Consider the following 140,702-nt stretch of genomic DNA (forward strand, 5'->3'; position numbering starts at 1 on the left):
GCACTATCCATAATGGATAGGGTCTATCTTGATGAGGTCTGCTCTTGACTCTATATTCATCTATCTACTGTCAAGCAGCATCCTACCTAAAATCTACCTAGTGAAGCTTGGGTAGCATTTTAGGAGGTTCGTATGGGGTTTCCACTGGAGTATGGGTGGTGTGTACTTGATGGCTTGAGATATACTGTGTCAGTTGATCAGGGATAGGAGGCTTGGCATCTAGTTTTTGGTTGTGAGATGAGGGGCCTGATTGTGAGATATATAGTCAGATTCCTCTTTTATTTGGATATCCTTTAGAGCACAATGTTGAGGATCAAATATCATCGATGGTCATCGAACATCGACATCCAAGTGAGTCGGAGTAGCTCCTTTATGTAGAGAGAGATTTGCATGTGTGGCCCTAATGCGATGGCTCAAATGAGATGACGTGGGGAGATGGGCAGACTACTCCTAAAGGATCCATGGCTTGCTAACCTCTCTTTGAGCCAGTGGCTGACCTTTGTTGGCATCGAGTCAGGACAATCCTGGAGAATTTGTGATATATTCCATTCTAATGATAGGGACTAGAACCCTTAGAGGTGCCCCTGTTCTTTAGTGAGTAGCTCGGAAGAGGGTATTATCCCTAACGGTTTCTATCCATAGTAGTCACGATGTGAGAGTGTAGTGATCATCCTGTAGTTTAAGGGCAATGACTGCTAACCTCTATGATATGTACCAGAGGAAGTCCACCAAACATATGAATACTGCATAGATTTGAAGGACTAAAATACAGCTGAAGGTGAGCTTATTTTTATGGAAGGCTGCCCAGGGTCACTTTCTCATTAGGTTCATACTGAGAGATAGAAGTATGGATCTCCCGCTCACCTATCCATGTTGCAAGCCAAGAAAAAAGATAATCGAGCATGTCCTATTCCTATGCCTAAGAATAGAGCAGATCTGATAGTTGGCCGGCCCCTTCCCAGCGATTACTTAGTCAAAGGCACTGATTCAATTCTTTCTAAAATTCTCCAGGTCGAGTGTTGGGTCTGAGGCTACCAGACTATTTCGAGTGACTTATATCATTTACCACATTTGGTTCACTATAAACAGCCGTGCGTTTGGGTCCAGGAGATGCCTGGCAAGGTTTGTCCTTGCCTAGATTAATTAGACATCACTTCTCGTTAAAGATGATTTTGAAGAACTCAAATACCTAGGAATCCTCTGTACATACAGCAACTCATTGGATTTTCATCACGTGGGAGCCCCCACCCTCAACTTACTTTAAAATCAACTTCGATGGCAGTGTGATTGGCAGCAAAAGAAGCATTAGATATATGATCTGTAGGCCAGATTCCAATTGATGGCCATAAGCGGAGTCATCTATTTGAGCCCACTATTTCGAGAGTGGAGTTACACTGCTTAGGTTGGGATCGCCTATGTGAGGTTAATGCTGGGAGCTGACCATCTCATCATTCAAAGAGACTCGTCTATGGTGGTAAGATAAATTCAAGGGCACGTGAGGGGAGACGCCACTCATTCCCTCCTATAGGATATATTGAGACTACTAACGAGGACTACTTCTCTTGATATCATATACGTCTTTTGGGAGGTGAACGACACCACTAATTGGATGGCATCTTTTGTCATGCAGCATTCACGCGACATATTGTGGATGGACTTACAGATGACTCATACATCATAGCTCTAACACATGGCAAGAAATGCACGACTTCTTCAAGATGTAATCGTCATTCAATTACCACGAAATCCCATCTTGTTTTGTTCCGGCATTATTTCTTTATATTCTACAATTGTCTGCCCGAACCTTGCCATTTTCTTCTATCAAAAAAAAAAAAAAAAACTTGCCATTTTCTATAAGACCATAGCTCCCGGCAATAATGCATGTTGCTACCAAAATTGGAGCTGATAGCAAGTAGTAAAGGCCGGACATGTTCTGAACTGAAGAGATAAACATATGAGAGAAGTTGATTATGATTTTGCTCAAATGAAGAAGTTGACCAGCTTTCTGGCCTGAAATCAAGAAAGAAAGTCCACGGTAAAAGATTGCTAGAGTTTGTCAAATGGAGGCGATGCCTCAAACAGATAGCGGAGATTTGAGAAAACGCAGGTAGCAGCATCATCCAATACGTGATGAAGGTCCTTAAGGTGTTGTTTTCACTTTAAACAAGGCAAGGGGTTGGTATCCGTTATCGAATAGAATGGGCATGCATCTCAACTGCTCGGCAACTGTTTGCACATTATGTACGTCACAGGATTTAACTACAAGCTATCGTGGGTTGAACTGTAATTGGGGAAGAGCAATGAAAATACGATTAATTACATTATATATACAGCTCATCTTCACCATCCTCTCTTTCTCATGAGACTAGTGAGGTGCAGTAGGCTGGGATTTTTTTTCCCTTTTGTTAGGGACGTAGGAGGTCCTCCACCAATGTTTGCGGCTGGCATCCACGTTAGTCCCCTCTCTGGAATCAAATGGGAAAAGTAAGTAGGTGATGACCACTGCTACCACGTTACATGCGCATGAACCTCTACATACCTCTGAAAAAATGGTTGAAAAACAAAAGAGGGCATGTTCTGTGAATTTTTTTTTTTTTTTTTAACTTTTCCTTCTTCAGTTTCATTAATTTATCATTTTTTAAAATTACTCTATCTTGTACAAAGCTTGGTTTGATGTAATTTGTTATGATAGCTTAAAGATGAAAATTGATATCCATGGTGTAAAAATTTATAGTATTTGTTGGGGGATACCGACCGACCGACTGGCCGACCGACCGACCGACTGGCCGACCGACCGATCGATCGACGGCCGGGGGCGCCCGACTGACGGACGCCACTACCGGCCCTTCAATGATCTATCGCCGACTGGGGATATGTCGGGCGTACCTTTCCCGACCGGCCGAACCCAGAGGTCTGACGGCCGACTCATATGAAACTCGCCGACCTAGGGTCGGCGGCCTCCTCCAACCGCCGTACAGCCGCCAGACCTTGTCAGCTCTGACAGCAACATGCGGCACGGCCATTTTGGGGCATTGTCCTGCCAGGGGCATTGTCAACCCTGATGATTTGACAGCCCCCACGGCGACATGACGTTTTCACGGCGACTCTGACAGTCCACAGTGAGTTGACAGTTCCTCACTTGTCCGCGCCATTAATGACGGCGCCATACCGTGCTCCACTATATAAACAGGAGAATGCAACAGTGCGAGGGATCGATCCGCCCGTCTCTCCCAAAAACACAGGCTCGCTCCTCTCTCTCTCTCTCTCTCTCTCTCAGAGCTCTCTGTCTACATTTCACTGTTGTCCAGTCACCTCTCTAACTTGACCGTCGGAGGGTCCCCGCCGGAGCCGCCTCCGGTCAGTGCGGACTTCCTTTTGCAGGTGCACGCTTCCCGGCGATCGGGCGACGAGGCGATTGGCTGCAACAGATTGGCGCGCCAGGTAGGGGGGACAGTAAGACAAAGACAAGAGCTCAACGATCGAGAGTCACTGGGTCGGCCAGGCGCTCTTCCCGTCGGGAAGAGGCCTCCCCGCCACCAGACGGCGGAGCCTAGCTCTCCGCGCCCTGCAGTGACCACGGAGGCCCAGATTGCGACCATCGTACGGCAGATGACCGTACTGACCGACGCAATCAAAAGCCTCCAGTAGCAACCAGCGACCCGACCTATGCCCTCCAGGAGCAGCCGCCGACGACCGCGCCGATCCCTGTCGCCTCCACGCGAGCGCTCCCAACAGCGCTCCCGCGGAGAGGAGGAGGGACGACCACGGCGCGACGACCGACGGTCCCAGCGGCCCTCTCCCTCCCCGTTGGAACGGGCGAGGAAGGAGAAGCGGCCGCGCACGCCGTCGGCCTCCCTCTCAGAATCCTCCGGAGACTCCACTCCTGGGGTCTCCCAGCATCGACGAGCGGACGACTACGAGCGGTGGTTCGAAGAAATCGACCGCCGACTCGCTCAACTGCAAACGGACGGCCAGAAGTCTTCGAACGACGTCGACTTCCAGACCGCCCAACCTCTCTCCCGATTGGTCCTCGATGAACCGATTTCCAGTCGGTTCAAGATGCCTCACGTGGAGCCATACGACGGCTCCACAGACCCAGTCGACCACCTCGAGAGCTATAAAGCTCTCATGACGATTCAAGGGACAACCGACGCTCTTTTCTGCATCGGCTTCCCCGCCACGCTCCGCAAGGCTGCCAGGGCTTGGTACTCCGATCTTCGATCGGGCAGTATCCATTCCTTCGGACAGCTCGAGCACTCGTTCGTGGCCCATTTCAGCACTAGCCGAAAGCCGTCGCGAACGTCGGACAGCCTTTTCTCCCTCAAGCAGGGGAAAAACGAGACGCTCCGACACTTCGTGGCGCGATTCAACGCAGCCACGCTCGAGGTCCGGGACCTCAACGAAGACATGGCTGTCTCAGCCATGAAGCGGGGCTTGAGGGCGTCCCGATTCACTTATTCTCTGGACAAGACCCTCCCCCGGACGTATGCCGAGCTACTGGAGCGCGCATACAAGTATATGCACGCGGATGAAGGAGCGTCCGACCGATGCTTGGCCGAGCCCAGAGGACCGAAGAAGCAGAGGAAAGGTCGGGAGCCCACCGAACCAAGCAGGCCCCCGACCGATAGTCGGCTCTCTCCACCCCGACAGATCCAAAAATCGCCCCGACGGCAGACTTCGAGGCCGGTGCGTCCCAGGTACGACTCCTACACTCCTCTCTCCGCTCCCCGTGCGCAGATCCTGATGGAGATCGAGGGAGAAGAATACCTGCGACGGCCTCCGCCTCTGAAGGCAAAAGGCCTCGACCGTCGGAAGTACTGCCGGTTCCACCAAAGCCACGGCCACGACACCGAGCGGTGCATCCAGTTGAAGGACGAGATTGAAAATCTCATCCGCCGGAGGTACCTCGGCAAATTTCGGAAGGGTCCGCCGACCCAACCGGTTGCCGATCGACGCCCCCAGCCGACTGAAGAGGCGGCGACCAACCGACCGACGGCAGGAGTCATCAACATGATCTCCAAGCGGCTGGGCCCGGGGACGTCTGCAGGAGGGGAGCCGACGAAAAGGCCACGCCCGGACGACGTAATCACCTTCACAGAAGACGACGTTCGGGGTATCGAAACCCCTCACGACGACGCTGTTGTTGTGTCGGCGACAATAGCCAATTATGATGTAAAACGAATTTTTGTTGATAATGAAAGTTCGACAAATGTTTTGTTTTACTCGACCTTCTCCCGAATGCGACTGTCAACTGACCGACTTAGGAGGGTCCCTGTGCCCCTGATCGGCTTTGCCGGAGACACCGTCACGACAGAAGGAGAAATCACCCTGCCCGTGACGGTCGGCACCGAACCACGGCAAAGCACGGTCTCTCTCACTTTCGCGGTCGTCCAAGTTCCTTCGGCCTACAACGCCATACTTGGACAACCCGGACTGAACGCCCTCAAGGCGATCGTCTCGACGTACCATCTCCTTGTTCGGTTTCCGACCAAAAACGGAGTCGGGGAGATGCGCGGAGATCAACAGCTCGCCCGGCGATGCTTCCAAATCTCCGCTCAAAGCGATGAGTCGAAGGATCCTCTGACAATCGACAAACTGGACCAAAGGGAGGAGGAAGAACGAGGTTCGCCGGCCGAGCAGCTCGAGGCGATCCCGATAGGAGAAAATCCCGACAGGAAAGTTTGGGTCGGGTCTCAATTGCCCGACACCGAACGACGCCGACTGACGGAGCTGCTGACGGCCAACGCCGACATATTTGCTTGGTTGGCAGCAGATATGTCGGGCATCCCTCCAGAAATAATAACTCACCGACTCAACATCGACCCGACGATGAAGCCGGTGAGGTAGAAGAAAAGGTCCCTCGCCCCAGAGAGGCAGAGGGCCATCGACGAAGAAGTAGACAAGCTACTCGAAGCAGGCTTCATTCGGGAATCCACGTATCCTAATTGGCTCGCCAATGTTGTCATGGTCAAGAAAGCCAACAGGAAGTGGAGGATCTGCATCGACTATACCGACCTAAACCGAGCCTGCCCGAAGGATAGCTTCCCACTTTCGAAGATCGACCAGCTGGTGGATGCGACGTTCGGATTTCGACTGCTCAGCTTCATGGACGCCTTCGCCGGGTACAACCAGATCCGGATGGCGCCTGAAGACGAGGAGCACACCGCGTTCGTGACTCCCAAGGGCCTCTACTGTTATCGGGTGATGCCCTTCGGATTGAAGAACGCCGGCGCCACCTACCAGCGACTCGTCAATAAGGTCTTCAGAGACCAGATCGGGCGCAACATGGAGGTGTACGTGGACGACATGCTGGTGAAAAGCACGCAGATCCCGGACCATGTTCAGGATCTCGAGGAGACCTTTCGCACCCTTCGACGACACCGAATGAAGCTCAACCCGACCAAGTGTGCTTTCGAGGTGACCTCAGGGAAGTTCCTCGGATTCCTCGTTTCTCAGAGAGGGATCGAGGCTAACCCTGAGAAAATAAAGGCAATCCTCGACATGCGTCATCCGAACACCAAGAAGGAGGTTCAGCAGCTGAACGGAAGAATCGTCGCTCTTAGCCGATTCATTTTTCGGTCAGCCGAAAGGTGCCTCCCGTTCTTCAAGATTCTGCGTCAAGCGAACGGTTTCTCTTGGTCGGATGAGTGCGAACAGGCCTTCGAAGACCTGAAAAAGTACTTGGCTTCCCTGCCGCTGCTCGTAAAGCCACAGGTCGGGGAGACCTTGTATCTCCACTTGGCCACATCTTCCGAGGCGATCAGTTCGGTGCTCGTTCGGAAAAATGAGTGCCGAACTCATCAGCCCATCTACTACACCAGCAAAGTGCTCCACGGCGCCGAAGCCAGGTATTCGGAGACGAAAAAGATGATTTTCGCCCTGATCGTCTCTGCGCAACGGTTTCGACCATACTTCTAGGCCCACGCCATCGTGGTACTCACCAACCAGCCCCTGAGGGCGATATTGCGCAGACCCGACACATCTGGACGACTCGCAAAGTGGGCGATGAAGCTTAGCGAGTTCGACATTCAGTACCGGTCAAGGCCTGCCCTGAAGGCCCAGGTCTTGGCCGACTTCATCGTCGAATGCCCGACGACCGACCAGGGGTCGGGAGCAGAAGACCCAGGATGAGATGCGGTCTCTGAGCCAGACCCGATCTCCACCTGGGTACTCCACATCGACGGAGCCTCAAACGCTCAGGGAAGCCGGGCCGGGCTCCTGCTCACGAATTCGGATGGGGTGGTCACCGAGTATGCCCTCCGGTTCGACTTCAAGGCTTCCAACAATCAAGCCGAATATGAGGCACTCCTCGCTGGCTTGAGGATGGCGAAGGAGTTGGGCATCGACAGCCTCCGGGCATTCTCCGACTCTCAGCTGATAGTGGGACAGGTCAAGGGTGACTTCGAGGCGCGAGATCCGACCATGATCAAGTACCTCCAGAAAGTGAAGGATCTCGTGGCGCGCCTCGAGCATTTCGAGATCTCCCACATCCCCAGGTCGGAGAACGCCCGTGCCGACGCACTCTCCAGATTGGCAACGTCAGCCTACGACTCTTTGGGTCGGACGTTCGTCGAAAACCTCCAGCAGCCGAGCATCGATCGGGTCGAAGAAGTGCAGCAGCTAACGTCCGAACCAAGTTGGATGGACCCGATCGTCCGGTATCTGACCGACGGGATCAGTCCCGAAGATCCCACGGAGGCCAAGCGACTCCGATAGTCAGCCTCGCAATACGTGATCATGGATGGCCGACTCTACAAAAGGTCATTTTCCCTCCCTTTGCTCAGGTGCTTGGGGCCGACCGACGCCGACTACGCTCTCCGAGAGGTTCACGAAAGAATTTGCGGAAACCACTTGGGGGGCAAGTCCCTAGCCTTCAAGGTCCTGCGACAAGGCTACTACTGGCCGACCATGAAGAAGGATGCGGCAGAGTTGGTCCGGAGGTGCGAGCCATGCCAAAAGTATGCCAATATTCAGCACCAACCAGCCAGCCAAATCGCTCCCATTGTCGCTCCGTGGCCCTTCGCCCAGTGGGGAGTCGACATTCTCGGTCCATTCCCACCAGCGTCGAGCCAGAGGAAGTTCATCGTTGTCGCCATCGACTACTTCACGAAGTGGGTCGAGGCCGAGCCCTTGGCGCAGATCACCGAGCGGAAGATGGAGGACTTCATCCAAAAGTCCATCATCTTCAGGTTCGGATTGCCGCACACCATCATCACCGACAACGGACGGCAATTCGACAACCAAGACTTCAGAGACTTCTGCGCCAGGTTCCACATCCGGCACCGACTGACTTCAGTCGGGCACCCACAGTCCAACGGTGAGGTTGAGGTGACCAACCGAACCTTGCTTCACGGACTCAAGACCCGACTGAATGAAGCCAAAGGTCTCTGGGTCGACGAGCTGGGCTCCGTTCTGTGGGCTTACCGAATGACCCCCCGCGTCCCGACCGGGGAGTCGCCGTTCAGCCTGGCCTACGGAACAGAGGCGATGATCCCGCTCGAGATTGGCCTACCATCTTCGAGGGTCGAGCGGTACCAAGAGCCGGACAACTCCGAGGGTCGGAGGGCCGACCTGGACCTCCTCCCCGAACTACGAGATGAGGCTCAAATCCGAATGGCTTCATACCGACAGAGGGTCGCCCGGTATTACAACGCCAAGGTCAGACCGAAGCTTTTCAGGCCTGACGACCTGGTCTTGAGGAAGGCAGAAGTGTCGAAGCCCTTGGACCAAGGGAAGCTGGCTCCCAACTGGGAAGGACCCTACAAGGTTGCAGACACCTTCGGGCCGAGAGCCTATCGGCTGGAGACCCTTGGGGGGAAGCCCATTCCTCGGACTTGGAGCGCCGACAACTTGAAGCTGTATTGCCAGTGAATTTTGTAATTCAATAGTCGGAATACAAGTTTAATTTGAAAGCTCGGAGTCTTAACTCTTCGACTAATGATCGGCGCTCAGCCCCAACGTATCAACGTGGACCTAGCATCCACCTAAAACCGACGACCTCATCATCGGTAACGCATCGGACCGATGCATCTACAATTACGGGAGTCAACACTCCTTCGACAGTCGGCGACACATCGGACCCTTACAAAGACCGATGCACCTACAATGACGGGAGTTGACACTCCTTCGACGATACGTCGGACCCTCGCAAGGGCCGACGGACTCTTATGAACGGGAGTTGCACTCCTTCGACTTTCGGCAACACATCCGCCCTTGACAAAGGCCGATGCACCTGTTGCAACGAAAGTTCATACTCCTTCTACGATCGAATTTTCGGGCCGAACCATCGGCCGACAGGCCGATTGGGCCCCGACCAAAGAGAGGCTAAAAGCACACGCGACTGTCGTCGCGACTTCCGACCAGGCTACGGCCGGTCGAGGGATATTTGGCTTACCACCGTCTATCGTACGACGCGACCTTAGTCGCATCCACGACTTGCCGACCGACCTACGGCCGGCTGAACGACATTCGGCTTGCTACCGTATGTCGGAAGACACAGAACCCGACGCAAGAGCATGGGGACCCGACTTACTATCGTTTCCCCGACACTGCGCCGGATGACATTCGACTAAACGCATCTATGGAAGCCCGACTACTGAGCCCTTACGAGGTTCGGTCGGCTCCCGACTCAACAGATGCACCCGACTGACGACTTCGACTATCGGAAGCCGACCTAAAGTCGGGACACACTCTGCTTTTGGGGCTGCACTAGTTGCTGAAGTCCTATCGACTTACGTGAGTTAGTGACTTGCATAAGTTAGCGACTCACGTTCGACATTGCAGACATACTCGACATTACAAACAAAGGGAGAAGGTAAAAGAAGATTTCATTCAAGACTTAAAGAAATTTTATCCATAGATAAAAGAAAGTCCACAAGAAAAAGGCCGAGGCCCGATTACAAGTCAAAGCAAAACATGAGACAAAACAAAATCGACTAATCGTCGGAATCCACGTCCTCCACCGGACGACGATGCGAGTTGGTCGGCGGATCTGCTCCGACTTCAGCCGTCGGGGCCGACTGATCTTCAGCAACCGGCTCTGCGACGTCTTCGGCTTCCGCCCTGGTGGAGAGACCTTCCGACGCTGGTCCGACCGTCTCCTCCGCAGCTGGGGCCTCCGACTCTGGCAGAACCACACTGCTGAGATCGAGTTCGGGGTACAAGCTCCGAACGGCTTCCCGAGCATCCTCGTACCCGACTTGGTACGAGAGGTAGCCGCTCTCCAGAAGCTCTTCGCGGTACTCCTCCGAGTCCCGGAAGACCTCAATCGCCCGACCCAAAGCCTCCTTTGCCGACTCTGCCTCGGCTTTGGCGACGTCTGCATCGGCCTGTGCGGCGGCACAGCCTTCTTCAGCCTTGGCGAGGTCCCCGAGACTTGCTCAGAGTTGCTCGCGCTCGGCCTCCAGCTCCTTGCCGACACTGTCTCGCTCGTGTCGGAGCCGACGGATGGTTCGGGACTTCTTTGCCGCGTCATCCTTGGCCGACTTAAGCTCCGACTCCAACGATGCCAAGATCTCCTTGAGTCCGGAGACCTCCTTCGAAAGTCGGGAGACCTCCCCCTCGAGTCGGTTCTCCCGATCGACCGACTGCTGAAATTGGTCGACAAGGATGGCCTTGTCGGCTTCGAGGCCCGCGACCTTATCTCTCCAGGCCGCGCGCATGTCCCCAAACTTCCGATATCCGGCCTCCAGCTCGGATATGTTGAAGACCAGCTGCACAAAATGGAACCGACCGTTAGTAAGCCAAACTTGCGAGGCTACGTTAAAAACAGAGGGAAGGAGAGTTTACCCAGATCATCATCGGATAGAAGGACGACAGCATGTCGGAGACACGCTGGTTCTTCATCGCTTCGATGTCGGCGGGGAGAAGGAGTGCTTGGCATAGTTTCCTGGCCAAGTCATGGTTGGCCAGGCCCGACGCACCCTCAGGAAGTGGAAAGTCGGCCGACCCGCCCGCCGACCGACCTTCGTCACCCGACGCCATTGGGGCCTTACCTCGGCTAGCCGTCCAGGCCCTGACGTCGGAGATCGACGGCAGGCTCGAACCCGACCGAGTCTCGACCGACGGTGCGGCGGTGGCGTGCGTCGGCCGCTCAGGTTCGCGGACCTCCTCCCGAACCTCCGGAGGCTGCTGGGCGGTCGGCGTGCCCCCTGCAGAATCAGCTGCTCGACGGTCGGGCGAAGCGACTCCCCCGACTGACGGTCCCTCGGACGGGACATCTACAAGCACTGTCGGCGCTGACAGTGCGATCACCGGCTCCGCCTCCGACCCGGCTGGTTCGCTCGGCGGAACCACGCGGGGCCTCTTGGGAGGCTGCGACGGCCCAGCACCTGCGGCCGGCCTTTTCCTCACGGCATGCTGACGGATGTCGGCTGCCGACAGTCGCATCCTCGGCGGCATATCTGAAAAAGACGACGAATGGTCAGAGTTAAAGAGAAAGGCAGAAAAGAAAATGGAGATGTCGGGAGAATGCAAACCGACCTAAACGGGGGACCGGGCTAAGGCCGGCGTCATACAAGGCCTGCTCGGTGACGAGCTCGCTCTGCTTCGGCACCGAGATATCCTTTAGCCGATGGAAGTCCTCTCGATCATCGGCCTCCACCCGACTGTTCTCATTTGGATCGGTTCGGGGATTCCCCCAACGGACGGGAAACCCCCAAGGAGCAGAGGACGACGCGAAGAAGAACTGGTTCTTCCATCCGTGAATGGACGTCGGAAGACCAGTAATGAAGGAGAGCCCTTTTCGAGGGATGAAGTACCACCACCCTCGGGCTTTAGGGTGGGGACGAAGAACAAAGAAAACTCGGAAAAGAGAGATCCGAGGTTCGGTCGGCAAAAGCCGACACAAGAGGGCAAAACTGACTATTAGCCGAACCGAGTTCGGCGCAAGTTGTGCCGGGCATAGCCCGTAATAGTCCAAAATGTTCCGGACGAACTCCGGAACCGAGAATCGAAGGCCGGCCCGGAGATCCTCCAGATAGAACGCCACCTGACCCTCGGGCGGGCTATTGACCCGACCATCGGCGCCAGGGGCGAACAGCCGAAACTGCTCCGGAATGCGGTACTGCTCCCGGAGCCGATCGACGTTCGGCCCCGAAAGTGAAGAAGCCTCCACCTCCGGGGACGACCGAGTGTCTTCGGTCGGTTCTCCCGACTGACTACCTCGTGGGGACATCCTAGCCATGAGTTCAGGAAAGTGGCAAGGAAGGAAGGAAAGAAGACAAAGGCTATTCAAGCCCTTGAAAGAAAGGAATCGCAAATGGAAAATGGAGCGGAGAAGTACCTGGAACGGAGACTCACGCGAGCAGAGTCTCGACTGTAAAAATGAGAAGGGTAAAAAACTTTTTGAGGGTAACTTTGTATATATAGTGCCCCCAACGGTCGAGATGAAGGCACGGCCAACGAAGGCTCCCCAGATTTCGCCGCGTGGCGTCATCAGGGCCGTCCGACGGTCCGACGGTTCGACGCACCCCCCTTCAGATTGCGCCACGTCACCTCCATCCGCTCCACCGAACGTGAACCAGTGGCCACACGCCACGTGGCGCGACGGGACACGACGTTTGGTGTTCCCGAAGGGACGGCGGGAGTGACGGTTCCCCTTCCCGATGGGACATGACACCTGGCGCCGGATTTATCGCTGACACCAGCGGGACATCCGACACGGCAGGGCGTCCGGCACCGACATGACACCTGACGCTGATGGGACGAGACGTCTGACGCCGACTAGACGACGGACGCCAGCAAGCCTCTCGACATTTATAAGGCGCCTGACACCGTATCAACCGGCGGTACGGTCGGATCTTCGCATACGACGAATCCACTCCTAGTCGCCAGCTCGCCGTGCGACTTAGGAGTGGAGGGGGGCAACTGTTGGGGGATACCGACCGACCGACCGACCGACTGACCGACCGACCGACCGACCGACCGACTGGCCGACCGACCGACCGACCGACTGGCCGACCGACCGAACGACCGACGGCCGGGGGCGCCCGACTGACGGACGCCACTACCGGCCCTTCAATGATCTATCGCCGACTGGGGATATGTCGGGCGTACCTTTCCCGACCGGCCGAACCCAGAGGTCTGACGGCCGACTCATATGAAACTCGCCGACCTAGGGTCGGCGGCCTCCTCCAACCGCCGTACAGCCGCCAGACCTTGTCAGCTCTGACAGCAACATGCGGCACGGCCATTTTGGGGCATTGTCCTGCCAGGGGCATTGTCAACCCTGATGATTTGACAGCCCCCACGGCGACATGACGTTTTCACGGCGACTCTGACAGTCCACAGTGAGTTGACAGTTCCTCACTTGTCCGTGCCATTAATGACGGCGCCATACCGTGCTCCACTATATAAACAGGGGAATGCAACAGTGCGAGGGATCAATCCGCCCGTCTCTCCCAAAAACACAGGCTCGCTCCTCTCTCTCTCTCTCTCTCTCTCAGAGCTCTCTGTCTACATTTCACTGTTGCCCAGTCACCTCTCTGACTTGACCGTCGGAGGGTCCCCGCCGGAGCCGCCTCCGGTCAGTGCGGACTTCCTTTTGCAGGTGCACGCTTCCCGGCGATCGGACGACGAGGCGATTGGCCGCAACAGTATTAGATAAATGCAAAATTCTTTGTACATCGCTTGTGATGTAGAAAATCCGATGTGGAGTGCACCGCCTTATCTGATTGAACTATGTAGTCACCACTTTTCTATGCGTATTTAATATTCATAGTTCTCTTTTTTCATTTAAAATTTTGAATGACAGAAATACCCCTTTCTTTCTAAAAAAACTATGACATTCTACATTGAAATTATGACTTCCTGCACAGATATCATAATTTTTTCAAAAAATATCATAAAAGAGGAAATAAAACTTTTATCATTAAAAAATTTCATATAAATTTTTCAATAACAAAAATATCTCTACCAAAATTATAACATCTTGTGAAAAACTATGACATCCTATGCAGGAAATTATAATTTCAACACAGAATGTCATAATATCTGCACATGATGTCAAAATTTTTTAAGAAGAAAAGAATATTTTCGTCATTCAAAATTTTAAACAAAAAAAATAGAATTATGGACATTAAATATGCGTTGAAAAACAGTGGCTATATAATCCAATCGAATGAAATGGTGCATTCAACGTCAATTTTTCTGCACCGCAAGCGGTGTACAAAGAATTTTGTTTAGATAAATAATTTTTCCTTCCCGATCAATATAGGAGGGGAACAAAGCATAGAGCTCTAAACTCAGGTTAGGCCTGTGGGTCCTAGCCCCTCTCCCGATTTGACTCCGCCAAAAATTTTGGGCTGGACCGGGTCCAAGTCGAATCCTCGTGCAATTTTGGCGGAAAACTGCTCCTACGCCCGACTGGGAAAAATTGGGCCTTCTTCATTTCAGCCCGAATAGTATTTGTGGGTTAAAACTAAATGGGACAAGTTTTGTGCAATGACCAGCTAGAGGTATCTCATGTCAGCTGGAATTTGTGCTAGAAGTAACCAATTCATCTCGGTCCCAAGCTATCCCATTTCAGACTTCCAATGTTCGAACTCACAGCTCCAAATACAAGAACAATGATACGGTGACCCAGACATTAATTTAGTAAAATACCATATGCCACGTTGATGGGTTGTAGACGAGCTGCTTTTGGATCACACATTTCTCACAATGTGACAGTTGTTATTGAAAAATATATACAATAATATTTTTAAAAAAAATTATATTGAACAGTAAACTCAAGAAAAAAAAAAAGATGTTATAGGTTCACGAAAAAAATTTAAATTTATAATTTAGATACCAATTAATATATATATATATAATGAAATATTTTTTTTCCTATGACGTGTGTGATATAATTGAATATGATGTGATAAAAATAAATAAATAAATAAATAGAATCTAGTCCGGAAGGTGGATAAATCACTGTCCTAAAAGAGATTTCAGCCCTTTCTCGAATGAAGATCTGAGCTGCACACCCTTCTCCAAGGTACAATCCGGAAGTCGAGCACTCCAACGTCCATCGGTGGCACGATCTCGAACGAATGCCAATCAACTTTGTCTTCAACCCAATCAATAGAATGAATGAAGGAAAAAAAAAAACATGAAGAGAGAGAAGGAAAGAGAGCACGAAGAGAGAAAATTTTAAGATGGGAGAAAATTTTGAAAATAAGAAGATAAGAAGATCCTCGGTATTTTTTCGTTCTTAAAATTGAGAAAGGGGCGCCTTTTATATGCGCAAATGATCGCGAAAGCTCTGTGTGCGAGAACGGCATGCAGAACTGCCACCCGCGCATGGGGAGTTCATGAAACGGCCGCATGGAATGTTACTGCACGCGTTTCTCTTGTGGAACGGCCAAACGACGCACACATATGGAAAGTATGCGAAAGTTTTGAAATTAAAAAAAAAATCAACAATCTCCCACAAATTTAAAAACTGATAAAATATTTAAATTTAGTAAATATTAAAAATTTATTACGCTTTTACTGTGCTTAGTACAAATACCTTCTAGGTTTGTATTTAGTATAAAATACACAATATGAAGATGAACTGATCAAATGCGGGATAGCGTTATTTCGGCCATGCACTTGCCTTGATTTTCATGAGAGTTACTAGAGATTCGTCCTAATCCCATAATCGCTGCCACACGACTACTCTCACTAAGGTAAATCCTCCAAGAGTACGTGTAATGGAATCGTACATTGCAGAACTTTCAGCCTTGGATCTATTGAGAGCTATGCTTAGTCTAACCGTTATATATAGAGCACTACACCATAAGGATGGGTTGGAGACAGACTCCAAAAAAAAATAGTGCTCCCAGACGTCACCTCAGAGGTCGTTTCCCTTTGAACCTTGACCCTGGAATCTCCAATCGCAAAGGTAGGGGTCTACTCTAGTGACTAATATATGGGCTTAAGCCCTATCCCCCTCGATGTCTCAAATACCAAAGTCTTTGAAAGATCTTTGGTTAAAAGATCAGATAGATTATATTTTGATCTTATAAATTGAAGTGATATCACATCTTTCATTTTATTTCTCATAGTTTTGTATCTGATTAGAATATGATTGTTCATCTTTTTATTTGATGTCTGCTGATTTAACAGATCTATTAGAGCTCTACAATCATAATTTATTTGTACTACAGATATTTTGAATGAAAGAATTTCAATATTATTAGTTAAATCTTTTAGCCACTGTGCTTCAGTGCAAGTGGTGTCAAGAGCAGTTAATTCAGATTCTAATATGCTTCTTGTTATTATTGTTTGTTTACATGAATCCTAAGATACTGTACCTCCTCCAAACATGAAAAGATAACCTGTGGTGGACTTAACATCTAAATTATCTGTCATCCAGTTTGCATCACTATATCCTTCTAGTACTTTTGGATAATCGGAGAACAAGAGAGAGTAATCTAAAGTTCCCTTCAGATATCTAAAGACTCTTTCTAGGGCTTTCCAATGTTCTTCACTAGGATTGCTAGTATACCGATTTAGCCTGCCTACTGCATAAGCTATATCAGGACGGGTTCTATTTGCTATATATAACAGTGATCCTATCCTCTGAAAATACTCTAATTGTCTTACAGGTTCTCCTAAATTCTTAGTTAAATGAGAACTATGATCATATGGGGTAGAGATAGGATTTAGATCAAAATACTCAAATTTTTTAAGCATTTTTTCTATTGAATATGTTAAGTTTATGGCTATTTCGTTATTTGTTATTTTAAGTTTTATTTCTAAGATTACATCAACTTCTCCTAAGTCTTTCATATCAAAATTATTTGACAAATAATCTTTAATTTCTTGTATTATTTGTAGTGATGTTCCAAATAATAAAATATCATCTACATACAGGCATAAAATGATAAAATCTGAGTTATTTCTTTTATAATACACACATTTATCATGTTCGTTAATCTTAAAGTTATTACCTAGGATAATTTCATCAAATTTAATATGTCATTGTGTAGGAGCTTGTTTTAATCCATAAAGTGATTTAATTAATTTACATACCTTATATTCTTGTCCTTTGACTACAAAATCTTAAGGTTGGTTTATATAGATTTATTCTTCTAATTCTCCATTTAAGAATGCAGTTTTTACATCCATTTGATGAATCATTAATTTATGAATTGATACTAATACTACTAAAGTTCTTAAGGTGGTTATCCTAGCTACAGAAGCATAGGTATCAAAATAATCTAAGTCTTTCTTTTAACTGTATCCTTTAGCTACTAATCTAACTTTATATCTTTCTACTATTCCATCTGGTCTTAATTTTCTTTTGAAAATCCATTTAGTTTCTATTGTTTTATTTCTAGAAGGTAAATATGATAAAATCCAAGTTTTATTCTCTAGGTTTGATTGAATTTCACTATTTATAGCTTCCTTCCAGTATGATGAATCTGATGACAACATAGCTTCATCATACATGCAAGAATCACCCTCTACAAGATATGTAAAGAATTTTTCTCCAAAATTCTTTTCAATTCTGATTCTTTTACTTCTTCTTAATTCGGTTTCAGCTTCAAGTTCTAGTTCCATAGATCTAGAAGAAGATTGTTCATATTCTAGGGATCTAGAAATTTTAGTCTTAAAAGGAAATATGTCTTCAAAGAAAGAAGCATCTCTAGCTTTTAAGATTGAATTATAACTTATATCACTAATATCTGATTTAATCACTAAGAATCTATAGGCATTACTATTTTGGGCATAGCCAATAAAAACAGCATCTACGGTTTTAGATCCTAACTTTCTCTTTTTGGGTTCAAGAATATTCACTTTAGCTAAACATCCCCACACTTTGAAAAAAATAAGTTAGGAGCTCTACCTTTCCAAAATTCATAAGGGATCTTACCATTATTTTTAATAGGGATTCTATTTAGGATGAAGCAAAAATACAGAAGAATTTCCTCCCATAAGTTTTCAGGTAGACCTGAGCTAATCAACATAGCCTTAACCATATCCAAGAGGGTATGATTTTTACACTCAACCATATCATTGGACTGTGGAGAGTAAAGAGCAATTACTTCATGAATTATTCCATGTTCTTGATAGAACAAGAAAAAGTCATTTGAAGTATACTCCTCTCCTCTATCGGTCCTAAGAATCTTAATTTTTTTTTTCTTGTTGATTTTCTACTTCACTCTTATAAATTTTAAGGGATCTTTAATTAATTTGTACAACACAAAACTATAGAAAAATAATGTTAGTTAATTAAAAATAATATATAAATATACAAGAAATATAAGTACAAATAATTATATTAAATATGCATGTACTACATAAGTCCTAAATATATACAAACAATTATATTAAATATGTATGCACTATCAAAATATTTTTTCAAAATCTCCTTTAGATTGTTATTGAAAAATATATGAAATAATATTTTAAAAAAATTATATTGAACAGTAAGCTTAAGAAAAAAATGATGAAATAGGTTCATAAAAAAAACATAAATTTATAATTTAGATACCAACCAATATATATATATATATATATATATATATATATATATAATAAAAAAAATTTTCCTATGATGTATGTGATATAATTGAATATGATGTGATAAAAATAAATAAATAAATAGAATCTAGTCCAGGAGGTGGATAAATTACTGTCCTAAAAGAGATTTCGATCTCTTCTCGTGCGAAGATCTGAGCCGCACATCCTCCTTCAAGGTACAATCTGAAAGTCAAGTACTCCAACATCCATCGATGGCACGATCTCGAACGAACGTCAATCAACTTCGTCTTCAGCCCAATCAATAGAGTGAATGAAAGAAAAAGAAACACGAAGAGAGAGAAGAAAAGAGAACACGAAAAGAGAAAATTTTAAGATGAGAGAAAAATTTGAAAATAAAAAAATAAAAAGATTTTTAATATTTTTTTATTTTTAAAATTGAAAAATAAAAATATTTTTTATAGATATAAATGATTGCAAAAATTTCGTATGCGAGAATGACATACGAAACTACTATGGAGAGATCACGGAACCATCGTAGAACGGCCACACAATGTTATCGTGCACGTTCCTCTCATGAAATGGTCAGACGGCGCGCACAGGGAGAGTACATGAAAGTTTTGAAATTCAAAAAAAAAAATCAACAATGTGCACTGAGGATAACTATCCAATTCCTGTTTACACCTGCAACCCCATCTCTCACTCATCCATCCAACTCCACCGACCTTGGTTAAAGATTATATATATGTGTTGAAAAGGACAAGGTCAGGAAGTGGTTGAGCCTTGGCTACGTCGCGTCCTTCCCGGTTCTTCCCACCTACTTCTTGTTTGGAAGTGGCCTTAAACAAGGCCGACTATCCCATTGTGGAAGGCGCAGCAATTCCTACTTTCCGGATAGTGACCATTGTGGGACACTGGGGGATGGCAATAGAAAGGAAAAGGAGAAAGCCAGCAGCCACAAGAGAGCATATTCTTAGTCCTCCCTCAATTTGAAACCTAAAAAGCAATCCATTGGGAAGGAGACTTGTTGGTTTGTAATTGGTGGAAGCACCAGTTTTATTATTATTATTATTACTATTTAACAAAAGGACAATTAATGTAACAATAGATAGGGAGAAGGAAAGAATTCCACCAATATTTTAAAGGCCTCCATGCTTCCATGTGGAATGTGGATCAAAAAATGGTTCTTGATCACCTTGGAGTGGTGATTGTCATGCCTATATCATGCTTTGTTTCAATCTCAAACAAGTCAGTGTCACATAAAAGCTACAAGATTATTTAATAAACTTTAATTTATCTTAAACCGACATCATGAAATAAATCTTTAGGGCATCATATCTTTCAGTGGGCATGAACACTAATGGTTTGCATCACCAAGTACTTTAGATTGACGTGGATGCAAATTAGATTTGTCCCTCTTAAGGTCAGATGCAAATTCTAATTTTATGGTGGTGGCATTGTGGAATGCATATGTGCAAGTACAGTCCTAATCCAGTTATGCACACTTGAACTAAAATGTTGAGCTCTGCAATGAATGACACAGATCATTTGAACCAATATGAGCATGCAACTAAAGCTTCTCTTTTGATGATAATGTAAATTTTTGATCTGTCTAGAGAGTGGTCTTTCAGCAAATCAGATGTTAAAAGAGTAAGTGCAAGCTTGGTATGGCTTGTCCTAATCAATTGGTCTCATTAGATTAGTTGGAAACTATGGTAACCTATTTTGCTAGTCACATGTGCAACTCCAAAATTTTTGATCTAGTTAATGTACTCTAACATAAATCTAGGCTCTGGAGTAATGAATGTATTGTTAGCTTCAATATTTATTCTACTTAAAACCCCAGTAGATTATAATTAAAATGAATTAAATACCTCCATTTTATTATATCCAAGTTACATCTTACCATGTTTTAAGCAGCACCTTAGCCAAAGTAACTGAAAGGAAGTTCCTTTGCTATGTTGGTCTAGGCAACTTCATAGCCAATAACCAAGCACATACAAGGTCTTCATATTGTTTCATTAGCATTTCAAAATTGCTTCAAATAACATGCATGACACTCCTAGCATGCATGTTGAGTTCCTCTTCTAAACCACTAACTAGACTAGAAACCTTTTTCACTATTAATTGGTGGGGCTAATCTACACCCAAACAAAAACAAAACCAGCACAATTAGTCATAGAAATCCTCTTGCTACAAAAGTCAAAGCACAACCAGCTAGACCACTGTTTTTTTTTTTTCCCAAGACCTAGAGTCACCTTGTCCAGATGCCATCACCAACACAAAACATAGCGATCTATCTCCCGAAATTATAAAAGAGCTGACTTCCAAGTAGCATGTTTTGAATGATGGAATAGCCGTAGGGAGCCTGCCATGCTAATATGAAATCTGGTAGGATTATAACAAATCCTTCCTATAACTATAATAGTTGTTTCAACCAAAGGTAATTAAATATGCTATATCTCTTAACACTGTCACCGCTTTTTTAAAAACACCGGGAACCAACGGTTTTGCTTTCAGAAACCCAAGCTTCTGGTTTCTGGAAGCATTCAATCCTGTCTGCTTTAAATTTGCGGTAGCTTCTAAAGCTTATCCTATAGTTCTAATTAAGGCTCCCGCCTACCGTATTTGACCGCAGCCTTTTATAGAATAACTTCTTTTATTTGAAACCAGTTATTTTCCAACCTTATACGATGCACCTCGCATCTATGTAACTGTTCAATTACCTTTCCTATTTTCTAGTGAAAAACTAACTTATAACCTCGAGGGGCACTATGGAACATCGATGCTCTTCCACAATATCTTCTACAATATCACTGGGTATCTTAAAAGAAAGAAAGAAAGGGAAAAAAAATCGGATTTCCTCAAATTAATTTTTAGAACTGCAGATCTTTTATTCCAGGATGTCAGATTAATTCTAACCCACCTTATCACCAAACAAAAAGGATATTCTCGTAAAGAGTTCAAATTAAGATAGCATCTTCGTCCGCTTGGAATGAAGAATATTCTCATGACATTTTTTTTTTTAAAAAATAGAATCCTCATATCACACGGCAAGAAGCGTCCCGAGGACGCTATGCCCGTGTGAACGCGGAGCTACCCGATCTAGATTCCCCTCCAATTGGCAAACCTCGTGTCCCTATTTTACCCCTTTGATGTTCCTAAATGCCTGCCAGATTCCACCCCCATTTCATAATCTAACAGACAGATGTTATGGCCGTGAACGTTGACTCATATCCAAGTAGATCCAACCGTAAAAAACCGTAGATCGTACGGTTATAATTTAACAGCGCATTGACTCCGGTGCGCTTCCCAAAAGATATGGTAGGGTATTTTAGTCATTTTAAAGTCCATCCGACATACCAAGTGTCCTTCTCTGCGCCACGAGAGAGGGGGCGTGTGCTACCACGCGAACCCCAGTACCCACACGTGGCAGTCATGGGAGGCATCCCACAGGTCGCTGCCGGTCACCCAAGGCCCCATATTAATTTCCCAGCCAAGAAAGCCTTCCACTTCACAAGAGATCTGAGCGAAGGAAAAGAAAGAACGCCACGAGCCCTTGGAAAAAACCTAATTTGTCTGCCCTTGTTCTTCGAATCGTATCGCGTCAAGGAGGGATTGTGAGGAGGTTTTGATCTCTTCGGTTTGTGAGAATTCGATTGGTGGCAGTTTGGAAGGGGGATTGAAGAAGAGATGGTGGCAGGAACGGAGGTTATTCATCAGAGCATCCCGGTGCTGGACGTGCAGTACGGGTGTATCACCAAGGGAATCGATGAGATAGTCGACATCTCTGCCGCGACGGCGGTGGCGTTGGCGGTGGTGTCGCCGTCCTCCTCGCCGGAGTGTTGCCAGGTGGCGGGGGGGCCAGATGCGGTGGCGGTGGATGTCGCAGCCTCCGAGCTGGTGAATTTCTTTCTTTTTTATTTTTTGGTAGTTTTCTGGTGAATTTTTGTTCTTTCTTCTTCTTCTTCTTCTTCTTCTTCTTTTTTATTGTTAGGCGGTGATTGAATCGCATGGTTGACCTGATCTAGCAAGGTTTGAATAAATATCGCCTGTGTAAATTTTCGCTGAATAAGCGTTTTTTTTTTTTTATTTAAATCCCCGCTTGGATCCAAATTCCGGAAATCCCTTTGAGGTGATGTAGAAATAATTTTGGGAAATTAATTATCGGATGCCTATTATCTCCTTAGCTCGGTTGGGTGATGTAGGAAGTCGATAGAACTGGAATTATAGAAATTATGGCCCTTAATGTGAAATTGTAGATGTTTTTTTTCGAGTATTATTGATCCTGAAAAGAAGAATATGTTGGATGAAATAATTACTTGGTTTAAACAGATTACCTTGAATTTTTCTATTCTTAATTTAGATATGAATTATACCCTTTCATGAAATAATTTGATGAATTTTTCTATTCTTCATTATGGACGAGGCCCTGATTCCTGCATCTCTTTGTGTGATGTTAACAGAGTTACAGGGCAACAAATATGCTGTTCAATCTCATTGTTGAAATTGCATAAGATTCTCTCTTTTAAAATACCAATTTTATGTTTATATAGGACTATTTATTTTGGTGATACCTTATTGCGTGTTAAGAGAAAATTGAATGAAATGATTGGTAGAATGATTTCTTGTTTTAAAATAATTGTTTTGATTTCTGTTTTTATTTTAGCTGTGAGATAGTTCAATTGATTTTTCAGGGCTCTTTTTGTCTTTGAAACGGAAAGGGAAAAAGTTTTAAAAGGTTTCATTGTTGTCCATCTGCATAGATTTGAACAGGATGAAAAGGGATTGTATTTAAGGTTTGTTTTTGTTTTATAAATTAGTGATTTAGTATCTCTCTGCATGCGATGTTAAAAGGTATAAAGTCTGTAAATCTCACTGCATGATTGAATAAGGGCATCATGATTTTTCCCAAGACTAATGGATGTATGTTCATATGCAACTCCCTTTTATGACAGCTTAAACATCAAAATTGCTGTAATTTCAGTATGACAGCTGCTTGGAGCTGCAGTTGTTTCCGACACTATTATTTCATTTGATTGGTTGCTCTCGTCATGAATTTTGTTGAATAGGCACCAGTCTTGCGGTCTATCCAATTGCATAGTTCTTACAGATATGAGTCTTATACATATATAATGATTCTATTTTCTGCTTGTTTATTCTCCAAATTCCTCAGTAGAAGTACTGAATTCTGCTGTACATATTCAATTTTCTGTTTTATTTAGGATTTGAGGACTTCAGATGCCATTCCAAATGTGTCTGTGGAACCTCTTCAGTTTGTCCCAAGTATTCGTTCTGGTAGCTTTGCCGACATTGGGCCTCGAAGGTACATGGAGGATGAGCACATCCGCATTGATGATCTTTCAGCACATCTGGGATCTTTGCTTAGGTGCCCTATACCTAGCGCCTTCTATGGGGTAACTAGTCAGTCTGTCATGTTATCTTCATACCTTTTCATGCTAACCAGTCGATCTGTTGTCATGTTATCTTCATACCTTTTCATGCTAACATATACCTTAATGAAATAATTAATGAACTTCCTTGTAAAGGTGTTTGATGGTCATGGAGGTCCGGATGCAGCAGCCTACATCAAAAGGCATGCAATTAGGTTCATGTTTGAAGATACTGAGTTCCCACAAGCATCAGAACCTGATAAGGTTTTCCTGGACTCGGTAGAGAATTCTATTCGAAAGGCATTCCTCCTTGCAGACCTTGCTTTGGCTGATGACTGCACCATCAGCAGTTCCTCTGGGACTACTGCACTGACAGCATTGGTGTTCGGAAGGTGCATTAACATTTAAATTTCTCTTCTCCCTTTTTCCTTCTGGTTGCTATTATCCTATTGTTGCTTTCAACACAGTGTTGCTACGTCATTCTGCAGTTAGTTGAATGCTTCAATGAATTTCTTAGTGTTCTGTATTATAGGTAAACTAGATCATTTTAGTAGTAGTTGTTTCTTCTCTCATCTTCTCATCTTCATGCTCTAATGTATGCAGGCTTCTCTTGGTTGCCAATGCTGGTGATTGCCGAGCTGTCCTATGTCGGAAGGGCAAAGCAGTGGAGATGTCTCAAGACCATAGACCACACTATGCTGCTGAGCGTCAAAGGGTTGAAGAATCTGGAGGCTTCATTGATGATGGATATCTCAATGGAGTCCTCTCAGTCACCAGAGCCTTGGGGGACTGGGACGTGAAGATGCCCCGAGGCTCTCCCTCACCCCTCATCTCGGAACCTGAGTTTACACAGGCTATGTTGACGGAGGATGATGAGTTTCTAATCATTGGCTGTGATGGAATATGGGATGTGATGTCAAACGAGCATGCAGTCGGCATCGTGCGCAGGGGCTTACGGCGGCATGATGATCCCGAGCGATGTGCAAGGGAGCTCGTCATGGAAGCCCTGAGGCTCAACACATTTGACAACCTCACAGTGATCGTTGTCTGCTTCTCTCCTGAGGACAGGAGCTCTCCACCATCACCTCGCTCTCAGGACCTACAGCAGCAGCCGCCGAGGTTGAGGTGCTGCAAGAGCCTGTCGGCAGAGGCCCTCTGTAATCTGAGAAGCTGGCTGGACAATGATGGAGGTGGCAACTGAGAGCAAAAGGAGGGGAGGGAGGTTTATGTATACAAGTAGAGATGATGATGATGAAAAATCATTAACTTAACTGTTTTTTTTTTTTTTTTTTTTTGCTTTGTGGCTGCTGCTTTAGGGGAGGTCACAGAGCGGCCAGCAGTTTTGTAGGGGTTTTTGTTATATTGTCCTTGGTGGGGATGGCTGTCGGCTATGTACATAATTTTAGGGTTGGATGAGTCGGAATTGGTGTATAATTACGATATCATTGTTTCGTGCTGATTTATTAGTTGCATATGACTAAAATGGCTATCACAAATCATGTCGTGCTAGGTTTTTCATGTTCTGATATTGTCTGGAGACATGAAATCGTTGACTTGGATTGGACGGAGATAGCAGTCTGCATTGAATCGGTGTTATGGACTCTTAGGATAATGTCAAACTCGGGCCACCATTCTAGAAGCTGGACGACCCGGCAAACTCTGGGCAGGTTTGACAATGAGAAGAGGAGGCTTTAGAACCTTCGTTGTTTTCTTTATTCCTTTATTGCGGGGATGGATTATAAAGATCCGGGCTTCATCACTTGGTTTCGGATTGTAATAGAGACTTGGGGATCAACACTAGCGTAAGTACATATCCTACTCTTATGGAGAAATCATATTTTACATGGCATGCACTATATAGTCAGGCATATCGACGATCACAACTGCTCGTTCCTATAATGGTGCATCAAGATAAGTGTTTGATGAATGAAGCTAGTTTGTGATTAGTGATGGTGTACGTGGTGTAAGATACAATTTCTTCTTATAAAACTTTTTTTTCGGGATTTAAAATAATGAAGACTGAACTGCATATCCAAATTCCCTAGCACAGCCAACGATTCTCATGTTCCATACAAAAATTGTTTATCAAGGTTGCAATTAGGTGAACATTGCAGCATTAGGTCCATTGAATATTGCGATGCAAAATCTGCAGCATCGATTAGAAAACAATCCTGCACAACAGCCGATGAAGCTGACAAGGCCCGAACCAAGCACGGTGCTTCCATCCACTACTCTGCATTGATAAATCAGGAAACTTACCCAATGGGATTATTAGGTCTCTCTTAAACTCATACTCCTCCCCACTAACCTGGGCGGCATGTAGCACCTCTATTTTCGAAAGCTTGTTATCGAAACACAAAACTAGTAGAAATTTCAATGAAGGTCCGATAAACAAACATGACCATCATTGAAAACTAAAGTGGAAGAGATCGGCAGGAAGCAAAATATTTGGCTATGACGATTCGACAAAGTGATTAACGATGCTTGAGACAGCTTGTAACACAAACTACTTGATGTCCTCATTCCTCTCCAACTTCAAAAGAAATGTGAGTAAGACTCCCAAGAGTTTCACTTCACAGGATTTAAACCAACCAAAAGCAACTTACCCACCGCAAATAAGGTAGTTAAATGCATGGTAAGTATCCCATCACATCAGAATATCATATTCCCCACAACTCAGCTTGCGCAAGTCAAAGCAGGTACCCTGCAACTTTTTTTTTTTTTTTTTGATAGAACATGGGAGGGTGATCCATCCGATTCATTAAAAAAAGATGTTATGTACGATGTTACAGTGTATGGGATTACAAAACACCTATTGAAGATGTTTGGGATCATGATGCAAATCCCATGCAAACATCTGAATAGGTGACATGGAGTAAGAGAAATAATAACGAACACTCAATATTACATTGTTTCCGATCGTCTCTTAACTTCTATGGTGACTGCTTACGTTTTTATTCAAATCCTGTTTGAGAGCTCTAAGAGCTTTGTCAATTTCCAATTTAGTTTGGCGATCACAACATGAGGTCTGTTCGGCAAGCATGATGAGCAGAAACGAGTATGTGGCATTGAAAAGGAAAGCTTCAAACGTGAATATTCTTCTGTTTCTCTCCTTCCATAGAATCCAACAAACAGATGCAACTATTGTGTCTCAGATTTGAGGGCTGATGCTGTTAAGTATTATTCATTTATGATCATCCCATAACTGAATAACGGAAGTGAAAGTTATCCGTACTCGAAATTAGTTTGCAATACGTTGCCACATTGCATTGGAGTAACTACGTAAAATCATTAGATGATCAATTAAATTCCTCATGATTTGCGCATAATAGACAACTCGAGGGAGCTTGCATGCAGTGTTTCCTCAGATTCTCCACAGTAAGTACTTTATCTTAAATGAGAAGCCAGTTAAAGACCTTAATTTGGTTGGGGAAGATATTGACCATAACTTTCTAGCACGTTGGAATAACACTCCTCCATAAGTTAAGTGAGTATAGAGATTTTTCACCGAGAACCTTTCGAATCCCATTTCCAAATTATTGAATCTTGTCTTTCTTTATGTGTGGCAGTTTAAAGAAGATTCTTAAGCTGCTTATATCTGAGTTGACCAAAGCCATTTAGAAGGGCTCTAAACATCGTTATCAAATCTTTTCTGTCAAAAAATTCTGCCACTAAGTTATCAGGTGATGTGGATAAGAGAAACAAGTCAGAAAATTCTTCTTTGAGGTTTGAATTACCAATCCAGTGATCCTTCCGAAAGGAAATTAAATTTCTTTTGCCCACTTGAAAGATACAACTCTGAAAGAATATATTTTGTACCTTGAGAATGCTTTTCCAAACTAGTGATGCATAGGCGATATTGCGTGGTTCCTTGATGTTTAGAGGGTTGTTTTGATAGTGCAACTTTAGCACAAGTTTGTTCCAGATTTTCGACTGGTCTTGGAGGAGGCACCACCATCTTTTGGTTAAAAGATATTAGTTACAAGTTCTCAAATCTATAACTCCCATCCCCCTAAGGAATTTTGATCGACATGCATTTTCCAATCTCACCAAACAATGACCCCTAAAGCAGGATTGCTCTCCCCTCCAGAGGAATTCTTGTCTTTTTCTATCTATTTTGTGGATCACATCATGAGGTAGTTGGAAAGAGGCCATCCAATAGGTTGGTATGGAACTCAGAACTGTATTTACAAGGGTTAGTCTGCCTCCAATGGAAAGTATTTTTCCTTTCCATGCATCCAGCTTCTTGTCAATTTTTTCTATGATGAACATCCAATTTGATCTCTTGGGTTTGGAGTAATGTAAAGGAAAATCCAGATATTTGGTAGGAAAAGAGGAAATAGAGCATCTTAGGATTCTGGCAAAAGCTTTTGTATTTTTTTTTGACAATCCAATGCCAATTAATGTACTCTTTTCCAAATTGATTTTCAGGCCTGTAAGTAAGAAGTTCGAAGTGAGTATAAAATAAATTTTATGTTGGAGATGTGCACCTTGGAGTCATTGCAGAAGATGATAGTGTCGTCTGCATATTGTATACAGTGGATATCTCTCGAGATGCTTGATGTGCCAATTCCAGTGATCAACCCATTTGCTCCTGCTAGTTTAAATATTCTGTCAAGAACATCTGAAACTAGAATGAATAAGAAAGCAGACAATGGGTCTCCTTGTTTAATCCTCGACTGGCTTTAATCCATTTTGTCGGTTCCCCAATCCCCATCGATAATGGGTGCCAATTTGTTGGTATGAAGGATGCTGTAAATCCAAGAACACCACTTCGTTCCAAATCCTTTTTGTTTCAGAAGAAGCATAAGAAATTCCTAGTTGATATTATCAAATGTTTTCTCAAAATTTTTCTTAAATATCAATCCTTTGGTCTTAGATTTCTTCCAGTAAGAGATCAGTTTCATCGCTAAAGTGTGACTATCCACAATTTGTCTACTGTGAATAAATGCTGATTGAGAATTAGAAATGAGGGCTCCCATGTGTTTGGATAATCATTTGGAAAGAGTCTTTGAGAAAATCTTCATTATCCCATTAATCAAACAGATCGGTCTATATTCTCGAACATTTCTGCATTCTTGTTTTTTCGGTATCAATGCAATGAATGAGTAATTTAGCCTTTGTAAATCTGTTGAATCAGAATGAATCGCATTGAAGTGTTTGCATAGATCTTCTTTAATCAAGAACCAGAATTCTTGAAAGAAGGTTGATGGGAAACCATCCTGTTGGGGAATACCCACCGACCGACCGACCGACTGCCGGCCCGACCGACCGACTGGCGGCCCGACCGGCTCCGACGGACGACTCCGACTGGCCGATAGACCGAGCGATCGTCGGTCGGGGCGACCGGCCGACGGATGCCATCAGCGGCTAACTACCGGCCATTCAACGGTCCATTGCCGACCGGAGGTATGTCGGGCGTATCCATCCCGACCGACTGAACCCAGAGGTCTAATAGCCGACTCACATGAAGCTCGCCGACCGACGGAGGAACCCGACGCCACTCTGATGGCCGCCGACCAAGGGTCGGCCGACTCCTCCGATCGCCGTACAGCCGCCAAACCTTGTCAGCTCTGACACGGACATGCGGCGCGGTTACCTAGGGGCATTGTCCCGCCAAGAGCGTGGTCAACCCTGGTGATTAGACGGCCACACGGCGACATAACGTTTTCACGGCGTCTCCGATAGTCTACAGTGAGTTGACAGTTCCTCACTTGTCCGCGCCATTAATGACGGCGCCATACCGTGCTCCACTATATAAATCGGGGAAGGCAACAGTGCAAGGGATCCGCTCCGTCTCTCCCACAAACGCAGGCTCGCTCCTCCCTCCCTCTCTCTCTCTCTCAGAGCTCTCTGTCTACATTTCACTGTTGCCCAGTCACCTCTCTGACTTGACCGTCGGAGGGTCCCCGCCGGAGCCGCCTCCGGTCAGTGCGGACTTTCTTTTGCAGGTGCACGCTTCCCGACGATCGGCCGACGAGGCGATTGGCCGCAACAGATTGGCGCGCCAGGAAGGGGACAGCATGACAAAGACAAGAGCTCAACGATCGAGAGTCACTGGGTCGGCCAGGCGCCCTTCCCGCCGGGAAGAGGCCTCCCCGCCCCACCGGCGGCGGAGCCTAGCTCTCCGCGCCCCGCGGTGACCACGGAGGCCCAGATTGCGGCCATCGTACGGCAGATGACCGTACTGACCGACGCAGTCAAAAGCCTCCAGCAGCAACCGGCGGCCCGACCTATGCCCTCCAGGAGCAGCCGCCGACGACCGCGCCGATCCCTGTCGCCTCCATGCGAGCGCTCCCAACAGCGCTCCCATGGAGAGGAGGATGGACGGCCGCGGCGCGGCGACCGACGGTCCCAGCGGCCCTCTCCCTCCCCGTTGGAACGGGCAAGGAAGGAGAAGCGGCCGCGCACACCGTCGGCCTCCCTCTCTGAATCCTCCGGAGACTCCACTCCTGGGGTCTCCCAGCATCGACGAGCGGACGACTACGAGTGACGGTTCGAGGAAATCGACCGCCGACTCGTCCAACTGCAGACGGACGGCCAGAAGTCTTCCAACGACGTCGACTTCCAAACCGCCCAACCTCTCTCCCGACTGGTCCTCGACGAGCCGATTCCCAGTCGGTTCAAGATGCCGCACGTGGAGCCATACGACGGCTCCACCGACCCAGTCGACCACCTCGAGAGCTATAAAGCTCTCATGACGATTCAAGGGGCAACCGACGCTCTTTTTTGCATCGGCTTCCCCGCCACACTCCGCAAGGCTGCCAGGACTTGGTACTCCGGTCTCCGATCGGGAAGTATCCATTCTTTCGGACAGCTCGAGCACTCGTTCGTGGCCCATTTCAGCACTAGCCGAAAGCCGCCGCGAACGTCGGACAGCCTTTTCTCCCTCAAGCAGGGGGAAAACGAGACGCTCCGACACTTCGTGACGCGATTCAACGCGGCCACGCTCGAGGTCCGGGACCTCAACGAAGACATGGCTGTCTCAGCCATGAAGCGGGGCTTGAGGGCGTCCTGATTCACTTATTCTCTGGACAAGACCCTCCCCCGGACTTACGCCGAGCTATTGGAGCGCGCATACAAGTATATGCGTGCGGACGAAGGAGCGTCCGACCGACGCTTGGCCGAGCCCAGAGGCCCGAAGGAGAAGCGGAGGAAAGGTCGGGAGCCCGCCGAATCAAGCAGGCCCCCGACCGATAGTCGGCTCTCTCCACCCGACAGATCCAAAAGCCACCTCGGCGGCAGACTCCGAGGCCGGTACGCCCCAGGTACGACTCCTACACTCCTCTCTCCGCTCCCCGTGCACAGATTTTGATGGAGATCGAGGGAGAGGAATACCTGCGACGGCCTCTGCCTCTGAAGGCAAAAGGCCTCGACCGTCGGAAGTACTGCCGGTTCCATCGAAGCCACGGCCACGACACCGAGCGGTGCATCCAGTTGAAGGATGAGATTGAAAATCTCATCCGTCGGGGGTACCTCGACAAATTTCGGAAGGGTGCGCCGACCCAACCAGTTGCCGATCGACGCCCCCAGCTGACTGAAGAAGCGGCGACCAACCAGCCGATGGCCGGAGTCATCAACATGATCTCCAAGCGGCTGGGCCCGGGGACGTCTGCAGGAGGGGAGCCGACGAAAAGGCAACACCCGGACGACGTAATCACCTTCACGGAAGACGACGTTCGGGGCATCCAAACTCTCCACGACGATGCTGTTGTTGTGTCGGCGACAATAGCCAATTATGATGTAAAACGAATTTTTGTTGATAATGGTAGTTCGACAAATGTTTTGTTTTACTCGACCTTCTCCCGAATGCGACTGTCAACTGACCGACTTAGGAGGGTCCCTGTGCCTCTGATCGGCTTTGTCGGAGACACCGTCACGATCGAGGGAGAAATCACCCTGCCCGTGACGGTCGGCACCGAACCACGGCAAAGAACGGTCTCCCTCACTTTCGCGGTCGTCCGAGTTCCTTCGGCCTACAACGCCATACTTGGACGACCCGGACTGAACGCCCTCAAGGCGATCGTCTCGACGTACCATCTCCTTGTTCGATTCCCGATCAAAAATGGAGTCGGAGAGATGCGCGGAGACCAACAGCTCGCCCGACGATGCTTCCAAATCTCCGCTCAAAGCGACGAGACGGAGGGTTCTCTGACGATCGACAAGCTGGACCAACGGGAGGAGGAAGAACGGGGTTCGCCGGCCGAGCAGCTCGAGGCGATCCCGATAGGGGAAAATCCCGATAGAAAAGTTTGGGTCGGGTCTCAATTGCCCGACACCGAACGACGCCGACTGGCGGAGCTGCTGACGGCCAACACCGACATATTCGCTTGGTCGGCAGCAGATATGTCGGGCATCCCTCCAGAAACAATAACTCACCGACTCAACATCGACCCGACGATAAAGTCGGTGAGACAGAAGAAAAGGTCCTTCGCCCCAGAGAGGCAGAGGGCCATCGACGAAGAAGTGGACAAGCTACTCGAAGCAGGCTTCATTCGGGAATTCGCGTATCCCGATTGGCTCGCCAACGTTGTCATGGTTAAGAAAGCCAACGGGAAATGGAGGATCTGCATCGACTATACCGACCTCAACAGAGCCTGCCCAAAAGATAGCTTCCCACTTCCGAAGATCGACCAGCTGGTGGATGCGACGTCTGGATTTTGACTGCTCAGCTTCATGGACGCCTTTGCCAGGTACAACCAGATCCGGATGGTGCCTGAAGACGAGGAGCACACCGCGTTCGTGACTCCCAAGGGCCTCTACTGTTATCGGGTGATGCCCTTCGGATTGAAGAACGCCGGCGCCACCTACCAGCGACTCGTCAATAAGGTCTTCAAAGACCAGATCGGGCGTAACATGAAGGTGTACGTGGACGACATGCTGGTGAAAAGCACGCAGATCCCGGATCATGTTCAGGATCTCGAGGAGACCTTTCGCACCCTTCGACGACACCGAATGAAGCTCAACCCGACCAAGTGTGCTTTCGGGGTGACCTCAGGGAAGTTCCTCGGATTCCTCGTTTCTCAGAGAGGGATCGAGGCCAACCCTGAGAAGATAAAGGCAATCCTCGACATGCGTCATCCGAACACCAAGAAGGAGGTCCAACAGCTGAACGGAAGAATCGTCTCTCTTAGCCGATTCATTTTCCGGTCGGCTGAAAGGTGCCTCCCGTTCTTCAAGATTCTGCGTCAAGCGAATGGTTTCTCTTGGTCGGATGAGTGTGAACAGGCCTTCGAAGATCTGAAAAGGTACTTGGCTTCCCCGCCGCTGCTCGTAAAGCCGCAGGTCGGGGAGACCTTGTATCTCTACTTGGCCACATCTTCCGAGGCGATCAGTTCGGTGCTCGTTCGAAAAAATGAGTGCCGAACTTATCAGCCCATCTACTACACCAGCAAAGTGCTCCACGGCGCCGAAGCCAGATATTCGGAGACGGAAAAGATGATTTTCGCCCTGACCGTCTCCGCGCAGCGGCTTCGACCATACTTCCAGGCCCACGCCATAGTGGTGCTCACCAACCAGCCCCTGAGGGCGATACTGCGCCGACCCGACACATCTGGACGACTCGCAAAGTGGGCGATGAAGCTTAGCGAGTTCGACATTCAGTACCGACCAAGGCCTGCCCTGAAGGCCCAGGTCTTGGCCGACTTCATCGCCGAATGCCCGACGACCGACCGAGGGTTAGGAGCAGAAGACCCGGGACGAGATGTGGTCTCTGAGCCAGACCCGATCTCCACCTGGGTACTCCACATCGACGGAGCCTCGAACGCTCAGGGAAGCGGGGCCGGGCTCCTGCTCACGAATTCGGATGGGGTGGTCACCGAGTACGCCCTCCGGTTCGACTTTAAGGCCTCCAACAATCAAGCCGAATACGAGGCACTCCTCGCTGGCTTGAGGATGGCGAAGGAGCTGGGCATCGACAGCCTCCGGGCATTCTCCGACTCTCAGCTGATCGTGGGGCAGGTCAAGGAAGAATTCGAGGTGCGAGATCCGACCATGATCAAGTACCTTCAGAAAGTGAAGGACCTCATGGCACGCCTCGAGTATTTCGAGATCTCCCACATCCCCAGGATGGAGAACGCCCGTGCCGATGCTCTCTCCAGATTGGCAACGTCGGCCTACGACTCTTTGGGTCGGACGTTCGTCGAAAACCTCCAGCAGCCGAGCATCGATCGGGTCGAAGAAGTGCAGCAACTAACGATCGAGCCAAGTTGGATGGACCCGATCGTCCGGTACCTGACCGACGGGATCAGTCCTGAAGATCCCGCGGAGGCCAAGCGACTCCGATGGTCGGCGTCGCAATATGTGATCATGGACGGCCGACTCTACAAAAGGTCGTTTTCCCTCCCTTTGCTCAGATGCTTGGGGCCGACCGACGCCGACTACGCTCTCCGAGAGGTTCACGAAGGAATTTGCGAAAATCACTTGGGAGGCAAGTCCCTAGCCTTCAAGGTCTTGCGACAAGGCTATTACTGGCCAACCATGAAGAAGGATGCGGCAGAGTTGGTCCGGAGGTGCGAGCCATGCCAGAAGTATGCCAATATTCAGCACCAACCGGCCAGCCAAATCGCTCCCATTGTCGCTCCGTGGCCCTTCGCTCAGTGGGGAGTCGACATTCTCGGTCCATTCCCCCCAGCGTCGGGCCAGAGGAAGTTCATCGTTGTCGCCATCGACTACTTCACGAAGTGGGTCGAGGCCGAGCCCTTGGCGCAGATCACTGAGCGGAAGATGGAGGACTTTATCCAAAAGTCCATCATCTTCAGGTTCGGATTGCCGCACACCATCATCACCGACAACGGACGACAATTCGACAACCAAGACTTCAAAGACTTCTGCGCCAGGTTCCACATTCGCCACCGACTGACTTCCGTCGGGCACCCACAGTCCAACGGTGAGGTTGAGGTGACCAACCGAACCTTGCTTCACGGACTCAAGACCCAACTGAATGAAGCCAAAGGTCTCTGGGTCGACGAGCTGGGCTCCGTTCTGTGGGCTTACCGAACGACCCCCCACGTCCCGACCGGGGAGTCGCCGTTCAGCTTGGCCTACGGGACAGAGGCGATGATCCCGCTCGAGATTGGCCTACCATCTTCAAGGGTCGAGCAGTACCAAGAGCCAAACAACTCCGAGAGTCTGAGGGCCGACCTAGACCTCCTCCCCGAGCTGTGAGATGAGGCTCAAATTCGAATGGCTTCATACCGACAGAGGGTCGCCCGGTACTACAACGCCAAGGTCAAACCAAAGCTCTTCAGGCCTGGCGACCTGGTCTTGAGGAAGACAGAAGTGTCGAAGCCCTTGGACCAAGGGAAGCTGGCTCCAAACTGGGAAGGACCCTACAAGGTTGCAGACACCTTTGGGCCGAGAGCCTATCGGCTGGAGACCCTTGAGGGGAAGCCCATTCCCCGGACTTGGAACGCCGACAACTTGAAGCTGTATTACCAGTGAATTTTGTAATTCAAAAGTCGGAATACAAGTTCAGTTTGAAAGTTCGGAGTTTTAACTCTTCAACTAATGATCGGTGCTCAGCCCCTACATATCAACGTGGGCCTAGCATCCACCTAAAACCGACGACCTCATCGTCGGTAACGCATCGGACTCTCGCGAGCACCGACGCATCTACAATGATGGGAGTTAACACTCCTTCGACGACGCATCGGACCCTCACAAGGGCCGACGGACTCTTATAAACGGGAGTTACACTCCTTCGACTTTCGGCAACACATCCGCCCCTGACAAAGGCCGATGCATCTGTTGCGACGGGAGTTCATACTCCTTCTACGGTTGAATTTTCGGGCAGATCCACCGGCCGACAGGCCGATCGGGCCCCGACCAAAGAAAGGCTAAAAGCCCACGCGACTATTGTCGCGACTTCCGACCAGGCTAAGGCCGGTCGAGGGATATTCAGTTTACCACCGTCTATCACACGATGCGACCTTAGTCGCATCCACGACTTGCCGACCGACCTACGGCCGGCTGAACGACATTCGGCTTGCTACCGTCTGTCGGAAGACACGGAACCCGATGCAGGAGCATGAGGACCCGACTTACTATCGTTCCTCCGACACTGCGCCGCACGACGACCGACTAAACGCATCTGTGGAAGTCCGACTACCGGACCTTTACCAGGTTCGGTCGGCTCCCGACTCAACAGATGCACCCGACTGACGACTTCGACTATCGGAAGCCGACCTAAAGTCGGGACACATTCTACTTTCGGGGCTGCGCAAGTTGTCGAAGTCCTACCGACTTACGTGAGTTAGCGACTTGCTTAAGTTAGCGACTAAAGTTCGACATCGCAGCAATAATCGGCATTACAAACAAGAAGAAAAAGAAGAAAGTTCCATTCATTGATGAAAAGAAATTATAAAGTCGGGTTGAAGCCCGATTACATGTATTTTCAGAAAACAAAAAATGAAGATAGTCGGCAGGGCCGATCATCCATCCTAGTCGATCTCTTCGACCGACGGAGGATCGGGGATGATCGGCGTCTCGGCCATGAGCGGCGCTGGGTCGGCGGCCGAAGGATGGGCTTCAGTCGGCAAAGGAACTTCGGTCGGCACCTGCTCCGGGACGGCTTCCTCCGCCATGATGACGCCTCCCGATGGCTGGTCGGCCATCTCCTCGGTTCCTTCTCCTTCGGCTCCTTCCTCCTCGGCTAGCGGCGGGACGACGCAGCTGACGTCTAGCTCCGGGTACAAGGCTTGGACGGCATCCCGACCGTCCTCGAACCCGACCCGGTATGAGGCGAAGCCCGATTCGAGCATCTCCTCTCGGTATTGGTCGGAGGACCGGAAGTCCTCCACCGCCCGATCGGCCGACTCCCTCGCCGACCTTGCCTCGTCCTCAGCACGGGCGAGCTCCTGCCTCGCCGACTCCGCCTCGACCTTAGCCATTTCGGCGTCGATCTGGGCGATGGACAGCTCCTCTTCGGCTTCGGCGAGCTTCTCCAGGCTGACCCGAAGTTGCTCGCGTTCCCCTTGGAGTTCGGCTGTGGCACCATCCCGTTCACGCCGAAGGCGACGCACGGCCCGACCTTTGTGCTTGGCCTCCTTCTTGGCCGATCGGAGTTCGGACCCAAGCCGGGAGACCTCGTCGACTAACTTGGCCTCCCGGTCGGCCGATTGCTGGAGTTGGTCGGCCAACATCGCCCTCTCAGCCTCGACCGCCGCCGACCTCTCCTTGAAGGCTGCCCGGACGTCGTCGAACCTTCGGTATCCGGCCTCCAGTTCGGACATTGTGAAGATCAGCTGCCGATGGAAAAAAGCTTCGTCAGAATCGTATGACAAACAAAAATTTCTAAGGAAAATTTTTAAGGAAAAGATGATGCGAAGCTTACCTCAACCATCGTCGGGTAGAACCGCGACAACATCTCGGTCACCTGCCGAGATCGCAGCGACTCTACGTCGGCTGGGAGGAGGATCCCTTGGCACAACCTCCTCGCAAGGTTATGGTCGGCCAACGCCGACGCACCCTCGGGGTAGTATGCGCTTGGAGGTATTGACCGGCTCCCCGACCTATCCTCCTCCGCGGGCTCCATCGGGGCTTTCCCCCGATCAGCTGCCCCGACCGACGGGACTGGCAGCGACGGGACACTGGAGTTCGACCCGGCGCCCCCCGTTGCGCCAACGGACGCCGCCGGACGATGTTCGGTTTCCCGAACGTCATCCGGCTCCACCCGCACCGGCGAAGCCGCCGATATTCCTTCGGCCGCCTCCTCAGTCGGCCTCTCCTCAACGTGGACCGCCAGAGCCGCGAGAGCTATAACCGGCTCCGACTGGTCGGTTGCCGATGCCTCGACGGTCGGCGGAGCTGGGGCTGGTTTCTTTGCAGGGCGCGAAGGGCCGGCCCCCGACGCTGGCCTCTTCCTCGTGGCAAACTGCCGAATCTCGGCATCCGTCGGCCTCATCCTTGGTGGTGTCCCTGCAATACCGACAAGAGCGTTAAAGGCCGGACCAAAAGCTGACCAAAAGCCGAACAAAAAGAGAAGCCGGGGGATCGGGCGATACCTATTCGGGGGACCAGGCTCAAGCCGGCGTCATAGAGAGCTTGTTCGGTAACAAGCTCTCTCTGCTTCGGTACCGACATATCCTTCAGTCGGTGGAAGTCCTCCCGGTCGTCCGCCTCCACCCGACTGTTGTCGTTGGCTTCAGTTCGGGGCGCACCCCAGCGGGTAGGAAAGCCCCAAGGAGAAGAGGAGGAAACAAAGAAAAACTGGTTCTTCCATCCATGAATGGACGATGGGAGACCAGTTATGAAGGCAAGACCCTTCCGGAGGTTGAAGAGCCACCACCCTCGGGCTTTAGGGTGGGGTCGGAGCACAAAGAAGGCCCGGAAGAGTGAAACGCGGGGGTTGGTCGGCAAGAGCTGACACAACAGCACGAAGAAAATGATTAAACGAACAGAGTTCGGCGCCAGTTGCGCCGGACAGAGTCCGTAGTAATCAAGTAGATTCCGGACGAACTCCGGAATCGAAAGTCGAAGACCCGCGTGAAGGTCTTCAACGTACAGCGCCAGATCGCCAGGCGGAGGGTTGTTGACCCGACCGCCGGCTCCTGGAGCGGAGAGCCGAAACTGCTCCGGGATGCGATAGTGCTCCCGAAGCCGATCGACGTTCGGCCCCGAAAGCGAGGAGGCCTCATCTTCCGGAGCCGATCGGGAGTCATCGGTCGGGTTCCCCGACCGAGCTCCCTGGGTCGATTTCCTGGTCATTATGCAGAAACTGAAAGGGAAGAAAGAAAAGAAAGGGAAGAAGAAGGAGAAGAGGGGACCACGAACCAGATGGACCCTCCGGAAGCAAAGAAGAGCTCTGCCCGCGACGACTGAGAAATCGCCCGGGCAGAGTTTCCCCAGTAGAATGGCAAGTGTGGGTCAGGGGTCCGGGAGGTCCTATATATATAGGGCCGACCGACGGCCGAGATGCTTCCACGCCGACCGAAGACCTGCAGATGCGCGACGCGTGGCGCCCGCCGGTTGGCGGAGGATTCGGCGCGCCCCGTCCCGGGACGGCCGCACCGCCCACATTAAATGCCGGAGGGGACGCCGGCCAACCACCTTGACACGCGGCACGCGGGGCGCGGCTCCGCATTCGTGCGCCCACGCCGATTCACGTTCCCGATGGGACGCCTGGCAGCGGCCCACTCTCCCGCGATCGGCGCCGAATATCCGATCGTCTGACGCCGTATCGTCCAGCGCCCGATCTTCTGACACCTGACGCCGACGTGACTTCTGACATCGACTAGACGTCTGGATCGCTTGGCATTCATGAGGCGTCTGACATCGGATCATCCGGCGGTACGGTCGGATCTACACATGCGACAAATTCACTCCCAGTCGTCCGGGATTGCTGCCCGAATGAAAGCATCGGCCAGCTCACCACCCGACTTAGGAGTGGAGGGGGGCAACTGTTGGGGAATACCCACCGACCGACCGACCGACTGCCAGTCCGACCGACCGACTGGCGGCCCGACCGGCTCCGACGGACGACTCCGACTGGTCGATAGACCGAGCGATCGTCGGTCGGGGCGACCGGCCGACGGATGCCATCAGCGGCTAACTACCGGCCATTCAACGGTCCATTGCCGATCGGGGGTATGTCGGGCGTATCCATCCCGACCGACTGAACCCAGAGGTCTAATGGCCGACTCACATGAAGCTCGCCGACCGACGGAGGAACCCGACGCCACTTTGATGGCCGCCGACCAAGGGTCGGCCGACTCCTCCGATCGCCGTACAGCCGCCAGACCTTGTCAGCTCTGACACGGACATGCGGCGCGGTTACCTAGGGGCATTGTCCCGCCAAGAGCGTGGTCAACCCTGGTGATTAGACGGCCACACGGCGACATGACGTTTTCACGGCATCTCCGACAGTCTACAGTGAGTTGACAGTTCCTCACTTGTCCGCGCCATTAATGACGGCGCCATACCGTGCTCCACTATATAAACCGGGGAAGGCAACAGTGCAAGGGATCCGCTCCGTCTCTCCCACAAACGTAGGCTCGCTCCTCCCTCCCTCTCTCTCTCTCTCAGAGCTCTCTGTCTACATTTCACTGTTGCCCAGTCACCTCTCTGACTTGACCGTCGGAGGGTCCCTGCCGGAGCCGCCTCCGGTCAGTGCGGACTTCCTTTTGCAGGTGCACGCTTCCCGGCGATCGAGCGACGAGGCGATTGGCTGCAACAGAGCCCTGGAGATTTATTTTTTGGTATACTAAATATTGCTTCCTTAATTTCTTCCTCAGTGAAAGGTTTCTCAAGATCCGTTACATCAATATATTCTGGCTGGTATTACTTCTTCTAGTTTATTCGAAGGTTATGGTTATCAGCTGATCCGAGAAGGTTGGAGAAGTATGAGTAGAAAGCTTCTTTAATTTGTGGTGTATCAATGAGTGTTTGTCCTTCATGTTCCAGATATGATATAGTATTTTTTCGTTTTCTGAAACATGCCATTGTATAGAAGAATTTTATATTTCTATCACCATGCTTCAACCACACTATTTGTGATCTTTGCTTCTAGATGATTTCCTCTTGTAGCATAAGGTCATGAAATTGTATTTTGAGATTGTCTCTTTCCTCTCTTTCTTGAGTGTCTAAAGGGCCATCTTCTTCTTTTCTATCTAGTTTCTGAATTCTGTCTTTGATGGTATCTTTCTTCTTGATGACATTACCATTGTTGCTCTTATTCCATTATTTGAGTCTGTTCCCCAGGAATTTGATATTAAGTGACATATTTGCTACTGTATCTCTTGCTGATGGTGTCATCTTCCACCAGTCAGCTACCAGTTCTTTGAAGTTGTCTATCTGTAACCAAAAATTTTCAAACCGAAAAAATCTGTTATTTTTTCTCTGATTCTCAAACTGTAGGAGAATGGGGCAATGGTCTAATGTAATCTTGGCTGAAGGCCGCAGAAGATGAGATGGATAAGCTAATACCCATTCCAACGACACCAAGCAGCAGTCTAACTTCACAAGAGTGGGATTTTCTCTGTGGTTGGACCAAGTGTAAGATAAGTGATTGAGGATTATTTCCATCAAACAAAGTGTTGTAAGTAAAGTATTGAACTGCGTGGATGGCATGCGGTTTTCTGATGGCCTATTTCGGTTGAAGCAAAATCTTGTTAAGTTGAAATCTCCAATTATAATCCAAGGTCCCTGCCAAAGATGCTGGATGTGATAGAGTTCTTGAAGGAAGTTATCCCGCTGATTTGTACCGTTTGGTCCATATACATTTGTCAAAACCCATTCAATATTCTTCTAGTCATCATACAGTTTATGCTTGGTAGATATTGCGTAAGACCCCATGAAGCAAAGAGATCCAGTGACTGCACTTGAATTCCAAGGCCTCCTGAGGCGCCTATTGAAGGCTTGGCTTGCCAGCAGTCTAAACGATTTCCATTGAATTGTTGAATGATTTTACCATCCAAATCCTTTGCTTTGGTTTCCTGGAAACAGACTATTTCACATTTTGAAACTATTACAGTTTCTCGAACAAACCATCTTTTTTTCTTCTGTCCGAGGCCTCTGACATTCCATGAAAGAATTGAAATTAGAATTGAAGATGCAACATAAACTTCGGGATGCACGAGTTCTCTGGCCGTTGGCATATTGCGTAGAAAATGATCTCGGTATGGTGAACACGAGTTGGCTCCTAGACAATCCGTGTTTCTGAAGATCCCATGTAATATGATGTTATTTGAACTTGCAAACTTTTTATTTGATACAGAGGGTTCTATTGCTCTGATGGGAAAGGAGACCGAAAAACATGATTTTAAAAGGTTCAACGACAACGGTTTACAACAAAACAATCCTAGAACCTATTGAGGGTGAGGTCTCTTAAGAGATCACGGTGCTGGCATGCTTACCGCAACGCAGCATCTCCATATGCTTGAGTAAGTTCACTTCTTTGTCGCCAATATTTGGAAAAAGGATGCCACATTTACCACCAAGATCTATCATATCTTTGACTGCCAATGAGTTGAGGAAAAATATATCTTCAGTGCTGAGCTCTATGTCTTCCAATCCTAGTAATTTAGCCTTTTTGGCTCTGAATCTGGCGCTTCGCTTCATAAATTTTGGTGCCACTTTGTTCCGGTTTTGCGAAAGGCTCGGAAGAGGAGTCGATGCAGGCAGCTGAGAGGTTTGTGAGGGGTCTACATAGATAAGCAACTTATAGATAAGCAAAGCTGACACGAGTCAAGCCGATCTGGGAGCAATCCAATTGCCATTTTGCAATAGCTGACAGCAGTATTGCTCCACCATTATCATCAAATAGAAACTTCTGAAGGTAGCACCGCCTTCACACGGCGCAAAATTGTCATATTTTTTCGCTTTAGGTCCCAACAAATTCTCTTTGCATGCAATTGGAGATCTAGTACCCATATTTTGATTTTCCCATGCAAAGTGTTCGAGAAAAAAATCAGCAATCCTCAAAACACACAAATGCATCTACTGGTCAAATTATCTATAAGCAGTTTGAATTTTTTTTACCACTCGAAAACCATTGTCATAATACCATTATGAATTCTTATATTATAGAAAGACATTTAACTATCTCTAAGTTGAACTTTTCCCTGCAGTCTTTCCTTGCAATCTTTTCCTTACAGTTCTGATCATCAGTGTATAGCTTAATGTTGCCATATATATACAACATAACACAGTTCTGATCATCAGTGTATAGCTTAAAGTATGTTGCCATATATATACAACATAACTGTTTCTGACATTTCCCCAAGCATTTTGAATCCTAGCCATTTGGTGAAAATATCTCCTTCGCTGTGCTACAAGGTACACTACTTCTCTTTCCATAAGATCACGCATATTTTGTGAAAAAGTTTCTTATTTTCTCAAACCAAATTTCTGAAACATGTGAATCTTATCCATATCACCAACAAGTTCTTGTTTGGAATTGAGAGAAGTTATCGAATAAAAAATATAAATCAACTTAGGTTTTATAAATAATGCACATGATTTCTAACATATGGAAGTTGAGAAAAAACTTGGAAAATCATGACACGACAAGGAGCATATGATTCTTGGCGTCCTCTTTGTATCACATTGTAAACAGTTGAGCAGTAAGCACAATCCCTATGCAAAATCAGCCTATTAATGAAAATTTTCAGGTTTAAAAATAAAACTTCAACCATTCCTACAACAAAGATATTTGTTCAAAGTCATACCAAAAAAAAAAAAAACAACTTCATTTATATTTAGAACAGAATCATTACATAATATTAAGTACGACAAAATATAGAAGGCCACCTTAGAACTTCCATTTTCACACTTCTCTGGTACTGTTATGAATTATTGCAGAGATTAACCCGGTGCTGTTCTCTTATGAGATCAACAAGTTATAAAAGAAGGCTTTTAAATTAGATTGCATAAACGAGCAATTAAAATGAAGAATGGCAAAAAAAAAGAAACCAGCTAAAAAAAATTGTGTCCAAAAAAAAAAAAGAAAAACAGTTTGTTGAAAACATAACCAACTCAGAGCAAGATGGATGACAGGTTCTTTTGGATTAGTTGTTTAGTTGATGCAAGCAACGACCAAAGAAGAATTTGGTGTTGCTTAAAGAACGTGGTTTTATGACTATTAAAGCAAAAGAAGTACAAAATAGTTCCTGAAGAAAATAAATGGTTAGTAGCATTTTTTGAAAAGTGTTTATAAGAGAAGTGAACAAAAAACCTTTGAAAGACAGAAAGTTTTATAAATATAAATATAAATAACGCACATCATTCCTAACATATGGAAGTTGAGAAAAAATTGGAAAATCATGAGTCGGGAAGAAGCATAAAATTCTTGGCATCCTCTTTGCATCACATTCTAGCTTCTAAGCAGTTAAGCAGTAAGCAGAAATCATTGTGCAAAATCAGCCTCCAAATGAAATTTTTCAGGTCCAAAAATAAAATTTCAACATTCTTACCAAAAAGACATTTTTTTTCAAACTCATGCAAAAAAAAAAAAAATCATTTTCATTAATATTTAGAACAGAATCATTACATAATATGAAGTGAGATGGAATATAGAGGAAGGCCGCATTGGAACTTTCCGTTTCAGGCTTATCTTGAATGGTTATGAATTATTGCAGAGTTTTTTAAATTAGATTGCATAAATGAGCAATTAAAACGAAGAGTGACAAAGAAAAAACACCAGCCAAAAAAAATACCAAGAAAAACCAGTTTGTTGTCCTTTATCTTATACGGAGAAGAGGATGAAAACATAACCAACTTGGAGCAAAATGAATTACAGGTTCTTTTGGATTAGTTGATGCTAACCACAACAACTAAAGAATTGTTTGATATTGCTTAAAGAAAGTGGTTTTATGACTTTTAAAACAATAAAAGAAAAAAAAATGTTTGGTAACATTATTTGATAAGTGTTTATAAGAAAAATAAGAAAAATACTTTGAGAAAAACCATAGTAAAACTAGCTTCTAGCTTCTCCTTCTCTTTTTACAAAGCAGAAGAGTCCGATAACAGATAACCAAAGAAATGCATTGAAGACCTCATTTTGAAGAGGTAAAGTGTAAAAATTTAAAAGAAAAACAACCTTTGATTCAAAATAATCTCATAGATTTCCCTCAGTTTTCAATGAAGACCAAGATTACTCTGTTGTAAAAATGACAGAAGTATGATTAGATAGCTAAGTTATGTGAGGCAACAGGGAAGGTCAAAGCTAAAAAGATAGGTGAGGAGATTCAGATGTATATTAAAAATAAATATGATATTCGTATGTACATACCAACAATTGATCCATTTATAATAAGCTTTCATCCCTTCTGCAGACAGCGGGCAGGGAAAGAGTAAAGGAAAACAGAGCATATATAACACCGAAACAAGCTCACAGAAGAAAGTCCAACTACAAGCATGCATCCTAATGATCCATGGCTCCAGCATACATACCAACAGGAAGCAAAGGGACCAGGTCAATAAACTACATATCAGTACCACCCTTTACATACAACCAAACAGCATGAAACAAAAGCAAGTAGTCATCAAACCAAATTCATTGCAACCATGAAAATACACTTGAAATGTATCATTATCGACCAACATAAGAAAATATACTATTTATAACTAAAAAGCTACCGAAAATCTTGACTTCTGAGTTTAGAGTGAACATTTGATAAGCTATAAGGTTGAAATTGGACAAACATCAAAGGATAAGGTAAATCGGAACATAGATGAATGCATACAAAATTTGATATCTGAGTGTCCTAGAGAAAGCATAGATGGTTCATCTATAGTTCACTAGTGTTAAATAGGATGAGATGAAATTAAGTGCATACCAAACACCAAATGACTCCCCATCAGAAAACAAGAAGCAGGAATCTAAAGACTATGTTGAGACAAACTCTGGACAGACCAAAAAATGATGGAACATCTTATCTCATTTACAAGGTTTTAGAATGGACATTCAGAATTGATCAGCTTCCGACTAGACAGCCCACAGTAGTTCTCATATTGATCATATCTGCTGTATTACAAGATTCTACATCAAGGATGCTTCTTGTCATCAGTAACAAAACAAAGTCTAGAATAACTCAATATTCAATTGCATTATAAAATACATTAAATTAATATAACATAAACAAGATATCATCAAACATTCTCCGCAGAAAATAATTCCAAAAATTTAAAAGCAGGACATCTGACCATCAGATAAACCACAAGCATCCACAACAAAAAAGTAACCATCAATCAAGCATTTCTGGCAATAACAAAATTCCAGTTGCAAATGAACCATAATCCATCCATCTCATAGAAACATTTAAAAAAAAAAAATAGATCTCTAATATTTTTTTTCTCAGTCCTTCAAGACTTTAGACTTTAAAACGACCAACCATTTAAATAAACCCTAAGAAATAGATCTAGAATCGAAAACTTCTGCCTATCTATCGATCCAAAAACGGATCTCTTACTCATCTCCGGCCTTCTGGTAGACGTAGGTGAGGCCGCACTTGCCGCAGTAGTGGCGATCGAAGTGGTTGGCCATGAAAGTCCCGGCGCCACACTCGGCGTTGGGGCACTCCTTCCTGAGTCTGGTCACCTTGCCAGAGTCGTCCACCTTGTAGAATTGGAGCACGGCAAGCTTGACCTTCTTCTTCTTATGCTTGATCTTCTTCGGCTTGGTGTAGGTCTTCTTCTTCCGCTTCTTGGCGCCGCCGCGGAGGCGGAGGACGAGGTGGAGGGTGGACTCCTTCTGGATATTGTAGTCGGCGAGGGTGCGGCCATCCTCGAGCTGCTTTCCGGCGAAGATAAGGCGCTGCTGATCCGGTGGGATGCCCTCCTTGTCCTGGATCTTGGCCTTGACGTTGTCGATCGTGTCCGAGGACTCGACCTCCAGGGTGATGGTCTTGCCGGTGAGGGTCTTGACAAAGATCTGCATCTTGGCAGCGGCAACGGCGCTCCGGTGGTGGAAGATGACCGCCGCTAGGGTTACGGTCTGGGTCTCCGAGTTCCGGTGACGATTGGTCTCCCGAGAGTTAGGGTTTGGAGATGGGCAATCGCAAGAGGCTTTTATAGGCTTAACACTGAGGTGCGGATAATTGACCCTGGCCGTTCGATCTTCATCGCTAAGCATCACCGGGTCTACGAGATCTTGTTCCCGCGCCCTTCTCGTGCTGTCTATCTATTTGAGCAAATCTCAGCTTGAAACAAGCACGAACCAAGGTTCATGAGTGATCCAAGTTTGAACCCATTTGATGAGTTTAAAATTATTTTCAATTCATACTTGAATTAGCCCGATGAGACTTATAGCTCAATAAGGCTCGAAATTAATAACATATAGTAGAATGATATTGTAAGAATTAGCTCAATAAGACCAATAGTTTCTTTAGCATGTAACCCACAGTTGATCGCATGGAAGCTTGAATTACGATTGAAGTGAGTTTAAGTCAAATTTGACCTGAGCTTGATTGGAATTTGAATTGAGATTGAATAAGCTTAATATAATCTTGAATTAATTTCAACTTAACAAATGTTATCAAGCTTGTTAAAGCATATTATCATTGATTCCCAAATAAGCTCAAATCAGACTCGATCAAATTATAAATAAGCCAAATTTTATTTTGATTTTTAAGATCAAAACTAAGCTTGGCCCAATTATATCCTTCTCTTCCTCGTGAGCTTTTGTTTGAATGGTTGAAACTAAAATTTTATGAAATTCATAAATTAGATTAATATAATCATCAAAACTAGACCGAATTAGATTTATTTTTATAATTATTAAATCCTCCTTCACCGTTGCCTCCAATAAGCACTTTAGAACAGTCTCGTTTGTTAGTAAATTTTGATGGAGAATTTAATCTTTAAAATATAGAGATAGCAAAATCTTTTGAAAAATTGATTTGATGCCTCCTCTTTCAAGAGCCACGTGTTTCAAGATTTCTCGGATACTGCGAGATATCTTTTGAAAGATGACTTTTGATGCTCCGATTTTAGAGAGGTCTCCTTAATCAAATATGCACTATGAACTATTTCTCAGCATCAACTTAGACAGGAAATATTCATAGTCTAAGAATAAATCAAACAAGCAACTAAACATTGAAATTTTCACGATTATTTGAAAGAAACCCCTGCATCCTGTTGACTAATTTCTATATTTACTAGATCAGAAAAGTGACCAGAAACTATAGCTATAACTAAATAACAATTTTCTAATTTACAAAATTTTTGTCATTCAAGGCGTCTAAAGGAAACCAACATTTTGAATTAGCCTCAAAGACTGCAATCACCTGTGAGCAATTTACTGTTCATTTTATGTACAATGTAGACAAACAAATAATATCTTTATATATATATATAGAGGATAAATTAATAAAAATTTTTTGTTTGAGTTTAAACTTAAAATTAGCTTCTCAATTGAATTTCACTTAAAAGCAGCTCCCAATAAGCATAAATGATCAAATTGCTTCTACAATTATAAATCAATACTAAAACAATATTGTGATATTAGAAAATAATAATATCTTATTATAAAGTAATACTGTCTTATTGTAAAATAATACTGTCTTATTATGATGTAAGGGTATTACAAAACAGTACTTTCTTATTATAATACAGTACTACCTTATTATAAAACAGTACAGTCTTATTGTAATATAATACTATTATAAAATAATATTATTTTATTATAAAATAATACTACCGTATTACAAAACAACACTGCGATATTAGAAAACAGTACTGCCTTATTATAAATCAATACTGCGTTACGTATTATAAAACAATACTGCAATATTAAAATATAGTACTATCTTATTATAAATCAGTATTGCATTATTATAAAATAATACTGTCTTGTTGTATAATCGTACAAGGGTATAACAATCATTTTAGTTAGAAATGGAGAGTTGTTTTTAATTTATATTTGGAATGAAAAGTTATTTTAAATTTAAACTCAAACGATAAGTTATTTTTAATTTAAAATATAAAATAAAAATTTTTATTTAGTTTATTAATATATATATATATATAAAATAATACTGTCTTGTTGTATAACCGTACAAGGGTATAACAATCATTTTAGTTAGAAATGGAGAGTTGTTTTTAATTTATATTTGGAATGAAAAGTTATTTTTAATTTGATAAATTATTTTTAATTTAAAATATAAAATAAAAATTTTTGAATGGGCTTGGGTCTTTTAAATCGGGCTTGGGCTTGGGCTATAACATTCTTAAATATCAATCCTTTGGTCTTAGATTTCTTCCGGTAAGAGATCAGTTTCATCGCTAAAGTGTGACTATCCACAATTTGTCTACTATGAATAAATGCTGATTGAGAATTAGAAATGAGGGCTCCCATGTGTTTGGATAATCATTTGGAAAGAGTCTTTGAGAAAATCTTCATTATCCCATTAATCAAACAGATCGGTCTATATTCTCGAACATTTCTGCATTCTTGTTTTTTCGGTATCAATGCAATGAATGAGTAATTTAGCCTTTGTAAATCTGTTGAATCAGAATGAATCGCATTGAAGTGTTTGCATAGATCTTCTTTAATCAAGAACCAGAATTCTTGAAAGAAGGTTGATGGGAAACCATCCAGCCCTGGAGATTTATTTTTTGGTATACTAAATATTGCTTCCTTAATTTCTTCCTCAGTGAAAGGTTTCTCAAGATCCGTAACATCAATATATTCTGGCTGGTATTACTTCTTCTAGTTTATTCGAAGGTTATGGTTATCAGCTGATCCGAGAAGGTTGGAGAAGTATGAGTAGAAAGCTTCTTTAATTTGTGGTGTATCAATGAGTGTTTGTCCTTCATGTTCCAGATATGATATAGTATTTTTTCGTTTTCTGAAACATGCCATTGTATAGAAGAATTTTATATTTCTATCACCATGCTTCAACCACACTATTTGTGATCTTTGCTTCCAGATGATTTCCTCTTGTAGCATAAGGTCATGAAATTGTATTTTGAGATTGTCTCTTTCCTCTCTTTCTTGAGTGTCTAAAGGGCCATCTTCTTCTTTTCTATCTAGTTTCTGAATTCTGTCTTTGATGGTATCTTTCTTCTTGATGACATTACCATTGTTGCTCTTATTCCATTATTTGAGTCTGTTCCCCAGGAATTTGATATTAAGTGACATATTTGCTACTGTATCTCTTGCTGATGGTGTCATCTTCCACCAGTCAGCTACCAGTCTTTGAAGTTGTCTATCTGTAACCAAAAATTTTCAAACCGAAAAAATCTGTTATTTTTTCTCTGATTCTCAAACTGCAGGAGAATGGGGCAATGGTCTAATGTAATCTTGGCTGAAGGCCGCAGAAGATGAGATGGATAAGCTATACCCATTCCAAAGACACCAAGCAGCAGTCTAACTTCACAAGAGTGGGATTTTCTCTGTGGGTTGGACCAAGTGTAAGATAAGTGATTGAGGTTTATTTCCATCAAACAAAGTGTTGTAATTAAAGTATTGAACTGCGTGGATGGCATGCGGTGTTCTGATGGCCTATTTCGGTTGAAGCAAAATCTTGTTAAGTTGAAATCTCCAATTATAATCCAAGGTCCCTGCCAAAGATGCTGGATGTGATAAGAGTTCTTGAAGGAAGTTATCCCGCTGATTTGTTCCGTTTGGTCCATACACATTTGTCAAAACCCATTCAATATTCTTCTAGTCATGATACAGTTTATGCTTGGTAGATATTGAGTAAGACCCCTGTTATAGCCCAAGCCCAACAAATCTCAGCCCACCAAAGCCCAAAACAAAAAAAAAAAAAAACAGAGGAAAAATCGGGAAGAATAGGAGTCTTCTTCTCCGACGAGACCGGACAAATCGGGAATCCTAAGACCTCTCGGAGTCCTAGGGTCCTCTATAAAAAGACCTTCCCTTTCCCTTGAAGCCGATCATCGGTCTTCTTTCCCTCTTTTCCTCTTCGATTTTTCCGAATTAGAGCCGCGGATCCTTGCTTCGTTCTCACCGTGATTGCTCGCCGGTAGGGTCACCGGAGGCCGAGGTGAGTTTTCCTTTTCTTCCTCTCTTCCTTCCCCTTCCTCCCGTGCCCTTGTGCGCGGCTGCCGGCGACGAGAGTTGCCAATTTTCGGTCGAAAAAGAGACCTCTGTTTCGATCTCTTTTCCCTTGGATTTTCCGGCGCCGGCAATCGCAATCGACCGCCGGCCATACTCCTCTGTAACCGGGGGAGTGGCCCCCCTCTGCCACCGGTCTCCGCCGTGGCGGCCGCGGCCTGAACGATCGGTCAAGGCCGGAGAACCACCGGTCCTCTGTTCGGCCTGGAAGGAGCCCGAGAGAAGAAGAAAAAGAAAAGAGAAAAAGAAGAAAAAAGAGAAGAGAAAAGAAAAGAAAAAGAAGGAAAAAAAAGAGAAAAAGAAAAGAAAAAAAAAGAAAAAGAAGAATATATATATATATATATATATTTTTTTTTATATATAAATAAATAAATAAATAAATAAATAAATAAATATATAATAAAAATAAAAAAAAATGATGAGAGAGAGAGTTTCTCTCTCTTCTCTCTCTTCTTTCAGTCTGAACCCTTACTTTCTCTCTCTGGAATTGAACTTTCTCTCTCTACTTTCTCTCTTTAGAATTTTCTCTCTCTAGATTATTTCTCTCTCTTGATGGATTTCTTTCTCTCTAAAGTTATTCCTCTAGGATTAGCGTAGTGGAAGGCTTCATTTGATGATTTTGATCGAGTTTAGGGAAGAGTCTGATTTTAAGTGAGGTTTTGATTTGGGATTTGCTTAGATTGAATTTTGAATTAAAATTAATATAAAAATATAATTTTGGATAATAGGCATTGAAGAATCTCCTAGAAGTTAGTCTATCCATTCATTCAATGCTCCGTGAAATATAAGTAATGAACCATCTTCTCGAGATATTTCATATTTATTCTGAAAATAAATAATTATTCTCTGAAATTATGCATGATTTATGAAATTATGTTTTGAAAGAAAAATACTTTTAAAATATTATGGTATGTCGATTATGCACACGTTCAGTGAAAAATTATGATATATTATGATACAAAGTGTTCTGATACAGATCGGATTTATGCTCTCAGCCTAACTATGTTTCAGTGGGCCCCGCCAATGGAGATTATACGTTGGTACTCAGTGGACTCTGCCAGTGGGGGTTGTGCGCTAGTGTTTGTGGACCCTGCCAGTGGAGGTTGTGCGCTGGTATTCTGTGGACCCCGTCAATGAGGGTTAAACGTTGGTCATAGTCAAGGCTGTTGAGTTACGAGTATTTTGAATCGAATCGGATTTATGATTATATTATATGTAAATATTTGAAAATATTTGATTTGTATTAAATCAGCATGAAATATACTCTTATGTTTATTTGCAATATTATTCTTAAAAATTATATAATATCTGAAATATCTAATTGAGATATTTGTTACTTACTGGGCTGTCTAGCTCATTATCTTTCTTTCTATTTTTCAGATTCAGATAATTAATTTCGAGCGTGAGAAGAAATATTAGAGCAGAGTTTTTAGAGGTAAGATTTAGCATTGTCAACTTCATTGAACTTAGATTTATTATTTTAGTAAAATTTTATTGGATGTAAGATATTTGATTTAATTACTTGAATTAAAGTTTAATTATAATTATTTAAATTTATTCCGCTGTGATGTATTGATATCGTGATGAGATACCTTGCATGCTTATGGAAAGAGTTCTTCATGAGTATGCGGCGGTTGCCGCGACCCTCGATTCACAATCTCGGGTCGGGGGTGTGACAATTAATATGGTATCAGAGCATAAATGGATAAATTATGACACATAGAATTTGACATAGTATGAGTGTAGGTGGGTAAACATTAGGAATATTGGGACGTTAAAGTATGAACATCATAATAAATCTATCCTAACAAATAGATAAATGAATCTAATAAGATTTTTGAATTTTGAAAGTACGAATAAGAAGAAATATTTTTGAATTTTGATTAATTGGGATGTCATCATATGATTCATAGAAGTATGTTTTTTCTATCTTATGATGGGTTGGAATTAAGAGTGGTTAATATTTTGAAATAAATAAAGAAATAAATGAATGATGATGAATGAAGTTCTTATGCAAGAATAGAGACATTGACCTTCTTCTATTCACAAGAGATAGATTTGACTTGAGTCATGAGATATTGAACATTATTTTACAGAAAATGAGATCATAATTTCAAAATTTTGAAATATTGAAAATCTTTAAGATGTTGATCTTGATAAATAAGAAAATGAATGGTTCCATTTCAGATCGAAATTAATGTATGGACTTTTTTCTTATGAAATGATTTAAGAATGAATTTATATCAAGAATTAGAATATTGAAATATTTGTGGATGAGATTCAAGTAAGAAACTATGAAGACTCAGGCAAGAAAAAATTTCGAGGACGAAATTTCGTTTTAGGGGTGAAGAATGTTATAGCCCAAGCCCAACAAATCTCAGCCCACCAAAGCCTAAAAAAAAACAGAGAAAAAATCAGGAAGAAGACTCCCGATAGGAGTCTTCTTCTCCGGTGAGACCGGGCAAATCGGGAATCCTAGGACCTCTCAGAGTCCTAGGGTCCTCTATAAAAAGACCTTTCCTTTCCTTTGAAACCGATCATCGGTCTTCTTTCCCTCTTTTTCTCTCCGATTTTCCCGAATTAGAGCCGCGGATCTTTGCTTCGTTCTCACCGTGATTGCTCGCCGGTAGGATCACCGGAGGCCGAGGTGAGTTTTCTTTTTCTTCCTCTCTTCCTTTCCCTTCCTCTCGTGCCCTTGTGTGCGGCTGCCGGCGACGAGAGTCGCCGATTTTCGGTCAGAAAAGAGACCTCTATTTCGGTCTCTTTTCCCTTGGATTTTTCGATGCCGGCGATCGCAATCGACCGCCGGCCATGCTTTTCTGTAATCGGAGGAGTGGCCCCCCTCTGCCGCCGGCCTCTGCCGTGGCGACCGTGGCCTGAACGGCCGGTCAAGGCCGGAGAACCACCGGTCCTCTGTTCGGCCTGGAAGGAGCCCGAGAGAAGAAGAAAAAGAAAAGAGAAAAAGAAGAAAAAGAAGAAAAAAGAGAAAAGAAAAGCAAAGAAAAGAAAAAAAAAGAAGAAAAAAAAGAAAAAGAAAAGAAAAGAAAAAAAAAGAAAAAGAAGGAAAAAATATATATATATATAATATATATAAATAAATAAATAAATAAATAAATAATAAAAATAAAAAAAATGATGAGAGAGAGAGTTTCTCTCTCTTCTCTCTCTTCTTTCAGTCTGAACCCTTACTTTCTCTCTCTGGAATTGAACTTTCTCTCTCTATTTTCTCTCTCTAGAATTTTCTCTCTCTAGATTGTTTCTCTCTCTTGATGGATTTCTCTCTCTCTAAAGTTATTCCTCTAGAATTAGCATAGTGGAAGGCTTCATTTGATGATTTTGATCGAGTTTAGGGAAGAGTCTGATTTTAAGTGAGATTTTGATTTGGGATTTGCTTAGATTGAATTTTGAATTAAAATTAATATAAAAATATAATTTTGGATAATAGACACTGAAGAATCTCCTAGAAGTTAGTCTATCCATTCATTCAGTGCTCCGTGAAATGTAAGTAATGAACCATCTTCTCGAGATATTTCATATTTATTCTGAAAATAAATAATTATTCTCTGAAATTATGCATGATTTATGAAATTATGTTTTGAAAGAAAAGTGCTTTTAAAATATTAAGGTATGTCGATTATGCACACGTTCAGTGAAAAATTATGATACATTATGATACAAAATGTTCTGATACAGATCGGATTTATGCTCTCAGCCTAACTATGTTTCAGTGGGCCCCGCTAATGGGGATTATACGTTGGTACTCAGTGGACCCTGCCAGTGGGGGTTATGCGCTGATGTTTGTGGACCCTGCTAGTGGGGGTTGTGCGCTGGTATTTGTGGACCCTGCCAGTGGGGGTTGTGCGCTGGTATTCTGTGGACCCCTCCAATGGGGGTTAAACGTTGGTCATAGTCAAGGCTGTTGAGTTACGAGTGTTTTGAATCGAATCGAATTTATGATTATATTATATGTGAATATTTGAAAATATTTGATTTGTATTAAATCAGCATGAAATATACTCTTATGTTTATTTGCAACATTATTCTTAAAAATTATATAATATCTGAAATATCTAGTTGAGATATTTGTTACTTACTGGGTTGTCTAGCTCATTACCTTTCTTTCTATTTTTCAGATTCAGATAATTAATTTCGAGTGTGAGAAGAAATATTGGGGCAGAGTTTTAGAGGCGAGATTTAGCATTGTCAACTTCATTGAACTTAGATTTATTGTTTTAGTAATATTTTATTGGATGTAAGATATTTGATTTAATTACTTGAATTAAAATTTAATAATAATTATTTGAATTTATTCCGCTGTGATGCATTGATATCGAGATGAGATGCCTTGCATGCTTATGAAGAGAGTTCTTCATGAGTATGCGGCGGTTGTCGCGACCTTCGATTCATAATTTTGGATCGGGACGCGACAAAAACCCCATGAAGCAAAGAGCTCCAATGACTGCACTTGAATTCCAAACGGTGAGAAGACCTCCCGAGGCGCCGATTGAAGGCTTGGCTTGCCAGCAGTCTAAACGATTTTCACTGAATTGTTGAATGATTTTACTATCTAAATCCTCTGCTTTGGTTTTCTGGAAACAGACCACATATTTTGAAGTTATTACAGTTTTTCGAACAAGCCACCTTGTTTTCTTCTGTCCGAGGCCTCTGACATTCCATGAAAGAATTGACATTAGAATTGAAGATGCAACATAAACTTCGGGATGCACGAGTTCTCTGGCCGTTGGCATATTGCGTAGAAACTGATCTCGGGATGGTGAACACAAGTTGGCTCCTAGACAATCCGTGTTTCTGAAGATCCCATGTAATATGATGTTATTTGAACTTGCAAACTTTTTATTCGATACAAAGGGTTCCAGGTCTAAATGGCTCTGATGGGAAAGGAGACTGAGAAACATGATTTTAAAAGGTTCAACGACAATGGTTTACAACAAAACAATCCTAGAACCTATTGAGGGTGAGGTCTCTTAAGAGATCACGGCACTAGAATGCTTGCCACAACGCAGCATTTCCATATGCTTGAGTAAGTTCACTTCTTTGTCGCCAATATTTGGGAAAAGAATGCCACATTTACTACCAAGATCTGTCATATCTTTGACTGTCAATGAGTGGAGGAAAAGTATACCTTCAGTGCTGGGCTCTCTGTCTTCCGACCCTGGTAATTTAGCTTTTTCGGCTCTTGAGTCTGACGCTTCGCTTCATAGATGTTGGTGCCACTTTGTTCCGGTTTTGCGAAAAGGCTCGGAAGAGGAGTCGATGCAGGCAGCTGAGAGGTTTGCGAGGGGTCCACAGAGAAAAGCAACTAATAGATAAGCAAAGCAGACACGAGTCAAGCCAATCTGGGAGCAACCCAATTGCCATTTTGCAATAGCTGACAGCACAATTGCTTCACCATTATCATCAAATAGAAACTTCCGAAGGTAGCACCGCCTTCACACAGCTTAAAATTGTCATATTTCTTCGCTTTAGGTCCCAACAAATTCTCTTTGCATGCAATTGGAAATCAAGTACCCATATTTTGATTTTCCCATGCAAAGTTTTCTAGAAACAAATCAGCAACCCTCAAAGCACACAAATGCATCTACTGGTCAAATTATCTATAAGCAGTTTGATTTTTTTTTTTTACCACTCGAAAACCATTGTCATAATACCATTATGAATTTTTATATTATAGAAAGACATTTAACTATCTCTAAGTGGAACTTTTCCCTGCAGTCTTTCCTTGCAATCTTTTCCTCACAGTTCTGATCATCAGCGTATAGCTTAAGTACGTTGCCATATATATACAACATAACTGTTCCTGACATTTCCCCAAGCATTTTGAATCCTAGCCATTCGGTGAATATCTCCTCCGCTGTGCTATAAGTTACACTACTTCTCTTTCCATAAGATCACGCATATTTTGTGAAGGAGTTTCTTATTTTCTCAAACCAAATTTATGAAACATGTGAATCTTATCCATATCATCAACAAGTTCTTGTTTGGAATTGAGAGAAGTTATCGAATAAAAAATATAAATCAACTTAGGTTTTTTAAATAATGCACATGATTTCTAACGTATGGAAGTTGAGAAAAAACTTGGAAAATCATGACACGACAAGGAGCATATGATTCTTGGCGTCCTCTTTGTATCACATTGTAAACAGTTGAGCAGTAAGCACAATCCTTATGCAAAATCATCCTATTAATGAAAATTTTCAGGTCTAAAAATAAAACTTCAGCCATTCCTACAACAAAGATATTTGTTCAAAGTCATACCAAAAAAAAAAAAAACACCTTCATTTATATTTAGAACAGAATCATTACATAATATTAAGTACGACAAAATATGGAAGGCCACCTTAGAACTTCCATTTTCAGGCTTCTCTGGTACTGTTATGAATTATTGCAGAGATTAACGGGGTGTTGTTATCTTATGAGATCAACAAGTTATAAAAGAAGGCTTTTAAATTAGATTGCATAAACGAGCAATTAAAATGAAGAATGGCAAAAAAAAAAGAAACCAGACAAAAAAAATTGTACCAAAAAAAAAAAAAAAACAGTTTGTTGAAAACATAACCAACTCAGAGCAAGATGGATGTTGGATTAGTTGTTTTGTTGATGCAAGCAACGACTAAAGAAGAATTTGGTATTGCTTAAAGAACGAGGTTTTATGACTTTTAAAGCAAAAGAAGTACAAAATAGTTCCTGAAGAAAATAAATGGTTAGTAGCATTATTTGAAAAGTGTTTATAAGAAAAGTGAACAAAAAACCTTTGAGAGACAGAAAGTTTTATACATATAAATATAAATAACGCACATAATTCCTAACATAAGTTGAGAAAAAATTGGAAAATCATGAGTCAGTAGGGATGGCAATGGGTAGGGTTTGGGCCGGGTAGTATACTACCCATCCCCAAACCCGAACTTAATACCCTATACCCAAACCCTACCCGATACCCAATCGGGTAAGAAAAGAGATACCCATCCCCATACCCAACAGGTTCGGGGATACCCGTGGGTAACCCATTTCCCAATACCCAATCCATACCCGCCCCATACCCATCCATTCTATACCAAAAAAAAAGTAAAATAATTTTATGCATATTATCAATCAAAAATAGAATTACCAATTATATATATATACATACATACATACGCACATACACACTTCTAACACACACACACATACATACATGCATACATATATGCATGCATACATATACATACATACATATATATAATTATATATATAGAGAGAGAGAGAGAGAGAAAGAGAGAGAGATCATATATATGTGTGTGTATATGTGTGTGTGTGTATATATGTGTGTGTGTGTGTATATATATATATATATATATATATATATATATATATATATATATATATATATATGTATATGTATATGTATATATATTCGGATATGTATATATGTATATGTATATGTATATATATATTCGGATATGTATATATGTATATGTATATGTATATATATATTCGGATATGTATATATGTATATGTATATGTATATATATATTCGGATATGTATATATGTATATGTATATGTATATATATATTCGGATATGTATATATGTATATGTATATGTATATATATATATATATATATATATATATATATTCGGATATGGGTTCGGATATTATCCATATCCATAGGTTCGGGTCGGGTTCGGGTAGAAAATAGCACTACCCATACCCTACCTATACCCGTACTATAGTTTTCGGGTTTTACCCAAACCCGAACCCAAACCCAGTCAAACCCTATTTTTCGGGTTTGACCGGGTTCGGGTAGGGTGTATACCCATCGGGTCGGATTAATTTTGCCATCCCTATGAGTCAGGAAGAAGCGTAAAATTCTTGGCGTCCTCTTTGCATCACATTCTAGCTTCTAAGCAGTTAGGCACTAAGCACAAATCATTGTGCATAATCAGCCTCCAAATGAAATTTTTCAGGTCCAAAAATAAAATTTCAACTATTCTTACCAAAAAGACGTTTTTTTTTCAAACTCATGCAAAAAAAAAAAAATCATTTTCATTAATATTTAGAACAGAATCATTACATAATATGAAGTGAGATAGAATATAGAGGAAGGCCACCTTGGAACTTTCAGTTTCAGGCTTATCTTGAATGGTTATGAATTATTGCAGAGTTTTTTAAATTAGATTGCATAAATGAGCAATTAAAACGAAAAGTAACAAATAAAAAACACCAGCCAAAAAAAATGCCAAGAAAAACCAGTTTGTTGTCCTTCATCTTATAGGGAGAAGCGGATGAAAACATTACCAACTTGGAGCAAAATGAATTACAGGTTCTTTTGGATTAGTTGATGCTACCCACAACAACTAAAGAATTGTTTGATATTGCTTAAAGAAAGTGGTTTTATGACTTTTAAAACAGTAAAAGAAAAAAATAAATAAATGTTTGGTAACATTATTTAATAAGTGTTTATAAGAAAAATAAGAAAAATACTTTGAGAAAAACCATAGAAAAACTAGCTTCTAGCTTCTCCTTCTCTTTTTACAAAGCAGAAGAGTCCGATAACAGATAACCAAAGAAATGCATTGAAGACCTCATTTTGAAGAGGTAAAGTGTAAAAATTTAAAAGAAAAACAACCTTTGATTCAAAATAATCTCATAGATTTCCCTCAGTTTTCAATGAAGACCAAGATTACTCTGTTGTAAAAATGACAGAAGTATGATTAGATAGCTAAGTTATGTGAGGCAACAGGGAAGGTCAAAGCTAAAAAGATAGGTGAGGAGATTCAGATGTATATTAAAAATAAATATGATTTAACATATGATTAGTACTTACATCCAGAGAATTAAATTGATATTCGTATGTACATACCAACAATTGATCCATTTATAATAAGCTTTCATCCCTTCTGCAGACAGCGGGCAGGGAAAGAGTAAAGGAAAACAGAGCATATATAACACCGAAACAAGCTCACAGAAGAAAGTCCAACTACAAGCATGCATCCTAATGATCCATGGCTCCAGCATATATACCAACAGGAAGCAAAGGTACCACCCTTTACATACAACCAAACAGCATGAAACAAAAGCAAGCAGTCATCAAACCAAATTCATTGCAACCATGAAAACACACTTGAAATGTATCATTATCGACCAACATAAGAAAAGATACTATTATAACTAAGAAGCTACCGAATATCTTGACTTCTGAGTTTAGAGTGAACATTTGATAAGCTATAAGGTTGAAATTGGACAAACATCAAAGGATAAGAATGTTAAGGTAAATCAGAACATAGATGAATGCATACAAAATTTGATATCTGAGTGTCCTAGAGAAAGCATAGATGGTTCATCTATAGTTGAATAGTGTTAAATAGGATGAGATGAAATTGAGTGCATACCAAACACCAAATGACTCCCCATCAGAAAACAAGAAGCAGGAATCTAAAGACTATGTTGAGACAAACTCTGGACAGACCAAAAAATGATGGAACATCTTATCTCATTTACAAGGTTTTAGAATGGACATTCAGAATTGATCAACTTCCGACTAGACAGCCCACAGTAGTTCTCATATTGATCATATGTGCTGTATTACAAGATTCTGCATCAAGGATGCTTCTTGTCATCAGTAACAAAAAAAAGTCTAGAATAACTCAATATTCAATTGCATTATAAAATACATTAAATTAATATAACATAAACAAGATATCATCAAACATTCTCCGCAGAAAATAATTCCAAAAATTTAAAAGCAGGACATCTGACCATCAGATAAACCACAAGCATCCACAACAAAAAAGTAACCATCAATCAAGCATTTCTGGCAATAACAAAATTCCAGTTGCAAATGAACCATAATCCATCCATCTCATAGAAACATTAAAAAAAATAGATCTCTAATATTTTTTTTCTCAGTCCTTCAAGACTTTAGACTTTAAAAAGACCAACCATTTAAATAAACCCTAAGAAATAGATCTAGAATCGAAAACTTCTGCCTATTTATCGATCCGAAAACGGATCTCTTACTCAGCTCCGGCCTTCTGGTAGACGTAGGTGAGGCCGCACTTGCCGCAGTAGTGGCGATCGAAGTGGTTGGCCATGAAAGTCCCGGCGCCACACTCGGCGTTGGGGCACTCCTTCCTGAGTCTGGTCACCTTGCCAGAGTCGTCCACCTTGTAGAACTGGAGCACGGCAAGCTTGACCTTCTTCTTCTTATGCTTGATCTTCTTCGGCTTGGTGTAGGTCTTCTTCTTCCGCTTCTTGGCGCCGCCGCGGAGGCGGAGGACGAGGTGGAGGGTGGACTCCTTCTGGATATTGTAGTCGGCGAGGGTGCGGCCATCCTCGAGCTGCTTGCCAGCGAAGATAAGGCGCTGCTGATCCGGTGGGATGCCCTCCTTGTCCTGGATCTTGGCCTTGACGTTGTCGATTGTGTCCGAGGACTCGACCTCGAGGGTGATGGTCTTGCCGGTGAGGGTCTTAACAAAGATCTGCATCTTGGCAGCGGCAACGGCGCTCCGGTGGTGGAGGATGGCCGCCGCTAGGGTTACGGTCTGGGTCTCCGAGTTCCGGGGACGATTGGGTCTCTGGAGAGTTGGGTTTGGAGACAGGCGATCGCAAGAGGCTTTTATAGGCTTAACACTGAGGTGCGGATAATTGACCCTGGCCGTTCGATCTTCATCGCTGATCGTCACCGGGTCTACGAGATCTTGTTCATGTGCCCTTCTCATGCTGTCTATTTATTTGAGCAAATCTCAGCTTGAAACAAACACGAACCAAGGTTCATAAGTGATCCAAGTTTGAACCCATTTGATAAGTTTAAAATTATTTTCCATTTATACTTGAATTAGCCCGATGAGACTTATAGCTCCATAAGGCTCAAAATTAATAATATAGTAGAATAATATTGTAAGAATTAACTCAATATGACCAATAGTTTCTTTAGCATGTAACCTACAATTGATCGCATGCAAGCTTGAATTACGATTGAAGGGAGTTTAAGTCAAATTTGATCTGAACTTGATTGGAGCTTGAATTGAGATTGAATAAACTTAATATAAACTTGAATTAATTTCAACTTAACGAATGTTATCAAGTTTGTTAAAGCATATTATCATTGATTCCCAAATAAGCTCAAATCAGACACGATCGAATAATAATTAAGTCAAGTTTGATTTTGATTTTTAAGATCAAAACTAAGCTTGGCCCAACTATATCCTTCTCTTCCTCGTGAGCTTTTGTTTGAATGGTTGAATCTAAAATTTTATGAAATTCATGAATTAGATTAATATAATCATCAAAACTAGATCGAATTAGATATATTTTTATAATTATTAAATCCTCCTTCACCGTTGCCTCCAATAAGCACTTTAGAACAGTCTCGTTTGTTAGTAAATTTTGATGGAGAATTTAATCTTTAAAATATAGAGATAGCAAACTCTTTTGAAAAGTTGATTTGATACCTCCTCTTTCAAGAGCCACGTGTTTCAAGATTTCTAGGATACTGCGAGATATCTTTTGAAAGATGACTTTTGATGCTCCGATTTTAGAGAGGTCTCCTTAATCAAATATGCACTATTAACTATTTCTCAGCATCAACTTAGACAGGAAATATTCATAGTCTAAGAATAAATCAAACAAGCAACTAAACATTGAAATTTTCACAATTATTTGAAAGAAACCCCTGCATCCTGTTGACTAATCTCTATATTTACTAGATCAGAAAAGTGACCGGAAACTATAGCTATAACTAAATAACAATTTTCTAATTTACAAAATTTTTGTCATTCAAGGTGTCTAAAGGAAACCAACATTTTGGATTAGCCTCAAAGACTGCAATCACCTGTGAGCAATTTACCGTTCATCTTATGTACAATGTAGACAAACAAATAATATCTTTATATATATATATATATATATATATATATATATAGAGGATAAATTAGTAAATTTTTTTTTTTGAGTTTAAACTTATAAGTAGCTTCCCAGTTGAATTTCACTTAAAAGCAGCTCCCAATAAATATAAATAATCAAATTGCTCCTACAATTATAAATCAATACTAAAATAATATTATGATATTAAAAAATAATATTACTTTATTATAAAGTAATACTGTCTTATTGTAAAATAATACTGCCTTATTATGATGTAAGGATATTACAAAACAGTACTTTCTTATTATAATACAGTACTACCTTGTTATAAAACAGTACAGTCTTATTGTAATATAATATTATTATAAAATAATATTATTTTATTATAAAATAGTACTACCGTATTACAAAATAAGACTGCGATATTAGAAAACAGTACTGCCTTATTATAAATCAATACTGCGTTACGTATTATAAAACAATACTGTAATATTAAAATATAGTACTACCTTATTATAAATTAGTATTGTATTATTATAAAATAATATTGTCTTGTTGTATAACCATACAAGAGTATAACAATCATTTTAGTTAGAAATGGAGAGTTGTTTTTAATTTATATTTGGAATGAAAAGCTATTTTTAATTTAAACTCAAATGATAAGCTGCTTTTAATTTAAAATATAAAATAAAATTTTTTATCTAGTTTACTAATATATATATATATATATATATATATATATATATATATATATATATATATATATATATATATAATAGTATGAATGCGGCAGTACTGAGAAGCTGAAATAAATCATCATTCCTCATCCAGTTACGCAACCGAGACCAAGCCCACCATCAGCTTTATCCAGGCTCATGTAATCTTGTGGAAATTAATGTTACATATTCTAGTCATGCGGCCCAAAACAAATTGCGACTTAAAGACATTTTCCCCACATATTTAATCTCTTACCATTCCTCCCTCGACCTTTCCTCCCTCTTTATATTGTACCAAATACACGCCTGCTCAACCCGACCCCCGACAAAAAGAAGAGGTCATCGGTTGAATGTGTCATGCATGCGAGCTCTTTTAATCGGTAAAATCAGCTCCATTTCAGCCATCTCCCCCACAAAATCTATAAAAACCGATTCATGAGCCCAGCTCTTCCCCACAAGCTCCTAGCTGGTTTCTCTTCACTTCTCCGTTAGCAAAACTCTCTCTCTCTCTCTCTAACTCCTTTCCTCGATCCTTTGATCAAGCATAAAATAAAATACAAAGGGAAGAATGGGTGTCAGAGCTCATGGTCCAACCTTCTCTTCTTGCATGGTCTTCTTCATGGCCATCTTAGCCATGGCCTCAGCGACATCTGCTTCCTTGGAGGTTGGCTTCTATAAAGAATCGTGTCCATCGGCAGAGGACATCGTCCGGAATACTGTAAGCCAAGCCGTCGCTCAGAATCCCGGTATTGCTGCTGGACTTATCAGGATGCATTTCCACGACTGCTTCGTTAGGGTATACTTCCCATCCACTACACACTTAAGCTAAAGCTCATCAATATATATTAATTCAATTGACGGTTTGACTTCGTCTCTACTATTCTTAAATTTATATTTATTGAAAGGTGGCTTAACGGATATAATTCTATGCCTTCCAGGGATGCGATGCTTCCGTGCTTCTTAACTCAACCCCTGGGAACACGGCGGAGAAAGACGCTCCGCCGAACAACCCAAGCTTGCGAGGTTTCCAAGTGATCGATGCGGCGAAAGCTGCGGTAGAAGCCTGCTGCCCTCGCAAGGTCTCGTGCGCCGACATCCTTGCCTTCGCCGCGCGCGACGGTGCCTACTTAACCGGCGGCATCGACTACCAAGTGCCGGCTGGGAGGCGCGACGGAAGAATCTCTCGAGAATCCGAGGCTCTCGCCAACATCCCATCGCCGAACTCGAATGCCGAACAACTCAAGGAGAACTTTACGAACAAGGGCTTGTCGCTCGACGAAATGGTTACGCTCTCCGGAGCCCACTCGATCGGCCGCTCCCACTGCTCGTCCTTCACCAACCGATTGTACGGGGTTCAAGATCCCTCCATGGATCCAGCCTTCGCAGCGCAATTGAAGGCCACGTGCCCGCCATCGACGGCCAGCCCCAGCGACCCGACGACGGTGGTCCTCGACGCCGTCACGCCGGATCGTCTTGACAACATGTACTACTGGAATTTGTTGAAGCACAGGGGAGTGCTGACTTCGGACCAGACACTGGAAGAAAGCTCGGAGACGGCGAAGCTGGTGTGGTACTATGCGGAGGACCAGTCGACTTGGGCTGCCAAGTTTGCAGCTGCCATGGTGAAGATGGGTTCTATCGAGGTGCTCACTGGAAGCCAGGGGGAGATCAGGGAGAAGTGTTGGGTTGTGAACGCGTAGGACCTTTGATGATGATATCTTTAACTACTGCGGGTATCTCAATTATTTTCTTAGTCTCTAATTATTTTCCCTTCTATTTTTTTGATTGAGTAATTTCCCTTCTATTTGAAGGAAACAAATTATCCATGTTTGTATTTTCTCCATGTTCCTGACTGAAATACGGACAGATAAGTTTCTATGCAAACCAACATCCTGATGCACCTTTAAGCATTTTTGTCCGGTCACTTTTAGAGGAACCCATCTCTCATTCCATTAAGAAGACGAAATGGGGGAATACAAAGACAAGAACCTGGCTCCGACTCTTAATTTAATAGGAAAAAAAAAAAGTTTATGAGATTTCCCGGGTAAGGGCGGTGATACCCCAGCACCACAAACTAATGCTTAAGAAACAATGAGAAGGTTGCAGTCCACGTCACTCTGGCCACTCCTTTGATAAACGACAATCCTATCTTCATGACCGGTGTCCAGTGCACTTGTTTTCCAACACGGACCTTAAAGTGCAGATGGCCGCGATTTACTGTCGCGTATAAATTGTATATACGTGCCCCTTCACGTTAATCCTTTTTTTTTTGCCTCACGAGCGGCCTGCTGTTCCCCGGTATACGAACCCGAGCTGCGGGAATCTTTGTAAATGTTCCTCCGCATAGAAATTTATGCATGCATCCCACGTAGAATACTAACAGGTTTCAAAGGAAGCTAAACATGCTTTCCCCCCTACTTTCCTCTCGCACATCATTCCCTGTAATGGAGTTTGGACTTCCACCATCTTCTGAACGAGTTTGCCCTGCATATAAGAAAAAAATATCACGGAGCATATCTTGGCATTATCACATCCGATATTCCAAAAACCATACCACCACACAACATCATCATAAGACCATTCTATGGATATAGTTGCAATACAGTCATATGAACTTACGACATTGAAATTTAAACAGTAGACAACATCCTGAAACGACAGTGCAGCAGAAAACAAATGTTCACAACATCTACATCAGAAATACATGGCACAGAACTCTAATAGAAACTGTTCTTCATAGGCATCAATCCAAGCGAGGACTCGGTTATGGCTCTGACATCTGAGTAGGTGCAGCAACGCTCTCAAATTGAGAAGGGTGGGTCAAAGTTGGGACACCACACTGCAGCCATATGATGGTGAGGATAATGATGAGATTTGCTGACATCGAATTGCGAATGCCAGCAAAACGAGCAATAGACTGAAGCCCAAGGCTCAGGGAATACATGGCAACAGTGATGACAGCGCCTGTGCTTGCCGGTTTAGATATCAACACCTCCAGTGCTGTCTGGTCCATACCAGAATGCTCTTGGTTCAGCCAGTAGATGAAACCACGTATGGGGATCTGGAAACATAAAACAAGCAGCAAAACAGAGGAAGTAGTGCCCACAACATAAGCCAGCAGAGGCATGCCAAGATGTGCCACAAAGAGAAACCATTCATAGGCTAACAGAAGGACAGGATATGATCCCAGAGCCAACAAAGAAAGCAAAGCTACAACACAAGGAACACGAGTAGAAGAGAGGCAGGGGAAGCTGACAAGAATTATGAGTGCAGATATTGAGAAAAGCAATGCAAGAACCTCTGCAAACATGTAGAAACCAAACATTCGTGGATGAGATTGGCGCAAGTCATCACTCATTCCATAAGGTAACAGGAGGGCAGAGGAGGAAAAAATGACAAAGTTGATACAGAATAACTGAGCATGAAGCATGTCCTGCCTAAATGTATTGGTCCACCAATTTCCCATAAGCTGAAAACATGGAAAGAAATGATATAAGTTATGCATTAAATATTCCTCCTAGTAGAGTATAGAACAGCATGATACATGTTGAGATGAAAAAGAAGAAGAGTACAGCAAATATCATGCATGTGTTTCAGGATAAATTGATCAATTCCAGTACTACGTCACTTGTCTATTTTCACTCGTCATGGGCATAAAATTCCTCAAATCCACGTCCAAATAAAAAGAAGAGAGGTTGAATTATATAGAACTCCCCATCTCATCATACATCCCATAAGCAATTAAATGCTCCAGAACACCTTGAATGCATGAGCATGCTGATCTTACATGTCCATCAAAACGAAGAATTGATGTATTCAATGACAATACTTACAAAGCTTAAAGTGGTAAGCAACTCTAGTTTTGCAGTCTTTGGGGTGCCTCAACTAGCTTATCAGTATTGATGAATGAAAATGGCATGCTTCTGTGGTTAAAAAACATATCTAGGACAGAGAGAATCGTCATTGATAACCAGTAATAGTTCAAATTCAACAATCTAATACCTATAAAAGAAATTTAAAGAAGAAGAAGATAGAAGCCAAAAGGATGATAGTGTAATATACTGGTGAGATTAAGTGACACTAATAAATGTAGGGAAGGCTCCCTTTTTTAAAAAAGAAAAAAATCTATTGAATTGTTATGATGACCATGAAGAGCTATTGTCTCGAAGAAGCTATTGACGCTATTAAAATGTAGCAGCTTTATGTCACCTTTCCCCATAACGTAAGGGCTTCAACAATAATATGCCCTTGCTCTTCATGTATAACAATCAACAGTGCAGATTAATTATAATTGGTGCCAACATTTTTGACCATACAAAAGAATAAATTACCCAAATCAAAATAAGGAAAACATAATTTTCTAAGATAAAGGAAGGGAGACCCACCCATACTATAATTTCCTATCTACAGATTTTTAGGGATGCACCATCCTAGAATAGCACCCACAACAATTCACTGCTAAACAGAGGACATAATATATTATTCTGTACTTGTGTCATACTGAGAAAAGAAACACTAACAGTCCACTAGCTAAACTTCATAATGATACACGTTGCCTCTACCATTTATCATTGATACATGCCAATAACCAAAGAAACAAATTTTATTGCTCAGATACCCAAAATGAACTTTAAAAACCGTTCATCAGATATGAAAGCTAGAAGAGGTTTAACAGTTAGAAATTCTGCTCGGCAACAAGAAGATTACATGATGTAGTCAACATCGAACCTAGTGTAGAAGTATGTGACACAAATTCCTAGAGATTCCAAATGATGGTGCAGGGAGGCAGATATCACTGCAACTTGAATAAATTATCAAAGAAGTCTAGCATAACATCATATCCGTTTGAGTTCAGATCCTTTCCCACTGATGGAGGATCTAGTTCAATTACCCACCATTTTTGTATCACAAAGTGGAAGGAAATTGAAGAGTGAAGTACATATACATCCTAGTCCTGTCCAATCACCTGATATGCAAATAGGGGGTGATGATGACTTGATGACACAGGACAGGAGGAGGGAGAGGAAGAGGAGTAAGGAAGAGAGAAGGAAGAGAAACAGGCAGAGGGAGGAGGCAAATCAATATTTTGTATTCTCAAACCTCAATAATGCAAACCATATTCTCAATTAACATGGTAATGAGTTTACATATATTTACATAGACAATCCAAAACCCTAATAAGAAAGAATCTGCATAAAAATAAAATACCAGTTTTCCCATAAAATACTAATTCTAGAGTCTACAAAATTCTAGTCCTAGAGGTCCCATAAAAATAAAATTCCCTAATTCCCAAATAAAATAAAATTTTCTAATTTCTACATTTGAGCCTAACAAAAATATGCCTAGATTTCTTATTGGACGATCCTCCATCACTTGAACTTGTCTGGTTCAAACACAAGCCGGAGACGATCTAAATTCTTTCCAATTTAAGTAGCCATAAACACAGATGTTGCATCAAACCGCAAAACCAAAGTTTTCTAGTTCAATTGAATCGTAAAAAAGGATAAAAAAATAGCCCAAACGAACAAATATCTGTTTCTTTGATTCAGAACAAGAAGGACCTGTTATGTTTGTAAAAATCAAATATTTTCTTTTTGAGCAAAAAATTTCATGATGCAAGTTAATTTATTTTAAGGAACCGATTTTGATCATGGTAGATTGCTTTCAATGCCGATGGGAGAGTGCACTTAAGGTCCAATTCACCCACATTCCATTCTAGAGAAATCAAATACAATTCTTGGGACCTATGCCATAGGGTTTGTTGAATCATGACAATCTCTCCCATCCACTATTAAAGCAACAAATTATGATTGTAATATGTTGAAATCTATAATATTTCCTTTGTAAGTTGGATGCATACATCCAAAAGTTAACTCCCATAGCTAATCAAAAATAGAAATTAAACATCAATGATTCATGTTTAGATTGCTATCCACTACCTTGGTAATCAAAAAATAACTTTCCCAAAATAAACAAATCTTGGACATCTATGAGTTCATTAAGGATCTGATTAAACTATTTCAAGCCCTACCAAATAAACAAAATTAACATTTTTATGAAGAAAGAATCCTAAAAGATTAGGGGTTTCAAGCTATCGCAAACTCCAGTAGAAATACCTTGAAGCCGAGGTGGGGGTGGAGAATAGGAATCAAGATTGGAGACAAGGAATGGAAACAAAAAGAAGAATTAGCCAGCTTACTCGATTGCCCAGAGTAGTCCGCAGACTGCCCATGCCGAGTGCTGAACGCCCCACTCGCTCCATCGAAACAAGATAGGATTAGGGTTTTGTCACTCGTTGCAAGGAGATCGCACAAGTGAAATATATCTATTGTTATAATGTTAATGCTCTGTGGTACAACTCCACCCCCGAATAGTGCCAACTTTTAATAGATACTTGAACCATCTAACCCTGTGGACCTCAGGCTTACGCAACTCCACCCTTTTTGCCTTTTCTGTTTTAACCTTATTCGATAATTTTGGCATTACGCATTACACGTGTAGAGCCTTAGTCTTTATTGTCATAATAGTTCCCAAAAAAGTATAAAAACTTTTATTATAAATGATAATTTCAAATAGGTCCTATGCAATCTGTGTGATTTTAGATAGAAACTCCATAGATTGTGGTCAAACCCATCTTACCATTTGTGAGCTTGATGGTGGCTCGACATAATGAAAGTTTTTGCTACTTCTTAATTTTATCCATATTTTTTCTTGGACTTCTATTTCATTTTTTGGTAACATTTTTGTTTTTAATCTTCAGGGTGACGATACCCCAAAGGAGTTGGACAGCTGCAAGCAACAATTGGATGCATGCCTAGAACACAATGCTAGACTAGCTAGGTAGACAGTCATTGCCCATTATCCAAATTTGCCATATGTTTTGAACTTTCATCATGCAGCATGCCATGCATCAAACTAATTTTAAGGTGACATAGCTTAACAAAATTCAACTTTCACAGGTGGAGCAGATATTAGCTAAAGCAGATTTCCAAGATGGGACTCCATCTCAAAATCACACTTACAAGTTTCCACATATAAGTGCAGCTGACGGAAAGGGGGACATACCTTGGCAGCTTTGGTGATGTTGAAAAGGAGTCGAGGATGCCAGACTCTTGATTAAAGCTATGAATCACAAGTTACATTGACTGCATACCTTGATAACCCCAAGCAAGAGAAGAACAGATACTTGGAACTCCTACAAAGGAATGTACATGATGGGAAAATCATGAATATGGTAGACCATCGTCAGAAGAGCATATCATTGCCAGAAAAGCTAGCCATGCAGATGATGTCCCCATACCAGTATATGGTGATTGGTAGTTAAATAACTTCAGGAGGCCAAAATCTTGAATAAGCAGCTCAAGGATGATCATACACCCAAACACGGCAACATGAGATGGAGCAGGATGAGGTGCAGGAGCAGGATAAGGTGGAGACAGCTAAAACAGCTCTTTACTTGCAAAAAGAGATGGCTACACTTCAGCAAGAAATGGCTTTGAGGAAGATGACTCGTCTTCAGCAAAGAACTCTGAGCTCTTGAGAACAAGTAATCAAAAAATTAATAACCAGGTGTGTTTTCTGATCAAAGAAAACTCGAAAGTCTCAAATCTTGTCACTGCAAGAGATGCAGAATCAGCGTCTCATCTGATTAGTGGGAGAAGGCAATTGTTGATTTGACCCATTTCCTTCAGGTTGGTTGCCAAACACTATAAGATGCATCTAAGTACATCACAATGTGGATTGATTTCTTCAAGGAAATGCATGAACACATGGAGAGGGTTATGAAGGTCATGATCGAAAAGCATTAATTGCTGACCTGCAGAAAGAGGCTAAAAGATGCACAACAAATAGAGGTGGAACTGAAGTCAAACTTGGACTCATTAAGCGCTTGCTATAACTGAAGTCCAGCAGCTTGAGAATGGTGAGAACTTGAAAAAATTATTCCATTTAAGAAAATTATTGGATGAACTAGTATTAAAAATAAAGGAATTAGAAAATGTTGGGAAATGCAAGGAAAATCATATTCTAGAAGCAAAAAAAATGCTGATGCTACATTTGTAAAATCAAAAAGCTGCATAGTATTCGTGGGAGTAATTAAGTCAACATTCAATGGACTTCTTGATCGATATTCTAAGGTGGAGAACAATAGCCAGGCCAAAGGCTCTGTTCCTGCCAAATATGAAATCTAAATTCTTTCCATGGATGACCAGAGGAACAATTTTAAACCAAAATCCCAAAGGAGAAATTATATCTTTCAGTTGAAAATGTTGGCACCCAAGCTTTTTTTTTTAAAAAAAAAAAAAAAAAGGCTAATGCTTAAGAAAATTCAAATACACTGCAAGAACTAAGGGTTCAAGTAGAGATGGCAGTCCCAAGGATTGTAGAGTCTAACAAAGTCCTACATACCTCATACACTGATAATGAAAAATATATAGCTGCCCTAATATCTGACATCAAAGTATTTATTTGGCAGTCAACATATTGTTTCATGAATCAATAAATGATGCTCATGAAATTGGTAAAATGATTAGGGAGTTGAAAGCATAAAGAATGATCATTCCTTCAATTATATCCACAATTTGGAGCACATATTGATATTCAGTCTACTGCAAGCTGTTATATTCAGTGTACTGCAATGCAGATTACAGTAGATGGCCTGGCCAAGACCAATGAAAGTTTGAGCAGCATAAAATCTGCCTTTAACTCACTATTCAGGTGTGTGCGTGGTGCTTCGGGGGGGGTTGGGGGTGGGGGGGCGCCGTGTGACATCATTCCATAGATGAACATGAAGAAATACTGACTCCTACTAATTTGCTGATACAAAGTCCTATCAAAGATGTCGCTATGAATGCCTTGGTTGAAATACACTTTCCATTGGGCACGTTTGTTCATCAAAAAGTTATTGCTACATGTTCTGCAAAAGGAAGCTGTTCAAATGAGCTACCACACATTGGGATAGACAATACAATTTTAGATGTTATTCACAAAATTTCATCGGATCGATTGTATATTAGAACCAGGCCACATGCTGCGAACTCTGGAGGAAATGATAGAGGAAGTTGGATAGGCTGTTGCCAAAACTAAAGAGGTACTATGTTTCCCTTTTGTATTATCTTTTTCAGTCTATATTGTTTTTCAACAATTGAACATCCATGCCTGGTTGCTTCCTCATTGATCCACATAAATTATCATTGATGCAAAGATTGTAGGCAGTGTTAATTTGTTGTATTATTGTTATTGTTTCTTTCAATATTATAGCATCAAGTATCATTAAGGCCTGTATACATTGTTGACCCCTTCCCAAGAGTTTAATCTTTTGGGGTCTAGTAGCAAGTTTACATGGTATGAAGGACATGAGTTCAAATCTCCATTCAAGCCAATTTTTCATTATATCACCCATTTGTTATTGAGTCCTTTCATCTCTTGACTCATTCCTAGTTGAGTCATTCTTCGTTCATTCATATCTTGAGTCATTCGTATCAGTTTATCCCTTCATATGCATGGTTCAGGATGCACATGAGGAGGCAGGATATGTATTATTCATCCCTTCCCTAATAGCTTGAGCTTTTGAGTTCTAGTGGTATGTTAACAATTATGATCACAATAGTTTCATATTAACTACAAATGAATCTGGCTATATATTTACAACATTTTAAAGCATGAAGCTAGCATCAAATTCTATAAGAGTTGTTTGGCAACAAAGACTTTGATAGACCTGAAATAGATTGAAGCTGTTAACTGAATGATGCCCTTAAGATTCTTTGACTATTTGGAGATGTAATACAGACGACTCAAATGTGTTATGAATTCCTTCAAGAACATGTAAACATGGGTCCAAAGATCGTTCATTATATGGAAGGTTGTTATCCTTGGTAGACAAAATGCAGTATGCACCCACAAGGTATTTATTGATGTGGACATAAAGCAAAAGTGCAATATGAACTTATATCCGGGAGAAACAAGATGTTGCATGAAACCCTGAGGAGCATGTATATGTGCCTCATCTCTGAATGTGGCGCAAACTACAAACTGAAGGTTAGACTTGTGAGAGCCTAGTTGTGATATGGATCCTGTGAAGAAACATGCCATTCAATGTTCAACCAAATTATGACACAGATTTGAGGTGGATGCTTTATATACAGCTATTGCACATATCCCTTAGGAAGCATTTATATGCCAATCAATTTAAGCTTGAATGTGGTACAAACTTCAAGGTTAGACACCTAGGAAACCCTAGTATTGCATGGAATCCTTAACTAGCAAGTAGCTTGAATATGTTATAGGCTTATCGTTGGATATCTGAATGACCTGGATGGATCATGTACCACTTGATGTTATATGTTATTGATGTTTTCATATCAGATCAGGGTTGTACTCATTGAAGTAGGTAACATCTTATTGAACAACATTTAATGCAATTTAATACATTCAGTAGTCTTTATACTTATCTAATGGTTATGATATATAATTGTTGTGGACAGAGTATATCTTGCAGCAGTTTAATTCTTTTTCAAAGATCATAAAATTTAATTTCTTCATTATACTTCTTAGTACATCGTGTATTATAGTCGAAGTATCATGGTTTCCACAGTATTCTGTCAATGGAAGATACTTTAATTTCATTCTACGGATTCATATTATCATATTATTTTTATGCATTACTACTTTTTTCCCCGGAGGATGATTGTTCAGTCTGAAGATCAAGATATGTTTTTGTAAGTGCTTATTAAGTTCTGTTATTAGGCATTATATGCATTTTTTTTTAAGAAAAGGATATGCTAAGTTAGTAAGGCATCATTATTCTGAAACTGAAATACCTAATGAATTATGAAAGGTGTGAAATTTGATGTTTAAAGTGATGATAAAGAGGAGAAATTTGAGGAGTGGTGGAAACATGGATCCCACAAGTCCGTCTTTCAGGATAGTAGAAATCACATGTCCAGTAGTTTTCACCATGCCTAGATACCAAGTATTAGGATAAAAGTGGACCTTCCACAATAGCTGCAACTCTTCCCTCCTTTTCCCACCATAAAGGGAAAAATCCAGCTAGTTTGCAGATATGCATATATGGCCTATCCAACCATCCAAACAGGCCCACAGTGGTACTCCTAGGTGCATCAAGGGGCCCTTCTGTCCATGGACCACTTGACCCCCTCACAACGTCTGTTATGAGATAAGCTGATATAGTTACATACCCCCCAATACAGGCATGTCCACAATGCACATACTTTTAAGGTGTAAGCAACCTTGCAGTATGGTGTATGTTTCACAGCGCATTATGATACCAACCAATGCTTAAATCTTTGGGGTATAAAGTGATGAGGTCAAAATTTGCAAACTAAAGCATGAGTGAGTGAGTGAGTGTGTGTGTGTGTGTGTGAGAGAGAGAGAGAGAGAGAGAACATTAAAAAATAATAATAATAAGAACATTGATATGGTTTACATCAGCATATGGTATAATGTTGCATTGCAACAAATACAAATGTTACTAAACTCAACAAAAACTTCTTGATGCATAATAGAACAATAAAAACATATCCACGTGCATGTATAAATAGTTGCATGTTTGTAGATATAGATACTTACCTTCACAACTCCTACAACTTGTAATATCTTAAGGAAAGATAATAAGTGACGGACACAATACATGTGAAACCATCTAACTATTGGTTTCCATATTGGAGCTGTTCTTATTATAGCTCCTAGGGATAAAAATTGCAAAATATAGGAACTGCTTCAACACCAGCAAGTGCAGAAATTCAAGTGATAACACATGACAAGAGTAACACAGAATTCTAACATATGGTTATAGATACTGAAATAAAACGTATAACATTTCTAGTGCTTTCGAGTTTCAGAAGATGCTAAGGCTTAAGACCAGTCATGCATGGCAAGATGCAGAGGAAAAAACAAAGCAGGCAACTAGTTTTCTGCTGAAATTTGAAAAAGCTCAAGAAACCATGGAAGAGGCTAAGCTCGTGCTACAGCCATTGCTGAAAGCAAATGAAGATAAAAAATTTGAAAGGCTTCATTGGAAACGGCCAAGCCAAGAGTTGCTGGTAGAGAGAACTACGCTGGTTGAAGAATTGCACTGACTTGAGGCCTCAAGTTATTCTTTAGATAATCAGAATCGAACACTACAAGAGCAGATTCACTCAAATAGAGTAGAAATATTAGGCATTACAACCTCCCTAGGAGAATCATTTCTGGAAATGCAGAGGATAACAATGAAGTGAACGTTATTTATTCTGATATGTTTTCCTTTGGGCAGGAGCTGCTAAGATGGATTGACACCTCAAGATCATGGCTTGAAGACAATAATCTCAGAGATACACGTCAAAGGTTTTGTATTCCTTGTTCTATATCAGTGTCAGAGAGGAGCCCTTTCTGAGAAAAACAAGCATTTAAGTGTAGATTCTTCTCTTCAACACAGACAAGTGGGGTTTTATTCAGTGCTTGGAAATAAATCTAAAGGTAATTTAACTACATAGCATCCCTCCAATAGCTTATACAACATGCTTATGTTTCCTACACCTTATGGAAATACTTTCATAATCTACATCCGGGTTCAAATTGTTAACTACATAAGTGATAATCATGGGCATCTAAAGGTATCTTATCAATATTCGGATTCCACTGACACAAGAAAGAAACTCTTTCGTAGACTTCCAAGCACAACTGTTTTTTCTCCCAATCCCTCGCAACAACATTTCACAAGCAAGAAATTTACCAATTTCTACACCTAATTCGCTTCCACATTTTAAGAATGTATGCCTTTCAACTAGGTCTCTCAGATAAATGCAAGAATGAAACAATTTCTTAGTGGCCCTACTAATTACTCCTCCCACCCTGATGTTCAAGAAAAATTTTCATCCCTCAAACTTTACATTATCCCACAAGACATCTATTAAGAAACTAACATGCCCAAGTATAGATCTACATTACTATTACAGTACATTGCTAAACACTGCTGGAGTCTTGTAGCTTGGGTTCGTCTAGTTTTATGATCCAACATTGCAGTATAGATCTGCATCACTCTTACAGTGCATATAAGACACAGAAAACATTCAAAAAATTGGAAAAAAAAAATTTGATAACTGAAAACTTGTACGTCATAGATTTAGCACTACAATGCTGAGGGGTGATCACAAAAAATGTTGATAGAAGAATGACTTACAAGGTCCTCGTTCATAATTGAATTGACTGAAACAATACATGCGACTGCAGCCATCTGTTTGGATAGATGAGCAAGGCTGAATAATAATACTAAAGCTCTTCTCTTCTGATTACATGATAACTATTTGTCATAGGTGATAGAGAATCCATAAATTTATGTCAGATGCCACAATCCCTAGCGAGAAGAACCGATCTCTGAGCAAGATTTTCGAATTGCCAATTCTCCTGTTTCTCCTCCTTCTAAAGCGCCATCCATTTGAATCTAAATAAACGTCTATATGACAAGTGATAAAAGGAAACTTCTCACCATCAATTGAGAAGATAACTGATTTTAGAGAAAAAGGGTCATAGCTTTTCGCTGCTCTCATCCTCAGACAGCTCAGCATTCCTCTTCGCCATCAACTCCAGGTCCTTCTGCATCGCCTCCCTCTTCGTCCTCAACCTCTCCATGTACTCATTGTACCCATCCTCCATCATCTCCGCAAACTTATCGCTTATCTCCAGCAAAGGGTCCCTGTCCACCAGCTCCCCTTGGTCATACGCCTCCCTCAGCATCGCCGTCTTGATCCCTCCCTTCAACGACACATAGAAGATCCCCGAGTGCCTCGTGAAGGTGTTAGCAAACGCATTCGAGAACCGATACTCCTCGTAGAACTTCCCCAGCACCGGCACCGCCACCCTCCTGAGCAGCGAGAGCGAGAGCACCTCATGGAGCACCCCGACCATCCTCTTCTCCATCTCCGGCGAGGCCGGGTGCAGCCCGGAGGCATCAGCATACGGCGATACGTAGGGAAGCTCCAACCAGTCCCTGACCCACTCCCTCATCTCCTTCTTGAGGTAGAACCCCGGCGGGAGCCGGACGGTGAAATTGGGCCGCATCCGGATGCCGGTGAGGCGGCCCTCCTCGTCGGCCCGCTGCTCGATGACGGACTTGGCATACTCCTCGTTCCAGGAGACCAACTCAAGAAATGATTTGCCCTCGCCGGGGCTGCCGACGAGGCGGAGGAGGTGGGGGTATTTGGGGACGAGGGAGGTGAGGAGGTCGTCGGGGAAGCCGAAGTCGCGCTTGACGTTGAGGAGCTTCTCGGCGGGGATGACCTTGTCCCTGGACATCATGAGGAGCTTGCAGAGCTTGGCGAGGACGAGGGGCTCGTGGCGGGCGCGGAGGGAGGCTTCGAGGGCGAGGAAGGAGTGGAGTCGCGGGGAGGGGCGGAGGAAGGGGACGGGCTCGGTCTTGGGCTTGACGCGGTCGGGGTAGAGGTCGAAGAGGTTGGGGTAGCGGCAGAGGAAGGTCTTCACTTTGACGGGGAGGCGGAGGCGTTCGCGGCGCTTCTCGAGGTAGCGGAGGGGGATGGCGTGGCCGGGCTCGTTGAGGACCTCGCGGACGACGCGGGCACAGAGGCGCCACCGCTTGTCGCGCTCGATGGCGGAGTCGAGGAGGCGGTCCTTGCGCCAGGCTACCTTGAGACTGGAGATGGAGGCGGCCTGGGTGAGGAGGGAGAAGGGCCATGGGGAACGGAGACGAGCATTTGGCTCCGTAGGGTTTAGGGTTTGCAGGGGGAGGGAAAAATGGAATCGGACGAACGAACGCATGGTGGGATGGACCACCGAGGTGGTGACACCACCCGACCCGCTCTATCTATCCACCCATTTACAGTTGTTGGCTCTGGCAAAGTATTTTGTCGGAGGAATACAAATAAGGATATTGATATTATTTAGATATAAAATTTTATATTTATAATTATTTTAAATAAATATAAATATAATTTAAACATTAAAAATATAATTATAATTATAAATATAAATTAAATAATTAAATTTTATAACTACATAACCGTATTACAAAATAGATCATATTACTAAATAAGTAATAAACCAAATTAATAATATATTTATATAATTATATATTTTTATAAAAATTAATAAATATTATATAAAATTATAGATAAATTCGAACACTAAAATATAATTACCTATTCATATTTATATCTATTTTTTTATATAAATATAAATATTAATTAAATTATTAAATTTTTATATATATTCAGATCAATTGAAATACGAAAACAAATCCGAACAAATATCATCCCTATTATTTTCATCCCTGTCACCAAAAGTTATGCCCAGCACCTTATAGCAGATTCATGTACCGACCGCTAGCCTATAACACTAAGAACTTGGCCCCATTGGTAAGACGATCCCACTGGGTCGCTACATTTCAGACCAATTAAAGCTGAAAGGCACGAACCAGCCAACCCACTCTAAACAGAGATCCATTCTCCACCAATATATATTTGGTACACTATGTGCAACATCTCATGTCGGATACATTGAGTCCAAGATAAAGGCTAGAATGCTGCACGCTCCATACCAGCACGTACTCGGATGACCAAAGCTGTTGCCGAGGCATGGGTCCAGAACCAACCTCGCCATGACTCCATTCAAAACTTGTGCTCTGAAACATTCGGGATTATGACTTCCACCTATGGCTGATGGTGAATAAACAAAAGCATTCCACAGCAACCTGCTGCCTTGGATAATTACACATACAAATCTAACTACAATTTTTTTGATGAATATAACTGGTTACATAATTTGTACAAAGAACCCCATTTAATAGTTGAGAAAAAAGATGCACTACACTTCCCTCACTTGACCCCGTGACGTGGGAATTGATTCATACAAACCAAACAAGCAGACAAAAGGAATTTACCCTGCAGCATTGCTTGTCGACAAAAACAAAGGAGCACGGATTGCAACGCTGTAAGCCACAAAATGCTACTTTCTGGCGTTGGAAAACGTTCTCCTTTTATGCATATGATGCTGTGCTTGCATGCGAGCACCGTTTTCAAATCTTGGTCACCAAACAATCCAACGCGCAGACCACCCATTCTATCATGCTTGCAATGCTGTTTACAGATAGAATGACAGGTGTGTCTATCATACATGTACAACATCCCCCCATTCCTATTTTACCCATTTTCATATTTGACAAGAAAGAAAAAGCCCTTATATCTTACACATTACATATCACAAATACTTACAGAAACCACATGGACTGTTCGAGACTCTAAAAGACCGAAAAAGCATCAAGAATTCAGACTACAATTGTTAATGTTTAGTGTATCATTGTTGCACGAAGATCCTCCCCTATTTTCTTTTCCTCTCCTGAATTGTGAACTTGAGCAGAGGGGTTTTCTTCATCTCCCAACTGTAAAATAAAATTTTCATTTGGTAAAAATAGAGTAAATCATTCAGTTCAGAGAAAATAAGAACTAAGGAAAAAAAAAATGCTGACAGAAGGCTGGTACTGATGAATTTTGATCTCTCCCTCTCCATGACAAGAAATTAAGAAAGTTTAATAGCGCCAACCATTTGCACAAAATAACACAAAACATGATGCATACCTTTAAGAGTACCATGAAATTACATTAGGCGGTCCAAACAAAAAATTTTGATTGGTTGCATAGATATTATAATTGCCTGATTAGGACAAGAATAACTTGTATGGCTGTTACATTCAACTATCCGCAAATTACAACTAGGCATTCATCAGGTGAGATAATAGTCAGACTTGTATGCCTTGAGCATGGAAGCATCTAACACGAGGTCAAAGATGGCAATAGAAGTGAACCAGTTTCCTACATATTCAACCTTTATTGGTAGCTAAATTTGAATTTTTTTTTAAATCAAAGAAAAAATAAAAATATTAATTGAAGAGGAATGAAACTTATTGCAGGCAGACAAAGAAACTCGTCATAATAAAAGATAGATAATTCATGAAGTAGGTTACGATAATTTTAACTTGCATCTGATCAATGTGGTTGACAATTTAACTTTCAACAGCAAATTCTGTGACAAGAAATATCTTAGCTCATAAATGTTAGGTTTGTTGCAAGGAAAATAGAGGTGATCTCAATCTGACACAGATCATGCTAAAAGAATGTTAGTATTGTTTGGTTATAGTGAAAATAACATAGGAATATGTGTAATCTAGGATTCATGGATGTTCAAATTGCATGCCATGAGCATACAAGATGCACAGCTCATGAACATTCATTAGGCAGGTTATACTTGTACGTTTGTTTTTAAATATCATACTCTTAAAATTAAAAATAGTCACCCCCTATTTAGATAAATTTGAGGATGATGGTGAAGGTTACCCCCCACCATCCCTTTTTCTGATGAATATTGATCCTTTGATGATAGGCGTGATAGTTAGGTAACTTCAAAATTTGTGACGTTGATGATATTAGAAGGAGCAAAGACCATGATCTACAGATATGAATGATGGCTAGATGATGAAATCTGTGGATGCTCATGTAATTGTATGGAGCAGGGCCCATCAGTAAATGATATCTATCATACGTATACTCATAACATACAGACATGTTCTTTTTTTTTTTTTTTTTTTTTTTGGCATGGGGGGAGGGGGCTGGATTTCAATGCAAATGTATTTGTAAAGATTGTAATGAGTACAAGAAAAATATGATCTGAGAAAAATAAGACAAAAAATACAAACTCAAAATGGTGTATATCTTTAGCTCCTTCAGATGGTAAGATGAGTGCTGCTGAAATTTAGTAGCATAAGCAGGCAGGTGAAACAGAATCTTAGGAATGCATCTCAATTTCTAAGACTGAATGTAAGTGCAGAATCACCTTGGATTTACGGGAGCATGCGACTAATCTCATGTACTGATCACGGGCTTCTGGGTTACGAGCCATGGACCGGACTCTTGCCAATGCTTTCTCTACACCTGCCGCCTTCTGTCTCCGCCCAAGTCGAAGAAAATCATACTCATCAGTCTTCCCAGCCCCATGCTCAACATCACCACTTGCACTCTCAGCTCGAAAGCCTCGTAATCCAGCTCCTTTGCGCCTCCAGCGCAATATGGCCTTCTCAACAATACTAACAGACCAAACGACCTTTTTATAGTGCTTACGAACCTGATGTCCCCTTACATGTGCCTGAAACAACAGCAATCAACCAACTGTACTCGGCAAATCAATCTATCAATAACAATGGAAAGACATGGTACTGAAAGATGAAACAAGTATAACAGAATATAGAATTACATATAATGCACCTGCAAAGCCAGGTTCCAGGTGCTATGCTATCTGGCTTATCTGCTTTCACTCGAGTCGAATCAATAAACAAATAAGAAATACTGGAAATATACAGTGAGAAGGCCTCAGAGGTCCAGCCTAATGCGCTGGAATTCAATGTTTTCATATTATATATACAGGAATGCATCAGGTGCTATGCACGAGCATTGATAAAGCAAGAGAGAGAGTTTGGGATCATACATTTTCTTTTTCTTTCTTAAATTACTGGCCAAGTGACTGCCGCAAAAAGAAGTCATGATCCCTCAAGAAGAAGGTCATGGAATCCTACATGCACATGCTGGACTCCAGGGCTTTCCCATTATATGTAAAAGACCAGCATCAGGAATATGCAATGCACATAGGAGGGATAAAAAACCGATGTGATTTTCCTTATCTATCAAGGACTTTGATTAGCTGCTTCAGTTCCTAGAATCCTTGTTTTCATTGGATTCCTGAGAGCAAAACACCCCTGGAAACATCAAAAAGGGCAAAAAAGGAGGGAGGGTGGGGGGTGTTGGAGAAAAATGTCTGCTCTGCCACACATGCAGCTACTTTCGTTTCTTCTTCCTCTTTTTTTTTTTTGTGTGCACTGCGATTCCTAAACCCATAAAAAACATTATTTGAAAGAAAATTAATTTTTTTTTTAAAAAAAAAGCAAATACTTAAGGTCCAGCCATGCATGGACTCTAAGCCATCCATGTTCTAACATGGCAGATGTTTGGCGTTAACACCAAAATGACCACCATAAGCAAATTCTGGTTGTTGCTACTTGGTGGAAGGAATCACCCTTGACAATTTTAAATAAAGATAAAAGAAACTACAAACAACATAAGCCATGACATGAAAGTAAATATGATAACTTCACAATATCCAATTAGTTTACCAATGGGCAGGTTGTCGATTTTTTTTTGGTGGGAGCAGGGGAGGGCGACTTATGAGCATAGATGAACTAAATCTAAGCAACATAAATGTTATGGCCCAAATATTGAATGTTGCTCCAGTTGGTTCTTGCTACCATTCCTGCCCCATGCTTGTAGATAGATCCAGGAATGACAATATTATACAAGAGAAGCCTGCAAGAAGGCACTTCTACTGACTAAACAGTAGGAAAGCAGGGAACATTATGTCCACGTATATGGCACAGGACTCAGAGAAAAACAGCATAGTTACCAACTAATGAGCTAATGCAGAACCATTATGTAATGACTTAATGGTGCTATATTAATTGAATATAGTAGATGAGATATGTTTAAGGAAGATTTGCAGGATGGCTCAAAAAAAGGTTTTAAATTCTGTGTGGCTGCAGGGTGTCCCACCGTCCCAAGTGTCAAGATGGAGAACTAACCCAAGCGTTGGAACAGGACAACTCGGGAAAAGAACCAGGACAAGATAAGACATGCATCCATGAGAAAACCAGGACAGCCCCGGCCCACGGTTCAAAAGATGTAAAACATATACAACCAAAATAGCACAAAAAATAGCAACGTTTGCTTTATAAAACTGAAAAAGCCACAGCTACAGCAATGCTACAGATGCAAAATTGATAGTGATGTCAAAGTCGGCTTCCCAGGTGGTCAGCCAAGGCACTTCAGTAGGTCTGACCAACAAGGCCAAGACTGTCTCGTCACAGAAGTGTAATATTATATGCTAATATTGTAGAGTTCAAATTCAACTCTCTCCCTTCATCTCTAATATATTCACTACAAGGAGAATTTCCAAAGAAAAGGTATGGTAGTATCCACTTAACCTTAAGATTTTCCAAAACCTCACACTTCAGTCTATTAAACCTAAATGATAATTTGACCATGTAGCTCTTACAACTACATGGCTAAAATGAGATTCATCAAGACACTGCTACTTGAAGATGTCTGCAAAATGCATAATCGGAAATGGGGGCATGGTAAACTAAGGAATAGTTCCTAATTTCCCATAAACTTTTCGAAGGCTTTGTAACTAAAACAGTAAACAAGATATGAAATATAACAATAAAAGCCATCAATCTATGGCCACTCAAAGATGCCTGGAAAATGCATTATGGGAGATGAAGACGCTACAAAGTAGGTAATAATTCTTAACCTCCAGCTGATTGCATGGCAGACCTAATGACCCAATAGATGAAAAAAGGTGATGAACAACTTCATGAATTTTTTGGATTTCACAACTCAGATGATGCACTTTACACTCAAGTGAATCGATCAATATCATTTTCAGTTTGCTCTTTGTTATCGAGCTATAATTTAAAGGCTCAAGCAAAATTAGTGTGTCGTAGTACACTTCTGTTATAAGACTCCCTCCCACTAACCGAACAGGTGAGTTGGATCAAGGTAAGAAATGTAAGACAAGAATAGCAATGATGTGAGATTACACTTTCAACTTACAGAGTATGTTCAGCTTGTTCTATTAAGTTAATCTAATCTGTTACTTCACACACTATGAGAAAATATTGCCAAAGTACAACAAAAGCACTTATTATTTCAAATGTGTGAAGATGTTAAAATATGGTCAGAAGGAAACCTTGCATTATATTCCCCATTGGAAAAAGAAACTGGAATGTGCATGCAACTACCGAACAATTGGAAACTTAAAGAATGGTAATGAAACTGATGGCTCATTCAACCATCAATGACTTGCAAAAACCTAGATCATTTTCCATTTCTTATAGGTTTCACAAAATTCTTTTATATCTTAAACCTTACAGTCTACAACAAAATAGTTTATAGCTCGATTTCATTCTAGCACTGTAAATATTGAGTATTTCTTTAATTCAAATTGAATGCAGATACATTATTCAAATATTGACAAGTGCAAGTTCATAGATCACAACACTGTGCTTGCATTTTCACGTACAATGACTATGCTCATGTTTCTAGTTTCTAGGGTAAAGTCATCCTTAACTATGTTTCCAGATGAATATAATAGGGCTAGAGAATCAGGTTAATCGTTTCAGCTGTGCAACTTATGCAATAAAGACAGAACAAATATTAGCAAGAAACTTCATCAAGAAATAGCTTATGGAAAACACAATATAATATGGTTTGAACTTAACATGTACCTGGATTTTCACAATCCGGTCACGGATCTTTAAAAATTCTTTACGCCCCTTCCATCCACGGTATTTCTGTTGAATTTTAACAGCAGCGGTATGCAAAGCTTCATTGAAGTGACTTATCCTATGGAACTTATTGTTCAAAGAGGATAGCACCATAATGTCATCCAAGCTCTCAGCCTCTTCATCCTTGCTCTCTCTTAATTGTCTTTGGCGGAATGAGTGAAGTCTGAAGGCAGCCTGAATACGTGCAGCAGCTTGAGCTGAATTCATCACAGCTGCAAGAGATCCTCTTAGTGATAGTTGCTCTCCCTCATTACCATCCAAAGAATCTACATTATGATCCTGTATTGTTTCAATGGTCTTTTGTGCAGCAAGAGTTGCCGAAACACTATCTGTAACACTTCCTTCTAGTGATAATGAAGAAAGATGACTGGTCAAATCTGCTTCAGCCACGTATCCAGCAATTCCTTTATGCCCTCTACTTGATGCTAAATCAGCAGCAGTTTGTCCATGGGGGAACTTTGATGTTGGGTCCTCAACTGCACCAGGAGCAGCTCCCAGCCTAATTAGTGTCACAACTGTCTCCTCTCTGTCCAGTCCACATTTGAGTCATAGTTAAAGGGGGGAAGACTATAGGCATAAAATTAATGTGTATCTTGTAATAGAAAGTATGTAAGTGGTGAATTCATAGCCAAATACCTAACAACTAGAGGCCGAGGAAATTTTAATCAAACCTGCCATAATATGCAGCCCAATGGAGCCCCGTCCTGCCACGTGCATCTCGAAAACTTGGACTGACACCAGCAGTAACTATAGGAGCCATTGCCCAATCATAGCCAAGAGCACCTGCCAAGTGGATAGCTCCTTGGCCTTCCTCATCCAAAATATTAGGGCCTCTGCCTTCCTCATGAGCTTTGCAAACCAGCCACTCATATAGCTTACCTTTCAATAACTTCTGGATCAATGCATCTCTAGGATTTTTATCGAATCCCTGAAAGACCTTTGAATCCTTCTCAATTTTTTTCCACCCATTTTCTTCTTCATTCAGCATCAAAAACAACTTTTGCTTTAGGCTGCACTTAGAACAATTTTCAACCGAGCAGAACAACTTGCTCCTATCTACTCCTAGTGATAACAGCTTTGCAAAACGTACTTGAAGATAAATTTCATCTTCTGGTTCACTTTTTGACACTAAAGAAACACCAGATAGGTTTTCACGATATTCAAATTCTCGAATTTCACTACAGGCTAACCTATCACTGCGAGTTATATAGAAGGGTACCCGTCCAGGTGCATGTGTGGGAGCTCGACAGTGAAGGACATTTGTCGTCAAAACTTCAGCAGGAACCTCAAGTTCACCAAACATACAACACCACTTGATGCTTGTGGGCTCTACACTGCCTATAAAGGTACCTGCGATAAGAACCTGAAATAAACAGTGGTTAACACTGCATAGACATCTTGGGGTTTGAAACTGAGTTTTCTCGCTTACATGTATATGCATCATAAGAACACAAAAACCAGACAAAAGATACCTTTGTTTCAACACCAGAATAAGCCCAATCGGGTGAGAAGTCAACAATACTGAATAGCTGTTCTTGTGAAAGAGAAGGACCCAGTGAATCAATATCCAACTGCATATGACGAGGCAGGCTTGAGACCTCCTTGCCATCATTCTGAGTACCAAGTGCATTCCAGTAATTGCCAGAATCTGAAGCCATCAACGAGTCATTGCAGTCTTTACCTATCTCTTTGTTCATCCATCTCCCAAAGCTGTCTAGTTTTTTCAAATCCCCATGCTCATCATTATCTGCATCACTTTTCAAAGGCTCATTGGAAGTATTGGAAACTTCGGTTTCATATTCCAGAGGCTGGTCAGGAACAGAGATGTTCCATCGAGAGCCACTGTTACTCTTAAATTCTACTGCTACATGTGAAAGGTCATCATGAGGCATTTGATACATATGAGTTGATTCCTTTACCAAGTCCTCATCATCAAAGCTGTTCACGTTTTCAGTATTCTCCTCTTTCACCTGCATGATAGGAGGCAGATTCTCAAAGCCAACTGACAGAATGGCCCAAAGAAGGCATAAAACATGTAATAAGCAACAAAAATCAGTCTATAAACTTGCACAGCATCTAAATACATGCACATATGCAACCATACAGGAACCACCATTCTATGACAATACAAGTGTACATATATCCAAGAGTTAGGGTTACTGCATAACGTCTTATGACTTTAAACTGGAAGTAGCATATATACTGCAAAAATAAAAAAGTGCATGCACTGAGATGGCAGATCTGATGAGGAAATGATGAAAAGAAAAACAGAAATAAGAACACTATATACTGCCCAAAATTGTAACCAAAGTTTGGAAAATCGTCAAGGGAAAAAGGGGGGGCAACTACCTTTAATAAACAACAAGAGATCTCACCAAGTCAGCATAACAAACAGGACTCTAGACATGTCCATATAAATTTGCTCAGACATATCAGAAAAATTGCTTAGCATCTATAGAGATATAATTTTGCATCTATCCGGCTGATTAAACGTCTCATTGTTCCATAATTCCATTTACCAAAATGGAGAAGAAGCTGAAGTCATCATCTAACATAGAGTAGCAAACTGAACTGATGCAGACATCTGCAGGGAAAGGACTTTCAGCTACCTCTAACCTTGGAATGGTCATAATGATAATTTGCTTCCAATAAAGTTACAGCAAAAGAAACCAAGCAATATAAACCAGACATGCTGAAGGGAGTAAATTTTATGTAAGAGTCTAGGATTGGCATTTCCATTCCCTCAAGAGAATAGTACAGAGCTCTTGCCCCTTAATTTACAGTTTAAAGGCCCCATTGAGCAGCCCTGGGTACATATTAAAGAGGTTTGCAAGGAGAGACATAGTGGTCAGCAATGATCCATAAACAAATTTCCATCTTTTAGCCTATGAAGGATAAAAGCATTTCTATATCATGCCCATGTTGGCCAGAGGTCAACATGGTGTGCATACTGTACTGTACCTGCGTCTGATATATTTCAAGTAGTTCGTTGTAAAAGCTAACATTGCACGACTATCTTCAAAACAAGATCAAACCACAAGATAAAACCATAAGGTGGCATGCAACCATTCACAAAATAGTAACACAGTCTGTATCATGGAAGCTTGTACACAGTGAGCTGCCTCTTATTTTAACCCTTGATCTGATGTAGTAAGATAATTTTACATTAATATCATGTGCTGTCCATGGATTGGGCTTTCAGATCTTGACAAAAGAAACTAATAATCATTAAAAGGAACACTTGATTATGACTCCAAGTCATATGGAAGCAGGGTATATGAATGTCAGGTAACATTTATGATAGGAAAGTGGGTAGCGGCCTACGCCACTGTATGGTGCTTTGTGCTGGTGTGTATAGATTTGACATGCATTTATGCAACTAGCATCAAAACAAAGTGGCATGGACGGGCTGGATATATGCACCCATACACCATGCTGCCAACATGATGACTCACGCAGATAATAAATATGATGCAAAATAGATTGCACTATTCTCAATTCGACAGGACAAGCTTGTCCAAGGTATGACACAAAGTTTGACCGTGAACAGGATCTAGGCAGTTGGGAAATGGTGACTTAGGAAATAATAGTCAGGCTACAGGAGGGTTGACAATTTGTACTAGCTTAAATGGTGGTTTGATTGGATTCTTGATATTCATATTTCAATAAATCACAGGTAAAAAAGGTGACCAAAAATTTTTTAAGTTAAAATCTATATATGATCTCATGATAGCTCAGTTATTAGTAATGTACTTTCAGAAATTAAGAAAAGATTAAAAATAAGCATAAGAATAGTTCTTCAGCATGGTGTAATGCCCAATATATGGGATTCTAGAACTACGTCTTACATCTACATTTATGGTACAAATTCATTGTGTTCATACATAAAGATATTTTGAAATGTGACCACAAATTGCAAGAGGCATGCATCATTTAATGGCATTAAAACTAAAATACATATATTGGCTGATCCCCCAAGGATGCTGTATGATTCAATAACAGGAAATGTTCTGACATTTCAGATTCATGTATACCAAATGACAATAAACCACCAATGGTAGAAAAAAAAAATGTAGAAACAGATAAAGAAGCAACAGACTTTCAAGCCAGCAAGCAAGTACAGAGGCAGCTTAATAATAAGCCATAAGCCCTTATAAGTCATAACATTTACAAAAGCCAGAGTATCATCACCACTCTCAGGGATACCAATTTAATATAAGGACAAACTAACATGAACAGCTTGCTAGACAAGATCAATGGAATACCTTTTATAAGAAGAAAAAGATAGTTGTATTACCAGGATGATTACTAGACAACAACAAAATGCAGAGCCCCTCTACAAGCCATCCTAAAGCCCATGGCTAACAATTATTCTAAAAAAATGCATGATAGTTGATCAACCATTTTATCCTTTCAAAATAGCCTCTGATGCACTTATCTAACAGATTTAATTATCTCTCCCTCCATTTCCATAAATGTTATCCGAAGAAAACTTGCTCACTCTCTCATCCCACCTCCTCCAATGAAGTATTTGTAGCCCTGTCCATATAGGGAAAGAACTATTTCCCCATATGCATTCTCAAACTCAAGGGGTCGATGGCACAGAAATTTGAAGATGAGGTATATTTCCTACCAACTAATCACCAAACATGTAATCCATCCATCCTCTATCCCCACTTAAGAAATTATGTCAAAAGGTTAGATTTTTTATGCTTCTATAAATGTCACTATGATTCCACAATACTGTAAACAAAGACATGAGTGATGAGATTATTTATAATGATAATCATCATATTCTTTTTGTTTATTACAAATAGTTCTCTATTAGCATAGTTGATAATGACATCACTAAATGCAAGATACAAAACCTACACACAACTTCTCTCTGAAGCCACCAATACATTCAAAAGCTATATTTTAATTACACAATAGTAGTTCTGAATATTACCTATAAATTTCAAATCATGATAGCAGCTCAAACCCTTTAAATATAGTTGTGACAAGGCTAGTGATCTAATCAAGCATGGGGCAAATATTACAAGGATTCTTTATGCATTTTGACAGGATAAATTACCTGATCATTTCTCTTGCCAACTTCAGTAAAAAATTGTGTAAGTGCATTGCCTATGACATTACATCCACCATCTGTGACATAGGTAGCTATCCTGTTGTCATTCGATTCAGAATCAACCATTCCTTTTTGCATGTTGTCAGGGCAATTTGGATGTCCAAAAGAAATATTCTGCTCCTGCATGTTGCCATTTCTTCCCCTAATACTAAGAACATCGGGCCATCCAGCAAAACTACTGGGATCGTTAAACCGAACTCCACCAAATGAACCTGCAAAGAATGTTTCTAAGAAACTGAGCACATAGAAAAGTTCAAGGTAATAGCATAAAATTGAATAGGGTTTAAATTTCCTAGTAGTTTAGAAATGTATGCGTCCTTCAATACCATAGTAATTGATAAAATATGTTTTTGCCTTCTGTTATTAACAACATTGAAAAATGATGACAATGGTAAAACAGTGGCCTACGCATGTTGCTATGAAGCCTACCAGCTCCTTGTGAGGCTCCATGAATTTTTTGCTGGTCTTCACTTAATAAAAAGTTTTGCAGAGGCACTTGATTCACAAACGAAGGATCAATACTTGAGCCTGCAGTATTTACAAAGCCTCTTGCATAGAGTTGTGAGGAACCACTGCACCCTACAGTGTTCTCCTCTGCCAAATCATTTCCAGCCAATGAAGCAATCTGGAATCCCGACCAAGATACAGAATCAGTAAGTGAACCTATACCAAATTCCCCCCCAGAATCTGCATCCTCAAATTCAGAAGATGGAGCCTGTCCATTCCAGTCAGCAGCACTAGAGCTTGAATCATAAGATGCTTGAGTTGTCGAAGTAGATGAATTCAAGTGTGAAGAATAAAGAGCTGAATTTGCCTGCGTTCCTTGTGTACCGTGCACTCTGCCTGAATCTATACTTGGCAAATGGGGAATGGTAGACCTGCTTCCCTGGACAAAAGTAAGTTAATATTATAGTAGACAATAGAGGGTCTGAGGCCCTTTCTCACCCACCAACTCCCACAATATACAGTAGAACAAAAAAAAAAAAAAAAGGTGCACACAATCAAAGTTTGCATGACTTGGTAAGATCACAGATTCAACGGTTGCAAACCATTTCACTAAATATGCATGTGAACCGAAGAGAGTGGCTTTTGACCCTCTACAAAGACATCTGCTGACAATATCAAAGAAAATGACAGAAATATTTATATTCATATAAGGTACAAGAAAAGCACAAAAATGTTAGCAAAACCAGATCATTAAGGCTAACGACAAGAACAGTTCTTTGAAATTTTATACAGATTACGTTCTTATTCAAATGTTTATTTAACTTAATGCACCATCATCCACTTCAATTGGTAGTAATTCCAGATATTTGCAGCGCATTTGGATGCTAATGAATGGGAAAATTTCATCGCTGCAAACACAAAGAATACACTTTCACTTTACAGGAATGTAATGGTGTTGCTGCAATGCAAGATTTAAAATAGATTACAGGGAACCAAGGTAGTCCTACATCATAGCTCAAAGTTCGCTAGGCAACTGGTGTACACATTTCAAAGATTATAATGAGAAACAGTCCAGTTTCTTGATGGATCAGAAGTTAATACACTCGGGACAAAGACACCTCTTGGCACCTCAAATTATCTAGTCAGCATGCCATTGCCATTAGATGCCCACTTTTGACAGTTGTACAAAAAGTTGTCAAAGCAAACATTTAGCAAAGGTCATATCAATTTTACGAATTTTGAATCAAATTGGTCTACAAAATTATCCATAACATGCAGACATCTATACGTATCTCACACAGGTACAAGATACAGATGTCATCAAATTGAATTCTTAAACATTCACATGTCGGATTTCTTGGGTCACTTGGACATTGACATACATCTGACATTCTAACACTGTTAAGATAAACACATCCAAAGATGTAAATTGCAGTTGGTTAATATTAGATTCTCAGGTAGCTCATACAAGAACTCTATGAAGGTTCAAGAATAATTCATTATAAGCGAAGGGCTAAAGCATCACCTCATTCACATCTCGATAGTGCACAAGAACAATGTGCTCCAACTGCCTGGAAGAACACCAATATAACAATATGAGAATTTAATTTTGAACCTAAAATTTACAATAAACAGATCTGGGCTTGAGAATCTAATAATACTAGTATTTTTTCTTGTGCAAATGCACATGGAGGAATAAAAAACAATAACAAAACAATACAGACGGTTATTATTCCAATACAACTAAGCATCTGGCTTAATATAGTTCACATGTCTACAAAACTTTAATGCTTGCACGATAACTTGGCAGGTCACCAAAGAAAAAGCTCCTCTACACATCTTGCAAAGAGGAAAATAAGGACATAATATCACAAGTAGAAGGGGTTACCAGGCTTAAAAGCGTATCTTGTTTGGCTTTAGACAGAATGAATGAGCAAGTAAATAAATACTGGACAAATCCTAGAATCATTTGGGAAGGTTTTATCCTAGAGTGAACATATATCCAGGACTAGAATTTCTGCATTGGATGCAGGCTCATGCAAGTCACCTATAGAATGAATAATCCCACATGACATTATTATTATCACCTCCATCCAGAACAATATAATTCACATCTCAGCAATAGACTGCATCATCTTGGCCATTTGACCATTTGATGATGGCAAGTCTTTCTTGACATTGTATCACTCCCACAGCCACTATGTATTACATGCACAAAGTTCCTTGCTGAACCAACATTAGAGAACATCTCACCAGAGACTTTGCAAACTTTGCACAGCCGTAAGTAGCAACCTAGTATGGTCAATATCATATCAGACAGATTTGTAAAGAGACTGCCAAGTAGGTAAATGGTGTTGGAACTAGAGATAGGTGAATAACTGCCAAGTAAATGGCGTTGGAACAAGAGATAGGTGAATAACTATTCATTGAACCACTCCTAAATTTACTAGCATCAAGATTCCTTTTTCCATTGTGGTTTTTTTTTTCTTTTTCCCTTTGGAGGGTGGGGGAGTAAGAATTCAGGAGCTACGAAATCAAAAGGATGGCCAAAAAGAAAGTTGCCGTCATAATTAAGTTTTTATTGATCAGAAACAAAAGGTAATTATAAACAAAAGGTAATCCTGGGAGAGCATCATAAACACATTAAGTTTTGAATTATAATGAGGCACTGCAAGAATGTTACCATGAGGTCAATCAAAAAATAAAGGAGCACTTCAGCAAGGAATGTTTGTTATAGGGTTAGAAGAGCATTGCATGCAAGTATAAAAGCTTTCACTGCCAGTGTAAATCCCATGCACTGCTTACCGGACACTGTCATATAAAAAGATTGACACATTTACTGGATGAGGGTTACATTAATTGTAGGAGACTATGAGTGTTTAATATTTTTTGTGGAACAAATGAAAAGTGATACTAATTAGAAGATGAAACTCCAAAACAGAAAGAACTTCCAAAGAGGGTACTCATATTTCATTCTATTGAATAATGATATGACAATAACAGCATCATTAGTCTTTCAAATTGGTGGTTATTTTCCTGTGAGGACCATGCAATTCATTCCAAATGAGGATTTTAGTGGAGGCAATTTTAGTCACCATAAGTTTGATGTATTCCAAATTGTAAGTTCTGCAGCAAACAATCAACAATGTATATTGAATGACATGCAACCATAAAAAAGCTGCTACCGCAAATGGATATGACAGCCCACATGTGACCTAGTGCTCCTATTGCCTGAATGTCCAATAGGTGTGAAAGATGGCAGGCTGGCTCCAAGTGAAAATCAAGCAAAGAATAAATGCTTCAGACCTACATTTGACTCAAATAGTTGGGGATTTTGGGCCAGGTTCAAGTTCTAATGCTTAGAATAAGTGGTGGTGGGAGCATGGCGCCGAGCGTATGAGCAGCATGGAGAGTTGCTAAATAGCAGATGAAATTAGCAACATAGGACAAACTTGGATCTGTCAGGGTCGGGGCAACAGGCAGTATAACAAAAGTCGAGACGCTGATCAGGGCAGAAGAGGGAGGTAAAGAAAGCTAAGTGGTAGGAGTAGAATGTGAGCTATATGAAGGAAGGAGTCAGGTAAAATCGCAGGGGGCAAAGTGGATAGAGGGTGAGGACAGGGATCATAAGCAGTCATAAGGTTACATACAAGTAGGCTGATCAAAACTCAGCAAAAGGGGGGCAGAGCAAAAGGGGAGGAAACCAGTAAGAAGGGCCGAGCCTCGAAGAATTGGGAGGCAGTGAGCCCATGGGAGAGGGAACGGCGGAGGTTTAAGGTTTCCACTTTCTCAATATAAAAGCTAGGCACGAATTTTTATACAAGTTACTAGTGGTTGTTATCGGACTTTGTACATGCAAATAATCAAATTCTCTCTTTTACTTGCTCCTTATTGTCCAATCCCGTCGACTTGGGTTATTACATCATCAAACTTGCTTGCAACACTTAATGCAGAATTTCCAATGAATCTCCAGATGAGATCATCATCTTAAATAGCAGTACAAAGCATTATAACAATTTTAGAAGCTCTCATAATGTTTTATGGCCCTCCTTCAAGAAGACATTATCATCATATAGACTTGCATAAAGGTAACAACCTTTACTTGATAGTATTGATATTTGAGAACTTCAATTTTAGACTCTTACATCAATTATTTTATACAAGGGTTGCTGTACTGGTATAGAAGAGGTATCAGTACCTCACCAATATGGTACAATAGCATACTAGCATATGGTTCATCTCTTGGAACTGGAACAAATTATTTTGTGTCAGTGCGGCATGGTGCCAGAGGGCATAGTGGCATCAATATTTTAGGGTATGGAAATTCTATGGCCGATATGGACCAATACACAATACTTAAATAGTTGATTTCAACATGTGAAATAGTGATAAAATTTTTAAAGTAAAATATATATTTTGATACCAAATATTGATTTTTACATCTGAATATTGCTCTTATAATTATTAGTTGTTTTAATGGCTAATAACAATTACTATAACAAAGCAATACCTACTTAAATATAAATGTTTTCAATTTGATATGATTCAATTTGTATGACAATAAATTTTAAAGAAGGGAAGGCAATACGTCTGAATTGAAATATGCTGAATTCCTAGCTTACTTTCTAGAGACCTATGCACGCAATCAGCAGAAAAGATTGAGTGCCAGAGTTCTCAAGGGCCCCTGCCTCTTACATTGATTAGCATCCTAAAAATGGAATAAATTGGATTTGCTCAAACATAGACCTAAAAAGTTGTCTTTTGTTTCTTTCTAGATCACTTGAGCTTTTCTTTCAGAGTACTCACAATACTCCCCCAGCTTGTGATGACTCTCTTATTAAAAAAAGCAGGAGCTAGCATAAACCTCTATCCACAACACAGTGCGTTTGGTAAATAAAAGTCTCAGTGAAAAGGTTTCTACAATGAATAACTAAAAATCAGACCGGATTCAGCAAGGGATGTCGCTGCTTTTACAGAATGGGCCTATGCCTCTCCTAGCTAATAAGTGGATAACTAACACAATCTGATCCCAAACTGAATTTTGTATCAATTAATTCAGATATCCATGATCCAAACTGACTTTGTTCAGGGTAATAGGACAGTGTAAATGTGGATCAGATTTTGTAAATCAAAAATCCTATGCAGTTCACATCGGGGGAAAAAAACAATTCAGCAAATTAAATGGTCAAAAATTATTGCTTTTTGAGGGAAAATTGGCAAAATATAGACATGTCCAACACCTCCAGCAAGGACCACAACACCGGTACTTAGGACCAATACTTTTCTCTCCCAGTTCCCAACCACAGTACGAGATGGTTCTGCTCAATTTGGACCGGTATGGACCAGCTTAACTTATATACTGAACTGAACCTTAGTACCATACCAATACCTTACCGGTACGGTAGTGACCATTATAGGGCGTTATGGATTGATATGGCAGACCTTGACCACCAAATTATTTGGGAAAGGGAAAAACTTTTTGCATATGAAAGTAGCACACTTAAATGAAGATCACCATTTCAGAGCAAATACAAATAGCCTACAAAGTTCAAATTAAAAAAAATAATAATAATAATACTCACCCATCAAGCATCCAGTAACTTCGTCTCTGGAAGTTCTCGTTGTCCTCACCATGGGCATAGTAGCAATGAAGAACATCTACACTTCCAGACTAGAAGATAAAGGCAAAAACTCCATTAAATGGAAAAGAAATGAATATTGCAAACATAAATAAAATGTAAGCAAACAATACAACAGGATCATAATGCTTAACACCTAAAAATCTCAATGAACATGAAATACATACAAAGACATATATCACCAACACCTTATCAAGCATCAAAACAGTAAGATCGACTCTGAATAGCTAATATTAGATTTTTGATAGTTTTACTTGTATTTAGTGCATCAATCATTCCATAGAGATCTAACCAAATAATGCAGAAAAAGCAACTCCCTTGAAACTCAAGCCAGTGAGTTGATCAAGTTATTGTTGATGAAACCAACAGATTGCTATCTTCACCGTCATATAAGGAAAACATATCAAGGCAATTAATAAACTCTACAAACAGTTAACTGATATGATCCTCAAGGAGAGATAACTGAAATGACTGTATCATTACATGTTTTTTTCTCAAGTGTCATGAATAAAAAGTTAAGGGGAAAATTTAATAGGTAAAGTTAAAAACTAGCTCACCATCAATTAACTGACTTTTGAAGGTATATTTAGAAATTGTTATTTTATAAGAAAGGCACTGCATGAACAATAGGGCACTAATGAATTATAACATCTTCTTTTTTTCACTTAAATTGGAAGACACTACCTAAGATTTTTAGGTACTCTATGAATTACCATTGAAATGAACAGAATGAAAGACTGCATAAGCACTGCATGACCACATTTTCATTTTTAAGTTTAATTCTTGTCATTGCAAAATCATAACCAGATATCCTCATTTCGCCCCATAATTTTAATGAACGAGAATAATACAAACTGAAAGCACAGACCTAAGAAACGTAAATAAGGTATCCAACATTTTGGACAAACCATAGAGGAAGGAATATCATACCTTCAGTTTTTCATGAGCTTCCCGAACTGTTTTTCCATCTCTCTTCTTTCTCCAATTATGGCCATCCTTACGGAAGTACCTAAGCGCCTTTCGATCAAATAAGAATAAAGAGCCACCTATATATTAACGACATTGAACTTGTCAGCTATATTTTATGATAACATCAAACTGTGCATATATTGATAAAAGCAGCATGTGAATGAGTACTACAAAACAGTGGAACTGATATAGTGTTGCATAAGAGTCTTTACAACAGACCACACAATAACTGAATGATATGGGTGAGGTGGAAGACCAAAGAAAAATATAAAGGAGATGAAATAGAAAACCTCTATACACAGCATTTAATAAATGTCTGCAAAGTAAGCTCCAAATGACCCTTTATAACTTAATGCAAGGTCTAGTGAGTCCTTCACATGCTCCGCATGTTTGTCTGCTGATTCAAATTCTAGTAAATCTTTCACATTCCAGATGACCCCTTTATAACTTATGGCTACATTCATCCCAAGTCATAGACCAAAGGACAAATGTTGTTATGATGGAATAGAACTAATATCCACTCCATACTGAAATGCAAGGTCAAAATTCATCATCCTCAACCCAAACCAAGTAAGCAATCAGGTGGCTTCCATGTCTAAAATTACCATAAATCAGGGGATTGATTTCATGCCACTCACAACTAGAACCTAACCAGGATCACTTGCAAACCTATCACACCATCCAGTATGCAAATCAAGGCATCAAAGCATTACACTTGGGACTGTAACTTAGATAAAGAATGATGCATATCAACTTGAGGCTGCAAGATAACTCAGCCCCACCAAAAAAAGTACTGGATTGTGATAGCAAGTTGAACCTTTACCATTGACATATGTAAGGGTTAGATCGTAATACAAATTTTTAAAGCACTCAATAGAAAACTTGCCTTAATTTTCTCATTTTTTGTTTCTCGATGTTAAAATACATAAAGTTCAATACTTATTTCTCTTTTCTACACTATTGCTTTCACAAATTCCTTATGTTTCAGGGAGAACGCCAAAATGAAAATAAATGACAAAGTATTCATCCTAAGCCTGGGCCAATAGGTACTTTGAAAGAAAATCTGCACATGCCAAAAACTTTAAATTGTAAAGTTTGGGTCAGATCAAGTGGTTCTAGGTTCAATATTTTGACTCGAAGGCAAAGCCACCATATCATTGTCCAAGTCCAAGTGTAATCCATCACAGTTTTTGTTCTTTTTAGTCTCCTTATTCATTAGTTCATAGGTCATGTAGTATTAAGTCATGTAAATTATATTTTGATTATAACAGTAAATACAAGGCTGCCACAGAAAGTGCACTGTCTCTCATTTCTTCTAGAAGGCAACAGTTTCTGTCATTTAAATCATTAAATGCAAAAGCATGATCATCTTTTAACTTATCTTCATCATTTAATAGTGGTTTATATAAAGATAATGTCTATCTAGATAAATAACTATCATTTTTATAAATCAAGGATGAAGACAGGTTAGATGCTCATCAACCTCTCAGATCAATGACCAAGATAAGATTGCATATCAGCAGATATAACTCATATTTTGGAACTCCACTATAAACCACTTACACCATACTTTATCAGACATTAACAATGATTATAAATTAGAAGTATATCTTTAAATGAAGAAAATATGTCGAATCAAGCAACCAAGAGAATCACACAATCAAAGTTGTACTCAGAGTTATACGCTCAATAGGAAAACTTCAGAATTTGAAGGGAAAAAAAAAAAACACGCCAATGAGTGGCTTCATTATTTAAGGTAGGAATATTCAGTATCTTCATAATTTGAAATTACAAGTTATTTATAATCTAATGATGGTATAGGTGATCCAAGGATCCAGAACATAAGTCATGACAGGGGAATTGAGAAAGCCCCAACTGGCAGAACACGTGTCCCGAAAAGAAAAGCAAGGCTTGTTGGTTATGGTTACAATGCATGCCTAAAATTTTTAATCGTAAAAAAGACAACAAAAACACATGCAGCAGATCACAAGACAAAAAACATAAAGAAAATAATGTTATGATGCCTATTATGCATGGATTATATTGATGTAATGAAGAAACAATATATCAACAATCAGATACATGCATACCAGCAGGCCTATAAGGTGGATCAGGAGTCAAATTAAACCTCCGGTAGTTGCGAAGAATCTCACAAATTTCACTTGGACGAAGCCAGCGAGTTTGTGCCTCTTGCAGAATCTGTGTAATATCTGATCAATGTACATATATACTCAAAGAGTTAGAATCTTGACGTATTCACATGGTTACCTATAATTTGTCGTTACAATGTTTATCAATGACATCACAGATAAGAAAGCAACTAAAAGACATCTTAGCTGTACTCAATTTAAAATAGAACATCTAATCTTGACCTGGAATTTATTTTCAGATTCTTATCCAAAGCATGTCAAGAAAGCATGTGGTAACTGTTGGGTAATGCCCATAATAAGCATTGCATTGGTGTTGGAGAACAGGAGCAAGTAAATGTAGCTAAAGCATTATTGATTTACATACCTGTTACAACTAACAACTCGATGAACATATTCATGAAAACATTTTAAATAAGAAACATGATAGCAGAAACTGAAGGGAGGATAAACCAGATACTAATTTTGGTTTGCATGCAGGGTACAAGTCAAAATTCAAAGAAAATAACAGAAATAATGGATTCTTTATATGGTTTTTAACATTATCCTACTACAGAGGTTAAGAAAACATTAGACCTACATGTCAGATCTTTGACAGAGAAAAAGATAAATCATATCATTCAACCATCATGAATAAACATGCAAATAAACATAAATATGAACATATGAACAAATATGGTGGTGTATAAAAGGGTGACTTACGCAATAATTTGGAAGATGTAAGTCGGTACCATGTTCATCAATTATGGTACTAAAAGTTTGTAATTTGATCAATAATGAGTTAACACAGTTATAACTGGGCCTTTTATATGTCAATTCTATAACTATAATGTTGGAAGTGTTTTTTGGCTCTCAGGCAATTAATTTGAACAGCATATTGCAAACTTCTGTGGCATTCAACAAGTTTCTACTGGAAAGAAGTAGAGGCAGGAATATTAAGTCAATTAGGTGGAACATGAAAATGCCTCACTCCATTAAAGGCGTAAACAATGAGATTGTTGGGTTAAAGAAAATGCACCAAACTGAAGAGTACCTAGGTAGATTTGTTGTTCAAATGTATAGATGAACTATGGTGTATAAGAAGATTAGAAATGAGATAAAAATATTTTTTGAGCGAACAAAGAATAAAAGCAAGCAAATCAAGCAGACCAAAGTGCCAAACAACAATTTGGAGGTGGGCATCGAAATCCATCTATTTGTGCAAATGATCATGGCAAGGGTCCTTGAGACTTGTAGGTCTTATGTCAGGCTTGCCATGCAATTGTTTGGGCAGTCGTTAGATGCTTGAGCAGAGCGTACCACTAGTCAATGATCACTTTATCGCTGGGAAGGTGAAGAAACGATTTGGAAATTTAGAGAGGCAAATAAGTAACACGCACATCACCAACTATCAATCAAATCCAATTCAGACGCATCAAAAGGTACAAGGAAAGAAACATTAAAGGATAATCAAATTAATATCTTAAACCGCCAGACTCAAGCAGCTTCTCACTACGAAGTCAGTGCTGGCATGAATTTAACATATGAAAGTACTAAATTTTTACATGTTGGGATCGTATTAAGGCTCATTCTTTGGACGGCCAAACCATCTCCAGACAACACGAACAATAAATTCAACTTCATGTAGGTAACGGTCACCGACACATAACCAAACAATATCCACGATCAAGATTTCCATCAGAATACTCATTCAAAAACATCCTTCTTCAATAAACACCAACATATCCAACAAAAAGCTGCATTCTTGTTTCTCTCATTAACGAACTAGGTCCAAACGACTAAAAAATAAATCTTTCAGCATTATCTCGGCAAAAAAAAAAAAACAACTGTACACGACCAAAACCTAATAACATGAATACCAGTGCAACACCTCACCGAAGGAACCGCAAAAAGATTCAATTTTCAGCCAAGAAAAGGTAAATTTGATGGTCAAATAACGACATGGAAGGGAGGACGGGGAGGAGAGAGGAGAAAGACTCGCCTAGTTGGGGATTGAGAGCATATCGCCTACCGTCGGCCATCCGCCAGAGAGAATCCCGCGGGAGAACCTCACATCAGCTGACACCCGGCAATCGATTGGCTCGATTGTGTTCGAATGGGGACCGAGAGAGGGAGACGAGCGAAGGGAACGAGAGGGACGACCGCGGATTCTACAAACCCTAACAATATCTACGCTTCCACCTCTTGGGAATTGGTAAATTGTCCCCAGAAAACGAAACGAGATGGCGAAAAAAAGGAAAGAAGAGAGAGAGAGAGAGCGAGCGAGCGAGGAGAGGAAGAGAAAAAAGCGAGGCCTTTTTAACGCAGAGTAGAGGCCACTCGAAAGCGAACAAAGGAAGTCAAGAGCCCTTTCACACCGACTCGGGTTGCATCTTTCACCCGAAAGAATGATTCACCTTCTTTCGCGACACCATCCGTCGGATCTTGCTCCGCGCACCTCTCAAAGCACCACGATGGTTCTATTCATTCATCTGCACAGCTCTTGAAGCAATTATTTTCCGATCCAACGGTGGATTCGCTCGAAGGAAGGCGGATCATTCTTTCGCGTGAAAGATACGACCCAGTCCCTTTTCACGCAATAACCTGTGAAGCCCATTAAATGTTGCAGATAAGCCCCCCGCATATTCCCGTCTCCCGGAAAACTTTATCCTTTCACATACTGCTATTGGTCTCGTAGGCACATGACCAATTAAATATGGTACTTGTTAAACGGCAAATAACAGCTCATTTCCAAATCAGCACGGATGAATTAATTAACTTAGAGCCTGTTTGGGATTTTGTTTTTTTTGTTTTCTGCAAATAAGTGGAATACCATAAGTTTGATCTTGGAAGTTGATCAAACTTATATGGTTCCTCGCTTTTGTTTTCATTGTTTTTGAAGGTAATAAAACTTTGTTGACAGAAGTTTTAAAAACTTTACTAATGATTTGAGAAATAAAAGAATTATATAGATTTATTCGATCTATTTTTATTTTTTTTTTAGATTTTTGAAGATAGAAACAAAGATCATAGACAATATGAGGCATGATCTGGGCAACATTATCAATAAATACTTGTTGGATTGTCTTGTAGCAACGTGATAGTTTTATATTATATATGTAAATTTTTTTGTGATATTTTTAGATATGCAGAACTACTTTGTATTCATTGTTCATGACGTTGTTTCCAAAAAAAAAAAAATACTGTAACTAGAACAGAGCGTATTCTTGATTTTAAGAAAATAATAAATAGAGCATATTTGCATAGGAATTTATTAGTACGCAATAAAGATAGAGATGGGTTAACATTAAAATTTTCAGCTACTTATTAACATGGTATAATGCAAAAACCCAAGATCCTCTTGAGCAATTTGTAACATAAAAAATAATACAACCTTAAATAGTTATCATATCATCCAATCACGAAAACAAATAACTCGCAAATAAGGCATATGTATGGCATGTGTAACTACTTTGGTTACGACACTCGTTCTTTTTATTTGTAGCCTTATTTTCAACATATCAAAAAAAAAAAAAGATGTGCATGGCATGTAAAATGCATCATGCATGGCATATAATGTGGATTTCATTTGATAGCCACTAATCTTCATGATGAGATCACATGGAGGCCATTGAGGGCTACATCATATTTAATGCAAATTATAACGAGCATAATGAAGAGCATGAAATTTTGGACTCTTTTGAAAATATAAAAGGCTGAATGAATTTTTGGCTCATAGCCCATTATCATATTTAATTTGAGAGACTTTTACATATTTTGTTCAAGATTATATTGAAAAAATATATATATAACATCTCCTTATATCTATATTTAAAATCAATCATATCAATCTAATTTACAATAAACCCTTTCGATTAGCTTAACATCTTCCTAATTAATCATAGACTCTGATTAAGCTAACCAAGGGCAATAAATAGTGATTGCATTTTTGCTTACTCTCATAAAATGTCCATGAACAATAGAAGAAACTCATCTTCTTCCATATGAAAAAAAAATTTTTCCGCCATAGAGTTTATTGAACGTTACTTTGCTATCATTTTTTCTCATCAATTCAGTCAAAATCGATCCATTGATATTATTAATTGAATAATAACTCTAAAATTTCTCATATCGATTATATAAATACAGCTCTAAAATGAAAACAAAAATACTTTGATTATTGAAGAAGTTGAGATTTATGAAATAAATTAGAATGATTAAGAAGTATTGAGTCATTGGAAAAAAAAAAGAATTCAATTCATGTTTCGTTCCTCAAATCTTCATCAAAGATCTGGAAGTTACGAGTGCAGGAATGAAAAACAACTCCAATTTTTTTTCAAATTTGAGGGGGGGAGGGGAGGGGGACGGGGGAAGAGAGTTGGGTTGGATGGATTGTTTTAGCAGCTCAAAACGAAAAAAAAAAAAGCCTGTGGAATAGCATCATTTAATAGTAAAAAAGTGATTTCCTTTTAGATTTTTATCTCAATATTATATCGGCTTGGGTTTTTTTCACGAAGAAATGGGTAATTTTTCTCATAATTTGCGATGGTCCTGAACTAAAATGCCAAAGAAAACATCAGCCCACCATGTCGTTAAAGTTAACCTAACCAAGGTGCTTTTTATAAAAAAATTTAACATCTTATATATAATTTTGATAAAGTTTGGATGCGATATGTAAAAGATCCTTGATTCAATGATTATGGGCAATATGGTTCATCTGGTCCAAATTATTCAAGAGACATGATAAAAATAATAGCCATAGGACAATGGCTATTGGGAACCTGGTCACGATCTGGACATTGATAGTACGGGAAAACTTTAATTTATACGTAGCTTTTGTCTGAATTCTTCACCCAAACGTCCCCCGAGGGCTCCTTAACGAAAGAAAACGGAATACGTTCACGAGTCGATCACAAGGAATTTATCTGCCAAGAAAATTGCAAGATATACGTGATGTTAAAATGATGTCCTCAAGGTTTTTGACCTTGACCTGGAGGTTGACGATTGCTTGCATCCAAAATTTATGCCTGCTGTCCGGTGGACCCCACATTTGATATTCGATTTCGAACACGACCCCAAGTGGCCATTTCCTCCCTGCGGGAGAAATGCTCGCCGTCAACGTGACCTTCCGGACGCATCCCACCCGTTCGTGAAAGCCAAGTCTACTTGGCTGTCATCAATTCAACCGGTCAACCGCCCTCCGACTCTCGTTCGGATAGCGCACTCCGTGGCATTTAGCTGATGGATAGGGTTGAAAGGTTGAATGGTTCTTACCTATAATTGATTCAAAATATCTTAAAAATAATAGATGAAAAGAGAGGATAGTTGACTTATTCTCGTTCATCAATTTATATTTTTTTAAATTAAGGAGATACAAAAAAGCATAAATAAAATGTATGAGGGATAAAATTACTTCTTGTTGCAGTCAAAAACTCATGGCTCAATATATGAAATATTATTCGATCCATAGGCTTCATGATTTTATCTTTCAAAAAACGTCTCACATAGAAAAAATAATCCCTTTCTATGTACGGACGAAATGTTCTTCTCTACGAATGAAAGGAGCCCTATAGTTACAGAGTAGTTTTCTTTCTGGTGTGCCACTATTGCAGCTAAGGATTTTGACTTGATGCCTGAGGTATCGTCCACTCTAGTACATAGACTTCGTAATTTTATTCTTTAAAAGATATCTCACATGGAAAGGATGGTCATTTTCTATATAAGCTAAAGTCTTCTTTGACTCATTATTAATGTGGGACTAACGATACCTTCTTTTCTACACCACAACCCTCTTCGTTATTTTTTGAAAAAAAATTAATATTATTTTTATTTTTCTATTTATATTTACTATTTTTGGTTAACTATTTATATAAAATTAATGAACTATTTCAAAAAATTATAAATTAAATAGTTATATATAATTATTTATTAAATTAAATATTTATATAATGTTTATATAATTATAAATAATAAAAATTATAAGCTTACATGTTATCCTTCTTTTTAAGTATAATCAAATACTATAAATTGATGATGATAATGATTATGATACAATAGTTGGGTTAAAGCAAAGGACATGAATATAGATGGCTTCAAAATAAGACGAGGTGTATATTTGGATAAAGTCAAAGATAGTGATTTTAGCTAATCAGCTAGATATCCGATCTCATTCTATTTGAATGGGGACAGATTTTACACTATCTAATTAGATCTCGATGTGGGTATGGGTTACAAAAAAAATATCTAAAGTACGTTTAGATCGTATATGGATAATGATATGTCCATCTCAAATTTAACTTGATATAATTTTAATCGATTTTTTTTTTCAAAATTATAAATATTTTATAATATTTATATTATAAATTTATTATCCGATCTTTTTTATTTATTTGATGCGATCTGATTTATATCTCTTTTTGGTCCGCTCCGATTTGACTCGGAATAGATAAAAAGTAAATATGAATATAAAAATTTTAACTATTATTTCGATATGAATGTTGGTCGATTATATATATATATATATATATAGGTGCGATCCGTTGCCATCCTCAGATAAGGTCCTCTACGAGCAGGAGGTAAAAAAAATCACGTGACTTCATGAGGTACCACTCACAATGCAACCGAATCCCACACAGAAATTTTATATACAGGCGTTGGGAAGACAGTAAGGCGGCAAATCACATGAGGAGTTTTTTGAGAAATTATTGCATGCACCAAGTGAATCAAGGCTAATTCGGGAGCATATGCATGGTGGATAGTGCGTAATCGAAAATTGGTGACATACAAGCATAGCATGATGTGTTATCTACCGTAGGATTTGATGCCGTCCAATTGCACCTCGTGCAATACGGGGATGAGCTTTCCTTGGTCAGCGTGCACTTCTTCGATTATCGGACATCACCGAAGAAAAAGCACCGACATTAGAACAAACGTTTGCTCATACTGACTTGTTGGCTGAAGAGAACTTGCTTCCCTAAATTCTAAAATCCCTAATTTTTAAAGGAAAGGCTCTCTAACTAGCCTGCACCCTCTTACCTCTGAAAAACATGAGGAAAACTCCTATTAAAACGGTAAGTCAGGAGAAAGCAACTCAAACATCTTCCACTGCAATTCATCCCTCAACCTTGTTTGTTGGAATATCCCTTTTCTTTTTTCTTTATGCTTAAAACAACTAACAGAGGGAGAGGGCTATGCGAGATGGACAAACTCGGTTTCATCTAATGCTTGCTCTCATCTTGAGAAGAATGCTTTTTTTCCTTTTCCCTATCTCCCATTCCTTTGAATTGAATGTTCATTCTTTAATGTCACAAACAAGACTCATACTTCAGACTTTGAACTTGTTGAGTCAGGAGCTGTAATTCGCAGCTTTAGAGATAGGGGCGGCAGTCACAGCATTGGGAGCAGTGAGCAGAGGTCAAGAAAAAGAAGCAGTAAGAGCAATTAGAGAGCAAGCAGTGGCTCATCAAACCTTTCTGTTTCGGTTACAGCTCAAGCGGTTTGTTTTCTAGTAAGGTACTCAAGCAAGTTTTCCTCCTGAAAGGGGGATGTCGAAGGCGGGGCTAGTGACTGGAGTGAAGTCGTAACAAGATAGCCGTACTGGAAGGTGCGGCTGGATCACCTCCTTTTCAGGAAGAACTAATGCTTATGCTTATTGGGTATTTTGGTTTGACACTGCTTCACATCCAAAAAAAGGTGAGCTACGTCTGAGTTAAGCTTGAATATGGAAGTCTTCTTTCGTTTCTCGACGGTGAAGTGAAGTAAGACCAAGCTCATGAACTTATTATCTTAGGTCGGAACAAGTTAGTTGATAAAATCTCCTTTCTTACATTCCCATACCATCACACGAGATCACACCCTCGGGTGTATTCATGTGGTTCCCCGGAGAAGATCCTGGCATTCGCGTTGTTATACTAGGTGCAATGGATACCGGCCCTCTTCCTGTGTAGGGATGCCTTCATAGAGCGCATAGACAACACGTAACAAATTAATAAAATTTGATGGAGCCCACTCTCTTTGGCAAATGTCATTCTACAAGAAATTGTCCTAGGATGAAATGAAGCAACCTAATAATTTCACCTTAGGACAAAATAAATCGGCTAACTTCAGCTTATGTCCACGATAAATCTAATCCACCTTTATGTTCTTCGGCCTTTTGTGCTCCGTCCATTCCCCAGGATGGCCCGCGGGCGCTCTCATTCGAATTGACAGCGACAGATTTCTCCGAGTCAAAGAGTTGGTAGACCCGGAACTGGGATAAGGACGCTCACGTGGAACAACTTGGCAGGAGATTTGTTTTCGTGGTTTCTGATGGTTCTAGAGAACCAACTAAAGCTAATATAACTATGAGTATGACTTCTATTGACTACTTTTATCAGACGTAGCTTGTACCGACCACCGTACCAATTACATGACAAGCGTTACAATGTTTCTGCCACTTTATGAGGTCATAACATAGCTTGAGAGCATCAAAATCATCATGCTGTACAGGGGACCAGTCAGTAGTTGTATGGCTCGTCTGGATTGACCTTGGTTCGGTGAAGTTTCATAAAGTTTTCATTTTGTTTTAAGGTTAAATATTATATTTTGGTGGCTATCAGGTGGCGAACACAAGTCACTATCTCAGCGCTTGTTGCTTTCCATCCACAACGACATGTGGCTATGGAATAGAATCGTGGTACCACACCATGCTCTCGTTCTCCTCGAGCATTCCTTCCCAACAAAGCTTTCCAAGATAGGTCAAATCAACCATCCTTCAGAAAAAATTACTTAACATCAATAATTTGGCAACGCATTAAAAAAAAAGAAAAAAAGAAAAAAAAAAGGGCATCATACAGGGACCAGCTTTCAGAGTGCCGTAATCCAAAATAAACTCCTCTAGCACCCAGCATCAACACTCATTAGATACTGCTGATCCTAACCTGGCTTGAAACCAAATTAACATGGTTCCAGCTTGACCATGTTAAGACAGATCTAGCAAAAGCGTTGTATCAGCCCAAGGAGAATATAATAGTCAAAACCTCTAGAAAAACCAAAGGAAGAAAGACATGGAACAGAAAATTACAATGTATTGGCACCATTCTATACAGTTTCAACAGAGTTAGTGTGGAACAGTCAGCCCTCACGTCCTCCCCAGACAGCTTACAACAAATTTATTCCTCTCCTTTATAACGTCACAGGCTAACTACATGAATCACATAAGAATCATTTGGAATCTCAGGCGATGATGCAGACCTAATGTTCAACCCCTTCGTTTTGATTCTGTCTTAGGGATTGGTCCTGAAACAAGATGCACAACCATTTATATGCAAAGCATCATGGATCTGGTCATGAGAAACGGAGAGTTTAGAACAATGAGAATTATATGCAGATTATTTTGAAAGAGTTGCTGACCTTTGTGCAGACGTAAATGTAGTGTACTTCAGGGTTTGTACCAAGAACCGCAGCAACTGAGCTACCGTCCTCATTTAAAGGTAAGGGACGAGTCAATTCCCAGGTCTTCTGCTCTGAACTCTTCTCCATCCTATCTGTAATAGCAAACAATAGTCAAAACTGTCAACATCCATGCTTCATCAGACAATTACGGTATATATAAAACTTTGATAATGATGTAAGCAGAACATAACATAAATTTAGTAAGACTAGTAAAAGGAAATAAAGCACTTGATACAGGCCAAGCAAATCTGAATTAAGAAGCAATGCATAGCCCAGCAGACATTAAATAAAAACAGATGTACAACCGAGTAAGGAAAATATCAAAACAAGCATCAAAAAAGAAGGAAACTAAAGTTCTTCCAGCCATTAACCCAAGAATTGAATGAAAGCAAGCAACCCACCTCACTGATATGTGGACAGACATACTCCACAGTTTATTCTTTGCAAGCCCATACCCAATAAATACCTTGGAATATGCCAACACTGAACTCCCAAATGCATAAATTTCCAACCACTCACAAGGAGGAGCCCAAAGTATATTCTGAATCCAAACATTAAAAGATGCCAACATATGCATCTAAGAGAAAATAACTTGGTATCCTAGATGGCATACAGCAAACAAACCATTGAATACCTCAATCTTTTTAGCAAAATGATCAGAATCGCCATCTTCAACCAACTTCTATTTAAGGAATGCTCAGGCAATTCTGATACTACTTGTGTACCATTCATGTATTTAGCTCCATATTTTGCTCTAACAATCATATCCCATCCTCCATAAGCATCTCCCCATTCCACTCCCGGTGTATGCTGCCACAGTTTCTAGATATTGCAAAAAGCTTCTTTAGTTGGTCTTATCTTGAACGTTGTGGCTTTAGCCTCTCTTAATCAACAAAATCCATTCAATATTTGGTGTAGAAGGCATGCTTCCACAGACACACACTGAATGTCCTGTCCTGACAGAAACTTCCACTTTAAACTAGAAAAAAAAAAGTTTGCCAAAAAGGTAAGAATGAGTCATATAACATCTTAATATGCTTACAGTCAGCATCTCTACTATTTTAATGGCAGATGGTTTATCTGACTAGAGTTTTCTGTTGTAATCTAGATGCCCTGTTTTAGCCAAACTCCAACCATGATAATACTATTTTCCCTAGAGGTCTCCCAAGCAACGCCTGGTTTCTGTTTCAGCCATGCCCCAATGGAAGGGCCCAAAGTCCAGCAAGAGTGCAGACTTTGGAGCCTTTCCATTTTTTGCCCCTTTTTTGCTACCACCAATTTGAGGACTCTGATACGACCAGGACTGAGGAAGCTTTTCAGCAGCATTATTTACTATAGACAGGGTCCACAATATCTGCAACAGATGGGGTTCACAATTCTTTTGGGAATGGAGCACGTGCATGACACATGCCAAATGCTAGCATCTATAGTTAAGTATCACGTGTCATGCCCAAGATTATATCAGAACATGAGAATACACTTAATAACTCACTTGTAACAAATTCGCCCACTATATATTCCATTTGAAGCGCCTCAAATATTTCCATCTTTAAGGAAGTATATTTTAGCATATTTGAGTCCTTATATGATGAATGGTACCAAAGCTTTCCCTGCCACATAATTTGATACATGAAAATTTTTCGGCTATATATTGATATAATATCACTTAATGTATTTCCATAATGCAGTGGTCAATAATCAATGCACTACAATGTGTAGTAAGGTGTGCTCTTCTTGTAGCGCTGTTTTAATCCTACCTTGTTGCTTAAACTTAGAAATCCTAATGCAACAATGGTGTTTCAGTGACGTGTAAAAGCAGTATCATGCATATATAGAATAATTCTGTGCATAATTTGTGAAGTCAAACTTTATGTTTCACTGTTCAAGACAGTTTTTATCCCAAAGAATTAAATATTCATTTGTGCTTCCTAAACATCTCTGTGGCTTGGCATGTATTTCTGAAGAATCATCTATCTAACTACACCAATGCTTAATGTGACGTCAATACCTACGAGTTTGTTTGTTTCAATCCATTCCCTAACAGCAAATACCGCAAAGCATGTCAAAAATGACTTCCTGAATGAGTAAAATATCATTATTCTTGCTAAATGAAGCCCAAATTAGATTCCATATCAAAACATCAAAAAGATGCCATCATGTGCATCAACTATAAGAGGAGTTACCAAATAAATTGCAAGTCCTAGTGAAATGATCAGAATCACCAAACATCAGAAAGCCACCACCCCAAAAACAAAACCTTGAAGAGAACAGGGGAAAACAAAAATCTACTTAAGAATCCCAGACAATTTGGCACTACTCATGCACCATTTATTTTATGTATTAAGCCCCATTCTTCTTTTTGATGATCACGATCTCATTCTCCATAATCATCATGCCACGTAATTCATTTCTTTCCCATATTGGATATACAAAGTTTCCAGATATTTGGAAGAACTTCTTCAGTTGATCTTATCTTGAAGGCAGTATGACTTTCATCTCTTTTAATCCACATAACCCTTGGGGCAGGCTGCAGGCCCCTTAATATCTGCTGTATCAGATCATTTTTCTTAGCAACTGCAGTTGAAGAAACTGTGCTTTGTTTGTTTCCCGTCAAATATGCTCATAAATCAGATTTAAACATCAAGCAACATCTGATGACACTATCGCAACTCATCACCACTCTGCAAGATCTGATGTATGAAATCATATTTGAAATATCAAGCAAGATCTATGAAGATTTGATAATGCATCACAGATGAATGATTTGACTCCTTTTTTTTTTACTTAACCTATTAAGAAAAAAAATACGTTGGAATATCCAACAGATCATGCTTCCTCCTAACTTGGAGAAAACCACCAGAAAGATAGGCTCACAAGAATGGAATCTCCTCCTACACACTACAGATCCAACCCCTACTTCAACACCTTAAGCTCTCTAAATTTTCTCACTACTTGATTTGATGGGTCCAGACACCAAGACGTTCGATGGGTCCACACACCAAGACAACTTGAGGGCAAGCTTCATCTTTATTTCTAACTATATAAACTGGCAAATTGAGATATCTACCACTTATGCATCCCAAAGCAATCAATCCAATCATTATTGCTCCATTCTAGTCCGTTTCTATAATTCTATCCATCCTTCAAGTCTCAAAGAAACCTCTAGTGCTCTTGATCAACCTTCAACCCACCATTTCTGTCTTAATTACATGAAAAAAAAATGCATATCAGGTAAGCTTAATACTAAAATCAAACCTCTTGCCACTCTCCTCTAGGGCAGTCTTTGGCACCTAACTCTCTAAGTTTTATGCTTGGATGAAACATCAGAAAATTGTAGACATAAGCTCCTAACTGTCCCATCCTATGTACTATGTAGCACTCTGAATATCTCAGTCACATATGCATTTTCTTATGGCCATTCATAAAAATAGACAAGCTAGCTTACAGTATCCTATTGGAGGATCCTGACACTCGCCAGAGGCCAAGGGCAATATAACTTATTAATCTAGCAAGAAATCAATTTCATCATCAACACAACAATGTGTCCTAAAACCAACTCTAACTATGGACAGTCCTTCATCAAATTTGCAGAAGAAATGATAGTAAATTCTCCTCACCTCAAACCAGAACTCAATTACTTCAGGAGTCTCCACTTGAGACAAGCAATCTCAAAAGGTAAGCTTAACAGTGAAGTTCTTAAATCATATGACAACAGTTGAGACAGGTGAGGAATGTGCTTCTGCTCTGTAATTATCAGTTAACAGAACAAGATCCATATTTTGAACTGAAAGGCAAATCCTGACCAAAGACTTCTCCAATTTGATTGAAGCCACAGGCTCCAGCATATTGCGTATAATTAAACAAAGGGAAAAAAGGATTAAACAAATGAAAATTTTCAGCAGATCAGATAGAATGAATCTCCCCAAGTCTCAAAGTCAAGGAGGTGATAACCTTAAACTCTCTCTTTTTTATTTTTATTTTTATAATTCAACCGACCTCTCTTTCCTTCCTCTTCTTCTTGCTTTGTACTCCCCCTTTTTTCCTTATTTATGTGATCAGACCAAAGAAAACAATAACTATATCATATATGAGACAAATATAGTGCTTCAAAAATTTCATTATTCAGTGTTACATAAAATGATAAATAAAGAGTAGCTAGAACTTGGAGTGAATAACAGGCACAGCCATGTTCACAATTTGCTGCTGCAACCACACATTGATACTAATGTTCACTGACCTATTACATGCATGTGTATATTCCACAAGTGTAAATCCCTCAATAAATGCAGCCGATAATTTGGATCCCCGTAAGTAATCTACATAAGCAGAAAAAAAAGTTAAACAAACTACTGAAAAGAAAACATGTTGTTTCTAGAGCTGTAAAAAAATAAATAATTAACAAAAATAAGCTTCAACAATGGAAAAAAAAAATACCAGGATATAAACTCCTTTATCCTTGAGGACCCTGATAGAAATTCATTCAGATAAGCTCAATTTAAGTCAAACAGCTAAAATTATAAGAAATAAATGCTCAAGAAAATTTATAAGATCGAGCATTATTTTTACCTGCCAACCTCCTCCAGCATTTTGGTTGCACTATGTTGCGCATCATGTCCACACTACAAATCAATAAATCTAATATCAGCCTATTCTCTATATAATGGAAAATCCTCAGATACCAGCAGTGCATGCTGGACTCTCAGGCCTTCCACATCAGACCAGACACCCTAAGAAAGAAAAGGAAAGAACCATAGTATACCCCCATGATCTCTCTCTATCTTGCTTTAATAGATAGGGTCCGCCAGTTTTAAAATCATCAGAAAAAAGCACGAGTATTGCACGTGCTAGACTCTAGTATTATAACAAGAAAAATCATATGAGCTCTAAGGCACTCACCATGAGAGAGTCAAGAGTTCCTGCAAGCAAAAGTAACTATAAATAAGAATGTAAAAGTTTCTTATGAAAACAAACTGATAAATAAAGACCAAGAAAGGTAAGAATACTAGAATTTTTGACACGAACGCACAAGTGAGGTTATCTGAAAAGTACCTTTATCAATAATGGCATCAAAGGAACCATCTTCAAAAGAATTCATGTCTCTAACATCCATTTTGATATCTGACAAATGGTCAAAAGGAAACAAAGAGAGTAAAATCAATGCATTACGCTTTCCTTCAATTCTCCACCTCCAAACCCCCCCCCACCCCTTCCAACCCCAGCCTAAAAAAAAAAAAGAAAAAAAAAGGACCAACAGCAACAACAACCACCATAGGAAGAATAAGGAAAGGCATAAAGAAATCCATGATTAAACAACTTTAAAATAGCTATTATTTGTAGGATACACTTGAGTTGCGGTATATCCTGATATTTCTTTTGCATAGCTTCGACGACTACAGAAGATATGTCTATGTTCACAACATCCTGGTAACCATCAGCGATCATGCTTTCTCCAAGTACTGTTACATTATAAGCATAGGCCAGACATGAAATATTAATCAGGAAAAAAAAAAATCAAACATATACAAGATCATAATATGAGAAAACAGCTGACAAGTCATATGATTTAACACAGACAGGTTGAGAAGAGATAACATATCATATATGGTTCATTCACGTGCAGATCATTATACTTAAGCAAAAATTAGGGACAAATTCATTGGTGAGCAAGCCAAGAGCAATGGAAAAAGAATGGAGGTCAATTTATCGAAAGAGCTCCACTGAGTTGAAACCACAATGTACCACTAGTTCAGCAATCTGCTGGTACAAACCAAATATTTTTGAACTTCAAATGAAAATAAATCAAAGCGAGCCTCCAAATCTTCCCCTTAATTACATCACAATCAAAAAGCATCAAGAACCATATCTTAAAAATCGAGGCTCATTATCCCTTCTCCAGCAAATCCATGACCGGCTTAAGAAATTCAAATTCACCAGTTTCTGAGTCGCCTTATGAACAACACGATCAAGAATCTTGACAACAAGAATGACTAATGGAATGACCCAAGACCCTAACGCTTGCATTTTTATATATCCGATAAAAAAATAAATGGAAAAGAATTGAAACCAACACCATTATAGATTTGCAAGGCTACCCAACTAATTCTTCGAATTCCTCCCTCAAACCTAAGAAAACCGATCTATCGATCTTAAAACACGGCGAGAAAAGAGAAAAACCAAGAAACTGAGGTCTCCAACCCAATCGGGTCGGCCATCAGGGAGAATGAGAGCCATATCAACAGAAAGAAATGATGTAATCAAAATCCAAGAAACTCCAAACCGACTTGAGTTGCCGCAGCCGACGACGAGGAGGCGGTGGGAGCGGCGGAGGTAGATATCGAGGATGGGGGCGAGGGTTTTGTACTTCTGGTACCAGTCGAATGGCCCCGGGTCCTGGCGATACCGTTGATCCCAGTACGCCGGCTCCCCGTACGCGTGCACCCCTCCCGCCGACGGCGTCCCCATCGTCATCTCCGATCTCCTTCTCACTCTTTCTCGCTGCCGTTAAGGGAAACCGTTTCGAGATACTATTAGAAAGAAGAGGGCAAGTGGGGAACATATGGCACGCATCAAGGCCGTAGATCGTCGGACCATTACTTCTAGCCTTACATTTTGACCCACTTTATGGCCCAAGCCTAATAAAAGTTGAACCACCTGTAGCGCACCAACGTAGTAATGGAGCCTCTTTTGAGTTTTGAGTTCTTCCAAAAGGACCCAGCCATTTCTGACAATTTTAATGCAAGTCCATATCATCAAGATATATTTATACACTCCGAGGATATTTCATATGAAATAATTCTAAGATCAAAAATAATTTTTATAAAAATAATGAGATCATTATATTTAATTATATTATAATAATTTTATATAAAAATGATCTAAAATTATTTTTATTTCTCGTATCGCTGCTCAATCTAGTAATGGAATATCTGTCTTTGAGGTCGAGAATCCAATATCACCATCGAACAGTGATCTTGAGCTGAAATTTAAGGATAAAATTATCCTCTCAATCTAGCAAAAAATTTGATATGGTAATATATCGTTAATATATTATATCAATATTATATATATGATATGATATTATATTAATATTATATATTATATTTATAATATATATATATTATATTATTATATATTATTAAAATAAAATATATTAATTATATAATAACAATTAATGTACTTCATGGGATTAATAATTTATAGGACTAATAAATATATTTTTATAGAATATACTAATAATCAATGTATTGATAAATAAATTATTATTTTATTATAATATAGTTTATATAATTAATAAATATATTTTTGTAGAATATATAAGGGATATATTTGGCATTATATGGTCAGTGATTTGAAATTTTTATAAAATATCAAATAAGTTACTCATGGATATTTAAGGATCTTTGATTATCGGAGTATGACGAAACAAACACTATGATCTTTAAATACTGGGATTAGATCATCTTTGGATTTAGATTATGAATGATTTTAGATCACCATGATAGTCCCATTTGAGTCACCAAATACCATCTCAGATTTTTGGTATAACCATCAAGAAACTTTATAAGCTCCGTAAGTTGACGCATTTAGATATATTCATAAATAAAAACTAACATGGTATACCAAGGTTGTTGTAAATATTTGAAGCAAATAGCAGCATTTGTTATTCTGCATTAGTCAAAGCAAGAAGTAGTATTTTGATGATATAATTGTTAAATTAGAAGTGTTTTCTTTTTTTCGGGTTTGTGCATCATCTTCATTCACGGAGACATTTATTTTGTTAACTTGTATTTGGTTAGCATGTTTCCTGAGTTTTGTTTTCCCGCCAAATGTTCAAAAGAAAGATCAACAAGAACGTGGTAAAATAAAAGGGTGAGAAAAGGCTCTACCAAAGCATGCTTCAACACACAATGTTCAAAATAAAATTTTACGATTGAGCATGGGTCGGATTCGATCAGATTGAGAGAAAAATTTTACTCGATCAAACTCAATCAGATTGAAAAAAATTCAATCTACTGTCGATCGTTTATCATCTATAAATTGTTTGAAAATAAAGTGAACGGTTTGTAGCGGATTCGGATGGATTATGTCGGTTTGAACTTCAATGTTGACACTATAGATTTTAAGTCTAATATTGACCTACTTAAGCTTATTTATTTTTTTATCAATTTAATATAAAAAAATAAAATTTTTAAATTATAAATTTTAGATTTATTTTTGAACCTGTATAAAATAAAATAGAAATACAAAAAATTTACTCGTCTGAAAATAACTACGTCTGAAAACTTTTACTTTAGAATTGTTTCAACTTGATGTGTTTCTATCAACAATTCAATATTAATATTTCCATGAATCCAAATAGATGACACAGTATTTTTTAGAATTAAGTATTCAAGTTTAAACGACGTCGTCCCAAAATGAAAATGAGTTTGTAAAATACTATATTGGTTTGATCCGGTTTCATATGATTTAAAAGTGTAGGAATCGAATATGATCTTAAATAATCGATTTTTTATAAATTCCAATCCGATTCCATCCGATTTATATTTTTCAACGAATCGAAACCGATGTTTATTAGATCAAATTGAGTGAGTTTCTTCGGATTTTGATTATTTGCTTAGTCCTAAAAAATTCTCTTCTTTTATCCAAAAAAAAAAAAAAAAAATTCCCTTCCAAATAAGATGCATAGATCATTTAACGACTTTCTTGAAAGATACAACAGTCCTCTTACGAATTGAGAATGCAACGGGGGATACTTGAACTAGAATAATATGAGAGTAGTTAACTAGAAGGTCATTGAAAAATAAAGACTCGAAATAATTATGCAATCTTCAAGACGACTAACCCTTTTCTGCAACCATCCCAGGCCAATTAACAAAAGAAATGAACAGCCCATTATTGAATCAGCTAACTAATTCTCTAAATAAGTACTACGGTGGCCTATGTGACTTCGGTCTCTCTCTCTGTGTGGGGGCTCCTGTGTGTCTCTGAAGTGTTTCCATCCGGACTATTTAGGAGTTGCTGTCCTTGCATCAGATGTAATAAACTCTGTTCTGCCAAGTTCCCACAAACCAACATAGATGGTTGGAGGTTGTGTCTAAAGCCTACTGGTTTTGGCTTGGACAACAAGTCTACGGCGGCGCTTTCCCAGGCTTCGTCAGCGTGCCAGGGTTTCGCAGTGGTAGGCCATGGTCAAATGGCTACACGAGCAAGCTTTGATCAAATGGCTCGAAGCTGTGGCTTGGTAGCTTTACCAGGCTGCAGCAGAACTTCCATAAAGTGTTTTAATTTGTGTTGGTGTGCTTTACTCAGGCTATGTCTTATGCGTCTATAACTTCGAATCGTGATTCGTTACAGTCACAAGATCACAAAGGTCTGCGTTAGCTCTCTTCCAATATTTAGTGCAATCTGCGCGGGCTTCCGGCCTTTAGAACATGCCAGTGTTGTAGCCAATATGCCCTGCTGTCGTTTGCCAGGAGCCGTTCCGATGAAATATGACGGTTCCCTATCAATGATGCATACAATGTCATTGTTTCAAATCCAGTTCAGGCAATTAAAACCACAAATCTCAGCACTGAGGTATAAGAATTAGACCAGATAAGGATATAATTATTATAACATTTAGGTCATCAAGAAAGAAAACTACCTTGCAATAAAGACTCGAGTGCACAATTGCACTAACCTTGTGTGCAATATCAAAATTTAGGTCCCTCTTTATGCAACTTTAACCATTCAGTCTTAATGCTGCCATAACAACGGTTGACGCAATAGTAATAATAGGAAAAACCAAAGATCACTCGCAATTATCCATCGCTCAATTCTCAAGGAGGACATGGAAGTTGGTGATTGGATGAGCAGCAAGTGAGACCCAGCTGACACCACCAACCCCAAGAACAACAACAATCGTGATTGCCACATGCCGGGTGAACTGAGTGGTGATCGTTAGGTGATCAATAGCAGAACTCACAGTTATAATATGATAAATCCAGTTAATATGCCGAACTGGGTTAAAATAATATACCTACCAAACGTAGGTGAAGTATCCAACCACCAACACTAATTAGTGATTATCAACTAATTAAAGCACATGAATTGCATGCAAATGAACAAATCTTCAATTGCTTCTAAACTTGAACTACGATGAAGATGTGGAACATGTAGAATGATTTCACAGTTATTAAGACAATAATCTATTTATTTTCTATGATAATTCTTAATATAATCAAATGCATGGGAACAGCAAAAGACCGTTGTTCCCCGGACTAAGATTTGTGGTAACAGTTACCAAAGCTGGCACACCATGCAGCCATGAATTTGCAGATTTGTTTGCTCGTCTGAATAGAGCTATACTGAACCAGCTTTCGAATCTGACTGACTTGCATCAGCCTGCAACCCTGCCCCACCTCAATCTCCCCACAATGTGGCTTTTGCCTGCATTTAGAAATATCATGCAATTTCAGAAGTTCAACTCTTTCATGTATAATCTCTTAGCTTCAATTTCACTGAGATCGATTCTCCCATAAGATCAGAAAAAAAATCAAGCAACTCTTCTCATGTGAGGACCGGAGAAAGGGACCAGTATTGTTATAAAAATTCTAAAATAAACGTGGAATAAAAAAAAAAAAAGGAGAGATGGATACCTACTGGCAGGCCTTCTGCTACTATGAAGTAGCAAGTCTATATAAATGGAATAGTCAAAATTATCTTTAGCAAATCAGAAGTATAAATCCAGGCCATTGTAACAGTAACAAAAACAAGAATGTATTCCATCATATTTAACAGCGAAAATCGAGAAACCAAGTCCCAAAACATTAATTTTAGTAAAGTCTTAAATTTTCAAAATCTATAGCGGGCTGGACCCAGCCAAGTTGGGATTTTAACTCCTTAACCTCATACATTATCAAGAACAAGTCCTGTCGCTGATGCAAGCAGACTGAAGACAATCATGCATTGTGGATATTAATTCTCTTGCTCAGTTTAATGGCCTTATAGGACAAATGAGAGCCAAGCTTGGTAATCTTCAAAAAAGCTCAACCCAAGCTCTCACTTTCAAGAAAATTTCGGCCTTCTGCACAAAAATACAAAATTGTAGTCATGGACATCACTTTGAGGGATCCTTCTGAGAGTTTGCAAACAGTCTCTGTCCACCCCCATTCCGCCAAACACCTCTTACTGGTAGCCCACCGGAGGGTTTGTGGGTAGATTCATTTTCTGTGCGCTCAGGGCTAGCATTTGAACGACCAAGGTCAAGCAGCGCTGCTGCTGAACCATCACCCAAACGGACTCTATGGAATTTTGAAGCCTTCTTACGTTGTTTACTGCTTCCTCCATCTCCTGAATTCTGGCTAGAGTTGGTACTGGTTGCAAGGGATTCTTTATTACCTGTTGAGTCAGCCAAGTTCACATTATCAGAATCTGAACTAATGTAAGCTTCCCCAACAGATGGTTTCTGTTTATCCCTCACAGCTCGGTAACCATCCTTTGACAAAACCTCCACCTCTTCTTCCTGAGGCTTTTGACTTGATTGTAGCTTTCTTACAGTGCTAAAAATGTTTTCTGCTAATGCATCTTTTGCACTAGTGCTTCCTGCATGATCTACACGTTTCCCCTTTCCCTTCCCCGAACCCTTCCCCGAACGGTTACTCTCTTTTGAGCTGCCAGAACTGCTGCCAGCATCTTTTGACAGAATAAACTTGTTCCTCAGATTAGCATTGCAGGCATCAGTTAGTTCCATCTGCTTCTGAGCATCAGGGCAGAGTCTAGCCAGTTCAGGAACAAGATGAGACAGGCCAAACTGCTCAACATAAGAAAGGTATTCCCAGGTGTTGATTAGTCCTTGACGATATTCAGCAGATATGCTCTTAAAAGCAGCATATTTATCCTCATCCATTCCTAGGCCAGCACGGATCCTTTCTACCAAATTCTTGTTTGCAGTCTGAACATCCTCCCCATTGGGCAGAGATTGGTTGCACATAGGCAACACATGGCTTCCACTCATAGCAGAAACCATACTAGATGTAGCTTGGCTTGAAAACCCTCCCTCAACAAGGCTTGGGGCTGATGCAGAATGCCTCATCTTATTTGTGCTATTCAAGTTCTGAGCAGGATTTGCAGATAAAGGTGATATGAACTCATTTTCTCTTGCTGGTTTTGTTGCCATCCAAGGTTGAGAATTTGAACTTGCTGGTGTTGGTCCGTGTGTTGGGGTCGTTCTGATCTTAGAACTTGTCGAACTAGAAGAGACACTCTCATGGTAATCTGATGGCCTAGACCGAGCAGAGTTAACTGCCACAGAGGCCCTGCTACGTTGATGGAGACGAGCTGCAAGGGTATTTTTTGCCAAACTTTCTAGTCTGTGTGTAGCTTTTGATTTACTGCTCTTACTTGCACCAGGTAGAGGAGGAAATGATTCTTCTCCAAGACGGGCAGCACTCCTTGAGCTTTGACTAAGAGCCTGAGCATACCTAGATGAAGGCTCAGGTAGCTCCCTATCTGCAAGGGGAGGGAAGGAAAATTCTTCCAAAAATGGGGTGGTCCGAGAGCTTTGGCTCTGTGTTGCAGGAGACCTTGATCGTGGCTCAGGACCTGAATTGATGGATAATGATTCCAAAGAATCTGTAACTGTGTCATCTTGACTTGTCTCCCCATGCTCAGTAACTGGATGAGCACTAGACAAAGAATCACGAACTCTGCCATCTGCTATTGCCGTCTCCAGGCTGGCTTGAATTGCCATTGCAAGTTGGTTGCCAGATGGTTCAGGACGAAATCCACGACCTCTTCCCCGTCGCTGTTCTTGTTCATTTCGTCGAAATCTGAAGCTAGTTGGTATCTAAATTGAAGAGGTAAACAAAATAAGGATATCGATGGATAGCATGTAAATGAAGCAAAGCTAGCCAAAATCGGTGTCTTTAATACTCATTCAGAAGGTCAAGACAACAAATTTGTACCGAAATAAAGCAAAAACAACTTGAGATCGCAATTGTCGCATACCTGAAGTGCAGCATTCCGCTTAGAACGAGACATGTGCCCCCCATGCTCAATAGTATTATGCCTCTGTTAACAAATTTAAACAGCATATCACCTGAGATCTGATATTTAACGACATAAAGAAAAATTGACAAGGACATGTTGCAGAAAATATAGTCGTTGCATAAACTTACACACCTTCATTTCAGCTTCAGTTTGGAAGACAACAAACTTCTTTGCCAAGCAAGTTTCATTCTCGCATAGGAAATGCTCTTGGCGGAAATGCATCTGTGTGGATCATCATTTAAGAATATAACCAAACTCTTTATATTAATTGACATAAATAAAAAAATCCAAAAGGCTATAAAATGCCAGATCTGCATGACCGTCCAGTTTCCTTTGCAAGGCCTACAAGTGCCAGCAGATCATGTGACGTACAAGGGTGGGTCCAACAAAAGAAACGGTACATGTAGCACACAAATCATGAGATGTACATGTCTACACTTTGTGCGTAGATCTAGCATTCCCCTAATTGCTGTGGGAGAATAACAACTGAATATATTATACCTCTAGGTCATCATAATTTCTGTAATAATCATACTGCCCAGGATGTTGCCTGTTGCGGTAACAGTAGATGTTAAACATGTAGTTCTGAGTATACATTGATCAATTTAAGAGTAAACAAATGTAAAAGAAAAGGTACCTCTGGCATATATGGCAAGTATAATGTTCCGTTGACATGTGCATGTACAGTTCATTATCTCCATAAAATGGGTTCCTGCAGAACTCACACATGGGATGCCCCATAAAGCCACCACGTTCACTCTCACTACCATCCACCTCAGAATCACCAGTGCTTATGTGTTGATTCAGTTGTGATCTAGTATAAAGCTTTTGTTCACAAATAAATACCTGCTTAAAATTTCCACATGAAATCAGCAACACAAAGAAAAAGTGTTCACAAAATCATTGACATAATTCCCACAGAAAGAAACGAAATTTCTGAAAGACGATCAACATCTAGAAGGGGGTATTGCAAAGCTAGTCTTCCACAAGTCATCCCAATATAAGAGCAACTTTCATGTGAGATTTCATAGTCATCATCATGCATGTTCCAAAAACACAACCCCACTTAAGGAAAAATCCTCTATATAAAAACAATTCCTACCCACATTGACCTACACAAGAGTATTAGCCATCCATTACAACAATGAACCACAAGGCTGAACAGACCAATACCCTCTGTTGCAGCCACCATGAATTAAGGCTAATTATTTAGGAGCATGTCCACTTGATACCCAGATGATAGTGTTCATCAAGTCAACTTCAACCAACAGATGTTGTAAATCACTCGATGTCAGAAGAAATAACTACTTTCAAACTCAGGATTTCCATTTGTAGTGTGTATACCTCCCCAAAGGCCCAGAATACATAATGCAAATTATCTTCTTGATATATCTATTAACCTTTCCAACGACCTAAAATTGTTGAAAGATTTTCATCAAAGTAAAATTTAGGTCAATCAATGGCTGATGCAACTGTAATGGATTAGGAGGACTAAAACAGTTGAGTAAAAAGGTGCTTCTCATATAACCAATCAACATACTGAATATTCTTTTTGGGAAGAGACGACAATAAGATATATTTCTCCCAAAAAAGTACTTCTGATTACCTTTTACTCCAAGACTCTAAAAATGCCTAAAAACCTCTACAACAAATTAAAAGATGATTTCCTGATTGGCCATCATCATTGAGCAGGGAACAAAGGTATAAATTTCAATGACTGCCATTTTAACACTTGGACAGTGAAAAGTTTAGAGGATTGCCATTCTGATCTACCACTTTGGCCAACCAAAATCAACTCATCTGCAGCAACAGCCATCTGCTTTGAATTTGAGTTAGGAGTTTTTTGTGGCAGTCAGAACATGAATTAGGAGAAAGGTCTCAAACTTTGATGGATCAGTATAACAGCCATTCTTCATTACACACCTTCTGCCATACAATGTTCTAGAATCACAACCTGATTGTTTACCTCCGATCAATGAAGTTAATGGGTAAATTCACTATGTTTCTCCCAAGTGGCCCAAACTCAATTGTCCTGTAATTCAAGTTCTAATGAAATATAGATTACTTATGATGTTACATGTGTCAGCAATATCATTTAGCATAGGCAACATATTGCTATCTTAGAAAGAAACAAGAGTGCAAACCAGAGAGGTAAAGATAAAAGGACAATAAAGTGAATATCACCAACTAACCAGAAGGTAATTACCCCAACAAGATATAAAATGGCTAATAAGGAGAAAAGAAAGAAAGCAGAAAAACACATACAAACAGAAATGGCCCAAATACAATATAGGTTAGCACATCTCTGCCAAAGCTTAAATCAGTAAAGAAATATTGAGTTTAAATATTGACTTAAAAAAAAATCAATATCAAATAAAATACACTATTTAGCCAAAACTTGGAACATTAAGAGATGGAAAGTAGCAAAATTTCCTCTACTCTTATAAGGCGCATATAGAGAATATTTTTTCCTCATGAACCAGACATCAATGAAAAATAGATAGATAAAAATTAAATTTCCTCTTTTTATTTTATATTCCTTCCGTTAACAAATTATTGCTTATGTCCCAAGATCTTCCCGTGTTTTCACCTCACAGTTCATATTGCATATTTTAAATTTATTGTTGCTATTTACTAACTACACAAGACTTCCACTTCGGGCAAGTCTAGAAAAGTTTCAAGAGCAAGATGCACGGCATCCAAGGATTACTTGAGTATCGAAATTTTGGGAAGCCATAATTTCTAATCCAAGAAGAATTTGGTACAACTAAAGACAAAGTTGATGTAAAAGTCAGATCTAGTTTCTCCTCAAATTTGAAGATTTTAATATATTTTTATTATTTTTGTAATTTCTATCCTTTTCTAGTTACGAGAGGAAGCCAACCGGATTTGGGCTAGACTTCACTCACATAAAAAGAAGGAAGTTTTTATCCTCTTGCAATTGGAAGAGGAATTTGACTCAACTAAAGAGACTAAACCTCTATAGAATAGTAAAAAACTTGCAATTTCTCCTTTCTTAGCTAGAAGTAGCAATCCAACTCAAATACAAAGAACCTACCAGTATAAATAAGGGTACATGCCATAGTTATGAAGAATGGGAATACAGAGGAATGGAAAAAGGGAACAGAGAGTGAAAGTAAAAAGCACATATTCTACTTTCCACCCGCTAGAACTCCAACATACAGGAATAGAAAGAATGAAAGCAAAAAGCATAGGGTCTACTTTCCACTCATAAAACCCAAGAAAGGGAGCAAAAACAAGAGCATAGACTCAACTTTCCACTCGCAACATGTACCATAATTTGTAGATCATAAAGAATAAAAAAAGTAAAGGACTTGGAGGCTCGCTTCCTAAAATCATGTAGGTTGAAGGAAATAATTCTTTCTCCTTGATAGGATTAGTTCAGCATTAAGGATTATTTATGCAAGGAATAAAACTTCTGTGTTTAGAAAAAAAAAGTCACTAAATTAGGAGAAGTTAAAAGAAGTTCAGGAAATTAAAAAAATGAAATATTAAACAAAATATCAAACATTTACTACCGAATTCATCGTGCTTAATATTTCCCACATAATAATTCCATGCGAACATCATCTTGTACATGTCAAATAATATGTATGGACTAAAAAAAGCCTATCCTGGTGCCTACTGTTATCAGAAATAGATTGGAGTGGCCATGTAAACTGGAGAACCGGCAGACTGGTACCTTGGCTAGTCCAATCAAGCAATAAGATTGCTAATGAATGAAACCCCCTTGAAAAAGCAATTCAAATCAATTGGGTTTGTTGAATCAGCAACCAGGCTAAGTATTAAAGAACCAAACAACCCTGTTTCATAAGTCTAAATAAACTTTTTAAAAAATCAGATCAGGACAGGCACCCCAAAATCATGATCCTTCTCGATCTCTATCCAGCTCTCTTGTCTCCACTTTCCCCTCTTTCCATGTCTTCATCTTATCCCAACTCCAATCATTCTTTTGACGCCCTCCTTCCCATATAGAAATTTTGTCCAATCCTTACTCATCTTGCCTTCTCCATCCTGGTGTTGGGGATTTAGATTCAGAAAACCCTGATCAAGAGAGAGAGAGAGAGAGAGGAGCACCATGTAATGCTCCTAAAGAGGAGTCATGTGAATGCAAGGCATGATCTGTCAACAGTTACACAGCCACCACCACCTCCACTTTGCCACCAATGGCAACACCTTTAAACATCCGCCTCCAACCTCCTCAACAACCAGCTCAGCCTCTTCTTGATCCCTTTTGACTGCTATCCCACCCCAGCTTAGTTGCCATCCCCAAAGCCCTAGACTTCAACAAGTTCAGGGAACTTGATGGAGCCAAGAACAATATCAACAAGACCAGAAAAATGAAAAATCTAGTATACTATTAGAAAGTTTTTTTAGTTTTTAATCTTTTATATTTTATAGCATATTATATGTATATACGTATTGTCGATATTCTCTGCAAATTTCCCAATTCATAGTTATTCTATTATATTTCACAAAACTTATATTTATTATTATTTTATTTTACCTTTTTTTTTTATTGTTTTAATGCAATCAGTCCAGCCAGTCAACCTGATGAGTGGCCCACCCCCTTGGCTAGGTTGATTTTATTGATAACCATGCTATTAGTGTTCCATAAAATAATGTCTTCATTTTTTCCTTCTAATTTCAAACCTTCCCGATGTTAGTATTAAACACATTAAATCATTCATGATGGTGGGGCTAAAAGGAAAAGATGCTCCTAAAATTTGCTATCATCAAGAAGAGGTTGAATAGCGATATGTCACTATACAAGAGATAGCAGAAAGAGGGCCAACATTGGTGGGAAGTAGTCTGTGCTTGTGTCTCGAATTTGGAGCCCTAAATTGTTGTCACTTGGTAATGAAGGATGTAGCTTAACATAGGCTCATTAGTGTTTGGCTGCATTATAACTACTGATGGAGATAAAGCAGAAGCCAGGAAATAGAGAAAAGGAGAGGAAGACATGGAGGCCTTTTTTACTTCTTGAAACATAGGCCCATGCTGGAAATGAAGAGCCTGTGAGGTAAAGGCTGTTAAGTCTTATTATTACTTCTTGAAATATCATACAGTGATTCCTCAAAGCACAATTTATTTATGAAATCCACAAATTTCACATGTTCATGACAAATCTGTAAAATAGTCATGGGAAAAAAATATCAATCCAGCAAGGATTACCGTACCGGATTGAACCGCCCGGTACGGGGCGTGCCGAACCGTCCCGGCGGAGAACCGAGACGGTTCCGGCATGCAAAACGGCACATGCCGGTGCCGGAGAAGAAAAAAAGAAAAAGAGAGAGAAATAGAGAGAGAGGGAGGGAGGAAGAAAAAGAGAGGGGAATCCGCCGGAGGGCAGCTGTGGCCGTCGGGCGGCGGAAAGGACTCCCACGGCTCCGCGTGGGGAACAGGGGCGATCCGCCCCTGTTTCTCGGGGTTTTTTTTTAAAAAAAACCTTTTCAAAGTGAAGTCGGCATGGGTTTTGCCGGCTTCACTTAAGTGAAGCCGGCAAGGATTTTGCCGATTTCACTTTGAAAAGGCTTTTTTCAAAAAAAAATCCCGAGAAACAGGGGCGGATCGCCCCTGTTCCCTGTGCGGAGCCGCGGGAGCCCTTTCCGCTGCCCGACAGTCATGGCTGCCCTCCGGCGGCCCTTCCGGTGGATTCTCCTCCCTCTTTTTCTTCCTCCCTCCCTCTCTCTCTCTCTCTATTTCTCTCTCTTTCTCTCTTTTTCTTCCCCGGTTCGTCCGTGTTTTCCTTCGTCGGTTCGCCTCGGTTCGGAACGGAATAGAGACGTGCCGTACCGTACCAACGGCCGGCCACCGGTACCGGTTCAGCCAACCTTGCAATCCAGTCTCAATCTTTTTTTTTTACGCAAAACATCAGAAGATATTGTGACTAAAGCTATACAAGTGGTTCTGATTACCTAAAATTTGAGCTTGAATCAACAACCAGAAGATCAGTAGCTCAAAAGCATCGCTGGAAAAAAGATGCATGGTACCAGCAGAAGATTTCCATCTTCTTAGTGTCACACTCAGATCAGAAGGCTAGCTCAAAAGCATTGCTGGAAAAATGATGCACTGTACCAGCAGAAGATTGCCAACTTCTCAATGTTGCACACAGCTCATCAGAAAATATTATCCTTCACTATAACATACCATTTTAATTGTCCATGCAGTTAGTCTAATTAACCAAAAGTACAGCTTTACAGCTTTTGCTTGTCTGTCTTTCATGCTCATATTTTATACATAAGTTTATCATGTGCTGTGAACCATACCTAGATCAACTCAATAGTAATAACAACTTACCGGACATTTCAAACTCCCCTATGCCCAATTCCCTTGCTAGCCATGAGTATGAACCGCTAGTATGGCTATCTAAAAATCCTAAAATATTCCAAGGGTTAAAAGTTTAAGTTTACATGATATCTAGAACTTGCATATGTTTGGGATCATTAGAGTAGTGATGGAACGGTACCTTTTGCTCCCTACATATTCATCTTATTAGAGGAAAGCTAATCAGTGACATGAGATCTAAGTTAACAAACACAATAAAATAAAAAAAGGTCAATCCCTCAAACCTCCACATGCCAAAAATATTCCAATGGCTAAAATAAGTTTACATGACATCTAGAACTTGTATCTGTTTGAGATCATCAAACTAGTACCATCACCATCTTATTAGAGGAAAGCTAATTAGTGACATTAGATCTAGGGCAACAAGAACAATCATAAAAAAAAAAAAAAAGGCCAGTTCCTCAGACCACCATATTTCTTCAGAATGGGAGATTGAGCAGCCATATTATCATAAGCAAGAGAATCATCAATGTAGCAAATAATCATCATTCTTCAACACGCAAACTCAAACAGATAAACACAAAGCAATACATGCAATGACAGCCAGCAAGCAAAATCTCACCTTTCTCCCTTCCAAACATAGACTGCACATGAACAACCTATGCTGATGGAAAAGATGGCCCTTCAGTTGCTCTATGCTCCTAAACCTGTGCCTTCTCTTGGTGCCTTCACTACCTTGTTCCTCCGCACTCTTGTCACAAACGCTACAAGAAAGCCGACACATCGCCTTTATCATCCTGTAGTGGTCCACATCATCAAAAAATGCTTGCGTGTCCTCATGATACCAATATTGCCCCACCTTGCCTTCTGTTGCATTGGCCGGGAACATCGAAAAATCAGTTATCACCGTTGTGTAGTCCCCCAAAGCCTGTTAATCACAGTTTTGGAACATCATATATATATACATATATATATATATATATCAATTTACACGAACCCTTCAGATTGATATCCATCAAAGCGATGCAAGCCTAACAGAAACCAGATACAACAAACATCAAGGAGAAGATATCCAAAACAAGAAATCAGAAGGAACTCTATAATTTGCTCTTCCCACCATAAATTCTAGTTGCATCGAATACTATTAACATCAGTCAATTACGGAACACCAACACCTAAAACCGTGATAGAAACCCCAAAATAACAAACAAAAATAAACATTGCCGGTCATAAAAATTTTAAGCAAAAAACCCCTTTAATCTAAAGACATAAAGATCCGTCAAAATCCGATCTTTCAGTCGATGATTACAGAATCTAACGACCGAATTCCAATCTAAAACTACGCAAAAACAATCTTCCAAGATGTCCGGAGTAAACGAATCAAAAGATTGGAAGAACGAGGGCAAAGAGGACAGATTGGGGGAACCCAAACACGGCACGGAACCTTGGTGACGAAAACGATGGGACACTCGGTCTTGCAGATGCAACATCGGTGGTCGTTGAGGACGAAGCGTAGCCGGACGACGCAGGTGGAGCACACCTCCCGATGCCCGCAAGATCCATAGGCCACCCACTCGAGGGCATCCGCGCACACCGCGCAGCTGTCGTCCATCTCGGATCTGGCGGGCGAGGAGAGATGAAGATTGCCGGAGGGAGGACGGGTGGAATCTCCGGTGGCCGCCGCTGGAAGGCAGTGGAAGAGACGCGGACTCTTTTTGATCGAAGAAGAGACGGTCTCACGGCGGTGGGCAAGAAGAGGACGCGAGGAGCCAAAAAAGAACGTATCCAATTATTTAAAGCCAACACCTACTCGTTTCCAATTCCCGTTCGCCTAAACCTAGGGGAGTGCACCTTAGGGATGGCTAACGTATCCAATTATGTAAAGCGAACACCTACTCGTTTCCACGCCCGTTCGAATTCCCGTTTACCTTAACTTAGGGAAGTGCACCGAATCGGAGCAAATGGAGATATAAATTCGATCGGATCAGATAGATAAAAGATATCAGATTTTATTGTATCAAATTAAATAAAAAATTTATTATATAAATATTATAAATAATTATAATTTTAAAAAAAATAAATTAAAATTATTTTAGATCAAATTTAAGATAAAGCAATATCATTATCCATATCTAACCTGAATCTATTTTGATTTTTTTTTTTTAAATTCAATCTCAAACCAAATTCTAGTTAGATCGAATAAAATCCATCCCATTCAGATCGAATTGGATTAGATACCCAATGAGTTGGTTAAAATTATCACCTCTAACCCAAATCAAAAAAAAGTATGCTTAATCAGTTTAAAATTTAAAATTATAGTGAACATGATGTAAATGATGGTAACCCATGATCAAAATTAGCTGCCAATGATATTAGTTATAATAAAGCAGTATATTTAATTTTAAAAAATTAAATGCAAAACTTTAAGGAGGAATAACTCCTTTAAATGAAAAATATTTATTTACAGTTCCTAATATCATTTAAAGTTAACATATTTAGCCCATGTGCCATTAGGTCAACAAAATTTATTGAATGGCTATACATTTGTTACTGGATCTAGGTGGATTGAAATGTAGATTGCATGTCTTTCGTAGTTGGAACAGTCTTCAAACTGTGGATATTTGTCTAGTAACATAGCAACCATATAGTTGTTTCATCTATTCACTCAAGCCCTATAAATGGCAATTTCAAAAGATGGCTAGAAAAGAGAAAGTAAGAATTCATATATCTTTTTTTGATATGACAATTTTTTTTTCTGTAAACATCGATATTGTTAAAATAGGGGCTAAATTAGTTAGTCCACATGCTAATTTTATATGGTTTTTGATACATTATCACTTGTTTTCATATTTGCAATGGCTTAATCCACACAATGGGCTAACAATTCAGATCATTTACAAGAAAGGTTCACAGAGACTTACGATGGTCTCAGCGATTGCAACCTAAAAAATATGTGACAGACAACTGCGACTTTTGTTATTGTTTGCAGATGGCTCAATTTCATAACAATGCATGGTTGGAGCCATTGACAGGGGAAGCTCCAGTTGACATCATGTGTCGTTACTTACAACCTTACGTTGAGGATTTTCATTTCATTTATGACCGATTGGAAACATCATTTTTCTTTGCAAACTCCAATTTTTTTTTTTTTTTGATTCATTTCTCTATGCGTGTAGATTGGATGTCATGTAACCGGATTGTTCGGTTCCTTTACTTTGGCCATATAACGGCAGTTGTCACAATATTTATGAGGTGCCACCACATGTTTTTTCTACTTCTTTTTTGGAAGAAAATAAGAGAGAGAGAGAGGGAGAAGGTGCGAGTACATATTGCTTGCTCACTCTTCATGCTAATCATACTTTTCTTTCCTTTTGCTAAAGTGATGGTCGATAAAATAAACATCATGCTATCTAAATGTGATTGCTACCTCAGTCCGATCCAGAGTTATTGGGGATTTTGGTATATGATAGACCTTGAACATAAATTTTATCTTCCAGATTTCTCATCAACGACAGTTGCATTACTGTGTTCTATCAAAAAAAAAAAAGATGGTTGCATTATTGGGGTTGATGTTGAGGAAGTTCATACAGTCAATCCATGAGTGTGCATCAGAGTTCTTGTCTCTACACACACACAAAAACAAAAAGGATGGTTGCATTATTGGGGTTGATGTTAAGAAAGTTCATACTGTCAATCCATGAGTGCACATCAGAGGTCTTGTCTCTATACACGCGCGCACACAAAAAAAAAAAGATCCTTTGATGTATAGACATGGATGATCGAGAATTTGACAGAGTTGCATGAGCAACAATCCTCTGGAGGTTTTGCTGCAGGCAATCACAAGTGGTATACTCTTATTCTATGCATTATTTCTTTGAACAAATTATTGATGTCTAGTTTCTTTAATTCATGTGGTTCAGCATATAAGTCAATTGCAAAGATAGCTTTAGAAGCATATCCCTGTTGGCAATCCAAATTTGAACTAAGTGTGATTAATCTTTGAAAGTATGGATGTAGGTCAGCTTTTAGGCAAGTAGGTTCAACTAATTGAAGAGCCATCTTATGAATAATCTAAAGGCCGATGTATCTGTTGGATGAATTCTTTTGCTTTCTCATCTTCCAGCTATCTTTTCCTGAACTTTTTCTGTGGTGCACTTAATGAAAGTGATCCAGCACTTGGCTCATGGAATCATTATATCTCCTGCTCTGGCTAAAAATGTGGTGATTTGGTTGATTGTTGATTTTTTTTTTTTTTGAGAAAGTAATTAAGCAAAAAAGGCCCATTCCAAATTTATTCAGAAACAGTTAACACAATGAATATTAGTTAATTTAGGCTAAGCAGAAAGAAGACAACATAGACAAGTCAAGCAGCTCTATGTTAGGCGTTGTAAGCCTTGTGAAACCCATCTTCTTATCACTATCCCCATCAGCTATTAGTTGCCCTGTAAGAACTTGATATGATTCAATACCTAAGCAATTGTAGCCGATTTCTCCAAAAAATCCTACTATTCATGAATCATGATTTATTTGATTTAACACCTAAGCATCCGTTGCTGTCTTGGGATCAAATGGATATTCATAATTCCAATTACAATTCCTACAATTGCAACTCTTAGCTGTATCACAATAAGAATTATGCATCTCTGTGTTGATAATAGGACTTCTAAAGTACCTCTGTTCTCCATCATGTATGGCAGAGGAAACACAATATTCGGACTTCAGAGTAATGACAAGAAGGGAATAAAATGACATAGGGAAAGATCTTGGTTGTACACTCTGTGTGCTTTTTCTTAATGAAAACCTAATAGTAGTAATGTTGGTAGATTTTAGAGCTTGGCTTAATAGTAAAAAATTAATAAACAAGCAGAGAAAACTCCATCTGGTCTTTTAAAAGGAACACAGATTAACTTTGGAGAGAAAAAGATTAGAGCCAAAGTAGAACGACACGAATTTTTTCACCTCGGTGCCTATTTGCAGTCTTTCAAGGCAAATAGTAGTCAATTGGGTGATGATAAGCATTACAATCATGGTAAACTTCTTTTAGAAGATGAATCTTTGTAAACAATGAGTATATTGATGAAACATTTATCGTTGTTTTAGGACCATTTAGTGGTGAATGAATGATAATTACTGTGGTTTAGTTGCATTACTTCTATTTTGGAACGTTAAAAATGATTTATATCTGAATGTTGATAAAGTGACTTCTGGTTCTTTTCTTTATCACATTTGGCTATAGAAACATAACACAATTCAACGATTATTATAACGTGGAAAGCAAAATAATGAATGATCATGATACTATCCAGTATCAATAACCAAACCAATCGTTTTGTAATTTTCCAATAGGTAGCTCGATCACATGCACTCTCTCATTTTATTATTGCAGTACTTAATTTTTTTTGCAAAAAAAAAACATTATTTTTTAGGAAATCACTTATCCTTCTCTTTTCTTAATATGGTACACCCATGAGGAATGCAACTCTGGCAACACAAAGTTGATTTATGATCGAACTTCAGACATACGAGGCATGGATAGATGGATATATATATATAGATGGACGGATCTCAAAGTCTATTCTCAGCATTACCCCACAAAAAAAAAAAAATCCTACACTTTCCCAGGTTTTCTTTGGTGAAATACATTTCTCGGGTTCTTATGTGATCAATTCCCCACTGTAGATTTTTCTTTTTTTCACCAAGAAGTTTTATAATATTTACCATGGTAACTACCTAGCTGATTTAGAAGGTTTATCTGGATGAAGGAAGATACACACAAGGGCAATGCTTTTATATATATATATACACTAAAGTGCGCAAGCTTGTGGCTTAGGGACTTGGTTATGAACTCAAGTGACAGGGACTCCGCTATGGACCGCAGCCATGCCCAATGCATGGCTCAACTTCCTTAAGATTCCATTAACAGCAAAGCCTTGGTTAAAAGTGCATGAGAGGGGCTCCAGATTCCCGTTTTAGCCAACTACTTAATTTCCACCCCTGTATTTTCCTTTCAACTAGTACGCCACTTTATGGTACTGTTATCATTAAAATGAAAGATAACAAATAATAATAACATAACTGCAACAGGTAATTATTCTTGCTTGTGGTAAACCCTCACGCAGAACAGCATGTCAATTGCAAAGGTTGCTCAAGTTACTCCAATTCATATTCTTGCTTGTGGCAAAGCTTCCTACTTTCTAGGGTTTAAAGTAGTAAGATCACTCTTCTTTACAACAATTCTCGGACATATCAAATTCCTCACTGTATTTGGATACTATATATATATATTATGTATTTATCATGCGACACTAAGTTGGCACACTGTCTCTAAACAAGTTGAGTGATGGTTTACTATAGTAGAGATTTTTCAAGGCTTCAAACACCATGTCTCTTGTGTCGCTTGATCAATATAAAATGTTATACCTTTCACTGTCCTCCACCATCTTCTACACCCAATTTCTTGTCTGCAATAATTTTGTGAACTTCCATCACTCTTTACCTCCCTCTATTGTCACCATCTTATATCCCTCTCCACCCAACCATCAAGGACCACCGTGGCGTATAAACCCATGGGCCATAGCCATATAAAGCCTATGATACATGCCACAACCCCTTGATCACCAAGAGGCCATAATCCGCGTTCAATATTGCCCAAATTCACCCACCCCCACCCACCCTACGTGCTAGACTCCGACAGCCATTTGTGCGTCTTTCTTTGTTCTAAATACGAGTCCATGTCCAATACCCAAACTACAACCATAGCGTCGATTCCTCGCCGTTATCTTCTACGAGAGCTATACATGGCGAGTGGATTGGAAAGGCCTCAGTTTTTCCATAATAATGCGGAGGCTTGTCCCACAACCATATAATATCACGCGCTGTACCAGAAATACGGAAGATTGTGCTACCCGGACGTGGGACCCACAAGGAAAGGAAGAGAAGAAGGTGGGCCCCATGACAAGGGAATCTCAATAACAAACTCTTCCTCTCTCCCCTGGCTCAGCTGAGACCTGAGAGGAGGGAGGAGATTTCTTCTCTCTCTTTCATCCCACCAGAAACCAACTACTTTCTTCCACCCTCCATCAACTTTGCCTCTTTTATAAGCCCCCGGTCCTCCTCCTCCTTCCCCATCCCCTGGCCTCATCCACTTCATAACATTTAGGTTTAACGATAGACTTGGCTTTAGCTCTTCGGTAGTTCTTTTAATGCTTCCAAGCACACCCCAGAGATCGATACATTACCCAATTCTTTTTTGTTCGTATCCTTTTCGTTAGTACTTGGCCTTCTGATTTCCCTTCTAGGAGCCCTTCCAAGGAAAGGTTTGCAAGCTTTATATAGCTCATTAAACAAGTTATCCGTTATGTGGAATTATAATCTTGGCTCTCCTTTTTTCCTGCTTGTTATATAATATATAGTTTATCACCATATTGTTCAGTTTTTCGATTCCTTTTTCATGTAGGGATCAGAAAGGCCAACAACTTAAGGGGCATCACTCCGAGAAGATGCATCACCAGTCGGAGTACTTTGGTCCTAATGAAGCCATCAGCATCCAAGGAGGAGCAGGAGCTTTTGGTGGCCCTTCTCAGAGTAATACCATAAGTCACTCCGACCTCGCACTCATGGGCAGCAGCAGCAACAACGTCAACAATCTGGAAGAGAAACTGAGGCTTTTCAGATTCCTTCATGAAGACCCCAACGTTCACCACCCCACCTCTGCCATGGGACTCGATCTCCAGTGCCAGCCAGGTCTCGACCCCAGAGCAGAGATCGCTACCACAAATCTCATGCAAGCTAACAACCACCAATACTACTTTGATCCCACCACCCCTTCGAATCCTTTTGTGATCGGGATGCTGAACCCTGGGAACTTCCACTATACAGCCGACATGTTCTCCGGTGAGCTGTCACCAGACAGGACGTCGACAGGATCGACCATTTTGCATGATCCGATGGTGCACTTGGATTTCCCCAGCCAGCCATCTCTTCTGAAAGATGTCCAAAACTCACTGCCCCATGACACTGGTTTTTTTCCTGGGCCATGGGGGTTTGGTGGGTCTTTTGTTGGTGGGTTGGATGATGGCTATGTTGGCCAGCTTGGGAGACAACAGTCATATGAGAAAAGAAGGAAGGGAGGTTCTAAGAAGGGAGGTTCCATAAAGGTGGAGGAGGCTGGGAGCATGAAAAATGAGAAGCAAAGGAGGGAAAGGATTGCTAAAAAATACGATGATCTCAAGTCACTGATACCAAACTCGACAAAGGTAAGTATATCAGACGGACTAGCTAGCTTCAACCCTATTCACCAATGGCTCTATATAAATTTTCTATTTTACATTCTAAACATGTAGGATTCCCCCTTTCACAAATTGCAAGGAATATTTCATGTTAAGTTTTCACCTCCTTCATCCAATCTATTCTCCAAATACAATTAGCACATGCAAAGAATGAGTTCTAATCGTTCTCCACTTATTTGCTAGCATTAATTCTTAGATGATGTTGGTTTTTCACATCTTTTTGCAAAAAATATATTAAATTTAAAGCAAGATAGAGCCAGCATCATCGCGGATGCAACAGACTACGTCAATGAGCTGCTAAGAACACTCAAGGAGCTCAAGATACTGGTTGCAGAGAAACGGCATAGAAGAGAGTGGGGCAAGAAACTGATCATGGGAGATGGAGTTGATGGAGATGTGGAGAGTTCCTCTACGAAACCTCTCATGGATGATGGAGATCGTGCATTCAGGGGACCTCTGAGGAGCTCATGGATCCAAAGGAAATCTAGGGAGACCTTTGTGGATGTCCGCATCATCGAGGATGAGGTTTATATCAAGCTAACTCAGCGTAAGAAGATGAATTGCTTGGTTGTTGTGTCGAAGGTCCTGGATGAACTACAGCTTGAACTCCTCCACTTGTCAGGTGGAAACATTGGAGATTCTCACGTCTTCATCTTCAACACCAAGGTCCGTTCCATCAACTATTTTTTGTTCTGTTTCATACCATCTTGCTTTCCTGTCTTGGGTAACGAAGGTTGATTGGTTTCCCATGCAGATCCATGAAGGTTCTTCAGTTTATGCGAGTGCGGTAGCAAAGAAGCTCATTGAAGTTTTGGATGTGCAATACCCACCTTTTCCTGTTAGTTTCTAGGGTTTGGATTTTAAATATTGTATTTAAGCTTTTGTTTGAAACTTAGGTGAAGGGAATAGGCATGAGTTGGTAGGAGTACAGTGGATGGAATTTGGCAGGAACGACTTGGAATCTCTTTGCAGAGAAGGGCTCTGATATTACAACTTACAAAACTACTTATTTATGCTCCCTCATATTTGCAATGAACTGATTGAGAGAAGAAGACAATAAAGTTAATGACATTGATACATTATCGCTTGTTTTCATATTTGCAATGGCTTAATCCACATAATGGGCTAACAATTCGGATCATTTTACAAGAAAGGTTCAAACAGACTTGTTTCGAAACTTCGTAGATCCAAACTCAGATCGCGGAATCGTTTGGAAGTGGAAAATATTATTGTGAGGAAGAATGAAATGCTGGAAAAAATAGATTATTTAGACTCGGAAGAGGAAACGAGCTAGGAGTACATCTTCTTACATCAGAACTTCAAGAACGGACCTTATTAAAAACTGAATTGGACCAACCACCAGCACCAGAGGAATTGTTGTGAAAGCAGTGATCCAATATACAATGGATTGACGATGGGGATCGTAACACCAGTTTTTTCCATATATGAGTCAATAATAAAAAGAGGAAGAATCCCAACCTCAAGCTCCACCGTCAGGGTACGGTTGTGACTGACCGACTGAAGATACATGAAAGTTTCGCACGCGATTACTTCAATGGGCTGCTTGGCAATTCATAAATCCCTTGTCTTAAGGCTAATTGGAAGATGTTGTTCTCAGAAGAGCTGCTTCAATTACATGAGTTAGATGCCCCCTTTATCGTGGAAGAAATAAAAAGCGCTGTCTTCCAGTTAGCCTCCCAAAATTAAGTCCCTAGGACCTGATGGACTCTCGTTTGCCTTCTACAAGTATTACTCGAGCATTATTAAGGCAGACCTGATCAAGGCACTTTAGAGCTTTTATGATCATTGCATGAATCTAGAAAGGATCAACTAGTCCTACATTGCCCTCATTCCGAAGAAGGACTTGAAATGCACAGTTAAGGATGATCGACCCATTAGCTTAATGAATGGATTTGTGAAAATTAAATTATATCAAAGGTTCTATCACTAAGACTAGCCAACAAGCTTGACAGATTGATCTCATGACATACATAGTCTGCATTCATCCGAGGAAGAATCATTACAGATCATGGCCTTTCTTTCTAGACCTCCTACATGCTAGAAGATTTAGTGACAGGTGGTGTCGGTGGATATTAGACATTGTTTCAACCGCCAAATCCTCTATTATGATCAATGATTTTTTGGGGAAACCTTTCAGACACCGCAAGGGATGACGACAAGGAGATCCTTTGTCACCTCAGTTATTCATACTAGTTGTAGATACATTGGATTGAATTTTCAAAGCAACAGCAAATCATCAAATGATAGAAGGCATCGGCATGCGGGAGATCACTGGGCATTTTCAAAACCTACAATTTATAGACGGCACACTCATTTTTTGTGGTGCACACAGAAGGCACATCACTTCTCTAAAATTTATTCTCTATTTCTTTGAAATGCTACATGGGTTAAAGAGCAACTTCAAAAAGTCTACTCTTCTGGATCTTGGCATTCAGCAAGCTTATAGGAACCGCATAGCAACCATTCTGAAAACTAGGATAGCAGAATTTTCACTGACATATCTGAGGAAGCCTCTACATTATAGAAAAGTTAAGATGAATGATCGGAAACTACTGATTGAGAAAATTATGAAGGAACTAGCTGGATGGAAATGTAAATTACTTTCCACAGTGGGAAGAGCAATGCTGCTCAATGTTGTAATTTCATCAATTGTAGTATTTTGGATGTCTAATTTTATATTGCCATCAGGCATCATTAGAAGGATTGACAGATTTCACCGTGCATTCCTATAGAGTAGGAAGGAAAAGTGCAAAACTTACAGATGATTGTTAAATTGGTTCTCAATCTGCCGACCTAAAGAATTTGGAGGTATGGGAATTATTAATCTCAAAGTATTTAATCAGGTGCTGTTTTATAAATGGTGGGGGAAGCTATTCTCGGATGTACTCAAATCCTGGAGTATGTTGGTGAAAGCTGGTTACTATAAAGATGAAGACGTTGTGTTGGCAATAGGTATCACAGTTCTAGAAAAATGCCCGATGGGTCAAAGGATTATTTCAGTAGCTAGTGAAGTTTTGTGATGCAAATGGCATGCACACCTCGTTCCAGAATGATTTCTGGCTACTTGATCATCCTCTCAAAGGACAGTTTCTAATAGTTCCCATGGTTACACATTCTTTCAGCCAACAAGGATATCTCGGTAGCAGAGCCTTATAATTTATATAAGGATAATGAGAGTTGGCTCCTTACACCATTGCTGAATGATAATCCGAATCGCTAGAAATTAAGGCATGGGACTATGGAGTTTATGAAAGGAATGAAACAAACGATGCTTTGAATACCATGAATATCTCAATTGTAAGGCTATTTATCATCTGGACTGTACACATTAGAGGAGTGGACATCGTGCCCATTCAACTAGTCAGACGTTTCATTAATAAATTTTTGGACCAGCCTACTGCAGCTTCTATCAATAGACTGCAATATCTGTCAGTAGCGTGACTGATACTTGACTACAAACTTGTTGCAGATCGAAGTGGAAATGTTTGATGCTAAGCCCAGAGACAACAGTAGTTTTTCAAGGTCGAATCCTCGTAGAAATCATACCACAAACTCGGTTAAGACTGGAACAAGGATCTATAGGCAAATAGAAAATCAGCATTGATATCACTTTACCATGTACATCTGTATAATTAAGTACTGTAACTCTTATTTAAACTACTATATATGATACTTCTGAGTTAGACTTTCCCTAACTCATTTGCATAAAAAAAAAAAAAAAAGAAAAAAAGAAAACGTCATGCTGTTTGAAGGTGACTGCTATTTCAGTCCGACCCAGAAGTACTGGGGATTTTGGTACATGATAGGCCTTGAACATAAATTTTATCTTTTGGATTTCTCATTAATGATAGTTACATTATTGTGTTCTATCAAAAAAAAAAAAAAAGATGGTTGCATTATTGGGGTCGATGTTAAGGAAGTTCATACAGTCAATCCATGAGTGCGCATCAGAGTTCTTGTCTCTATACATAAAAAAGGAAAAAAAAAAAAAGAAAACCCTCTGATGTATTGACATGGATGATCAAGAATTTATTGGAGTTGATAAGGAACAATCCTCCGGAAGTTTTGCTGCAAGCAATCACAGGTGGTATCCTCTTATTCTGTGCAGTACTTCTTCGAACACATTACCAATGTCTAGTTTGTTGAATCCAGGTGGGTTAGCATATAAGTCAATTGTATAGCCAGCACTGGAAGCAAGTCCTTTTTGGCAATCCGAATTTGAACTAAGTGTGATTAATCTTTGAAACTATAAATGCAAGTCAGCTTTTAGGCAAGTAGGCTCAACTAATTGAAGAGCCATCTCATGAACAATCTAAAGGCTGATGTATCTATTGGATGAATTCTTTTGCTTTCTCATCTTCCAGCTGTCTTTTCCTGAACTTTTTCTCTAGTACAGTTAATGAAATTGATTCAGCACTTGGCTCATGGAATCATTATATTTCTTGCTCTGGTTAAAAATGTGGTGATTTGGCTGATTGTTGATTGTTTTTGTTTTTTGAGAAAGTAATTGAGTAAAAAAGGCCCATTCCAAATTTATTTAGAAACAGTTAACCAAATGAATATTAGTTAGTTTAGGCTAAGCAGAAAGAAGACAACATGGACAAGTCAAGCAGCTCTATGTTACATATTCCAAGCCCTGTGAAACCCATCTTCTAATCACTGGCCCCATCAGCTATTAGTTGCCTTGCAAGAACTTGATATGATTTAACACCTAAGCAATTGTAGCTGATTTCTCCAAAAAACCCTACTATTTCTGGATCATGATTTATTTGATTTAATATCTAAGCATCCGTTACTGTCTTGGGATCAAATGGAGATACATAATTCCAATGACAAGTTCCTACAGTTGCAACTCTGAACTGTATCATAATAAAAATTATGCATCTCCGTGTTAATAATAGGACTTCTAGGATATCTCTGTTCTCCATCATGTATGGCCAAGGAAACATAATGTTCAGACTTCAGAGTAATGACA

At 40.6% G+C, this 140,702-nt stretch overlaps 8 protein-coding genes across 13 annotated transcripts; 3 read left to right on the top strand and 5 right to left on the bottom strand.

Annotated features, from left to right (window-relative positions):
* The first annotated feature begins 21,959 nt into the window (after positions 1-21,959).
* Positions 21,960-25,308, top strand: LOC105057297 (probable protein phosphatase 2C 47). Its single transcript, XM_073248551.1, has 4 exons — positions 21,960-22,359; positions 23,682-23,873; positions 24,006-24,241; positions 24,453-25,308. Exons 1-4 carry the CDS (start codon positions 22,150-22,152, stop codon positions 25,048-25,050), a joined length of 1,236 nt encoding a protein of 411 aa, XP_073104652.1. The 5' UTR covers positions 21,960-22,149; the 3' UTR covers positions 25,051-25,308.
* A 20,218-nt stretch (positions 25,309-45,526) lies between these two features.
* Positions 45,527-60,952, bottom strand: LOC105057295 (polyubiquitin). The gene is made up of 2 exons (XM_019854938.3): positions 60,624-60,952; positions 45,527-46,224 (listed from the first exon to the last, which is right to left on the bottom strand). The coding sequence occupies exons 1-2, from the start codon at positions 60,849-60,851 to the stop codon at positions 45,754-45,756; spliced, it is 699 nt and encodes a 232-aa protein (XP_019710497.2). The 5' UTR covers positions 60,852-60,952; the 3' UTR covers positions 45,527-45,753.
* Positions 60,953-63,426: 2,474 nt separating this feature from the next.
* Positions 63,427-64,790, top strand: LOC105057296 (peroxidase 5-like). The gene is made up of 2 exons (XM_010939872.3): positions 63,427-63,741; positions 63,884-64,790. The coding sequence occupies exons 1-2, from the start codon at positions 63,514-63,516 to the stop codon at positions 64,643-64,645; spliced, it is 990 nt and encodes a 329-aa protein (XP_010938174.1). The 5' UTR covers positions 63,427-63,513; the 3' UTR covers positions 64,646-64,790.
* Positions 64,791-64,870: 80 nt separating this feature from the next.
* LOC105057294 (protein WHAT'S THIS FACTOR 1 homolog, chloroplastic) lies at positions 64,871-77,772 on the bottom strand. Of its 4 annotated transcripts, none has more exons than XM_073248468.1 (4): positions 76,123-77,772; positions 70,246-70,480; positions 70,011-70,140; positions 64,871-65,429 (listed from the first exon to the last, which is right to left on the bottom strand). In XM_073248468.1, exon 1 carries the CDS (start codon positions 77,712-77,714, stop codon positions 76,467-76,469), a length of 1,248 nt encoding a protein of 415 aa, XP_073104569.1. In that variant the 5' UTR covers positions 77,715-77,772; the 3' UTR covers positions 64,871-65,429; positions 70,011-70,140; positions 70,246-70,480; positions 76,123-76,466. The 4 variants fall into 4 exon arrangements, with proteins under 4 accessions (XP_073104569.1, XP_073104570.1, XP_029124020.1 ...); XM_073248467.1 differs by lacking the exon at positions 64,871-65,429 and adding an exon at positions 66,277-66,414; XM_073248469.1 differs by lacking the exons at positions 70,011-70,140; positions 70,246-70,480.
* Positions 77,773-78,661: 889 nt separating this feature from the next.
* LOC105057292 (calmodulin-binding transcription activator 2) lies at positions 78,662-100,947 on the bottom strand. Of its 3 annotated transcripts, none has more exons than XM_073248772.1 (12): positions 100,651-100,944; positions 98,613-98,732; positions 96,484-96,599; positions 95,497-95,585; positions 91,440-91,485; positions 89,876-90,353; positions 89,414-89,679; positions 85,812-86,309; positions 85,011-85,702; positions 84,280-84,865; positions 80,781-81,089; positions 78,662-79,332 (listed from the first exon to the last, which is right to left on the bottom strand). In XM_073248772.1, exons 1-12 carry the CDS (start codon positions 100,688-100,690, stop codon positions 79,240-79,242), a joined length of 3,333 nt encoding a protein of 1,110 aa, XP_073104873.1. In that variant the 5' UTR covers positions 100,691-100,944; the 3' UTR covers positions 78,662-79,239. The 3 variants fall into 3 exon arrangements, with proteins under 3 accessions (XP_073104873.1, XP_010938166.1, XP_073104874.1); XM_010939864.3 differs by having other exon boundaries at positions 89,897-90,353; positions 100,651-100,943; XM_073248773.1 differs by lacking the exon at positions 78,662-79,332 and having other exon boundaries at positions 80,870-81,112; positions 100,651-100,947.
* Positions 100,948-107,695: 6,748 nt separating this feature from the next.
* LOC105057291 (uncharacterized) lies at positions 107,696-114,639 on the bottom strand. The gene is made up of 9 exons (XM_010939862.4): positions 114,362-114,639; positions 113,423-113,536; positions 113,130-113,198; positions 112,977-112,996; positions 112,647-112,699; positions 112,515-112,545; positions 112,318-112,396; positions 108,039-108,172; positions 107,696-107,924 (listed from the first exon to the last, which is right to left on the bottom strand). The coding sequence occupies exons 1-9, from the start codon at positions 114,546-114,548 to the stop codon at positions 107,880-107,882; spliced, it is 732 nt and encodes a 243-aa protein (XP_010938164.1). The 5' UTR covers positions 114,549-114,639; the 3' UTR covers positions 107,696-107,879.
* Positions 114,640-118,813: 4,174 nt separating this feature from the next.
* On the bottom strand, positions 118,814-129,239 carry LOC105057290 (uncharacterized). Its single transcript, XM_010939861.4, has 7 exons — positions 128,863-129,239; positions 128,041-128,346; positions 121,747-121,955; positions 121,611-121,659; positions 121,242-121,331; positions 121,068-121,130; positions 118,814-120,906 (listed from the first exon to the last, which is right to left on the bottom strand). The coding sequence occupies exons 1-7, from the start codon at positions 129,028-129,030 to the stop codon at positions 119,179-119,181; spliced, it is 2,613 nt and encodes an 870-aa protein (XP_010938163.1). The 5' UTR covers positions 129,031-129,239; the 3' UTR covers positions 118,814-119,178.
* Positions 129,240-134,440: 5,201 nt separating this feature from the next.
* Positions 134,441-136,783, top strand: LOC105057383 (transcription factor EAT1). Its single transcript, XM_019854827.2, has 4 exons — positions 134,441-134,734; positions 134,875-135,673; positions 135,953-136,372; positions 136,461-136,783. Exons 2-4 carry the CDS (start codon positions 134,918-134,920, stop codon positions 136,554-136,556), a joined length of 1,272 nt encoding a protein of 423 aa, XP_019710386.1. The 5' UTR covers positions 134,441-134,734; positions 134,875-134,917; the 3' UTR covers positions 136,557-136,783.
* Positions 136,784-140,702: the final 3,919 nt, after the last annotated feature.

Source organism: Elaeis guineensis, chromosome 14 (assembly GCF_000442705.2).
Source record: "Elaeis guineensis isolate ETL-2024a chromosome 14, EG11, whole genome shotgun sequence".
In the NCBI taxonomy this organism is placed as follows: Eukaryota; Viridiplantae; Streptophyta; class Magnoliopsida; order Arecales; family Arecaceae; genus Elaeis; species Elaeis guineensis.

Excerpts from the sequence above, each read along its gene's own strand:
- LOC105057297 (XM_073248551.1), top strand. The coding sequence starts at position 22,150 with ATGGTGGCAGGAACGGAGGTTATTCATCAGAGCATCCCGGTGCTGGAC. Across the intron at positions 23,874-24,005 it reads TACCTAGCGCCTTCTATGGG|GTGTTTGATGGTCATGGAGG; the intron begins GTAACTAGTCAG and ends TTCCTTGTAAAG. Across the intron at positions 24,242-24,452 it reads ACAGCATTGGTGTTCGGAAG|GCTTCTCTTGGTTGCCAATG; the intron begins GTGCATTAACAT and ends TAATGTATGCAG.
- LOC105057295 (XM_019854938.3), bottom strand. The coding sequence starts at position 60,851 with ATGCAGATCTTTGTTAAGACCCTCACCGGCAAGACCATCACCCTCGAG. Across the intron at positions 46,225-60,623 it reads TCCTCCGCCTCCGCGGCGGC|ATGCAGATCTTTGTCAAGAC; the intron begins GCCAAGAAGCGG and ends GCCGCTGCCAAG.
- LOC105057296 (XM_010939872.3), top strand. The coding sequence starts at position 63,514 with ATGGGTGTCAGAGCTCATGGTCCAACCTTCTCTTCTTGCATGGTCTTC. Across the intron at positions 63,742-63,883 it reads TCCACGACTGCTTCGTTAGG|GGATGCGATGCTTCCGTGCT; the intron begins GTATACTTCCCA and ends TATGCCTTCCAG.
- LOC105057294 (XM_073248469.1), bottom strand. The coding sequence starts at position 77,714 with ATGCGTTCGTTCGTCCGATTCCATTTTTCCCTCCCCCTGCAAACCCTA.
- LOC105057292 (XM_073248772.1), bottom strand. The coding sequence starts at position 100,690 with ATGGCCGACGGTAGGCGATATGCTCTCAATCCCCAACTAG. Across the intron at positions 85,703-85,811 it reads ATTCTGGTGTTGAAACAAAG|GTTCTTATCGCAGGTACCTT; the intron begins GTATCTTTTGTC and ends TGTTTATTTCAG. Across the intron at positions 84,866-85,010 it reads TGGGCTGCATATTATGGCAG|AGAGGAGACAGTTGTGACAC; the intron begins GTTTGATTAAAA and ends TGGACTGGACAG.
- LOC105057291 (XM_010939862.4), bottom strand. The coding sequence starts at position 114,548 with ATGACGATGGGGACGCCGTCGGCGGGAGGGGTGCACGCGTACGGGGAG. Across the intron at positions 113,537-114,361 it reads CGTCGGCTGCGGCAACTCAA|TACTTGGAGAAAGCATGATC; the intron begins GTCGGTTTGGAG and ends ATAATGTAACAG. Across the intron at positions 112,997-113,129 it reads TGATGCCATTATTGATAAAG|GAACTCTTGACTCTCTCATG; the intron begins GTACTTTTCAGA and ends TTTTGCTTGCAG.
- LOC105057290 (XM_010939861.4), bottom strand. The coding sequence starts at position 129,030 with ATGGACGACAGCTGCGCGGTGTGCGCGGATGCCCTCGAGTGGGTGGCC. Across the intron at positions 128,347-128,862 it reads CCATCGTTTTCGTCACCAAG|GCTTTGGGGGACTACACAAC; the intron begins GTTCCGTGCCGT and ends TGTGATTAACAG. Across the intron at positions 121,131-121,241 it reads AAACTGAAGCTGAAATGAAG|AGGCATAATACTATTGAGCA; the intron begins GTGTGTAAGTTT and ends ATTTGTTAACAG.
- LOC105057383 (XM_019854827.2), top strand. The coding sequence starts at position 134,918 with ATGCATCACCAGTCGGAGTACTTTGGTCCTAATGAAGCCATCAGCATC. Across the intron at positions 135,674-135,952 it reads TGATACCAAACTCGACAAAG|CAAGATAGAGCCAGCATCAT; the intron begins GTAAGTATATCA and ends TTAAATTTAAAG. Across the intron at positions 136,373-136,460 it reads TCTTCATCTTCAACACCAAG|ATCCATGAAGGTTCTTCAGT; the intron begins GTCCGTTCCATC and ends TTTCCCATGCAG.